General features: G+C 48.9%; 8 protein-coding genes across 21 annotated transcripts in view; 5 read left to right on the top strand and 3 right to left on the bottom strand.

Moving 5' to 3' along the window:
- Positions 1-15714, bottom strand: part of SREBF1 (sterol regulatory element binding transcription factor 1) — a 27604-nt gene extending 11890 nt beyond the window's left edge. The window contains exons 1-2 of one of the 3 annotated variants that reach the window (XM_081965613.1): positions 15599-15714; positions 395-772 (exon numbers count right to left, since the gene is read on the bottom strand). In XM_081965613.1, the coding sequence (XP_081821739.1) occupies positions 395-770 (376 nt within the window). In that variant the 5' untranslated portion in view covers positions 771-772; positions 15599-15714. Of the gene's footprint in view, positions 1-394; positions 773-2780; positions 3063-7703; positions 8068-15598 lie in introns of those variants that run through there. The other 2 variants (XM_081965612.1, XM_081965611.1) reach the window with 2 other exon arrangements.
- On the bottom strand, positions 14076-39204 carry TOM1L2 (target of myb1 like 2 membrane trafficking protein). 9 transcript variants are annotated; one of them, XM_081965620.1, is made up of 16 exons: positions 38943-39204; positions 32365-32449; positions 31366-31444; positions 31077-31226; positions 30206-30340; positions 29712-29858; positions 29460-29576; positions 27813-27946; positions 26913-26961; positions 26188-26311; positions 25304-25421; positions 24155-24236; positions 22689-22754; positions 18896-18955; positions 17455-17491; positions 14076-16649 (listed from the first exon to the last, which is right to left on the bottom strand). In XM_081965620.1, the coding sequence occupies exons 1-16, from the start codon at positions 38992-38994 to the stop codon at positions 16498-16500; spliced, it is 1587 nt and encodes a 528-aa protein (XP_081821746.1). In that variant the 5' UTR covers positions 38995-39204; the 3' UTR covers positions 14076-16497. The 9 variants fall into 9 exon arrangements, with proteins under 9 accessions (XP_081821746.1, XP_081821747.1, XP_081821748.1 ...); XM_081965621.1 differs by having other exon boundaries at positions 24155-24233; positions 38943-39203; XM_081965622.1 differs by lacking the exon at positions 22689-22754 and having other exon boundaries at positions 38943-39201.
- Positions 39205-39692: 488 nt separating this feature from the next.
- On the top strand, positions 39693-47356 carry DRC3 (dynein regulatory complex subunit 3). 2 transcript variants are annotated; one of them, XM_081965308.1, is made up of 13 exons: positions 39693-39735; positions 40379-40585; positions 41705-41821; positions 42375-42541; positions 43088-43234; positions 43387-43506; positions 44018-44130; positions 44648-44822; positions 45608-45739; positions 46078-46160; positions 46341-46464; positions 46598-46729; positions 46946-47356. In XM_081965308.1, the coding sequence occupies exons 2-13, from the start codon at positions 40426-40428 to the stop codon at positions 47051-47053; spliced, it is 1578 nt and encodes a 525-aa protein (XP_081821434.1). In that variant the 5' UTR covers positions 39693-39735; positions 40379-40425; the 3' UTR covers positions 47054-47356. The 2 variants fall into 2 exon arrangements, with proteins under 2 accessions (XP_081821434.1, XP_081821433.1); XM_081965307.1 differs by lacking the exons at positions 39693-39735; positions 46078-46160; positions 46341-46464; positions 46598-46729; positions 46946-47356 and adding an exon at positions 40157-40236 and having other exon boundaries at positions 44648-45631.
- ATPAF2 (ATP synthase mitochondrial F1 complex assembly factor 2) lies at positions 47237-51448 on the bottom strand. Of its 2 annotated transcripts, none has more exons than XM_081965309.1 (8): positions 51246-51448; positions 50893-50937; positions 50209-50354; positions 49629-49726; positions 49149-49229; positions 48932-49044; positions 48545-48660; positions 47237-48083 (listed from the first exon to the last, which is right to left on the bottom strand). In XM_081965309.1, the coding sequence occupies exons 1-8, from the start codon at positions 51361-51363 to the stop codon at positions 47946-47948; spliced, it is 855 nt and encodes a 284-aa protein (XP_081821435.1). In that variant the 5' UTR covers positions 51364-51448; the 3' UTR covers positions 47237-47945. The 2 variants fall into 2 exon arrangements, with proteins under 2 accessions (XP_081821435.1, XP_081821436.1); XM_081965310.1 differs by having other exon boundaries at positions 48545-48618.
- A 187-nt stretch (positions 51449-51635) lies between these two features.
- GID4 (GID complex subunit 4 homolog) lies at positions 51636-57401 on the top strand. The gene is made up of 6 exons (XM_081965311.1): positions 51636-52004; positions 54464-54523; positions 54672-54779; positions 55069-55170; positions 55588-55718; positions 56236-57401. Exons 1-6 carry the CDS (start codon positions 51810-51812, stop codon positions 56297-56299), a joined length of 660 nt encoding a protein of 219 aa, XP_081821437.1. The 5' UTR covers positions 51636-51809; the 3' UTR covers positions 56300-57401.
- Positions 57402-61229: 3828 nt separating this feature from the next.
- DRG2 (developmentally regulated GTP binding protein 2) lies at positions 61230-67707 on the top strand. Its single transcript, XM_081965433.1, has 13 exons — positions 61230-61369; positions 62756-62916; positions 63006-63095; positions 63289-63349; positions 63716-63806; positions 64026-64098; positions 64485-64575; positions 64789-64886; positions 65549-65625; positions 65708-65796; positions 65925-65983; positions 66212-66265; positions 67051-67707. Exons 1-13 carry the CDS (start codon positions 61306-61308, stop codon positions 67135-67137), a joined length of 1095 nt encoding a protein of 364 aa, XP_081821559.1. The 5' UTR covers positions 61230-61305; the 3' UTR covers positions 67138-67707.
- Positions 67708-72590: 4883 nt separating this feature from the next.
- On the top strand, positions 72591-119008 carry MYO15A (myosin XVA; the record flags this gene model as incomplete). The annotated part of the gene is made up of 63 exons (XM_081965485.1): positions 72591-76574; positions 78648-78730; positions 79266-79329; positions 79840-79949; positions 80260-80334; positions 80488-80578; positions 81763-81866; positions 82057-82123; positions 83093-83206; positions 83687-83848; positions 83928-84041; positions 84826-84884; positions 85050-85173; positions 85691-85786; positions 86067-86198; positions 86447-86572; positions 87152-87229; positions 87705-87859; positions 88478-88523; positions 89340-89464; positions 89589-89706; positions 90151-90326; positions 91305-91389; positions 91701-91754; positions 91967-92048; positions 92809-92939; positions 93596-93691; positions 93800-94035; positions 94340-94518; positions 95359-95431; positions 95910-96098; positions 96863-96975; positions 97524-97615; positions 97900-98068; positions 98726-98787; positions 99407-99509; positions 100616-100754; positions 101320-101428; positions 102026-102137; positions 102402-102523; positions 102934-102993; positions 103562-103637; positions 104550-104665; positions 104915-105033; positions 105312-105453; positions 105649-105760; positions 107228-107302; positions 107763-107968; positions 108726-108862; positions 109286-109355; positions 109551-109623; positions 110512-110585; positions 111015-111097; positions 112081-112211; positions 113310-113404; positions 113616-113693; positions 114236-114332; positions 115175-115335; positions 115695-115819; positions 116083-116216; positions 116927-117060; positions 117411-117551; positions 118659-119008. 63 exons carry the CDS (start codon positions 72591-72593, stop codon positions 118758-118760), a joined length of 10890 nt encoding a protein of 3629 aa, XP_081821611.1. The 3' UTR covers positions 118761-119008.
- Positions 119009-120699: 1691 nt separating this feature from the next.
- Positions 120700-135805, top strand: ALKBH5 (alkB homolog 5, RNA demethylase). Of its 2 annotated transcripts, none has more exons than XM_081965808.1 (5): positions 120700-121221; positions 122728-123878; positions 129305-129385; positions 131649-131804; positions 132004-135805. In XM_081965808.1, the coding sequence occupies exons 2-5, from the start codon at positions 123121-123123 to the stop codon at positions 132203-132205; spliced, it is 1197 nt and encodes a 398-aa protein (XP_081821934.1). In that variant the 5' UTR covers positions 120700-121221; positions 122728-123120; the 3' UTR covers positions 132206-135805. The 2 variants fall into 2 exon arrangements, with proteins under 2 accessions (XP_081821934.1, XP_081821933.1); XM_081965807.1 differs by lacking the exon at positions 120700-121221 and adding an exon at positions 121742-121936.
- Positions 135806-136736: the final 931 nt, after the last annotated feature.

Genomic DNA, 136736 nt, shown 5'->3' with positions numbered 1-136736 from the left:
GCTGAAAGACAAAGAGCCAATGGAATGATGGGTGGTGTGATCCAACAGCACTGGAGGGCAAAGGCCTCAGGGCCTGTCTCTCTAACCCTGAGACCTTGGAAGCACCGTCCACAAGCGCCAGTGAGCCTAAGTCTTTCCTGAAAGATGGTCTGAAAACCTCGAGCATGACGTATGGTTTTTCAGACCCCTCCTGGGACAGCCAACTTCTTTAGCCAGACCTTGTGGTTGTGTCTTTAGCAACCACTGTGCCGTCAAGTTACTAGGCAGTGGAAAGCTTCACCCTACTTGCTCAGGGAAGTTTTGATGGAAGGCAAGGACCAGTTCAGATGACTTCGCGGAAATCCAAACAAGGCACCTGTTACAACATTCAGCTCCTCGCTCTTCCCATCCTTACCAGAAATACTATTTTGGTTCTGGAAATCCATCAAGGGCTGGGTGGCGAAAGGCATCTGGGCAGCTGGGACAATATTTGGAGAAGGTATCCTGCTGGTGGACAGCTGGCTTTGAGCCGGGCTGAGCGTTGGGGCCAAGGGTTCTTCTTTGACATCCACTGGAGTGGGTGGCATGTTCAGGCAGGCGGTGGGCAGGGTCTGGAAGCTGGGTGGAGATGGGGTGGGAAGGTGGAATAAGCTTGTGGAGGAGGGGGCGTCCAAATAGCTGCTGAAGAGGCTGGGCCCATGGGGGTTCAGGTCAGGAGGAAGCTGAGAGCCGAACGGTGTGTCCATCAGACCAGAGAAGTCCTGGTCTTCGGTGGTGATCAACTGGAGCATATCTACAAAGCCCAGAGAAGAACGAGAATCATTATTGGAGCCAGGAGGATTTCTTTTCTGTTTTTCCCATTCAAGGTTTTTTATTTTTTAATACAAATTATCCCTATTATAGGAACTATAGGAGTTGTCACAGTCTTTTCTTTTACATCCTCTCAATTACATAGTCCTTTTTACACCATCGTTTTCTTTTCACTTTTAGCCAAATTATTATCTTTCATTATTTTCCATCTTTATAGTTCTTTTTTCTTAAGACATAAACAATATCTTCAATTGCCCCTTCTTCAAAGTCATACCAAATGTTCATTTCTTATTTTCTCCATTGATATATTTTGCGATAAACAGCATACATCCTCTCGTTCAATTTAAGCATAGAGAGCATTTCTTTCCATTTTTTTCTACCATTAACAATTGACTACCATTTCTTTACTTCTTTCTTAAAATATATATTTTATTATTTTTACATTTAAAGCAATGCAGTACCGCGAAGTCGAAGTGACCATACAATCACATTATATACAATTAGTCTCATCCATTGACTATTAGCCTACTTAATGCATTGTCTATCCTTCTGTCCAAGCACAGTATTTACAGTTTGTTCCAGTCTTGTCACCTTGTCCTACACCAATCATAAAATCTGTTCCAGACTTCAAAATATTCTGATTCCCCTTTATTTTTAAATTCTTGATTAGTTATGTAACAATAACAATCTTACTACTGTTCTCTTTCGTCTACTAACTCAGGAAATTCCCAGCTCCATTCAGGCGCCCTGAACCGGGAGGACTTCAAAGGGATGAAGGCTTGTAGGGTTGAAGCACATGTGGGGTGAAGGGAAAACAGCACTGCCTGATATTATGAACACATTCGAGCCAGGATTCATGAAATTCCCTCGTTCTAACCCTGACCAAGTTCCTAGAAACTGCCTGAGGACTTCAACTCTCTGCAGGGGATGGGCAGTTGGGAAATACGGCATATAAAGAAATAGACTGGCACCCAGAACGAGTGTAAAATGCCTTCATTCATTCCTCAACTGGAAGGGAAACAGCTTTGATCAGAAAGGGTGCCCAACTCTGGCATTCAGGAGTGGGGAGGATCTGGGTCAGACGAGGGAGGTTTCCAAAGGGAGGATCTTGTGGAGAATTATTATGGGTCCTTCTAGCCCCGTGATGGCAATCCTAGGGCACCCACGCCAGAGGGGGCACACCAAGCCCTCTCTGTGGGCATGCTCGCCATCGCCAGCTGTCTTCTGGTTTCCAGCGCGCATTTTCACAAGCACCGGAGTGCCGAAAATGGCCTGAAAAGGGCGGGAAAAAATGCCCCCAAAACAGACATGTGCACGTCGGCCAGCTGATCTTTGGGTTTCCAGTGCTCTGGCACGCGCATACATGAAGGTGCATTCTAGTTTGGGCACTTGGTGACGCAAAGGTTCGCCATCGCTCTTCTACCTGTGGCTTCTGCAAGCCAGGACTGTCCTCTACATCCTTATGTTCAGCCAGGGAAGTGAAGGCGGGTAGAATTGGGTTGTGGGGAAGGTTGACCCACTTATTCTCTATGCGTGTTCAAGGAAAGCAGCCTGGAACCCTCATCTTGGCGCTACCAAATCTCGGTTCCAAATTCCAGGATCCAATGTCCCGTATCACCCGCTCCCCATCATTCCCAAGAATCATATCTCAGCATGGAAAAGCTGCCCTGCTTCGCTTTGGGGAAACAGGCTTCCTATTTTGGCTGCCTCCCATGATCTGACCTTAAATTAACCGAATTCCAGCTGTTCTTGTCTCATTTTCTGGCCCAGGAAAGGAGGGGGAGAGCAGGCTTCCCTGCATGCTGTAGTCATTCTGAATCTAAAAGGAGCATTCCGCTGTATTCTAAATTCTTGGCACTTGGAACATGTGTTGGGTCTGACCGAGAAACCTTTGCCCCGTTATTCATAAAAGCTAGCGAAAACAAAATATTGTGTCTTCCTTCCTCTCCAGCAAACAAACAAACAAACAAAGAAGACAGTTGACCAATTACCATTTCGAATTATGGAATGGTTTGGAATCCTGCGGGCAGAAAAAGGGTTGCTCTGGGTGAGAGTGGCGGGCACCAAAGTCGCTCCTGCCGCAACTCCTCCTCCAAGGAGGCCCATTGCACCCCAATTCCTCCACCCTGTAGGATCGTTCCGGCCACTACCAGAAAGGACCGCCAACACCTGCTGACCCGCCAGCGGTGCAGGTGCACATCTGGAGAGCTAAAAAAAGGGACCCGAACTTGCAAGAAGAAGGGGGGAAATATATGTCCCGTTGCAAGAAGGCAAACCAGGCGCCTTCTAGAGGGGCAGGCGCCTGGTTTGCCATTTTTGGTCCTGGGGAAAAGGAAGGCTTGCAAACGGTGGTTGTGCACCTTTGTGGGAAACTCAGGATCTGGGTTTGTTTGGCTGGTTTTTTCCTTTCCTCTCTGGGCCCTCCTCTCCTCCTCCTCCTCCTCCCCCCCCCCCCCCCGCCTCAACTACCAGTAGCCTGCTGGAATGAGGGTTGCGTGGTGAATCACAGATTTAGCATGAGGTGATCAGGCTGGGCCAATCAGGGCCGGGCGAGAGGAGCTGCTGCAATGCTGGAGCGTGTGGCACCCGGGTTACTGCCGTGCATCCGGCGTTAACCCTTTCCCTGCCTCCGGCGGCAGCGAGGGTTACTCCAGGTCATTGCACAGTTAACCCGTACGGGGCTGGAGCGTTGCAAAGGAGCAGGGACGCCTAGCTTCTCTTGGGGCTCCCTTTTCTGCGTTTGAAACATGCTTCGCCCCCTAGATGGGAGAGATGGCACCCCAAGTTAAATGCCCCAGGGGCTACCCCGATTTTGAGCTCGTTAAAGGTCGAATGAGGAAGCTAAGGCTCTAAAAAAGCCCCTTGTCAATCTGGCCCCAGAGGCAAGATGGGGGGGACGGGGATGGGACACACACACAACTTTCCTTGTGTTCTTAACAACCTTGCCAGCAGACAGAAACGGATCTGGACCTGCTTGTGATTTCCCTCCAGCCCTATCCGACTCTGGTTTCCACCAGAGCCAGCCTGATCAGTGGCTGGGGATTATGGGGATGAAAATCTTGCACGATGTGTGAGCCAAGGTTTGGGATGGATGCTTTCAGCAAAACCCTTTTCCAAAAGTCTGCAAAAGCCGTTTGCTTCTGAGTTTGCTTGACTTTGAGGGAAGCTGGATTCAAAGCTTCCCAAGGTTGTTGTTGTTGGTCAACGTGATCTCTGGAGATCAAGCTGCTATTAGGTGGGGGGTGTAGACAGTGAAAAAGCTGGCAACTAACAAATTGTCAACAATTGTTGTGTGGCTTGGAGCACAAGAGAGTCTAAAGCAGTTTATAACAATGTTATAAACAGACCGAAAGTAAAAATGAATTTATAACTAGACTATATATTATAATTATATAAATTGATTGAAAATTATTCTTTCTAGAATTAATATGCTGACTTTTTATGATCATGTATTAAGATTTGATATTTTGATGTAACCTAGGAGTTTGGAGGGAGGGGGCGTCTGCCACACTTGCAACTGCCAAAATTTGTAATTCCACCTACCCTTTTCCACATAAATGTTTTTAAAAAAACCAATAAAACTTTTTGAAAAAAAAAAAAAAAGAGAGTCTAAAGCAGGTGTAGACTGTTGCATGCCAACTCAACATCCTCCTCTTACATCTCAAAACCTCCTGGGAGATTCTGACCTCATCTTACCAAAACTTCAGAGCAATCTGGTCACTGTTTTTTTCTAGCTGGTGGTCTTTGAAGGCATAAGTGTTCATAAGCCACATCTAAAGCCACTTCATACAGCTGATAAAGCATGTCGGGGCTCACAAACGCATCTGGCTCTGAGGAGCATCGGCTGGTCAGAAAAAGGGTGAACAGATTCCTCCTGGATTCTGGAGACCAAGATGGGCCTCCTCCGACCATCTCATCTCCCATAATTGATCGGGCGAGCCATCTAATTTTGGGGAAGGATGGGAGCCTCCACACATTTGGAGGGCCACAGCGATGGAGAGGAGAAAAAGACAGGAAGGAGGTGCCACATTATCCAGTGATGAGGTGTCAAAAGGTGTCTCCTAAAAGCAAAACGGATTTTGCTTGGAAAGAGCAAAGGGGAGGATTTAAGGTGTGGATAAACACACCTGGGGTTACCTGTCTCCCAGAAAAGGTTGAGAACTTTTCCAGAAGGACTTTGGGGGAGACACATTGCCATGGATTGCAATGTTGGGTTTCTAATGTATTTCCGCATCTATTTTTGGTATTTTTATGCTTTGTTAGAGAATCTATTTATGATTGCGAGGGGACCTATATCTGAGAAATAAGCAAAGAAATAATTAAGTCTCACAAGATGTGGCTTGGATGGGGTCTGATTCTTGGGATGTTTGCTTTTGTCTTTCTGGCTTCTTTCTCTTTTTGGAGAAGTGGGGCTGTGATTTTTCATATATTTTTAAATATATATCTGGATCTCATTTAAGCAGTTGGGGATCCTATGGTTTGCTGTATTGATGCTTCGTTCACATTGTCATTTTTCTTGGGGTAATTTAAAGAAGTTTTGGAAACTGCCTGAAGTCTCCGGAAGCAGGAAATAGAGGAAGATGCATAATAATAAACCAAAAAGAAGCAAATCCGACCTCAGACCAACCGCCAACACAATCACACCAAAAGGAAGGTGGCAAGGTTAAGGACAAGGCTGACCCTTCTCTAGCTGGTCTGGGCCCTGCTGTGGTCCACAATCCAGATTTAAGCAGCAAGCCCGCCCCCCACAATCTGCCCCAGCTGCCTGTTAATAGCAGTCACTGCTGAGTTTTCAAAAATCCAATCTGACGCTTATTTTTAAAACACACCTTAAATCTGTCCCTTTATTAGATCTTTTTTTAGGACTGTAATCATTTGATCTTTAAAAATGTAGTTAGTTCAGGTTAAAAATTAAAATGGAACGGCAGAGGAATTCTTGGGGGTAAAAGTTAAACACAATAAAGTGTACAAAGGGGGACTTTAGGGGTGTTGAACCTTTTAGAGGTGCATCATTATCCTCTTTTAATGACCCCACAATACTTTGCGGGGTGCAGTCTAGGCAACTGAATGGAGTGTTTACTGGCCAGATGCCCTTCTTGTTGCCAATGAGGAGTTTTATTCAGCAGTATATTCTCAGTGTGCCCAGGGAGAGAAATATCTACCTCTACCTAGGATTGAACTCACAGCCTCCTGATTGTGAGGCAAGAGCTCCACAACCTTTTAGAGGTGTATAGAAAAAGAAATATGGGAGCGGTCACGGAAGCTGAGAAAAACTTGATAAAATTTCTTCGACAATGTCTCCCCAAATCCTATCACAGCCTTTCTCCATCTTGACAACTTTGGCAGCCATACCCATCGTCCCCAGCTCACATGGATGGACAGTGACGATGGCCGGAGAACATGGACATTCTGATCCAAGACAATGGAGAAACCTTCTGCCCTGCCAGCAAGCCTAAACATGTGTGTCAACTCCTTTCTAAATTAGACGTATTTTCCTCCTTCTCTCCTGCAAGTCCAGGGAGGTTTATGTCACAAGTGGTCCTTGGTTTTTTTTTTCTCCAGAACAACAATCCTGCCAGGTAGTCTGTGGTGGTGGGGAATGCACCTGGGCCAAAGCCACTCAGACAGCTTCCCCAGCTGAGAGTGGACTTGAACCCAAGTTCCTTACTCTCAATGTTTAACTGAATTCCTTTTTTCCCCCCTGTCCAGTTTAAGACTGTCAACTCATCGGGGCAAAGATTCATCTGCTAGCTTTGATGGCTGGATAAGCAGAGCTATTAATAGTCTTTCTCAACCAAGCAGCCTGAAGATGCTGGCTGGGGAATTCTGGGAATTGAAGTCCACCCATCTTCAAGTTGCCAAAGGTTGAGAAACAGAGCTTTAAGAAGGGGAAAGGGAATGGGTCGGTGCCCAGTTAGAACAGCAGGCAGCCATCGCGCATTTCAGTTCCAACTGCCCATTGCAAGGTCGCCTGGGCAGCATTTCCAAACCAGTCCAGCCTTGGGAAGCCCCCTGCCCAGCTCCCCCTTCTGCAGAAGACCCCGAGCCTTTTCCTCCCAGCGCAAATGACCGACAGTAACCCGACCCGTGACGTCAGGCCCCTCCACAGACACCCGGGAGGAAGAGGTGGGCAGGGCCTAGAGGGAGAGCAGCCAGCCCTGGCTCCCAGCCCAAGCTTCGCGTGGGTGGGTGGGGGACACACTGGTGGGGCTTTTCCCGCGCGGTTCCATCCCAAAGGCTGGTCTTGCGTTCCGTGGATCTTCCTCTGCTCCCCGCCGCCTTGTCACAATGACCCAAAGGGATTTTACGGTCCTTTGGCGAAGCGCATAAATCTTGGCGCTCTCTCAGCTCCACGTGAAGCCCAGCCTGCCCTGGCCAAGCATGGGACCTGAAGTCCACCCCACCGGCCCGGGAGGGTCTCTGCCAGGGATGCCACCGGCTCTTCCACCCAAGGAGGGAGGGGGATAAACCCCGTTCCCCAATTTTCTGGCAGTCGCACTTCCCATCTTCTCTCGCCCCGTCCTGCCTCGCCAAAGACGCCCATCCTTTCCCACGCGCGACAGATGGGGGAGCCCCACTCTTCCTCCTTAACCTGGGAGTGCCATCCACCTGGAAGGCATTGCGGACCGGCGGGAGGACAGGGGTGGGCAAGCAGCCCGCGTAAAAGGCTGAGTAGGCACTTTGGGCACGCGCGCGCGCGCGCTCACACACACACACACACACAGACTCGGCTGCGTCCGGCGCTCTTTTGCAAAAAGCCCAGAAAAGGAAGTCGGTCGTGGGCGGAGGGGGGGGGGAGACCCGTCGGAGGAACCTCCTGACCCGACGCTCCCGGGGCCGGAGGAGGAGGGGGGAGTCTTCCCCGGCCAGGGCTCCCCAGGAAAGGGCGAGGCGCCCCTTCCCCATCTCCCTACCGTCAATGTCGCTCAGGAGGGCTGTGTCTATCTCGGCGCTTTCATGGAGAGTCAGAGAGAGATCCAAGCCGTCCAGCGAAGGCTCTTCGAAGGCGTTCATCGCGGCTGGAGCTGTCCCCAGCACCCCTCGCCCCCTGGCTGAAGGAGCCCCACCTTATGGGGCAGAAGACTTGGAGGAGGGGGAGAGGGGAGGACGGGCGGAGGAGCCCCCTTCGGGGTGATTCCCGTCCTCGGTCTCAGGAAGAAAGCCAACCAGGCAAATCCATCCACTTCCCCACGGGGGTCTGACGCTGGGGGTCTCCCGGCTGCTCGAGCCTCCTGCCGCGGCTGGAAGGAGACGCGGTCAGTTGTGAACCGGAGCTCAGACCTGTGACCAGGGGTGGGGAGGAGCCTGGCCTGGGGCTCCGCCCCTCCGCTTCTTTCAATTGGCAGAGGGATTTTGGGGGGGAACGGGTGGGAGGGGTGGGGAGGACGTGAGCCGCGGGGGCTTCCCGGGACTGGAGGCATCTTTGCGAACCGGGCAAGGCGGCGCATCTTTGCGCTTCGAATCTGGTCCAGCTGGCTGGCTGATTGGGGGGGGGGGGCAGAGGCGGGGGAGATTAGAATTGGGGGCGGCAATAGAAAATTTGCTTTCCGTGCAGGAAGAACTGCACCTGTTGGGTTCCCGCCACACATCTGGAAGAGGCACAGCTGGGAACAGGAGGGAGGAGAACAGGCTCTTCAGGCTGACTCAAGGGGGAAAAGTTGGGGGACAGGAGGAGGGGGCTGTGGCCCCCTTCAGCACAAGGTTTCTCAACCTTGGGCAAGTTAGTTAAGAGTGTGTGACTTGAACTCCCAGAATTCCCTAGGCAGCGCCTGCTGGTTGCGGAATTCTGGGAGTTGAAATTCCCCCTTGCAAAGTTTGCCAAGATTGAGAAAGAGGACTTTAAAAGCACATGACTTTTTCAAAGAGCAGCAATTGTTTTCTTTACCTGGGAACGGAGTGTGGGAAGCCAGTTGGTGTAATTTTGCACACTTATGTTAATCTAACTGGGACCCCACCCTTTTTTAATAAAACTCTCATCCCAGTTAATTCAGAAAACCAGTTCAAAATAGTGTTAAGATCTGCGATAGTGGGGAATATCTGTAGCTTGTGTGTAGGATGAGGGTGTGGAGCTTCGTTCCCTGAGCTTATGGGTTGGTTTCCGAACATTTTAATACCATCACGAGATCCGCTGGCCACACGAAGCCCTTATAAGACGGACACTGACACCCCATAAATTCTGCAACAGACATCGCAACACCAGAATGCAAAATGACAGAGTTGGAAGGGACCTTGGAGGTCTTCTAGTCCAACCCCCCGCCCAAACAGGAGACCCTAAGCCATTCTGGACAAATGACAGTCCAGTCTCGTCTTAAAAGCTTCCAGTGATGGAGAAGCTACAACTTCTGGAGGCAAACCGTTCCATCGATTAATTGTTCTCACTGACGGAAATTTTCTCCATAATTCTGGGTTGATAAGTTTGGGAAATAGGGTGAGCTGACAAGAAATTGTGTAATAGATTCCTTCACGTGATTTCTTTGCTGCAAATACCCTCAATGGATTCAAAGAGATTTTCCAGAAAGCGGATTATAGCTTTCATAGCAGTTTAGGAAGCGAGGAAAGGAAACTTAACATTTATGCATGGAATTTTTGGCTATCAGACTGAGAGGGAGCACCACAATATTGCAATAAAAATTGGGGGAGCAGGAGGAGAAAAGAGGGGACAACACAAACCCCCAGTGCAAGGATTCAAGAGAAGCCGGCCAGGGAATTCGTAAACGAGACCAGCTCTGCCTCGCATCGTTCCAAGGAAGGCACCCTAAAATCAAAGAGGCTTGAGCATTTCATCTCAATGCAGACCAATAAAGTTACAAAAGGGCTTCACAATGCTAGGAAAGGAAGTTTGGGGAGATGGCTCCCTTGCAAGTATAGAATAAACCGAAGATTAAACCTACAGAACTCACTGCCACCAGATGTGTTGACTGCTTTGACAGGTCTAAGATTCGTTTTTCTCGCCATGTAACACGTGATACATCTGAAATGAACGGTGTTGTTTCTCTGTGTCATATATGTGGGTATGTGCATATTTGTTCAGTTAGTTACTTAGTCATGTTTATATAGTGTCGTGTTGATGAACCTATGGCACTCAGCGCCCTCTCTGTGGACACACGAGCCGTCGCCCCAGTTCAGCCACTCCCTGCACATGAGCGTGGGGCATAGTGCATGGGGGGGGTCTGTATGTGCATGCACAGGGGGCATTTTGCTTGCGGGGGACGTGTGGGGGGAACATGTGCGTGGGAGCAGGGGGCATGAGGAAGTGCATGCGTATGCATGGGGGTGGGTGGGGCACATGCATTGCATTTGGGGGGTTCAGGTGTGCACGTGCGCTTTGGCCCCTCAGTCTGGAAAAGGTTAGCCATCACTGATATAGTATATATTGGAAGTGGCAACCCTTTCAGAACTGTATACAACAAAATTTCGTTTTAATGCATGCCGATTAGTGTATATTCAAAGTGATAATAAAGTTCTTTTCTCTATGGAATCTAAAGTGGACTTTTGAAGAAACAAGATAGGAAGAGCATTAATGCCTCTGAACTTTGGTGTCAGAAAAGATTCTTGAGAAGGTCATGGGCGGTCAAGGAAACAACCCATGGGTCATCTAATTAATCAACTCACTTGGAGGAACAAAATGACCCCAAAAGATCCTACTCTGGACATATTGCGTGAAGACCCAGCTCTCTGGAGAAGCCTCTGATGTTGGGGAAGAGAAGAAGACAACCAGCAGCCAGGAGGATAGCTGCAGTGATGATGGATCCACTGTTGGAAGACCTGAAGGATCACATTGGGGAAGATCCTCCTGGGAAAAACTCGGCGTTGTTGCCAAGAATCAACAATAACTGGGTGCCATATTATCGATCCATCAACAGAAGACCCGTCTCTCTGGAGAAGTCGATAGTGGAAAAGGTGGGAGGAAGAGGCCAGCCGGCTGCCGGGTGAAGAAGGGACTCAGTGGCCATGGAGGCATGGTTGGAAGATCTGAAGGACCTCTTTAGGGGCAGATGCTCCTGGAGAAGATCTCTCTCTCTCTGTGGCAGCTAGGAGTCCAGAACATGGGCACATAATCAGTCAATCAATCAAATGAAGCAGCCGGTAATTGCTTCTTTATGAGTTCAGAATCTAGTTGTGGACGGATCACCCTGGAGGAAGTCTATCCATGCTTAAGATGTGACCGTGATAGATGGACATCTTTAAGCAAAGATGTGCTTTTCCAATTTGGGAGCTTAAGTTTGCAAATTGCCCAGGGATATGCAATGGTGAAAGTATCCAAATATTGGCGTATAAATGAATAAAATGCATCAGGAATTAAATGCTATGCACTTCTAACTCTGTGATGGCAAATAAATAAATAAATAAATTAATTAAATAAATAAATAAATAACAAGAGGTTCCATTTCATGACCCATTTCTAGGCTTTCTTAATTGTCTCCATGAATTTGTCCTCAATTTGGGAGGGGAAAACTCCGTTTAACTTTATTTGACAACCTCGCAGGGCTGTTGTTCCCTCCTGGTTCGGTTCAGATGGGAAACCTACAGCTCCTCTCAAGAGATGAAAGGGTTAATTCTTCTCTGCCCGCGCCTGGGCGGGGCCCCGAGGCAAGCAGCCAATCGGCGGGAACCAAAACAGAGCTGCCCCCCGCGGAAAAACTTGGTTGAGCCGCGGGGAAACACCCTCGTAGTACCAGCCGGCTCAGCCAATCAGCGCTCGGCTCCGCAGTGGAGTGATTTCGCATCACAGCTCAGGCTCGAGGATTACATCATGGGGGCGGGGATTCCCTCCTCCACGTGGAGAACGCCAGGACCTGCCCACCAATGGTGATGTGTCCTTGGAGGGCAGGGCCAATATTTAAACGGGCCGCGGGTTGTTTTTTTTCCCCTTCGGTCCTTTGCAGGAGGAAACTGGGAAGGGGAGGAAGGAGCACCTGTGCAAAGTTTGCAACAAACTGTCTGAGCATGGGCAGGAGGTTCCCCCTCCTACCTGCTCCACTATACCAAGATTTTCCCAGTGGGTGGCCTCCAGATAAATTGGACTACAGCTCCCATCTTCCCTACACACTACAGCAGCAGGAGGGATAAAGGAGGGTGAAGAACCCACGTTTCCTAGTGCCAGCTTTGCAACCGAAGCAGCTGCCCAAATGCAGGATTTGCAAGGATCATCCAGGGGTGGCAAGACCCCAGAGAGCCTGGGGCTAGCCACCCTGTGCCCACCGAGACCTGCTCTGTTCTAACGAGAGACTGAATTGCAAAAGGATCAAATTGATAGTGTATTCCCGCAGGTGCAGGGTCTGCTTTGAATGCCACTTTGCACGGCCAGCTGCGTCTCCAGGGCACAGGGCTTGCATATCTTTGTTGATGGTGTCTTGCCCACTCTGTTTTGGATGCCCGCGAGGTCATCGGCCACTGACTTCTAGTTGGTAGGCAGTCTTGGCCACAGTGGAAGGTGCTGCTCTCAGGACATGCCCATACCAGTGGATCCGGCCTTCTCTCATCTTCTCTGCATTTGGTGTCACACCAAAATGTTGTCAAATGGTGTCATTTATGATGTGCTCAAGAAGGGAGATGCCCGATATCCAACGGAGCCTTTGCGTTTCCATGGCATGGAAGTTATTTCACAATTGGAAAGAAGGGTGAATGCGCTACTAAAAAGCTACCGACGTCCTTGCAAAGTTCAACCTACCAACACTGGAGAGGTTGGGGGGGAGGCTTCCTTTTGTTTTTTAAGGGAAGGGTCCTTCTGATCTCAGCCCTTTCTCTGGATTCTCTGCTCCTTTCCCAGAAATTCAACTGGCGCAGTTTTCTGCAGCACCTAAACCCAGGGCTGTGAGGATGGCAAGGAAAGCTCTCCAGCGCATCTCTGCTGGGCTTAAAACATGCCAGGAGGGGGAAAAGTGCAACCCGAGCTAGGACTGGTGATTGTAATAACACACCATCCCTCTTCGTTTGTCCCTTTATTGTCTCTCGCAGGGCGAGAAAGATCTGCTGGGCTTCGAGAATCAGTCATGGTTTTTTCCAGCATTTTCCTGCACCGCCAGGGAATCCAGCCTGCTTCTCTGCTCAACAGAAGCTGGCATTGTGTTTCACTAGAAAGGTGTAACCCACAAAGATGCCAGGCACACTATGTGCTGGAGGGCACGAGCGCTGGGAGGAGCCGACTCTTTCCAGCTGTGGTTTCAGGAGTGCTGCGTGGGCAGGTTTCCCCAGCTCCCTACGGGTCCCATCGTTGTGCTCTTTCAAATAACAGCAAAACCAACAGGCCTCTCTCTATCTCAGAGTCCCTCAATATTGGCCGCTTTAAGATGGGTGGACTTCAACTCCCAGAATTCTGGGAATTCTGGGAGTTGAAGTCCACCCGTCTTAACTCCCAGGCCAAGGATGGGAGATCCCATGTTAGAGTAGAACAGGACACGGGTCGTTGCTTTCTGCCGTTTGGGTGGTGGCATGGGTGAGGCCCATGATGGGCAAGAGAGTTCTGGAGAGTGAAGCATCTCTTCTCCATTTGCAGAGACCCCAATGCGTCTCCTGGGAAGCTGAGCCAGAAGGGCTGGGTGGAGCCCCCCCTTTCCTTCTGCAGACATCGGGGCAGAGGGGGATTAGGAAACAAGGCCCAGCTTCCGTTCCTTTCCCCAAAGAAAGCTGCCAGGGGGGCACCAGCTGTTATGACTTGAAAACGGAGCTGGAAAGTACGATGACAAGATTCACTCGCCCCTCAAAGATTGGGGGGAGAACTCTGGATTTTCAAAGCAGAGAGGGCCAAAAAAAAGAAAAACAAAGTACAGGCAGTCCTCAACCACAATTGAGCCCAAATTTCTATTGTTAAATGAGACATTTGTTAAAATGAGTTTTGCCCCATGTTACGACCTTTCTTGCCTCAGTCGTTAAGTGAATCGCCGCAGCTGATAACTTAGTTTACCGAGTGGTTAAGCCAATCTGGATTTCCCGTTGACTGAGGGACTATCGTTTCCTGTTAAAAGGATCCCTACTATCGTTTTGCTTGTCAGAAGGTTGCAAAAGGGGATGACAGGAGGACCCCGGGATGCTGCAGCCGTCGTAAATGTGAACCACCCGCCAAGCCTGTGAATTTAGATCTCCTGACCCTGGGGAGGCTGCAAAGGTCGTAACTGAAAACAGCCATAGGTCACTTTTCTTAAGTGCTGTCGTAATTCTGAACGGTCGGTAAATGGACTGTTGTAAGTCGAGGACTACCTGTACTGCATCTTTCCACCAGGTTTCTCCTGGTGTTTGTGCCGAATAAACGGTGGGTGAGAGACAGAGAGTCAGTGGCCGTTGCTCTGTAAGATTGCACTATTTTTTGTTTATTGGGACGATTTTGACATGCAGAAACAATATATATATAAATATGTACAGAGACACGGAGACATCCAAAAGGAGAGTTAAGTGACATCGGTTAATACAGCCTTATGCAAAAAGAACCAAAAACAGCTTCCAGGTGTTTTTGCTCTCTCTCTCTCTCAGGTATATTGTCACTAGTAGGAGAAAGAGAGAAGCCAGGATAGTTTTAAAGGGGTTTCAGTGTTGTTAAAACTATCACTAGTATTGTTTTTACACCGTTAACCTTTTAGGTTTCCCTTCAAGCAATAAATTCCATTCGTCCTCCCGTCGACGGTCTCCCTCGAATGAAACGCTTGAGTATGGTTTGTCAATAAATATTATCCGTTTTTAAAATCGGGAGAACTAGAGAAAAAGTAGCTTTAAATATACAGATGGCGAGGCTACGAAAGGGGTTTCAGGGGAAGGGAAAGGGATCCTGAACTGTTAGCAGTTGGGGAGTCAGTGGGGGAGAAACAGGGACTAGCTGAGGACAAACCAGCAAGAAACCCCATGCTCTGGAGGAGAGCAAAGATGTGGGGAGAAGCTGGTTTCTTGGTTGGGAGCCATGAGGAGGTCGCAGGCCAAGGGGCTGGAGCCTCTCCAAGGGCTGCAGATTAACTGGCCAAGGGAGGATCCAGCTGCTTTTCCTGCAGACCCCTGATGGGTTCATCAGGATCACCCAGAAACATCCAGAGTCAAAGTTCGGTGCCAAGCAACGGTTGGCAGTGGGGAAATCTTGTGACAAAGGTTGCATCACAGGCAAGAAAACACCGCCTCTTGTCCCAGGCTGGCAGTGGTCCTGCCAGGTGGCAATTCAACCGGGTTCCCTGCCCAGGAGCATGGAAGGGTTCACTTCTTCCTCTCCTGGAGCAAAGGCAGAGCCACAGCCTACGGGCCCAACCTGGATGGGTGAAAGGAGGCCAGGATGCGCCTTTCGCTTTGAGCCAACGCATTTAAATGCAACTTAATTCCACTAGCACCCAGTTAGTTTTGCACCCTCTTAAAAGACTTTTTGGTTAGTGCCTGCCCTGTGGGGATTATGGGCCCTCTTGAAACATTTTCCCCTTTCTTAAAATAAAGCCCAGGAGGGGTGGGGGGAGAAGGCTACAATCTCTCCCTGAAGTGGGGTGAGTTTTTCCTAAAAAGAATTAGGTCTCTTTTCGGGTTTGACATATGGCAGCATTCAACAAAAGACGGCAGGAGAACATACTGAGAGAGACGGCAGAAGAAAGCAAGATGAGGCAGGGTGAGGGGAGAGTTAACGGTGAAGCCCCCCACCCCCCTCTACCAGGCAGTGCTGCAATGCTGGAGTTAGAGGGGGAGGCAGAAGTCCCCTCTCATTCCAGCAGGGCTGCCCCCTCCTTTCCACCCTTTCGTTAGTGTTTAGAAGAGAGTCCCGCCAATAATATACTCCATTTAGTGCTTTAAAATGCAAATAAGGTTCTAACACACACACACACACACACACACAGACAGTGTTTCATACCTCCAGACGCAACTGCCACGCAGGGTTAACATTTCCAGTGCAAAGTGCAATCTTGTCCCTTTCTGTGGCTGACTTTCCCTTATCAATACCGTTCTTGTAAAGAGGGGGGAGGGAGGGGGGGACACACTGGCCTGTCCCCCCACAGGTGGGACTGAATTTCTGACCTACTTAGAGGGGGGGAGGTCAAGGGGAGAAAAAGACGTGCAGCCGGGGCCTGAAGAGAGAGGCTCCATCGTAAGCCGCAGCACCCACGAAGGTATCCTGGCTAAACAAAGCTGCCTTCGCACAAGCAAACCTCCTTCCCGGTGTAGCTTTACTGTAGCAACACCCCCCCCCACCTCCCAGGCAGAGCTAAGAGAGGGGAAGGTAGCAGTGGCCATGATGCTGATGATGCTGGAAGGTCTGCTTTGATTTCTGCAGGAGGTCGAGCGGAAGGGAGCGCAGGCCGGGCTCTGGAGTCGTCCTAACTAGAGCGGAGCCAGGGCAGAATGTGTGGCTATTGTGCATAAGCAAGGGGAGGGGGAGGTGGGGTAGGAGTGGAAAGTGAGTGTGAACGGAGTCTGTGCAAGTAGTCATGCAGATCTCTCACTTAAAAAAAAAAAAACTGGAGGGGGGGAGGAATCTCAGCATCATCAAAGGGGCAGAGATGTGAGAGGGAGGGAAGGGAGAAACCACCCCTAGCGGAGAGGTAGAATGGCTGTCAAGACCCTCCCCAGCTTAAGGAAATGGGGCCGAGCCCCGGAGGAGGAGGAGGAGGAGGAGGAGGAAAAAGAGCAACCTGTTCTGAGGCCACCGGGGACGGGAAGGGGCCCATGGCTAGCCAGGTTTCTCTTGGCATGGGCTGCTGCTGCTGCTGCCGCCACCTCCTCCTTCTGTGCAGGGGGGGACGGGAAGGGCCGTTACAGAGCGAAGAGGGCGTCCTCGGACCGCTCCGGCTTCCTTTTGCTAGGCGGGTTGGCGGATGGCGGTGTGGGCTCCTCCTGAGGAGGGGAGGGCAGGTTGGGGATCCTTTCCGCGGCTTTGGCCCGCTCCTCCAGGAACCGGTCGAATTCTGCAAGGTTTGAAACAAAACAAAAAACCGCTCAAGGCTCACAAGCGAAATGTCCCTGGAGATTCTCCGTCCTCCTCCAGCTCACGCTTGTCCCAAGGGGGCTTTTTTTCAAGAGGCAGCTGGACTTTCCGGTTTTTCTTTGAAGAGGTTTTGCTTCTCATGCAAGAAGCTTCTTCAGCTCTGAAGAAGAAGCAGCAGCAGCTTCTCAGAGGAGAAGCAAAAGGTCTTCAGAGAAAAACCAGAAAGTCCAGCCGCCTCTTGAAAAAAAGCCCCCTTGGGGGTCCCAAGGCTATTTCATTATCCACCCCTTCGACTCTTCCCTGTCAACCCCCCCCCCCCCTAGGATAGCCTGAGGAGTGCCTGGTTGGGGGTGACTGCCCTAGGGGTCAGCTTTGACCCTGTCTGCTGGAAAAGTCTGCAGGGCTCGGAGTGATTGTCCAGAGGAGAAATGGGAGGCTGGTTGCAAGCTTTAACAGAGTAAGAGAGTTGGAAGGGACCTTGGAGGTCTTCTAGTCCAACCCATTCAAGCAGGAAACCCTACACCATTTCCGACAGAGGGTTGACCAATCTTTCTTTCTGGCCTACATTTCCCACGTATCCAGTTTGCTGAACTAGGGAGGAAGGGGCAGGCCATGCAGGGCCACACATTTTCCCACCCTGTTAGGCTTCATTAGCTCCCCTCTCTCAGATGTTGTGGGAGGGGGGATGTCCCTACAGTCCATGGCTGGGGGCAGCTCGGAAAGGGGTCTTCCCCATTGCCTGGCAGCTCATCCTTTTCAACTCCATCCCTGGACTGCTTACGTACCTTCGCTGGTCACGCCTTCTTCCAGCTCATCTCCTTTCTGGAATTGGAGGAAGAAGGAAAGGGGGAGTGGGGAAGAAAAGAGAGAGAGCTTAACATTTTTATACCCTTCCTCCTTTAAGAACTGCAGAGGGTGTAAATACGTTGCCAGCAAGGTGAGCCAATTGAGGCCGGTCCCAAAAACTGGGCCCCGACTTGCCCCAACTCGGGATTAAAAAAAAGACAACAGCAAGAAAATGTGGTCCACAGATTTCTGACCCCGCTTGCCTTTGCCAAGGCAGGAGAATCAACCCTCCAACGGATAAAAGGGACCTTCCGGATCCCCCCAGGATCCCACCATTCGCTATCCTGGGAAGTCTGAGAAGCAGCAGCCTTCATGCCCTGCTTCTGTCAGAAAGGGCTTGTCCTACTTGGAGTAAGGGGGCACCGTGGGCCTCTCTCTTCCCAAGGACCCTTCTTGGCATCCCCACATTCAGGGCAAGAACACCCCTCCTCTGATGAAATCCAAAGCAAAGGATCAGCGTGCACGGATAAGACACATGGGATCTGCCAGGCAGGAGGCGGTGGCCCCACCCAGCCAGCCGTGTCCTTCGGAGCAGGCAGGACATTTCCCCATTCCGACACTCAGCCCAAAGTCCTTTCCCCCGTCCTTTGGACATTTTTCTGCTCTGTATTTTGTAATGTGTTTCTATAGACCCGTGCTTCCTAATCTATACTCTAGACTTTCCCGCGGGCTGGGGAATTCTGGGAGTTGAAGTCCACGTCTCTTAAGAATTGCCAAGGTGAAGAAACATTGCTTATTCACCTTCTAAGTTCCTCGGAGTTGGCCAATCCTCCCCTCTCCTTCAGCACACATCTGTTCCAGAGGCTACCCATATCGGATGGCTCCTGCCTGCAGATCCAACCCTCCCTGCCTTCCTTTCACCCCACATCTTCTTTTTTCCCAGGAGTACAGGAAGTACCTCGACTTACGACCACAATTGAGCTCAACCTTTCCGTCGCTAAATGAAATATTTAAGTGACTTTTGCCCCATTTTATGACTTTTCTTGCCACTGTAAGCGAATCACTGCAATTAAGTCACACAATGGTTAAGTACATCTGGCTTTCCCATTGAGCTTTGCTTCTCGGAAGGCTACAAAAGCAGATCCCGTCACCCGGGACCATCCTAAATACGAACCAGTGGTCAAGCGCCTCAGTTTGGATGGCGTGGCCAGAGGACGCCGCAATAGTCCTTCAGGGAGAAAAAGGGCCATAAGTGGCTTTGTTCAGTGGCGTTGTAACTTCGAACAGTCACTGAATGAACTGTCGTAAGTCGAGGACTGCCTGTCTTCGGAAACGTGTGCCAAAGGAGAGCTCCTACCCTGGCAATGCCCTGCCCTCCTCAGAGGCAAAATTTTACGGTGTAAACGAGGACCAAAGCAGAAGAACCAAAGAGTCTCTTACCACGTCGGTACTCAGCCACTCCTCAATGTCTTCCATGACAGAGGATTGTGGGACAGGAATCTAGGCAGGGCAGCAAAGACGGAAAAACAAGACCAAAAATACACCCAGAAATAAGGGCCCAGAGTGAGATGGGGGTGGGGGGGGAGAGAGGAAGGAACAAAAGAGAGGGGGAAGAAGGAGAAACAGAAAACAAAAACACAAATACAGGCTGCGTCAGATGCATTGCGGTCGTAAAATGAAAAAGAAAAGTGCATTGTCGTCATCGCACAATGGGGGGTCGCAACCGAACGGAAGAAAAACACGCACACAAACAAAGCAGTGCGAAAACGAGGCAATGTGGCTAGCAAAACTCAGCACAGCAAAGGTTATGACGAGTGAAATGGGGGGGGGAGGTTGAGAGGGGGCGGGGGGCATCCTCTAAACCAGGAGCGATGGGGCTGCCACCTGCTTCCTAACCAATAACGGAAGGTAGGAGAGCAGGAAGGATGCCCTGCGAGGGGGTGAAGGCTTTGGGAACGGGGCCAAAGTGTGCCGGCTGGGTGAGAGAAACAAGACCGGGGGAAGCCCGGTCCATAAGGGTCAATCTTGGACCGGCTGCACGGACATCCGAAAACCCCTTGGGATTTAGTGGGACGGTTCTGAATTCCGAGATTCCTTTCGTCCCTGTTCCTCTTTCATGGGCACAAAGAAGCGTTTGCTGGGCAAAGTCTGGTCCACACAAGTTTTAAGGTGCTTCACATTCACACACGCAGACACACGCCTTCTGCCCCCCCCCCTCTCAGGACAGGGGAGGGCAGATAACATCAGGCCGCCAGGCGATGGTCTAAATCAATATCGCAGCCCATTTTAATCTGAATTCTCTTGGTCAAGCGGGGGGGGGGCTCTCGCCCAAATTGATGCGCAACCCGAAGAGCAATTCGATGTTCAATTGTGATCCCGTCCTTTGCCTCCCATGTCCAGCAGACTGCCTTGTGCGGATAGGTCTAAAAACCCCTCCTGTCCATTTCCCGCTTGGTAAAGATGGTCTGGCTCAAAGAGACAGATCAGGGGCAGGGGGGGGGGGGAGAGAGAAATCAATCGGATCTTTACCAAATCTGGGCCAGGCACAGCTGGCTTCTGCCGCAATCGCACAGAATGAGATTTCCCCAGCTCAGGCCTGCACAGAAACGGAACGCTCATCGAAACGATCAAATTACGTATCCTTTAGACCCAAACCTGTATCTTGCCATGTCAGATATCGTAATTGCTGGCTTTTTATTTCCCATTTGCCAAACATTCCCCTTTCTCCAGTCCTGGGCTGTCTGGAAAGAGGAGCGACCGCTATAACCGCGTCTTGTCGATTCAGGTATTGTGTGGCAAGTCACAGCTGGTGAAGCCACAGCTCGGGCCGGTTTCCATGCGCTGGTCAAGGGTCAAAATGGAAGGAAGCTCCTTCAAAGCCACTTGGCTGCTGAGTCTAGGCTACAAGGTGCCCGAACCGAACGGGGCTAGAAATCAAGACTGAGACACGTAGAAAAATATTGTCTGGAAAAGAGAATGAACTTCAGGGTAACTCTGACCCAACCTGCTTTAAATCCTCTAAGTTTCCAGCCTTTGGCGAGGGACTCTTGCTGTGTCCTTGCACTTCCGTCTCACCTGTCTGCTTGCACACTTGGGCAGGTCCATTTTATTATTAGGTGCCTCTCCTAAAGAGACACGGTTAACAGCTTCTGCTGCTGGGAACATGGTTAGGGATTAGTTGGACAGAGGAGGTCAAATATGTCCGTGTTAAGAACAAACAGGGATGAGGAGCTTGTGAAGGACAGACTGGGCAGCACCAGCCTCTCCGATTCTGTACAGGTGTTATTAAAGGGTCCATGAAGGGGGCAGTAACCTTTTTTCCAAGCTGAACAAACACAAGCTATCAGTGTGGATGCTTGGAACAACGGAGGAGGGGGAGCAGAATGTTCAAGTCAGGGGGAGAAATGTAGTGTCTGTGTGGGGGTGTCTTAAGGGTCTCCCCAAGAAATTGAAACAGTGAGATGATCTGGTCTGGGGATGGGTGCAATCTTTCAAGGGTTTAAAAGGCAAAAGATGTCAGGAGTTGCCTCCATTCTCTCTTGGGTGGGTGGGGACTCTTTACAAGCAGTCTAACTCCCCCTAAATATCACTCTGTCCCCTAAACAGCTTGCACCCACTTTTCCAAACCAAATCCCTTCCCCCCCGCCTTTAATGTTTTTCTAAGAATTTGTCTCCTGCAAAAATTCACATTTCCTCCCCCCCCCCCCCCCCGGATTTCAATTACTTTGTTTTTAAATCTCTCTTTGTATTTTATATTTTGACAAACCAATAAAAATGTGATTTAAAAAAAGAGGCTGTTATCAGCAGCTTGGGGTGACTGCTACTGAAACTCCTCTTTCAATGTATAACTTCAGGGTGACTTAAATAATGTCACACCAACTCCTGCACTTTCCTGCCTAGCCCTATTTAGGGTTTTTCCTTCCCCTCCCTTCCTTTGCAATAATAATAATAATAATAATGGTTCCAAAGCAGCAGAATCTTCCAGGCGGAGTTTATATCCAGCATGCTGGGGGGGGAGGGGGGAGAACAGAGTTTTTCAAGCTGGACCACTTGAAGACGCAAGGACTTCAACTCCCAGCATAGCTGGCTGGGAAATTCTGGGAGTTGAAGTCCAGGCATCTTCAAGTGGTCCAGCTTGAAAAACACTCAGGTAGGAGAGCTTGCTGTCTGCTGTTTCCGGTTTTCTGCTCTTGCAGGTCATGTGGTTATTTTCCTCCTCTTCCTCCCAACCTTAGCAGGAAGGCGGATGAACCTAGGGCGGCCCAGATATGCTGAGCTTCTGGGCTGCCCAGAGGAGGATGGGAGTTGAAGTCCAAAACATCTGAAGGCAACAGAGAGGAAGAGGAAGAGACGGATCAAGCATCTTTCACCTGAGCTTAGGTGGCTCTTTTGTGCTGCCTTTTGCAGACCCCAAACGTCGAAGGACTTGTGTTTACCAGGGAGGGAAAAAAGGCAAAACTGCAGGTATTAAAAAATTAAAAAATAAAGACGACGACAACGGTACAAGGAACCAGTGGAGAGATCCACCCAAGTATTGGAAAACAAGGCCAGCGCGCGAACAATATGTCTCTTTGTCGTCGTCGTCCCCCCCCCCCCCCCGTTTCCCGTCGAAAAAATGTATAGGTAGTCCTCGACTTACAACCACAATCGAGCCCAAAATTTCTGTCGCCAAGAGAGAGATTTGTTAAATGAGTTTTGCCCCATTTTACGACCTTCCTTGCCTCCGTTGTTAAGTGAATCAGTGCAGTGGTTAAGTTAGTAACCCAGTCGTTAAGTGAATCTGGCTTTCCCATTGACTTCGAAGGTCGCAAAAAGGGGAAATAAGACATGACCCCGGGATGCTGCAATGGTCATAAGTGTGAGTCAGTTGCCAGCGTCTGAATTCTCATCACCCAGCCATGAGGATGATTCAAATGTCTTAACTGTGAAAAAGGATCCTAAGTCACTTTTTCCAACGCCGTTGTTAATTTTAACGGTCACTAAATGAACTGTTGTAAATCGAGGACTACCTGTACTCAGCCCCCCAAGCAGCCCAGCCTTCCATCTCCCCAGGTGAGGCTCCCCACCCCCACCCTCCTTTTCCTTCCACCACGCAGGTCCTGTTTGAACAGGCTGAGTGGCAGGTGAAGAGTGGGGGGGGGGTGAGGCCGGCCAAAAGGGACACCAGGAGGAGTGAGGGCGACATGGAGGGGGGGGGGGAGGGGAGGTCACCGGATGGCAAAATGGTGCTCACCATTCCTTGGGAAATGAGCCACCTGTCTATGGGCTCCATGGGGCAACTCCCACCTTTACCTCTCCGCTGTGTGTTGAGAACAGAAAGCCTCATTACCATAGGTTAAAAAAACTCACCCCCCCCCCGTTGTCCCCCTCCCAGGGCAGACGCCTTTGGCCTCCCACCCTCCCACGTGGTTCTACCTGGGGAGGGGTGGCCCTGCCGAGAAGAATCGACCGCCTGAGGGTAGAGGAAGCGCCCCTTCCTATGCCCACTTCCTGAGGCAAGGCCATCTTTGCTTGCAAGGCTCTCAACAAGCCATGCTTTGGGTACTGGCCAGCCAAGGCTGCAAGTGGGCCTCGACTTAGGACTACAACAGGGACCAGGATTTCTGTCGCTAAGCAAGGCAGTTATGGAAGTTGTGCCCGGTTCCACTGATTTTTCAGCCACGGTGAAGTGTATCAGGGCTGAAAATTGACAGGGCAGTGATGGCTGCAGTGTACAAAGGTTGAAGTCAGCTGCAAAGCAAAATAAGCATGTTTTCACCTGTGGGCAAAGTCTTGGGAGGAGGGGAGGGAGAGACACACCTTCAAGTACTCTGCTCCAGGAGGCCCTTTGGGCTGACAACACACAAAGCCGTTTGTCCTCCACTTGGTGCCCTCCAGACCTGTGCAATCCATTCTCCCCAGACAAACTCAGAGGTCTGAGCCAGGCCTTAAATGGCAGCAAAGGGTCCCTATCACCGACTATTACCACTGGAGGGATCTGGATTCCAATCCTGGCCATGAAGCTGATTGGGCAAATGCAAATCTCTCATTTTAACAGTGAAGATAAAAATGGGGACGGGGAAGAAAACGGAGCCACGGTCACTGCCTTGAACTAACTGTGTTTGCGGGGAGCACAAACCATTTATTCTGATGAAGTAACATTAATTAGAGATAGATGGGTATTCGGATGCTACAAAGGCATGGAAGGGGATGATCAGCTGGAGAAAGTATAAAACCCTGGGGGAGGGGAGGGGAAAATCCCTCCTGGGGAAGAGGAGGTTGACAAATCAGCTCTTTGTGCTTAGCACTTAATCTAGACTGCAGGTGGGGGGGGGGGAGGAAAGGCTCCCCTCGCCTCAGTCCCAAAGTAGCACCCCGTATTTCTCCACACTAAATCAGGGTCCCTTTTAAGTGTGACAACATCCAGATGAAGCTGAGAGAGAAGGTGGATCTTTGGGCCATCCTCCAGAGTTTCCCACCGACCCACTGAATATCTGGTCCCCAAATACTTCTAGACTGCTGAGCCCCCACCCCACCCCATGACCAAACAAGGAGACGACCCCAGCTCGCTCTGCCACACTTCCAGTCAGGTACCCCAAAAACAGACAATTGCACACAAGGGAACGCACTGCCCTTCCGTGTCCTCATCTGAAGAATGACACACACACACACACACACCTACCTACCTACCTCTTTGGTAATACAGCAGAACAGACTTACCCCTCCTGAATTTGGTTTCCGGATATCCGGGGCAGGTGCCATCCCTTTAGTGGGTCCCGTTGGTGGATCCTCCCTTGTCCTGCTGGACAAAAGGAAAGAATTGCTGGAATAACCAGAAACCAACAATAGCAAAAGAAAACGTATGGAGGAGAGACCCAAAGGCAGGGCGATTTTATTGGCAAAAAAGAAAGGAAAACAACCAGTGCAGCCAGATGCCAGCACACGTAACTCTTCTGCCTGCGGGGAAGATTGGATTATGGGGAGCTGAATAATACACACATGTAGAAAGTCGCACTTCGCTACCTCCTAAATCTGGGGATTTCGCGTCTCCCAGAAGCCCACCAGGCCAATCCAATTAAGGCAGAGGGAGCTGATTAGATAGAAATCCCTGCCCCCTCCTCTAAATCTGCCACAGGGTGGAGCCAATGGAACAAAGAGGAGGAAGCATCATTCATGCTTAACTACCACAGAGTCTCTGGGAGGTCTCTGGAGGCTGTCATTCATCCAGAAAGCCAGGAGGACTCCATTTTTAACAGCCCTGAAAGCGGGGACAATCATATCACCCAAACAATGGCCTGGCAAGGCTGAAAAGGTCCCATGCTGCCTTTCTGATGGTCTTTGATATTTTCAGTGCATTGGGATTGGCTCTGAGTGGCCTAGAAATAGTCTGAAACACGATCTAACTCAGCGATCCAAATCCCCTCTCACAAAGCCCCCAGGGGGAAGATCTGCTCCAATTGGGTATCTAAAAAAAGGAAAAACGTATTCGCTGTAGCACAGCGGCCACAAAATGAAGGCGCCTGATTGTTTGCTGGCTCAGGGGATTTGAACCTGGGGCCCAGAGGACGGCTATTGGCCTGAGCAGCTCTTTTGGTCCTAGGAGCCAGTTTGATCTAGTGGTTAAGGCACCTGGCTAGGAAGCAGGAGATGGCGAGTTCTAGTCCTGCCTTAGGCCTGAAAGACGCCTGGGTGACTTTGGAGCAGCCACTCTCACTCAGCCCAGCCCACCTCCCAGAGTTGTTGCTGAGAGGAAAACAGGAGGAGGAATAGGTGTGGGATCTGTTCACCACCTTGACTTTCATTTGTAAAAACGATCAAGGAGCAATACATTCTCAGAGAGGCAGCGGAATCCATGCCACACCCACTTACGTTTTACGCTGATCCGTCCCGGAGACGCCTCTCGTTTGTGCAAACACATCAAAGTCGTCCCGAGGATTGCTGTGGGGGAGCGAACTGAGCACCCCGCTGACGTTGCTTGTGCCCAAATCTACGCAGGAGACACAGAGGACAAAAAGCTAGAAGTCCTGAGCGAAGGAAGGTGGGACCGTTTGGCTTGGAACAAAAAGCGGGGGGGGGGGGGGGAAGTGGCCCTCGGTTGTTTGTGAGTGGTGAGCCTTGGTGCCTACACGCGTTCCCTGCAGCCGAGCCTGGAGGCGGCCAGATTCCCTCCCCTTCTTCCGTTCGCATGGATAAAAGGGCCCAAACCTCCCCCTGCCTGGTCTCCTCTCCCTTGACAAGCCCAGCACCAGGATCTGGAAGAGGAGCTTAGATCGAAAACGCGTCTTTGGGGAGGTGAGGAAAGAGGAAGATCAGATTCAGGAGGAGGAAATGGTGCCACATCCAGTCCTCCTCGCCTCTTTGCGGTGCCGGAGACTCCGAGCCAGAGAAGGGGCCCAGAAATCAATTAAATGAGACACAGCTTGAGTGTAATGGGGGACGTAAATTTTGAGTCTAAGAGCCCCACTGGGACAAACGCAGATTTGCGCACAGCATGGTTGACGATTGAGCGCCAGGTAATGGAAGGTTGTGTCTTATCACAGAGACTTATTTTGCACAAATCTGTTACAACTGAAAAAGGGCCTCGTTGTATCTAAATGCAGAGGGTTGGCTCCGAGGTCTTTCCTCCTACAGAGCTGCCGGCATCTGACCTCGGCAACCACCTAAGCACACTTGGCAACCTCTCCAGTTTCAAAGGCCCTCGCTGTGGACTAGCTTCTCGACACTTCCTCCAGAAGGGAAACTACAATACTTACCGAGCCCAGCAAGCTGAGAGGAGAGGGTGGCGGCGGGGGCTGCGTTTCCCACCATGGGGCTGACCACTGCTGGGGACCCAGGGCCCAGGTCTATTAAGTTGTCCTCGGTCACTTCGTTGAGAACCTGCAGGGACACACAGGGCAGCAGCGGGGGTCACCCGAGAGCAATGGCATCGCTGCTGGATCACAGGAGTTGGAGGCAGCCCCGGGCGGCTCTGTGGAAGCCCAGGAGGTTACGGCCAGGAGGGGAGGCGTATACAAGCACCCACCCCCTTAAACCAGATGTTTTCTTTCTTTCTTTCCCTGGCCATGTCATCTCGGCTAAAAGGGGCAGAATTCTACCCGTGCTGAGCCTTCCCTCCCAACACATAGAAGGAGAAGAATTACGACCAAGTTCACGTAGAAAAAACAGGCTGAACTTTGATTGAGCCATTTGGCCACCATCCTGATTTTCTGATTAGGATGAGGAGGTTCCAAGAACAGGCAAAGGTTGGATTTCCAAGCTAGGTATTTCCACATTCTCCTTCTCCACATCAGCTTGAAACGGCTGGATTCCTCCCAATCTGCCAGCAGAGCTTCCACTGTTGCTTTGCCAACAAAGGCACAACCCGTTACGCTTAATATTCGAGGTAAATATTCGCAATTCCTAGGGGACGAGTACACTCTGGTCTCAAGGAAAGACATTAGCTGTTACGCTGCTTAGAAAGGCTGGCGGGAGGACTTACTCCGTTGCTTGAATTCTGTGCTGATCGGCCCAGCCTGTATCGCTCAAACCTATAGGAAGACAGGAAGAAGAGATGAAAAAGGAGGGCAAGGGGCACTCTGGAAGAAGTGCGGGTCTTCATCCAAAAGCAGGAATGGGGAGAAGAAATTACTGTGGAGCTAAAGAGGGAAGAGTTGATTCTGGGTAAGACCTCCACCCCCACCCCCACCCCCGAGAGCACTACAAGACCCATATGCCATTCTTTCCCCATCTCCCTTCTTTCTTTCTTTCTGTCTTTATTTCTTTCCTTCCTTCCTTCCTTCTCTCTCTCTCTCTCTCTCTCCTCCTCCTCCTCCTCCTCCCTCCCTCCCTCCATGCTGAAGCACTTAACTGGACTTGAGATCTGCTTCTAGGCAAACAATCACACCCTTACAATGCAGATCAAATGCTTGTGATCTGTTTTGCAGAGCGAGGCCTACATCTGGAATGCAATATCCGTAGCAGCAGCCGGTTCCTGTTTTTGGATGCCTGGCTAGCATGCATGATTTTCCCCATGGAAGCTTTTTCCAGGACATCTACCATCCAACTGAACGCACAACACCCCACCCAGACAGGCATCAGTGTAGGCAGCCAGGAGTCAATTACTGACAGCTGAACAGCCGAGAAAGAACCAAAGTGGTTTAAGGCAGCTCTGAGACTTCCGAGAGTTCTCTGCCCTGCCTCCTGGGAGGGAAGGGGAGAGGCTGAACGGAGAAGCCCAAGAAGTAGAGAAAAGGCTGCAATTCAGTACAAGGAAGAGACTCCTGAACACACCCTTCCCCTCTTCTGGAGGGGACACCCCACGCCCCAATGTGGTCCCTTAGAGAGGGAAGGCCTTCTTGGCTTGCCCCGCCCTTCTCCAAGGGAAAAAAAGAGAGGGCACCTCTCGTATCGGAGGAAGACGTTATTCAGGTCATCGTTGGCATGAAGTAGCTCCTCGGTGACTTCTTCGTTGGACACCCTGGAGATCAGCTCCACGATCCGTTGCTGCATCGCTCGGCAGGTGCGGTTCAGCTCCTGGGAGAGGAGACAGGGAGGCGACTGAGAGCAAGGAACAGCCTCCAGGGGTGGCACCACAAGCGGGAGCCTGAATGTTCATCTCCAGGAGGAGGCTCTGCTGCCTTTCGAGGGCAGGTTTGCTTCCAGGGGTCTCTTAGGGAGGCTGTGGCCCACATCTGGCCTCTCTGGCCAGCTGTTTTGGCTCCCTCGGCAAAAGGGGCCCAGCCTCTCCAGTAGATCCACCTCTGCCCACTGGACCTCACGTTCGCCACAAGAGAGGCCAGCTTCTCCCACCGGATTTTTCGTGAGCGGTGACCTTTAACAACAGCTAGCCTGAATCCGGAGGCTTCCCTGCCAGTGGAGAAGGAAATCAGCAGAGTGGGGACAGCCTCCAACCTCTGAGAAGGAGAAGTTCCCTGGGCTGCCTCTTCCAAGAGTGGCATTCGGAGCGTGGCATCCGTCTCCACTCAGGTCCTCCAGCTGCTGCAACCGCTTGAAAGCCAGGTTTGCCAACGTTCCGCTTTAATCCCGTCAGTTCAGAGCCAAAGAGTGGCCTTTCAGCCGTTTGGATTCAGGTAGTGGAGACAGGCTCACACAGCAGTCTGGTGCAGCACCGGGACGTTGCCTTGTGCACCAGGGCTCAGGGGCTTCCATTGTTTGGCCCTATTTCTAAGAGGCCACAACCAACCAAACCCATTTATCTGGGTTTCTTTGATGCAAGTCACTAAAGGGGCACCTACAGACCACGACTTGCTCTCTGTCATCCCGGGAGGCCGGGCAAAGAATAATGGACTGAAATCCCAAGAAGAGAGGTCAAATTCACACCTGGCTGAAGTGAGCCCAACCCCACAAAACCTCCTGCCGTTGGTCATTTGGAAAAAGGGGATACCGGACTGCAGGTGACCTCTGGCGCATAAGAGGGGTTGGGAACGGGAGAGAAGGGCTGGGGGGCTGTCGCTCCATAGAGGAGTGGAAGGAGAGATGGGGAAACCATCTGTCATGAATGCCGGAAACTGGATCCTTCCCCCAAGAACCAAATGACGGCTTCTGATTCCGGGGCTCTGGATGGTCTTGGAGTCCATCAAAACCAGGAAAGAGAAAACAAACACAGAAAGCCCTCGACTTACGACCATAACTAAGCCCAAAATTTCTGTTGCTGAGACATTTCTTCAGTGAACTTTGCCCCATTTTACGACCTTCCTTGCCACAGTTGTTAAGTGAATAGCTGCAGTGGTTAAGTTAGTAACCCAGAGGTTCAGTGAATCTGATTTCCCCGTCGACTTTACTGGTCAAGTGGTTGCAAAAAGGGGATCACGTGACCCCGGAACCGTCATAAATGCGAGCCAGTTGCCAAGCGTCTTAATTTTGATCACGTGACCCTGGAGAGGCTGCCGTGGTTGTGTGAAGAATGCTCATGTAAATCACTTTTTCCGGTGCCGTTGTAACTCTGAATAGTCACTAAATGAATGGCCATAAGTTGAGGACTACCTGTGCAGAAGAGCTAGGAAAACTGCCCCTCTCATAAATTCACCTGCAGTAACTCAAGGTCTGAGGAATCCTCTTGCCCAGGGACCATTTCCGTCAGCATCTCCGACATCACTTTGGTGTTGCCACGAACAACGTCCAACTCGCTGCGTAATCGTGCAATCTGGGGGGGGGGGGGGGAAGAAGGGGGAGGGCAGGCAGGGAAGGAGGAAAGCGCTTTTGTACGTAAAAGCCGACACAGGTCTCCTGAAGGAGTTCCCCCATCCCACCCCGGAGCCCCTTCCTCCAGAGACCCTACCTGTTCCGTATTTGCTATGATGGGGCCCGTCACGTTCAGAGGGGGGGTCTGAGGAGCCGGGAAAGACGTGGGGGAGGTGCTGGAGCTCATCTTTTGCTGAGACTGGGACTTGTGCATGTTGGCAGCTGGGTCGATTTCAGGGACGCTCTAGCAAAGGAAATGGCAGTTGGTGAGAGAGAGACCCCGCCCACATTTAAATGTGCAGAGGGGAGGGTGTCTGTCTGTCTGTGGGTGCGTGATTCTGTTTCCAACAGTCACCTAAATGGCCTGGAGACCCAAAGATTGTGCAGCCTCCCATCCAAGCAGCTAGTAGCCCATCACCCTGGCAGACGGGATGCTAAAAGTGCCCGGGGTCAGATCCTGAGAGGTTGTTCTAAAAGACAGGTGTCTTTTCCGGCTCAATGAATGCCCGGCGGTATTCTAGGGTTCATTACCCTACAATTTATCCCCCCCTTTAATTTGCAGCTCTTATTTCTCCACCCTTAGAGACTTACTCTCTGTGGGGTGTGTATTGGAGATAGGGCGTCCAAATCTGCCACTGGGAACTCTATGCCTTTCCTCTTGAGCTCTTCGTAAATGTGCACCACTCCTGTGAGGTCAGGGCTACTTCGAAAGGCATCAGCCCAAGCCTGGGGGGTGGGGGGGAGGGAATAATAAATAAATAGAAATCAGGGAGGATTGTCAGGCTGTTTCTACACAATCCATAGTTCTTCACTGGGGCACCAGGGACCGGATCCATGGAGAGAGGTTTTTCTGCGGACCAGAGGTGGGTTCTGTGCTGCCCGCTTTCTGGTGTGCTGCAGCCCAGTGCCTGGAGGTTGGGGACACCTGCATGAGGTTGTCTGAACTGATGGTTTTTTCTTGGCTTCATTACAACAGAGCGATCATGGGAGATCACCCCCCCCCCCACAGCCCTAGGAGAGGTGCTCACTAGAGACCCTCCTGAAATTACCCTTCATCTTTAGCGTGATGGAGAGAAAAGCTATGAAACAGACTAGAAACAGTCCTTCATCCTGACCCAGTTACCTTGGGGCATGGGGACCTTTATGTGCTATTCAAGAGTCAAAGGTGGGATTCAAACCCTCAAACATTGCACAAATGAATCAGGTTCAAAAAGATAGATAGATAGATAGATAGATAGATAGATAGATAGATAGATAGATAGATAGATAGATAGATGATAGATAGATAGATAGATAGATAGATAGATAGATAGATAGATAGATAGATAGATTAAAAGGACTTTCAACCTGCTAAAGCCTGGCCAATGGAAGCTTAAAAACTAGGTGGCCTTAAAACTGTTAGGATTTGTGATGCTAGCTCTATCCTCAGGGAGAAAGAGAGAGTGAAATGTAAACAATATACCTGAATCAGGGCAAGGACTTTATCTTGGACGATGGTGGGAGGATTGTTCTTGGGTGAAATTATTTTCACCAGGACACCATCTATGAAATCTCGGTTTGCTACGAGGATATGGAAGCGATGGCCGCAGTTCTTTACACACGTTTCCAGGACCTTGGTGTGAAAAACACATTTCAGGTGCAGAAGAGAGAGTCAACACTCAGCATCCTAAAAAAAGAGAGCTGCTAGGTCGGGTTCCAGGGCGACGGATTTGTTCCCCTCAAGTCTCCAGGTCTGAATTTCTTGTACTTACCGTTAGAGCGAGCATCACCTCTCTGTAGTTTTTGTTTCCGTTCAGCCTCTTCTTGAGCGCTCTAACGGCATCCTTCGGGCTGAGGAGGGAAGGAGGAGAGGATGGTGAGTGCCCCAGGTGCCTCTGAAGCACAGAAACACAACGACCCCGGTTTTAAGCTGTTTGTGCACACCTGTTTTGAACCTGGGTGCTTGGAGGCACCGGTGTTTGCTCAATTACAGTGGAGCATCTCAAAGGAGAACACAATCCCCTGAGGGAACACACAAATACTTTCAGCAAATTAAAAAAAAAAAAAACAAGCCAGGGCAAGAGCTATGAAGATGCTAAAAAGACGCCAGGAAAAAGATAGCAACAGCCCTTAGACTTATCTACAAACGCTTCCCAGGGCTTTTACAGTCCTCTCCAAGAGGTTTACAGACTCAGCCGCTTTCCCCCAACAATCTGGGTCCTCGTTTCACCTGCCTCGGAAGGCTGAGAGTACCTTAAGCCGGTGAGATTTGAACTGCGAAACTGCAGCTAGCAGTCAGCTGAAGAAGCCTGCAGTGCTGCACTCTGACCACTGCGCCACCCCAACCAACCAAAAGATGTTGGTTTTGTGAAGCTTTTGTCTAAAGGGAGACTGCAGAAGATGGGCCAACAATACTCCGATGGCATTTAAGCATAGACAGCTGCGTTGGACTAAACTATTCCAGCTACTAGAGATATTATTGAACAATTTCTTGAACAACCTCTTACAGAACAAGCTCTTCAGGCTTAAAATCAAGCGCTGGGGGCTGTTTGGCTCATACAACTTCAAGTCATTGGTCCATTTAGTGCCATCTTCTCTGCTTGATGAGGGTTAAGGCAAGCGAACGCTGTTTGCAGTTATTGGGAGCCAAACATCTAAACTGCTGGCAGAGACCACCTGACCAACAAGCCACTCCTCTTCCCAGGAAAAGACGCCTCCAAAATCGCAAAAGGCAATTCTACCATCAGCTAACAGGGTTTGCATAGACATACCCTTCTTCTGTCTCATTGATGATGTCGCATATCTCCATGTTCAGCGTCCAGTCTTCGCTCTGTAGGGAGCCATCAGTGGCTTTTTCTGTAAGGCAACCAAACATGTTGCTCATTTTCTGTGAAATTGACAGGCAAACTGGCTATCTTTACCTATAGCTCTGTGCAGTATACACAAGGTATTCCATCAAGATTTTCTTCCTACCAAACAAATGGTGCAGAATTGTTCAGAATTACATAAAATATAGTGCCAACATACCGTGTCACAGTTTGCAAAAAGTGAGCAACCTGAAGGGCCTGAAGTTTAGAAAATGACTCATAAAAGGTACCAGGACAAAGAAAAGATTTCAGAAGTCGCTTGGAAGGGAAATATTTTGAAGTCAAATTTTGAGTCTGCAGCTTTCTGCCGTCTGATAGAGCAACCTCTTCTGGCCAACAGCACTAAATCACCTGTGCTGTCCTTTTACCCTTCCCCTTTTGTGCCAGAAAGCCTCTTAAGGAGGGGAAGCCCAACAGTTCATAAGCCATTTGACTGATGCCACATGCAAAATGAAGCAGACAAGAAAAATCAATAACCCCTTGCTAGGGGGCGTGGGGGAGTGGGGGGGGGAAGCAAAGTTATTAGCCAAGTGTAGGTCACGCTATCAAACTCAGCGCACAACTGTTTTTGAGGCCAAGAACTGAATTTTGAATGATGTGGCAAAAAGTAGGAGCTTATGCCTTGGATAAAAAATCAGTTTAATATTTGCATTGAAATGTAATTATTACGGTAATACGCCAGTTGTCTATTTACTCTCTTGTTACATGAAAAATTACTGTTTGACAACAATTTTCAAAGTGTACGTCTTTTGTAAAGAGGTCTCAGGCTGAACATTTCTGATCTAGGTGAAAGCTGACAAATTGTAACTGGGTATAATGTGGGAAGGGGAGGGTACACGCGCACACCAACAAATACCGTTAAATGTTTCATATTAGCAAGAGATAAAGCATGCAAGTCAACCAATCTATTTCTTGTTATATGCTCCTTTTGGAGATTTAATGTTTGGTTCCTGAGGATTGCCTATTGCAATATATAATCCATTTGAAATAGGCTTATGGCACCCTCCAAGCACTTTACAATATGGATGCGTTCTGGTGTGTACCGTATTATGTATCTGCAGAAATATTCGACCACAAAATCTCGAGTACCAATCACATCCTGGTCTGAGGCCACTCCAGCATCTTGTCAAGTTATTCATAGCAGCTAATTTACAAGTACTGCAGAGGGATCTAATTTGATCAGAGGGGATAATAGTGGAGCTTTTGGTTTTTGTGGTCCGAAGTTGAAAAATAATCACTCCATCTTCTGTTTCAAGAAAATGGTCCTTTGCTATTTGGAGGAACTGCAGTGGAATACGATCTCCGGCTGTTAAAACCTGCCCACTTGTAGATACCTTTGCCAACCTCATTTACGCCGTCCTCTTAAGTCACTGCCTGAATGCTGGGAAGGGTCAGCTGCAGACCAGTAAGTTAAGGTCCAATTCTTGCAAGACAGACGGACTGAGCTAAACAATGGCTTACTGAATAACCCCTAAGTGAAAGGGTTGTTGGATGATGCAGAAGCTGTGGTTTATGCACCACAATAGCTAAGCTCACATGATATCTTCAGTTGAAACCCAAATTAATTCCATTTGGGCTTAGCTTGATGTGCGAACCGAGCCATTCTCTTGGTCAGCAGGCAATCTAATTGGAAACAGCTGTTCAGAATGAGATTTGGAAGAGAAATGTTCTATTTTTTTTATGTGCAGGCCTGTGCTTGCTTTACAGATTTATCATTTTTATTCCCGTTGTGCTACCGAGCAACCTGTGTGCCAAGCCATATTTTGCTTCCATTAGCAATATGTCGCATCTAACTAGACCTACTTGATTTAAAAAAATATATATTTGGAATCCGGCACAGAACTTAAACGTTCTCACCCCCCACTTTTTTAAAAAAATAATTGTGGATCTTTCACCCTTTCTGTCTTTGGGAATATTTTTTGCATTAGCACTTGGCTATTAACCACCGGATATGCCAGAAGCTATTATACAATTTTGCATGTTTGAAAAAAAAGAGTAGGGAGGAGTTAGAGGATCCCAAGGAAGATGCCATGCTTGGAGAAAAGGAATTAAAAAGCATATAATCAGCAATAGTCATGGACCTGTTGACAGGAGTCATTTAATAACCTTTCAACTTGCAGGGAGGATCTAAGAAGAAAGAGGGAAGGCAGGCAGTGATTGGAGAAAACAGACAGTATCGAAACAACACACCATCCCTCACTGGTTTTAAACTGGGGAGCCATTGTTAACACAAGCTTGGATTGTTGGTGTCCAACAGCTTTCACTGTTTGAATATTTCTCCTAATGTCCCTTGGCAACTTTAAGACTTGTGGAGTTGGCTGGCTGAGGAATTCTGGGAGTTGAAGTCCACAAGTTGCCAATTTTGGAGACCCCCAATGAGTAGTCACCAATGAGTAGCCCACTGAATTTAAAGCCTGAAAGAATCCACAATTTGACAAAACCCAGAGAAGTTCTTCCTCCAGCCTGAATTATTTTATACACTGTTGTTTGAGATTCTGCGGGTACCTTCATTAGCTAGCTCTCAGCCCCGGGGAACAATTATGACGGTCTTCTCAAGTTCAACACAGCTCTACAGTCTCTCTTGGCCAACTCGGGGCTTTCACAGAAATCTTGCCCAATCTTTCATGGTCAAAAAATTCTGCCAGAAGAACCTTCTGCCATTGCAAATACGGTCAACACATAGAGGGAATTGCATCAGGGATGAATGAATAAACATATTGCTCATTAACCTTCGGAAAGTGTTTATCCTTTTACTGCTTCAACCTGTTTCACAGCTGAGTTATTTACATTTTACAAGAGAGAAAGATAAGCCTTTGATCATCTCAACCCTTTCCTGAACAGGGTTTGCTCATGTTTACCCAATGTCCTAGTGTGCCGGCGATTAAATTTTCATGGGAATCAATGCCATTTACTGGCAGAGGAAGCACAATGCTGATGCATTTCTAGCCCTAGATATTTCCGGAGGCCACCGGCTTTAATTGCAGATGCCAAAGCTCTCATCAATCCAATAGGTTTGAATGTGACCAGTCTCCATCTTCTCTAGCATCAATAGGGACACAAAGGAACGTGGAACAGCCAGATGATTGCATCTCCCACACCAGCCCGGAAGAACCACAGAAACATTCAACAAGGAAAATTCACTGAACTATGAACTACTTCAGCCAAGGTTATACAGCAGATATTTCATCCAGGACATTTTTGCTTTTCCCTCCCCTCTTCAAATTAAAGTGAAATCCCTGGCAGGCTTTTTAAGGCAGCTTTCCCTCTGCCACCAGAGGAAAACTTGTTATACTCTTTTGCAGATCTTCAAAATTCCAGATTGAGATGGTAATAATAGGTTGGATGCCTTCCCCCACCCCCCACCCCACCCCCAAGATAGTCAGCAACCAGGTCACATAATGTCAGTGACATCCATACCAAAGCCTGTAAGATTAGTTAAGCCTTCAACACTAAAATTTCAAATCAGGGAAGAGGAGATGCATGCGATTCAACTTTGGACAATTTCTGACCTGAGACTTTGAAAGCAACTATTTCTCGACTGAGATCAGATCCCGCTCTGCAGGTCCAGTGGGATGTTTTGATCTTTAGAGACACACATTATGTTTAGCCAACCTTTGGTTCTTTTACTTTAAAACAATCAATAGCCAAAGAGGCCAAGGCCATCTGTGACTATTAGGCATTTTCTTCAGAATAAAGATTTTCAAGCTATTGTGGCTAAGAGGGCAGAAATAACCAGCATGTAAGTTGAACGTCTTTTTTCATTTTGGAGTTGGCCAATTTCAGGCTTAGGAAACAGCTTCAATTTTCCAAACGCAGCTACTTCCATTGTGAAGTGCTACCTCTGCTTGTGCCTTCCAGGCTGGGCTCACTCACTGAGCTAAGCTATAGTTATGTTTAACAACTCCTTAAAAAAAAACAATGGTTGCATTCATACAACATCCTAAACCAAGAGGAACTAAATCCCTTGCTGGCTTAGTGCAGTTTCTGAACTAGCCTCTATAGACACTCTAATTGAAAGACCTGAGAACTTCAAGGCAGCAAACTTTCAAGGAATTCATTCAAAATTTCCAAAGTCCCTTCCGAATGAAGACCACAGAGAAACTGTTCTCTAACAAAACAAAGAATTTAAAAAGAAGAGCAGCAATGCCCTGTTTTGATTGGTTTCTCTTTCAGAGATGTTTACATTTTTCTCACCCAACTGGTGTAGAGCCTCAGGATTTTCAGCTTCACAGTATATACCAATAAATTGCAACAATACATGTACTGTAAAGAATATTCTTAGAATTGCAGTAATGTCTCCTTTTAAATAAAGGGATGTTCTAAGTGGCTTATTCAAGGTCTTGGAAAAGGTCAACAGAGTCAGGATGTAAATGACGTTCCTTGGACTATACACAACACTTTCATTATACAACCCTCTCTTGTCTGCGTTGGGAATCCGTTTTCCATTGAATAAAATGTCACAATTTGTTAGAAAAAAAGGCCAGAATCTATTTTCGATTCTCCAAGGGCAAAAGGAAGGCACCCTAATTAGACTGCTGCCCTTTAGAGCAGGGGCTCTGATTTCATTCTCAACGATTTAGCATCTGCCACAAAGAAAAATGGGCTCAAATTAAACAGTGTTTACCTGCTTTCGGACCACAAATCCCTACAGCATTCACAAGACTATGCAACAATAAAATGTGTATTGAAGTTTACTCTAACAATGCACAAGCAAGTGGTTAGCTTATAAACTGATCAGATCCTTCCCAGTAAGAAAAGCTTGCGACCCACTTCCTAATTTTGACTAAAAGCTAGGTAGAAACTGACATAGATTTTGTATTTCTCAATTCTTCCTTCCAATTTCTCAATTCTTCTTTTCAATTTCTGTGTTATATGTCTCAACACGTGCGTATCCTCTCCCCCCACATTTCTCAACCTTGCGCCTCAGCTCTGTCCACCCTTTCTCCTCTCCAAACTGAGTTGAAGAAAATGATTTGAATGGCCACTGATCGGAAAAGTCCACTCACCAAACAACTGTTGGGTCCTTCGGTTCTTTAAAGGCATGTTACACCCAGGAGCCTCCCAACCTGCCGTAGAGCCCTTTCCTTAAAGCGCACAGGCATTTATGCAAGGCGTTGCTTCTTTTAAAAAGAGACAATTGGTGCACATTGCAAGGCAGTGTCATCAAGGTCCTTGCACTCTGACACGTGGTTTTTGTACAACCATCAACCTTACCACACCCCTGCTTAGTCACTGTATTTTAAGCCAAGAAAACCACAGCTTCTTGAGCCTTAAGTGGAGACACTGCCGTAAATATTCACAAACAATTCAATCATCTTTTCTTGGATCCCTCCTCAAGAGATCTTTTTCAAGATTACAGGGCCTCTAAATCTGCACCTTGCTGTGTTTTCAAGTCATTTTTCCCTCTTGGGCATCCTCTGTTTCATTTCCTGCCAGCATTCCTAGCTCCAAGCTCATCTACAAGTTCTGAGCATCTCTAAACCTCCCCTTCTCCTTTTCGCAATCTCTTCCTTCACTCTCAGGCTGCGTCTTCCTACAACCTCTACCACTCCCCCCTCCCCAACTTCGTCCCCCCTCTGCCACAGATCCTCCAAAGGCTTTGCACCCCTCTTATTCTCACCCCCCCCAGAAAAAACCCTGACATATCACTGCCAGTCAACCTCGCTTTCTATATCACTTCTCTCGCAACATCCCTCTGCTGCAAATGTAGATATCTTTTTTTTTAAGCATGCTTTTTTGTTTTGCTTTCTTTTAATCTCCCACAAAACATAAGTCATCCTGCGGACGGATCCAGGTTTGGGAAGCTGCTGGGCATGTCACAGCCGGCTGGACACACACTTTCACGGCCGGGGACAAGCCCCCCCCTTTCCCCCCTCCCCCGCTCCAGGGGGACAGCTGGCCTTAGCCCAGAGGGTCTTTGCAAGAACCCCTCCCGCAGGGAACCCCCACCCCACCCTTCCCAAATGCATTCAGAGAGACTTTGTGCAGAAGCTAATTTGCAGCTGCAGCAGCTGATGGCCAGCTGGACCAGGCCAGGCCAGGCTCATTCAGCAGGGCACTCACCCCCAGGGCTGATTGGGGAGGGGGGGGGGTTTGCACATCCCAGCATCGCCACACAATGAAACCCACCACAAAGCCCCCCCCAAGGGCCCCCAATGGGGCCCCAGGAACCAAACAGGGAAAATGCTCTGCAGGGACCCAAGGGGGGAGGGGCTGCTTTTCCTCAGCCAGGGGAGGGGGAGGGGCACACCTGTGCAGGTGGGCTGTTTGCAGATGTCTGAGAGGCTGGGGGGGGGGGTCAATGGGAAGGGGGCGCCTGCAGAGCTCCCCCTCCCCGCCCAGAAGGGCCTCCTCAGCCCAACCGACCCCGGGGGTCCCAAAGCGGCCCTAGGGGCTTGGGGGAAGCCCTCCCCACCCGCGGCCCATCTCCCCCATTTGGCCGGAGGGCGCCTCAGACAGGTCCCGAATCCTTCCCGGCTTACCCAGGCTCTGCCCCACCGGAGTGGCGAAGGGGTTTCCTAGCAGAAACTCCATCTTAAGGATGACAACAAACGCGACCGGCCTCCCGGCCCGATCCGCCTCGCGTTGCCTCTCACTCCGCCGCCTCGTCCCGCCTCTCCGGCTTGAGCGGCGGCGGCGGCGACCAAGGGCGGCGGCGCTCGCGCCTCAGGACGGCCTCCGGCTCCCTCTCTATTGGACGGGGTTCCCCAGGGGCGGTTTGTCATTGGAGGAACGGGACGCCCATCACTGTCAGGCCAGGGGGACTCGCCTGGAAAGCGGGCAGCTTCTGAGAGACGACCGACGAGGCGGGGAGGGAGGGGACCCCGCCTTCCGCGCTTCACCATTGGAGAACGTTGCGGGAGAAGCCCGCAGACTATTGGGTGAGATTCGCAAGTGATTTGCAAGCCGTGAGGCTCCGATAACCAATCCCGAGAGGGCACGGCTGTTTATGTGGCTTTTCATTGGTAGGCCAGCGCTGACAGATGTCCTGCAAAGCAAACGGGAATCGAACTCGCCTGCTAGCTGCTCCGAGGCGAGAAGAAAGGCAGGTAGGCTTCGATAAAGGTCACGTGACCTTCCCTAGCAACGGACGCGGATTCCACAGCAACGAGGCCTTTCTCCGGCAAGGCCGAGGGTCCCCGACGGTCTCCAACTGCCAGGTGCGGACCGGAGCTCGGGATAAGCCGAGAGAGGCTTCAGTCCACGCAGGGCCAGGTAGGCCTCGATCCCCCTAAAAGAAGACCATCAACCAAGACAGCTGCAGAAGAGATACAGGTAGCCCTCGACTTACGACCACACTAGAATCTCAAATTTCAGTTGATGGAGTGAGACCGTTGTTAAGTCAGCTTTGCCCCATTTTACGACCTTCCTCGCCACCGTAGTTGAGGGAATCCCTGCAGTTGGTAAGTGAGCCACACGGTAGTTAAACAAATCCAGCTTCCCCGTTGACCTTGCTGGTCGGAAGGTCGCAACCCCCTGGGACGCTGCGACCGTCATAAGTGTGAGTCAGCTGCTGAGCGTCTGAACTTTGATCACGTGACCATGAGGATGCTGCAACGGTCGTAAATGTGAAAACCAATCAAGTCATTTTTTTTCAATGCCGTTGTAACTTCAAACGGTCACTAAACAAGGATTGATATAAGTCGAGGACTGCCTGTATGGTGCATGAGCACACTGAGGGATCCCTGAGACTCTTCAAGGCCTGGTGGTCGCTGGTTGCCAGGAACTTCAGTACTGGAAGCTTTCAAGAAGAGACTGGACTGCCATCTGTCAGAAGTAGGGTCTCTTGCTTGGGCGGGGGGGGGGGTGGATTAGATGACCTAAGAGGTTCCTTCCAACTCTGTTAATCTGTTCTGTTTGGAACTCCGTCCCTATAGAGAGATCCCAGCAATGGGGCTCATTTTTCTTTGCATTCCAGGGCCAGCCACGGAATCCATTTAACCTCATCCCGGCTTTCTCCCAACCATGAGTCGCTTCTACGACAGCATCGAGCCCAACGTCATCAATGAGGAGATGCTGCAGAAAGCGGTGGAGGAGCAGGGGCCTCAGGACGACGCAGGCCAGCTGGCCAAGAAGGAGGGCATCAACTTCAAAGAAGTCAAAGCCCTGCAACTTGACTTCAGAAGTAAGGGCCCAAGCACAAAAGAGAGCAGTTTGTTTCTCAGAAAAGGCCTGCCCACTTCTCACGGCCAAGATTGGCTGCTCTGCAACTCGCCATGGGAACACCTAGTACAGGGATGGCAAACTTGCCACACCCATAATGCTATGCGCGTGACCCCTCCCCAATGCATGTGTGCAATCAGCGACACCACCACCTCGCTTTTGCCACGGTTTTTTCGCCTCCCCCAGGCTCGAGGCTTTCTAGGAGCCTGGGGAGGGCAAAAACAGCCTCCCCTGCCCCCCCCCCATGCCCTACGGAGGCCTCAGGAGCTTTCCTGAAGCCTCCGGAGGGTGAAAAATGGACCTACCGGGAACCCGAAAGCCCGTTCCTGAACTTCTGGTTTGCCTGTAGGGCCGGTTTTTCGCACTTTGGAGGCTTCAGTGAAGCCTCTGGAGGGCAAAAAATAGCCTCAAAAGAAGGCCAAAGTCAGCTGGCCAGCGCACGCATGCACGCTGGCCAGCTGACAGGGCAACGCCTCACGTGCCCTGACAAATGGCTCCGTGTGCCACCTGTGGCACGCATGCCATAAGTTCGCCATCACGGGCCTAGTAGTTCCATTTGGGTATTTAAGAAGGTTTGTAAAGAAGCTGTTGCAGGAAAGCGTTCGACTTCTTGGGGGCATAGTTATTTTGCTAACTCCACTTTAAGCTACAGTTTGGTTGGTATTGGAAGGCCTGGAGGGACCTAGTTGGGCACGGAGAAAGCCTACCCACGTGATTGCTAAGAGTTGACCCTGACGGGATGGTCCATAATTAGTCTGTGGATGAAACCTTTCCCCCTTCTCTTTCTACTCCTTGTCTTTCTACTCCATCCTTCTGTAATCTGTTGACCTCCCGATGTGTTGGGATGCTCTCCGAGGTTGCTAAAATCTGCCCAGTTCTTTGTGAACGTTGTGTAGTGCTGACCCACTGTAATAATGTGGTAAAATTGGGTCTTTCCGACAATTAGATACTATGGAAGTGTGAGCGTTTGACATTCAGTGCTGTGATTTGCCTCGGTTAATATCTATCCTGGTGTTGCTCGTTCATTGACTATATTTGCAGCCAACTTAAAGTAGTTCTTTTCTTTCTCCTGCGGTCTCAGATATCTTGAAGATCGACAATCTTTGGGAGTTCGTGAACCTCACAAAATTGCAGCTCGACAACAATATTATTGAAAAGATAGAAGCACTGGACTCTCTGGTTAATCTGGTTTGGCTAGGTAAGGTAATCAGAGCCACATCAGATAAATCTCTGGAAGTGCCACCCTGAATATATATCTCTGATCGCGGATGTTTCTACATGTCAATAAGGATTCCATCGAGCAATTGTGAGCCATCTGAAATTGTGTCAAATGCCACAGCAAACAGAAACTTTGCTACCTCTTGGCAGTTTGCCCAGCCCTGCCCTGCCCGATGCATCTTGACCTGAGTAGATACGATGCTTTATTTCTCTATGGTGGGATTTTTGCTTTTCCTGTTATGTAGAATTGAAATTAGTGCTGTATTCCCGTAACAGAAAAGTTATACCTTTCTGATCAGATGATATCCACATCTGATATGAGAAAGAGCTGATAAGTGCTCATTTGCTTATTTACTGGATTTATTCTCAGCCCCGTTCAATAGATTCTCAGCAGATTTAACTGTTTATTTTTTTCAAGAGCTGTGAAGTTCTTTTATCGCTCTACAAATGACCATGTGGGTTTGCAGGTCTTGTCTGGGAGGGATTTGATGGCTTCCTTTTGGGACTCACACTTTCCAAACTTGTTCCCACAGATTTGTCCTTCAATAATATCGAACTCATTGAAGGCTTAGACACATTGGTAAAATTGCAGGACCTGAGTCTGTACAATAACAGGATCTGCAAGATTGAGAATCTGGATACACTACAAGAACTCCAAGTCTTTTCTATAGGAAACAATAATATCGACAATCTGGAAAATGTAAGTTTTTGATTTATAAATTATAACTTTATAAATCTTTCTTGGGCATTTAGTCAGTTTTGAACTCAGAAGATATATTTTAGTTTATGCTGCTCCTCTCCTGATTTTCCCCCTAAGGTAAAGGTGATGTACGGGGACAATGGCCCATCTGTAGCTAGACAATGAATCACCAGCTAAGGAAGCTGCCATTGATGACCTTAATAATTAGGATTTATGTAATGCTAAATAAATACAAAGGGTGGAAACCAATGTGATTGTTACAGCATGTCTGTGGGTTGAACCATTTGAGAAATATAACAATAAATGATAATACATTGTGGGGCTCAATATTTTAAAAGAAATTGTTGAACTTGTATTGGAAATATTAAAATCTGAGAATAAAATTCCTCCACACCCAAGTGCCATACTAAATTTTCTAAACAGAAGCTTCCTGAACCAAATATCCATACTTCTCTTCTTCTTTTGTCATTTGTGACTATTGCAATATTTGTATTAATCGGTTACAGGCTTCTTGATGACCTGGGCCTTTTTCTCCATCTACCACAGATGATTTATCTCAGGAAGTTCAAAAACCTGCGCACACTGAACCTCACAGGGAACCCAGTGTGTGACAACGAAGTCTACTCCATGTTCATTGCGGCTTACTTGCCCAATCTCGTGTACCTGGATTTCAGACTGGTGGAGGAAAACAATGTAAGGCTCTCAAGAGGCACTCCTCATGATGAACCGATATTAGCGAGACCCCCACCGCCACGCCATCCCCCTCGGGGAGATTCTGCTGGCATGACCTCCGAACCCAGTTCTAATCTCAGCTGATGGACATTCCCGTCTCTCCTTCCTGTCAGCGAGAGATGGCCCTGATGAAGTACCAGTATGCCATAGAAGAGATGAGGCATGGGGAAACGCTGCTCCTGGCCAAGCAGAAGGAGTGGGAAGCCAGGGAAAAGGAGGTGGAATACCACAAGGTACGTAGCATTCCCACTGGCTCTGGGTCACGGGACCCTGGGGAGCAGCTGCTGAGTGCCTTCTGCCTCCCCAAGGTTTAATGGGACCTTAAAAATCACCCAGCGAAAACAGAGTCAGAAATTTTTGCTGTTTGAAAGAAAAAATTTGTCCGCGTGCCATTTGCTTCGCTCCTGAGCGAAATTCCCTGTGCTGCAATATAAAGCCTGAAGTTTCAGGGGAATGCCACAGCTGGATTCACACACCAAGTTGGCTGAACAAACTACTGGATCCTGGTTAAGTCCCAAATCCTAATTTACTAATCGACACATCCTGCTGTGCTAAAATCTCTCCCTACCCCCGGCACCGCATTTTAGTGCAAGGTGTGAGTTTACTTCAAGGTGTAAACTTTCTATGCAATTTGCATGTGGACATTTATGGGTTGTCTGCTTGTTTCCCCCCAGCTGTTTTGCCCCTGAGGATTCTTAAAGAGCCTTGCAGCCTTCATCTAACTTTTGTGGTTTCTCTTCCAAGTCTGCCTACGTGGAGTATCTGGATGGCGCTTATCTCTTTGACAGCATGTATGCAGAAGACCCCGAAGCATCTAAGCTGATGTACCTTCCTGGCGTGCCAGCGCTGTTAGAGACATATCCTTCCTGAGGAGATGCATCTTGGAAATACGATTTGAGGCAGTTCACTGGTGTCTTGAGGACTAGTGTCATGCTTCAAACAAACAAAAAGCAAATCCAGCTGTGATGACCCATAAGCAGAGGGAATTCCAAAATCTGTGTTAAAGTAGCATCATTTGGGGCAGCTGGTTCACTGGCCCCCATTCCATGCTCTGGACAGTTTTCCTCAGCTGGGATCTGAGGAAAGCGAATAATGTCAGGACTTTTTTATTTCCTATGTATTTCAAACCCAAGAAGCTCCCGCAAACTCTGCCCTGCCATGTTCTTTGATCTATCCTCCCCTCCCCAAATTTAGCATGGGAAATCGCTCCAGTGTTTATGACTACTCCCAGAGAACTGACCCAGACTGGCCCCTTCGAGGCAGGAGTGTCTGTTCCTGTTCCAGCCAGGATTTCCCTAGTCAGGAGATTAGACGTACCATGAAGCAGGCTTATTTTTATTTATCTATTCATTGCTTCTTTGACTCCAATCCCACCTACAAGACTAAGTTTGTTGAGATTTGCCAAACACTGTTCGAATACGGCCTCCAGCAGCACCGACGGCGAGAGGACGAGATTGCCGTTTTCTACGAGTGCCTGAACGAAGCCCTGAAAGACAACCAAGACGAGGGCACCAGAATCATTCACGAGTTTGAGAAGAAGAACAAAGGGGTGGGTAGCTTCCTCCCCACAGGAATGTCGGGGCAATTAGGCACCTTGCCACCCCAGTGCCTTTCCGCTCCCATCAGTTTTCTTCTTGATCACAGTCGCGATTATCATGGACCTTGCTTGCTTTGTGAATCAGAAGAGAGGGGGAAAACTATTGGAGCAAACCCAGGTTTATCCTGGGAGTCTCCTTTAAAACCAGGCCTGAAAGGAAGGCACACAAATGTTACGGGTCCTTTTGGACTTATAACCACAGTTGAGCTAAGCCAGGTGGCCATTAAATTGTGCCAAATTTTACTTTCTCCGCTGTTGTTATGTGAATAGCTGCAGTTTTTAAGTGGATCACGTTGTCATTAAGCGAATCCAGCTTTTCCCATTGACTTTGCTTATCAGAAGCTGGTTAGGAAGGCCACAGACGGAGCACATGACCCTGGGATGTTGCCAGATGCCCAAATTTTGATCATGATTGTGGGGGGATTGCGACATTCGTAGGTGTGAGGACTGGTCATGAGTCCCTTTTCCCGGTACTGTTGAGACGTTGGTCGCTAAATGAAGAGTTTTAAGCTGGGGACTACTTGTATCGCCTTGTGCTGGACATTTTTTACTCGCTGGTAGTTGCATTCAGGGTGGTAGCCCTATTGAGGCACCTGCATATTCCAGAGGTTCACCCAGGCCATTTGAAACTTCCCTTGGAAACAGTTCATGCATTTGTGCCAGAATCTCTGTCCTTCCCATTAAGAGAGGAATTGGGGCACGAGGAAAACATTTCCTGTCTCATCTTCCACCAGTAGACGATCGAAGAAATTCAGAACCTCGGGGACTTCCAGATGGCTGAGTTAAGGCTGGTGGAGTACAACGATGAAATAACCAAGCTGTATGAAACGTTGATGTCTCTGGAGATGCAGCTGGTGGACCAGCTGGAGGTAAGGCAATTTGGAGGGGGGGGAGGGGGAGGCCTCCCTTGAAGACTCTGTTGGGATCTACCAAGCATGGCCTGGGAGATTGGGATCGACAGGCCTGAAAACTGGTCAGTTTCTAGCAGATCATTCAACACTGCTGAGCATTTCTTATGTTCTTAAGCACAACAGCAAATAAGCAGCATCCCTAGACAGACGGCCTAATGCCATATCTATCATTCCCCAGACTTCACATCCAGCCACATCAGCAAACCAGGAGAAACCGAGTTTGTAAGCCTACTGGAATGTGAAGTCTTGGAATTGGTTCAGTTCAAACTCACTTGTCTTTTTTTTTCTCCACCAAGGAAGTTATCAAAGATTTTGAAAGAAACATCCTCGATCTTGTCTCGATTTTTATAGAAAACGAACAAGGACTATATCCTTTTGAGTGCCACCAAGACGTTGTAAATTTAAGTGGACAAATGCTTCAAGCTGCGAGCAAGCTGGTATGTCCTCCAGAACTGCACAGCCCTGTGTTGATTTGATAAAAAGCTTTGATAAAATGAAGCTTTCTTCGCTTCTCTAAAGTGAGCAAGATTGCTGCATTTTCCTGAACCTTCTGCTGCACGATGGCGCAATGCCGGGATCTTGAAAACCACCATCACGAAAAGCTCTTAGAAACAGCCATCAACACACTGGAGAAGATAGTGAAGAGCGAGTACGATGAAGAGATGCCAGATGACGTCCGCATGGTAAGCTGCTGCTACCCCTCCCATAACTGCCCCCGGGATCAGAAGAGGTGGGGTGTTCTCGATCTGGCATTAGACACCACATACAGCCCATCAGGGGCTCCTCAGAACCTTTTCTCAATGGCTTTGCTTCCAGCTCTTTGTGGACAAAGACACCATCGTCAATGCTGTCAATGCCTCCCATGACATTCACCTGCTGAAGATTGACAACAGAGAAGATGAAATCATCACCAAAGCTAACAATCGGGTTTACAACCTGATTGAAAAGGTAAGCGTAAACCGTTAGGTTTTCCCCCGAAGAAGAGTCATTCCTGAGAAAGGAAGGGCTTCTAGCGCACTCAGTGGCGCTCTTAACGGAGCTGGCTATGAAAGGAAATGTAAGCAGAAATGTCCTCTTAGCTAACCTTAAGAAACCAAAAGAGACGTCATGAGTAAAAGTTGCAGCTTCTTCAGGTTTCCCATCTTCATTTTTCAATCCCTGAAGGTTCACAAGGATGAAATCCACCGAAACCGAAGCCGTGTGCTAGAACTCAATCACTATATTGAGCATATCCGTAGTGAGCTGGATAACTTGGACATCCTAGAGCAGTAGCTGCTTTGAGTACTGAAGTGTACTAACTCCATTTCTGGATTTAGATACTGCAACTAGCAGTGAACCTGCCCGGTGATCTCCTTCTGGTTGAATCTAATCCACTGAACACCAAAAACCTAACATACTGCAGAGAATCTTTAATCCCTCCAAAAGTTTAATGATCAATATGAATAAATAGACATATTTTCTTTTAAAAAGAACAAAATGTATCACTTTATTTTTGTCTTCAAAGCATACTTCCAAACAAAGTACTCAGTTGTATTCACCGTTTTTTAATTTTCTAATAAAAGTTTATGGAGCCAATTTGGAATCGAGAGACAGTTCTTTGAAATAAAGGTGGCAGTGGATCCTGCCATTTTGGTTTGCAATATGATCCCTTTTAAATTTAATTGGGGAGGAGGGTGCAGCAGGATCTTTATGGTCACCAAGGGGATATTGATGGCATGTTGGAACCCCCGTGTCTCATGATGGGGACTCCAGCTAGAGTGTCTTCACTCTTAATAGAGATGCTCAATTGCTGCGATATATTCCCACCTCTAACCGCCTCTAGCAAGATGTCCTCCAGGACAGAACTTGTGGCCTTCCACCCATTGTGGCAGGCTCATGTAGCATTCCAACACTCTGCTCCTAAAATCTGTCTACCTGCCAGGGAAAATGCAGAACCTGGGGAACAAGAAATATCGTCAGAAGTGGTCAGCCCAGGTGAGATGGATAGGAAGCCACTCCCAAAACTTCCAGGAAGGATCAGCCTCCAGGGGCCTGGAAGAGAAGAGTCTCATCTCCTACTCTGTGGCCCAGCCATGCCCACAGCACCTCTCCACCATCCATTCCATCTGAATCTTCTTCAGGTTCATCCAGACTGACTCTCTTCCTTCTTCTGCATCCCAATTCCTCAGTGCTGAAGCAGCTTGTGCTTGATGGTGGAATTTTCTAAGCAAAGGTGGACAAACAGGGTGGCAGCAGCTGTGCGGGCCCGCAAGTCAAACCTTTCGTAGTCATGGGCCCACTCCACATTCCCCCAGTGCTGAATCTAGAGCAAAAGAGAGAAAAACAATAAAACTGTAGGCTTTGTCTTCCACTGCAGGGCTCGGGGATAACCATACCTAAACTGTTCCTCTTCTTGAAAAAATCCACCAATCATCTTGAACCTTCCCAAAGGCAGGTTCAAGACGCTTGGCAGATTTTTCCAGGAAGAGGAAGAGTTTACTTCTATCCTAAGACATTCTTTAACTAAAGCCATGTTCAGCTTGGATGTTCCTGACCTCCATTTTTGGTCCAATGATGGCTGTTTACTGATCACAGCGAGCCACAATATCCTCAGTCACGATGCCAAATATAACCCCAGATTCACACAGGAGACAAAGCCATAAACCACAGCTTAGAAAACAAAACAGGTTTCCACTATAGATGAGCCATAACCAAACAGGCTGCAATAGAGCACGGTATCTGAATCCACATACAGGAATATATCTGTCATATTGTAAAGTTTACCTGATATTCTTCCTCCAGTCGAGATAGGACAACAGCTTGTTCAACTGTTAAATGTTTGTCAACAAGGCTCATTGCTAGAATCAAAGACTTCAGCTGTGTTATCATGTATTCTATGCCTGGTGAAGAAAATACTCTTAAGATTTAATACCAAAGTAGTTTAATGGGTTAATAAAAGGAGAAAAATTGTCATTTTCTCTTATAAAGTATGTTCTCCTATGCTTTAAGGTGAGCATAGTTGGCTTAAAAAATCAATTTAAAAAGGGAAAGGTCCCTGAATCTCCCCATCCCCTTACCAATCAGCACCACCCCCACCTAGAAATACACGAAGAATGTTTTAATCCAATGCAGTTTGAAATCCACCAGATCCCAGGATGTTATTTGATATACCTTGAAGGGCCCAGCTGTTGTATGAAGCAAGGTGGCTAATGAAGATGTCCTTTGTGCTTTGTGGGAGGGTAAGACCCATGATGCTTGTTGAAGAGTCAATCACCACATTGTATCTGGAGATGGAATGGAGTTTCGATACATCAAACTCTGAGCAAGGATGAAACAAAGTCAGAAGATCCAAAACCTTCGGCACTGATTCACTGCTTATACTACTTACCTTTTCTCAGCCCATTCAATTACTGGATCCCATTCATTCTTCTGCAGTTCTACCAAGGCTGGTGGCTCCTCTACCCGGTAACTAAGAATCCAGGAAAGTTTTTTTTTAAAAAACAATGCAGTCAGGCCTTAAGAATCACTTGTGCATCTTAATATCTCCAGCTTTTAATCTTCCTTTATTCCAAAGAAAAACATACTCTTGCCACGTGGAAATACTACATTGCACAAATTGTAGAAATGTTCCCCAACCCCAACCCCACTTTATTGCCTAGTTGAATTTTTTATTAGGTGACTTTTTCTCCAGATACCCAAAATGGTTTACATAGAAGCCTTCCTCTGTTGCCTCCCACGAACAACATCCCTGTGAGATGACTGGCCCAATTACCCATTGTTCTTCTTGGGTGATCTAAATCTTACATCACAAGGAAGTCTTTAAATTTCCAACCTTAAATAAACCATAGAAACCAAAATGAATGCCTACCAAATAGTATCTGTCTCCAAGAACTTCAGAGCTGCCTGGATGAGCTGATCTTTGCTTCGCTGTGATGGGTTGTCCAAAGCAGTGTTGCACAAGTTGGTCTAAAGAATATAAAGCAGTTTTAGCGATCCAGACCTCAGGCTCTAAGCTACTTGAACCTACAAGTCTGAACAGTAAAGCACTGAATTTCTTGTGCAAATATTCCCCGTCACAGTCTGTGCAATTTTGCATCCTACACATGATTTTAATACAGATCCAGAATTTTCATTAAATTTGGCCTATCAACTTTTCATAATTTACATATTTGTCTTTATCAAAATTATAAACAGCTTCCTGTTTACACAAGTATTGGGCTTGCTTTTTTTGTCTAATATGCCAAGTCTTTGTTTTTACTGTTGTTGTTTTTAACATGGTTACTGTAGAGAGCAGTTCATTATTACCAAACCAACTTTTGTAAATACAACTCACATTCCCCTAATGTAACTATAATTTCAGTAACCTTGGCCTTATTTTATTCAAAGAGACCCAACTGACTTTGGTTCCAAATTTCCATTTGCTCAGCTGGCCCATTCCTTTCACACACCAGATGCATAGAATAGAACTTGATAGTGTCCTGCTGGGAATCCCACTCAGTTGCCACAGCCAAAGCCAGAGGCTCACTGGGCACCGTGAAGAGCTTAGCTTGCGGAGTTCTCAGCTTCCGGCTGTCCAAGTTGATTTCAAAGCCACCTGAAGAGAAAGAAGAGACCATGGCATGGAATATTGCTGACCTATAGCTTGTTTTTATTTTGCTGCACTTCAGCTTTGAGAGGTGAACATTTGTCCTATTCCTGCCCCCTCAGTAAAAGGGCAAGCCTTGCCATTAATGCATGTGGGACTGCCTTTAAAAATATAAGAAAATATTCCTAGATTGTGTGAAAAGAGCATCCTGAGGGCCAACCATATCCCTGAGAAGCCCACATCAGATATAAGCCCCATACTACAACATAACCTTTGACAATGACAGTGATGTCATAACTATGAAACTCTGGAGAACTGGCAAAGCTTTGGTGGTTTTCCTTGTTTGTAACAGGGCAATATTCTGCACTGAACATGGATTTCCAGCTCACCACACAGATACAAGTGGGATTTTAGAAAATATAGAGCAAGATAGAGATTCAGTTTCCCGTTTGCCCACAAAACTCTTTTTCCCCTCTAGTGCATCTTGCAATAGAATAAATGGGCCCAAATAAACAAATATACAAAAGTAATGCAAAACTGTGCTTACTTTCTCCTTGGGAGATGCTAACATTCTGGTAAAATCTTTTCCTTTCTGCAAGACAAAAATAGGCAAATTATCTACATACCTAATAGACCCAGGCCAAAATAAACTGAAGCATAATTAGGCACTATTCTAATAAAAATATCCATTTTAATTTTTTTAAAGACAAATGTCCATGTTTTTACACGGATGTGAAAGACTGTGCATTAAATGGCACCATTTGTAGCGTAAAAGTTAGATGACCCAAATAAAGGACAAAAGTGAGACTTAAAAAAAAACACGAGTAAATCTAAAAACAGCTTTCTGGAATGAGGGAAATAGGACCAGAGCGACCACGGGTCGTATAATCCCCGCCTCACCTGCCTGGGCCGCGTAATGCCTCCTGAAGGCCGCGGGGGAAGCCTCCGGACGGGGCGCGGGGCGAAGGGGCGCGAGGGCCCCCTTGCCAAGCAAACGCCCGAGGCTCCTTTGCCACATGCCGGGGAGCAGCTCTTCGGGAGCGCCTTGCGACGCTCCCCGCCGGCCGCCCAGAGATCCTCAAGGCGGATCCTCTCAGGCGGCTCTCCTCCTTCCCTGAGGTAACCGTCTCGACCCTCCGGGCGCCGCCATGTTGCCGGGGGAGGGGGGGGTCAGAGGTGGCGGGGCGGGCGACCAATCGGCGTCACAAACGCGGTTTGTCCTCTCCGCCGCGCCGTCTCCCCGGAGGAAGCGGCGTCTCCCCCTCTGTCGCAGCGCACGTGACCGTCTCGCGGCCAATCGGGACGCGACGTGGCCCGGCGGGCGTCCAATCGGCGGGCGGCGAGGGGAGCGGGCCGGAGCCGAGGCGGAGCGGGTTGCAGGCGGGCAGGGAGGCCGGCCCGGTGACGGAGGACGAGCCAGGCCCGCCCGCCCGCCCCGCGCTGGCGCCGGGAGACCCGGCCGAGATGCCGGTGCGGAGCTCCTGTCGCTGCCCGCCGGAGCCGGCCCCGGGAGCCGCCGCTGCCGCCCGCCTGGAGCCGCCGCCGCCCATCAACACGGCGCAGCCCGGCGTCAGCACCAGCCGCCTCTACAGCGGCGCCAAGTTCCGCGGGCAGCAGCGCTCCAAGGGCAACGCCTACGAGGTGGAGGTGGTCGTGCAGGTGAGCCGGGAGCCCCGGACCCATCCTCCCCGGCGGACTCCCCCCCCCCCCATCCTCCCCCGCCCCTCTGCCGCTTCATGGTCTGGGAGGGAAAAGAGGTTGCTTTCCCCCGGGGCCCCCTTCCATGACATGGAGGCTGAGGAGGGGTCCTTTGGGGGAGGGGGGCTTCGTGGACCTCGAATGCGGGGGGAAGGGGGTAGAAGGTTTCCCCCCCTCAAAGCCCCAAAGAGATGCTGCCTCGCCCGGTCTCCCCCCCCCCCCTTCAATACACACACCTTGCGCCTGACAACCCCCCCCCCCCAAATATTGGGGGATTTGCAAGAGCCTCTGCGAAGATGCCCAAAGTTGGGGGAGGTGGTTGCATGGCGAGAGCAAAGCATGCCTGGCCCTCAGGAAGCCCCTGGGACCTGGTTCCCCAAGGGACACCCCCCCCCCCAAGCACACACAGAGGCACCCAAATGTCAATCTAGCAGGTGCAGAAGTGGGAAGGGGTGGGGAGGCTCTAGATCCCCTCCCTGGGAACTTGCTACCTGATGGGACCTTAGAGGCTCCCCTTCTCAGTGCCCCCCCCCCCAGTCCAACCAATCTCATTGTACATATTCTGTGCACTGGCAATAAATAATTCTTATTATTGGGGCAGCACAGAGATCCAAGGGACCCCTCCCCTTTTAGCCTTCGGGAGGGGAGCCATGAAAACCTGCCTCTTTCCCCAGGTCTTGACCTAGGATGGAGGTTGAGCTGGGAGGGTGATGGGTATGACAACAGGCGGGGAGATAAAAGGATGCTTTAAAGAAAAAAAGAACACTGCAAAATCCCCATTCCCTCACCACTGGGGCCAGCCAGAAGTTATATTTGCCAGTTCTTCGAACGACTCAAAATTTCCACTACCAATTCTCCAGAACCTGTCAGACCCTGCTGAATTTCACCCCTGATTGTAAGGCATCCTGCCGAGAAAGAAAGTTCAGAGCTGTGGAAGGATTCTCCTTTCAGGAGACCGACAGGTTTCATCCTGGAATTGAGCCTCTGGGGCTCTGCAGCTGAGCACACCTTTTGAGGAAGAAAGGTGTTTATTCGGCTGCTCCTGGAGCTGCAGATGTTTCAGAGCTTGAGATCTGCTGCTGTCAGGGTTGTTGTTTGGGAAGTTGTTGTAGCCTTCAACGCACCTTTATGTCAGCAAAATAGGTTTGTTAGTAATTTCAGACGTTTCTTTGGATGTGATATCTTCAGTTGATGCATTGGGAACCTGCTTCCACAAAGTTGTGTCCTGGCTGTCAGACCCCAAAGGAGAGCGAACCATGGCCTTCTGGCTGGCCAATCTTGGAAATAAAATGTTAGCCTGCAAAGAACTCTGGTCAGCCCAGCACAGTCTGTTCTTCTATACGCAGGCCACCCATGGGCTGTGTCCCCAAAGACTCCGATGTCCTTGGACAATTTCCATCCAACCCCCAGGCAATTTTTAGACCCAGACCTGCATTGTTTCCGTTGTCATCTGGCTTTCCCCCACAAAGCACAGACAAAACGGTGCCTTCGCCGTAAAGGTCAGGAGCCCCGAATAGCATCCGCTGGTCATTGTTCTGCTTTTGCTTCCTGGGCTATATTTGACGACCTGGCAATGAACGTTCTTTCCAGGTGGCCCTACGGAAGTAGACCTTAGAAATGAAAGAGAAGGTTGGGCTGCGTTTCCTTTTCCAAACTTCTCGCAAGTTCTTTTTAAGCGGATGAAGCAGGCTGGTGAATCTGGGCTTTGTTTTCAAGACCACCTTGATATGTGGAAAGGTTGATGCCTGGGAGTGTCATAACTGCTTGAGCCAAGGAGGCTAGGAAGGTAAAGAGGAACCTGACGGGGCTTTTGTCTTTGACAGAAAGGGCTGGAACTCAGGAGAATGAGGAAGCTCCAGGCAAGGAGAGTGGCAGGCTAGATGGAAGAACAAGAAATGCATCCATGGGATGCATCCATGGGAACTGTTTTGATGAGTGCTGTCGATGGTAAAAATGTGGTTCAGGGGTTGGGAGAAGAAGGTTGTTTTCAATGCTGCTGTAGTTTCTTGAAATAGCCACAGCACTTGGACTTACATACCGCTTCACAGTGTTTCACAGCCCTCTGAGCGGTTTACAGAGTCAGCCTCTTGCCCCAACATCTGGGTTCTCCTTTTACCAAGCTTGGAAGGATGGAAGGCTGAGTCAACCTGGAGCCGGTCAGGATTGAACTCCTGGCAGTCAGCATAATTAGCATAATTAACATTGACTTTTCAGAAGAATGAGGATTCTAAGGACTTTCAGCAAATGTAGCAGAAGGAAGAGGAGGGTGTGTTAATCTGGTTTTACTCCCATTTTAATTGAAGCTCAGGGCATCATCCTTGTTTTCACAGTTGCAGAGAAAGATTCTCTCTGTTGTTTGATTTGTTTGGTCCAGCCTTAAGCCCTGACCTTTTGGGGTATGTTTTCCTTTTGTCTTCCAGCATGTTGACATGGACAACTCCTATCTCTGTGGATACTTAAAGATTAAAGGCCTTACTGAGGTATGTGTCTGGAACAGACCGAGTCTTTCTGGAGGCATTCTTCAATGCCCAATTGCAACTGCTTTAGGAAAACAGGGGTGGGGGGAGGGATAATCCTGGATTTCTTCTTTATGTTCATTGTGTCCCTGTTTCATTCCTTCACTCCTAGGAGTATCCAACACTTACTACTTTCTTTGAAGGAGAAATAATCAGTAAAAAGCACCCGTTTTTAACCCGGAAATGGGATGCCGATGAAGACGTGGATCGTAAACATTGGGTGAGTCCCTTGATTTCACCCAGCCTGGGATCCCCTGCCTGTGAGTGGAGACTGAGAGAGGCAAGAGCTATTTGACACTGGAGGTGTTGTAGGGAAAGGATGTGCGGAGGTTTCTCCCTGACTTGCTAGCTTTCCATGCAAGGTCCTTCTTGGGGGAGGATGGAGCCTTCCTTGGGTGTCCCAACCGAGGGAGAACCTGGGATAATGTTTGTTTTGGAGTGTGTGTGCTCTTAAACGGGGCCAGGAATGTCAGGGGCATCAGTGATGTATGTCTCCCCTTTTCTCCTAGGGGAAGTTCCCAGCATTTTACCAGTTTGCAAAAATATTTAACTCTGATGATTTTGATTATGAGGATCTGAAGAATGATGACTTTGTCTTCATGAGGTGGAAAGTAAGTTGTTTGAGCACAGTTCCAAAAGGTGCCTTAGGCGTGGTAAGGGGCTAAACTTGGATTTAAAGAGCCTGCACTTCCCCTTCCCCTCAATCTTAAGAAAAGTCACATTACTTTTATTTGCTCCTCACGGCCATCTTTGGAGCAGTGCTTCTCAACCGTAGCAGCTTTAAGACTTCAACCCCCAAAATTGGGAGTTCCTCATGGTAGTTGGGGAATTCTGGGACTTAAAGTCCACAGATCTTAAAATTGCCAAGGTTGAGAAACACTGATCCAAACTGAGATTTGGCACAGCCTGTTTATATCATGTATAACAGTACATGAAATGAAGTTTAATTCTCTTAAAAGATCATCTTTTAGGGAAAGAAAATCACATTTCTAGCTTTCCCTGTCTTTACGTGTTTAATTTTTGTGCAGGAGCAGTTCCTAGTCCCAGATCACACCATTAAAGACATCAGCGGGGCGTCTTTCGCTGGATTTTATTACATATGCTTTCAGAAGTCTGCAGCATGTATAGAGGGCTATTACTATCACAGGAGTTCAGAATGGTAAGATGGGGGATGATGGGAAATTGAACCTTCCTCGCCCAAGGCCAAGTCGTAGAACATCCTCCCACAGGTTTGACAGTGATTGAGTGACTGATGTAGTGAGACCCAAAGGAATTTATTTTGTTCACCGGCGGGTTCAGACCACATCAGGGCCGAGGCCAATAGTCCACTGCCAAGGGCCATCTGGGCCCATAACCTGATAGCCATGGCACTTAGACTTATATACCGCTTCACGATGCTTTTACGGCCCTCTCTAAGCTGTTTACAGAGTCGGCCTCTTGTCCCCAACAATCTGGGTCCTCATTTTACCCACCTCGGAAGGCAGGAAGGCTGAATCAACCTTGAGCCCGATAATCGAACTGCTGGCAGTTAGCAGAATCAACCTGCCGTACTGCATTCTAACCACAGCGCCACCACGGGGCTCTGATGCTGTGAGACCGCAGCCTTGGAAACCTGCTGCCGTGCTGCAGAATCGGCCACCTTTGCTCTGCTCAACCTGTTTTCCTTGCTCCCCCAGGTATCAATCTCTGAATCTGACTCACGTCCCTGAGTACAGCGCACCCATTTACGAATTCCGGTGACAGGGATGCCAAGAGCTTCACTAAGAGATGGCCAGTGAGGCCGGGGGGTGGGGAGAGAGGAGGCGAGCGCGAGGGCGCATCTTCTATTCAGACAACGGGGATGTCTCGGTCGGGACAGAAGACACCAGGCTCCCCTCTTACGGGCCATCTGGACCGATCTGAAAGCACAAAGGGGAATCCACAGGACTGCCGGAGCCTGATCCTTCTTCCAACTGCGTGGCCAACCTGATCCCGGAGATGGATCTCAGAGCTACCGTTCAATGCCCTTCTCTTGCAGAGCTCGCCTTGGGATCGCTGACAATCCTTTCCCCCCGCTCCTTTTGGGGGGAGGAAACGCCCGCGTCTCCCCAGATCTCCTTGGAATAGAAGAGAACATAAGTTGCTTCCTGCTTATGTTGCTTCCTCCTTGGCTCCGTGTAGGGGTTCCTCCAGAACAGGTGGGGGTGGGGGCTCCTGTCTGGTCTAAGCACTACCTGAGGTTGGTGTGTCTGGCCCACAACTGCCGTATTTGCTAAGGAAGCAGTTGGCCGATGGAAGGAGGGCCTGGCTGGGGGTGGGCCGAATCATCTGCTCCTATTGGTTTGCAAGGCTCAACTTCCTCAGGAATGTTAGTCTGTCCCAGCAGCGCGAGCTTAAAGCAACCTGCAGTGGCGGGAAAGCTAATAATGCCAGTGCAGAATTCGCAACATTAAATGGAAAATGTTTAAGGACTTCTTGAAAGAGAGGTGTCTTTATGGCCCCCTTCCTCACGGCTGGCTCAAAGACTTGTGTAGTAATGTGCACAAATGATTCTTCACCATATTTTACAATGGCTGCTTTTTTTATTATTATTATTTTTCCTCTCCTCCCGGTGCAAATGAGTGCAAGCTCACCAGCTCGCATCCTGGTGGATGGTGGTGAGTGCTCTCTCTGTAATTATCTCGCCGTGCTGCCACCTACTCGTCACGAAGGAAGCACTTGGCAGCGGTATGCAAATTACGCTTCTGACATGCGCGCCGGATTTCACGCTGCAGAAAACGATAGATGCTTGCTAGGACTTTTTGTCAGACCAAAATAATTAAAACATCCTCGTCCCCTCCCCGAATAAACTGGTCTCCCAAGACTTTGAAATGTTCAGTGACTTAAGGCTTCTGTGCCAAACTTTATGCATGCGTGGTCGTGTAAGAGTGGCGGTCCTTGTTTCATACGGCCTCACGAGGCTTCTGCATCTCCGCATCGTTGCTGGGGGAGGGTGAGAACCTCTCTGCCACTCGAGTGTTCAGAGCAGGAGTGTGATGCAGCTCCTGAGCCAGGCATGCTGTGCTTGCTTGCTTGCTTGCTTCAAATTGCTTAGAATGCGCCCTGCTGCCCTCCTCCTGTCTGCTTCCACAGGTGCCTTGGCCTTTGCAGAGCTTGGCAGTGGACAGGGACACAATGTCCCCAGTGGCCAAAGATGACAGGTTGTGGTTGTGTTCTCTTTGGGGCTCGGACTTCCCGTGTGGCAGGATCAGAAGCGTTCGTAGTGGCTTGATTTTAAAACACGGGCAGGTAATTGGGGCGGAGGAAGAATTTCTCTCTTGTCTCCAGCACTCTGTGTGCCACGGTCTTGGGGAGGGGAATACAGGTTGAGCTCTTAAAGTACGGAATGGTTTTAGCTTCCTTGAATGATGGGAGGTGGTGTGTGTGTGTGTGTGTGTGTGTGAAAAAGCATTGTTGCTTGCGAAAGAGGTCGCTGAAAAAAAGGACTTGAAGGTTGTAGGTTGGGGCAGCGTTCTTCTCTGTAGCTCTTTGTTCTTCCCAACAGCGAGCAAAGCTGGAATAAACGATGTAAAAGAAGATAAATGTGCAGGCTGGCTCATTTGACAGGTGGATTGCAGAATCCTCCTGTTTTGGGTTTTTTTTTAAATTTTAGAATTTGGCTTGTTAAGACATAGACTGTTTAAAAGAATGGCCACCGGCCTACACTATCCTGTATCTTGTAGCACAAGGTTGCTGGGCATTTTAAGATGGTCTCTTTGCTTCCCTTTGCCACAATGTAAACCAGAGATGTCCAACCTTGGCAAGTTTCAGACCTGTGGACCTCAACTCCCAGAATTCCCCAGCCAGCCATGCTGAGGAATTCTGGGAGTTGAAGTCCACAGGGCTTAAAAGTTGCCAAGGGTGGACATCCCTGGTGTAAACCAAGTTGCTGATTAATGAGTGCTGGGGTTTGAATTGGCCTAATCGTTTTAACTGGGCAGGAGTATATGGATCTCAGTAAGAGCCTGCCTGCTTCAAACCAAGCGTTCCCATCAGCCTTGCAGGAAACCCATTTAGCCTGCGTGCAATATATTCACACCCAGCCACAGCCGGTCAGGAGCATCCTGCAGAATTCCCAAAGCTCTTTCCTCTGTTAAAAACCACAACTCCCTGCATTCTGCTTCTCCCACTCTGTTTCTGGGCAAACTGGCCTCTTGCGGAGAAGTAGTTGTGCCTGTAATTGCATAAAGATCATATCTACCTGTCCCAGGTGTGAGTTACAACTTGCCTATAACCTTTGATGCATGGGGATAAATGGTTGAAGGGTCATAGCTTGCCAGAAGATGGTGCTTCCTTCAGGTTCAGGGCTTCTCCAGCCAGTGATGCTGAGCAGCAAAACTTAAAAGAATTAAACTTTTATGGTAGAAGTGACCTTGAAAGCACTGGCCAGGGAAAAATTGAGAATTTACAAGAAGGCCGATAAGTTGTCTCCATATTTCAGCACCTCCCCTGTAGCATAAAAGAAGAAAGTGAAAGAGAGGCGAGTCCTGTCCACACTGTCCCAAATTGAAACATTGCAAGGGAAACTCTTGGTCACTGTTCCTTCTTGGGCATCTATTTATTTCCCCCTTGCAGAAAAATATGACCATAAATCATTGGGATGATACTGTTCTGATTGTGGATGAAATGTTTAGCTTCACATGCCCTGGAGAGATTTGAGATAATGTCCTTCAGGCATAGATTTCCATGATTTAAGTGAAAACAGTTTTTCATCTAAGAGGGAGTGAAATCCACCTTGTGGCAGGCATTGGGAGAAGGGAATGTGGGAGGCCTTCAATTGGGCTCAAAGTTAGTTTAACTCAAAGATTGTATGATCACCTCCAATCTCAGGTGGTGGTTTCTTTTCGAACCTAATCTCTCAAATGTTGGAAAATGTCCTTCTCACTCTAGCCACTGAAAATGCAAGGGGCCTTTGTGCTAACGCCCGAGCTGCTTCCCGAGGTTAGTTATTAAGCAGTTGGAATATTTCATAGCAGGAATTTATCAGATTTCTACCCTCCACTCGGGAGATTTGAATAACTTGGAATAAGCAAGGCAATCTCAGGTTGGAGGGACAGGATTTCCATACTGTTTAAGCCATAGAGGTGACATTGATGCTTGCGCTTGAGATTAAATAGGTGGGAATTAAGTTGGTGTGGAGAAAGCAACTTTTCTCTTGAAAATAGCCTCCCCCCCCCCCCATTTCAAGGCTTGTCTTTAATTCTCTCTGTCTCCCATTAAAGTGAAGAGCCATTGCCTGGGTTTGTTCAGAAAACAGGATGAAGCTTGTCAAAGGATGGGATCTTCCAAAATGTATGGAAAGGATGTTATAAGTTTAATCACAGTATTAAAGAGTATTTATGGATGGATTGCAGAAAAGAGACTGTGGGGTTTTTTCTTCCAGAATTATCAGTGTCCCAAATAAAAGAATGTGTATTTAAAAAGCATCTATGTCTGTTCTTTTCCTTATTTTATTCCTGTATCACAGGTTGCCCAGCTGAATAAGGCTCATAATTCTTAAGCAATTTGATATTTTCCAAAAGACTCAGAACCCTGTGGACAATTCTTATTGTTTTCCCTGGGCAGAGAAGGTTACAGAACATCAGTATTCACATCTTAGGCAATTTTTTTTGGGGGGGGGGAAACAAGTCCTGAATGTCTGGGCATAGGAATAAAATTGGGCCAGCATCCTTGATGTTCCTTTTGTACTTGTCAACATTTTGCAATCCTTCATTATTTCAAAGAACTAGAAACATTAATCAAAGGCTAATTTCTGAAAATTAACCACCACCACCCACTTCCATCACTTCCTTGCAAGATGATATGATAGCTACTTTGCATACTGCATATCTGGATGATTGAAATAAGATCAGCAGTTTAAAAACATCTTTTGTGTTTGGCCCGCTCACTGATGCTAGAGGGCTCTGTTTTACCTTCTGCCCTTTGCCTAGAGCCCCCCCCCCCAACTCTCATTTGGGCTGGGAGGACCATATAGAATTGGTTTTGTAATATTTGCAATATGGGCTTTGTAGTACTGTTGCACTGGCCAACCTTTAGCCAATAGCTGGGAGCAAGTCTGTTCATTTGCAGCTCTTGGCGGCCTTACCCTCCCTCCCATCCGCTAAAGAAGCTTCTTTGTCTTGGGGTTGTAGACATCCAAGAAGCAGCAAATATTTAGAAGCCAGTATGTCAAAAATGAAGAGAGGACAGAAGTGACCCTTGGGTTTTGGGATTGAGGATGGAATGAAAAAAAGGACTTGGAGCGATGCCTTTCTATTATTGAAATGTGTACATAGGTCAACTTAAGTGATTCTGAGCTGTGTACAGGTTTAATAAATAATGTTTTAATATGTGGGCTAAATAATATGTTAACTTTGTGCCTGCTGGCAGTTTACTATATTAGGGCAACTTGAAGATCAGTGCTCTTCAACGCCCAGAATTCTCCAGGCAGCCATGCTGCTGGATGAGGAATTCTGGGAGTGGAAGTCCACCAGTGTTAAAGTTGCGAAGGTTGGACAAAAGCAAAGCAAACCAAAAAATAATGGTGTAAACCTTACATAATTGGCTTTGCTTTGCTTTGGGGCGCCCCCCACCCCGCCTCGGCCCTAGTATTCCAGCTCCCCCCCGACAGGGGCGGAACGAAACATCGCCGCTCGGGTTGCTGGGCGGAAGGCTTTCCGCGGCGGACCTGACTGGAAACTACTTCCGGGGCAGCCCGTCCCTGATCCCAGTCCACCCAACTCTCCACGATGGGGATCCTGGAGAAGATCGCGGAGATCGAGAAGGAGATCGCCCGGACCCAGAAGAACAAAGGTGAGGCGGGGGGAGCCCGGCAGGCAGGAGCCCCGCAAGGGCCGGGAAGGGCCGCTTCACCGGTTGGAGGGCTCCCTGAGCGCCGCTGGGCTGGGGGGAGGCGGACTCTCGGGGGGGGGGGGACGCCGCCGGCTCTTCATTTGCCTGCCCGTGTTATTTCAACGGGGTGTGTGTCTTTTAATGCAATATAAAATTACATCTTTTTCAAAACCTGACTCGTGTGTAAGTGTCTGTGTGTTATGTGTGTTTGTGTGTAAGTGTGTGTGTGTATGCATATGTGTACACACACACACACACACACACAGGGAACTACCCTAAAAATAGGAGTTCCAGGTGTAGCCATAAAAGACGAGAGAGACATTGCGATCTCTGGAACTTAGACTATATTTACCCACTTAGCTTCCAGAGGGTAAAAGCTGCCATTGGAGAGAGATTGCCTTTCTACGTCATTCATCAATTTGGCCATTGTGGGTGCGATAGGCCCACCCAGCCACCCACCTCCCTTTTTGCTTCAGACATGTTAATCGATGGAGGCTCAGCTCCTGTCACGTCCTTCCCGCAATGCCTGTCTCTTCTTTTATAAGTATGTAGGTATGTATGGGTGTGTGCGCGTGTATATACACAAACACACATACATACATACATACATACATACATACATATATATATTTGCTTATATAAACATACGTGTACATGTGTATTGCATGTGCCTGTTTGCTCTGCTTTATACATTTCCTAAATACAGTAAGCGGCATACTGCATAAATGAACTGTTTTCCATTGCTTCATCGTTCCGATATTTTACTTTTGCTTTGTTTAAACTTCCTTTTTATTTCTCCGTTTCTTGTATGGTTGTGAGCTACCTAGGGTCGCCCATGCTGAGAAAGGCAGCAAATAGATTTAATAATAACTGATGCCTCCAGTATGATCTGATGCATCCCCCAGCCCAGATCATAGTACAGCCACTGAAACCACTAGGATTGCCTTCCGGCCAATTGGCCCCCCCCCCCATTCCCTCCCTCCCTCTTCCTGTCAGCCTCCAGAAGCAATCCCTGCCCTGCCCGACCACAAATGTGGGAGTGGATGGCTGGCACAGCTCGCCTGTTGCATGCACAGGAACATGCAGGGAGAAGCCGGTAGTGGTCACAGAAAGTCAGAAGAGGGGCAGAAAGGCTCCACCTGGGATTATATTTACAGAGTGTAGCAAGAAAAACAAACAAAAGCATGTTAGTACTGCATTATGGTTACTATTGCTTTAGATTTGGTATAACTGCTGCCCTTGGAACTCCCGGTGACTCAGATGAAACAGATTGTCCAGACCCCACATGGTCGATTTGGCTCCTTTGTCACCTGCTTGTTCTTTCTCTGCCCCCCCCCTTCCCCCCAGCTACGGAGTACCACCTTGGTCTGCTGAAGGCCAAGCTTGCCAAGTACAGAGCTCAGCTTCTAGAGCCTTCCAAATCGGCTGCAGCCAAAGGGGAAGGCTTCGATGTGATGAAGTCGGGAGACGCCCGGGTGGCGCTGATCGGTTTCCCTTCTGTGGGTAAGGTCAGTGCCGAGCAGAGAACAAGGACTCTTTGGGCATCTTCTCTGGAAATAATTCCTGCTGCTTTCTAAATCTCTGCCTTCTCTTTCAGTCCACTTTTCTGAGCTTAATGACTTCCACGGCTAGTGAAGCAGCTTCCTACGAATTCACCACACTGACCTGCATTCCTGGAGTCATAGAGGTAAACACACTTTTAACAGGTTCCCTCTTGCTGAGTTAACCCAGAGCAGATACTGATGCTTCTATGAATGTGTAGCTCACAGACTAGTTAAATTGGCACTCAGATTCATATGAGACGATTGCTTGATCATTCATGTGGGGGTTGCTTTCTGATCCCTCCCTGCCGCTTCTGATTTTTCTTAATTTATGTGCAGTACAAAGGAGCGAATATCCAGCTTCTGGATCTTCCCGGGATCATCGAAGGAGCTGCTCAAGGTTGGAATTCCCTTCTGCTTTCTAACTGCTGAAGAGATCACGGGTTTGTTGTGGGGGACATAAGAGGAGGGAGGCGGATTGGATTTCTTCACTGCCTTGAGATACTGGCCAAAATAATAAAGGCGGGATAGGGAGAAATAAAATTAAAAATAAGGAAGTCCTATTGTTGAGAAGTGTCCGGTTGGGGAGGCAGGGGGGAAGCTGCACTTCAGCTGTTGTAGGAGAAAGCAATCTTTATGTCAAGAGACAGAGACAGGGTTCTGTTTGGGTAGAACAGGTTAAAAAATGAGCATGATCTCATCTTTGATGCCCTGGTTCTTTGCCAGCTTCTCTATAAGAGTTAAAAAATAATAATTGTGTTTTTAGGGAAGGGCCGAGGACGGCAAGTGATTGCAGTGGCCCGGACCTCAGATGTCGTCATCATGATGCTGGACGCCACCAAGGGCGAAGTGCAGAGGTCAGCAGAAGGAGGGGGGGCTTCTGAGGGGCAGAATAGGGTGGGAAGGGAGCTCGGTCCTTGGGAATTTTCTCCCTTGCCAGCCACCTTAGAAGGCAGCCTTCGTGTCTTCTCTGCACCTGTGCAAAATGGAAGGGTTGCTGCTTGCAATCAGGGCGTGCTCCTGCAAACCTGCCTTTGGGCAAAAGGTCTGAGTGCGTGTTGTGATTTCTCCTGCAGGGCTCTCTTGGAAAAGGAACTAGAAACGGTGGGCATCAGGCTGAACAAAGATAAACCCAACATCTACTTCAAGGTGAGACACAGAAAGTCTGAAAACCCTGGTTTGCACTGTGGAAGGGAGTTAACTTTGCCTGCTGGCGCCTCTAATTCAAGGAGGGAAGGGCTTGTCCAGATGGCCGGATTCCAACCTCCATCAGCCCCACAAAGGTTCTGTATCCTAGTTCCAGACAACCGCAGAGAGCCAGTTTGGAGAAATCTGGAATCGGATGTCGTTCCAGGCTTTTATTTGCCTTCCCACAAGCTTAGATCCTTCGGTGGGGGGAATCTGGGTTTGGCCCTCCTTGTGTCCTGAATGCAGGCCAGGGAAAGAATGAGACCATGGACCCATTCACCTGTGGGAGGTTTGACATTAAGGGCCATTCCGGCATCGCCCTAACAGCCCCTCTGTCCTCCTTCCAGCCCAAGAAGGGGGGCGGCATCTCCTTCAACTCCACTGTGACCTTGACCCAGTGCTCGGAGAAGCTGGTGCAGCTTATCCTCCACGAATATAGTATCCTTTCTCCGGGTCCTCCTGGGGGAATGATCTGCTCTTCTCCCCAAGGACCCAGGATTTTAAACAGGGCGGGGGTGGTGGTGGTGGTGTTGATAAAGAGGTATGGAAAAGGAGGCCTGGAGTTTGAATCCCAGGTGGGCTCTCTTCCTGTGGTCATAAGCAACGGGAGTCCCACGGAAGGTGATGTGCCCTTACCTCTCCCATCCTAAGAAATCTTCAACGCGGAGGTGCTGTTCAGGGAAGACTGTAGTGCGGATGAATTCATTGACGTGATTGTTGGCAACCGAGTGTACATGCCCTGCCTCTACGTGAGTAGCTTGCGAGAAACTTCCTTCTGTAACAAAGGGGGTAATTGGTGCACAGTTCTAATGAGGTGGAGACATTCTTTGTCCTTCCTGTTCCAGTTTGGCAGGCGTCCAGATAGCTACGTTTGGGGACTTTAAAATTGTTCTGATCTGAAGCAATCAAGTTCCCCCCAGCACGCCCTTGGATGAGAAGTCCTTCAGCTGATTATTTTTCCTCCCCAGTAGCAATAACACTTAGACTTATAAATTGCTTTATAGTGCTTGACAGCCCTCTCAAAGCGGCTTACAGAGTCAGCCTCTTGCCCCAACAATCTTGGTCCTCATTTTGCCCACCTCAGAGGGACGGAAGGCTGAGTCCACCTTGAGCCTGGTGCCATTCAAACTGCCAAATTGCAGGCAGCTGACAGTCAGCAGGAGTAGCCTGCAGTACTGCACTCTAACCAGTACGCCACCGCGGCTCATAAATAAAATGAATTGTCCCGGAACATTTATCTGCCTGGGGTGTCAGGGCTTATAATTAAGATCCCCAGTGGCAAGATGGGCAGCCAATAAATCTAATAAATAAATAGCATTTTAGAAACTTTGTGTGAGAGATGGGAGTGGAATCAACATCAGGGTGTGATGTGTATCTTTTTTTCCCCTCCCTTCTCGGTGTCTTAATTTAGGTTTATAACAAAATTGACCAGATCTCCATGGAAGAGGTGGACCGCCTGGCTCGGAGGCCCCATAGCGTGGTGATTAGGTAAGGGGAAACACACACACACCCCAAGCCCTGCGCAAAATGTGAGTTATCCCTATATCCACTGACGGTTGTGATTTCCCAGCTGTGGCATGAAGCTGAATTTGGAGTACCTGCTGGAAACGCTGTGGGAATACCTGGCTCTCACCTGCATCTACACAAAGAAAAGAGGCCGTGAGTAACGACCCGGGAACAAGCGAGGAAGCTCGGGGAGTTGGGAAGGCCACGATGGGTAGTGAGTTAGAAGCCAAGTGTTTCCTTTTCCTCTCCTTCCCTCACCGAAAAATGCTCGTTCCTTGCAGAGAGGCCTGATTTTTCAGATGCGATCATTCTGCGAAAAGGGGCCTCTGTACAGCATGTGGTAAGTCCTTAAAAGCGACCTCCGGGAGGGCCTTGTGGCTGGATCTGCTGGGGGTTGAAATCCCCTTGTCTGCAGGGTTTCCCAAGGGGAGGCGGCCAGGCGAAGCCATTGGATAGGGCTGTGGGAACTGTGCTGTTATGATGGCTGGATCTTTGGTGTGGGGGGGATGCTTTGATGGGGGGTACACGAGGCCCCCTTCTCGCCCACCTGACCTTTTCCCCTTTTCAGTGCCATCGAATTCACCGGACGTTAGCCGACCAGTTCAAGTACGCCCTTGTGTGGGTAAGTGTTTGCTGAAGAAGGAGGGGGCAGCCTGGTCTTTTATTCGTAGCAGTAGACCCAGGGCCAGAATTAGGGTCTTCCTGGCCTTGGACATCTAGAGGAACAATCGAGGGCGCAGTGACGTTCCAGTGCCAGGATCTCCAACCTTGGCAACTTTGAAGACTTCAACTCCCAGAGCTTTGCTGGCTGGGAGTTGAAGTCCACAAGCCTTAAAGTTGCCAAAGTTGGGGAGCCCTGTCCAGCACAGCAAGGACAACGTTTCCACCCAACCTCACTCCCAAAGGTCCCCTTTTCTATTGGCAGTGAACTGTTTTTCGCAGGAGAAACATTCAATCTCCCACTGCCATGTTGGCAGTTCTACCCATCCAGTTCCAGTCAGGTGCAGAGGTGCAGAGACAAAGGATGGCCTTGGTTTTCTAGAAAGATTTTTGCTATGGCTACATGTCATCTAACTCCATAAAATCCCCCCTCCCATTTTCCCACCATAGAAAATGCATAGCAGAATAATAGAAAGCGTGGCAGGCCGAAGACCCAAAAGAAAAGAGGGCTGCAGGCCTGACAGCACCACCTTGTGCCCTGGGGGGGGGGGTGTACCCTCTAATCCCCACCCCTCTAGAGCCAAACCTTAGGGCAGCGTTTCTGGGTCTTGGGGTGGGGAATCCTGGGCATTGAAGTCCACTCCTCTTCAAGTGGCCATGACTGAGGAAGGCTGCCTTATTGGATGTCAGCTTGTTCCAGAGATCCTTCGCTCTGTCTCTCCCAAACTTCTCTCTCTGCCTCTCAAGGGGACCAGCACGAAGTACAGCCCCCAGCGCGTGGGGCTCAGCCACATGGTGGAGCACGAAGACGTCATCCAGGTGGTTAAGAAGTAACCGCCCGCCCCTGGCTCCCCTCTGTAGCGCTTCCGCGCAGCTTAACTGCGAAGTGTGTAAGAAGTCAGCTGTTCCACCTGGCCCAAGGAGGCGGGCAGGGAGGAGGCTTTGCCCCCAATCCCAGGAAGGAGAGGAGATGCAGCCACGGAGGGAGAGAAGACACAGAAGGACCAGGGTTTTCCTCCTGAGTGGGGACCTGGTTTAGGTGGCGCCTGTCGTTGAGGGTCCTTCGATGGGAGATGATTTGAGACTGAACGATCGTAGCAGCCTGGCTACCTCTGGCCTCAGACTTGTGACCTGGGGAGTTGGACGTCGGATCCCGAGTGAGGGACTTGCCTTCTTCCCTTCAGGACTCAGCCTTGCCACCTCTTCTCTGCAGACAGGAAGAAAGGATCCGCCCACGGGTGGGAGCCTGGATTAATGAGTCCTCTCCCCTCCTCCCTCCCCGCTTCACCAGGTCGTCTCCTGATCCCACAGCCCCAGACTCCGACTCCAGCCCCCCCCCAACCCCCGGCCCCCCTCCTCCCTTCTGCTGAAATAAAGGATGCTCCCCATGTCTCTTTGGAACTTCTGAAATGTTCATGTTCCTTAGGTTGCTCTCAACACCACCTGGACCTTCACACACACACCCTGAAGCCATGAGCTGCAGGGCTGTTGTCCGCTGGTCACTCCCGCTGGGGATGATGGGTGCACCAATAGCCTTAAAGACATCCGGTTGAGAGTTCCTTGTGATAGTTTAAGCGGCCCTTCGCTCTGATCATCGCAGCACAGCTGGTTCGGCTAAGCTCAGCCGCTTGTTTGGACGGCTTTGGTGTCCAGTTTTTTAATTCCTTAACTGGAATAGAATAGAATAGAAATTTAGGATAGAATAGAATTCTTTATTGGCCAAGTGTGATTGGACACACAAGGAATTTGTTTTTGGTGCAGATGCTCTCAGTGGACATAAAAAGTTGTTGGTCATTTGGGTCAGGAATGAGAAGCTGCTGGCTCTCCAGATGTTGATGAACCGGCACGCCTGAGTCGTAATTCATCCCTTTTGCTGGATTGCTTTCTTACTCAGTTTCCCCGTCGGTCAGGCACCAGCAAGAACTCAGTTGTTCATGATGGAGAGGAAAAGGGGGTGGAGGAAAGTGAGTGGGGTGCCTCTCCCCCCCTCCCCCATCAAAACCAGTCTGGATTCTCCCATTGGTGAGAACATCCAAAGGTCTCTCTCTTTTTTTTAATAGATGGGAAACAGGAGCTTCAGTTCTTCTCTCTGCTTGGAAAAACTTTGCTTTCCAAGGAATAGGAGCTGATCTGAATTGCTGGCTGTTACCGGGCCTTTCCAGGCGTCTGAGGTGTTGCGTAGTGGGGCTGCAACCTGGCCTATTTGCTGGGCGCTTGCTTTCCCCACAGCTTGCTCTGCCTTTTCCAGGTTGGGGGGTTCTTATCCCAGTCCACAATGTGGCCCCAGAAAGGCTGAAGGTCCTCCAATCTTCCCCCTTTGGGTGGCAAGAGACTCTGAGCACCAACCTTCCTTTCTGTGCCATCGGTTGCTTTCTGGGTGTTTCAAGCGGCATCAATTCATTCGACTCCCGGCTTTCATTCCAGCCCCCCCCCCCAAAAAAAAGAGCTTTCTGCTGCAGCTGTGAATGAGTCAAAAAAGATGAAAAAAGACCATTAAAACCCACCGAAGGAAATAAGTGGGGAGGCAGCTCAAATCCCTCTCGGTGGCCCTGTGAGGTGGGTCCCAAACCTGCCCCGAGTGGGTTGGGGTTGGGGGGGGGTGCAGAAAGCAAAGTGGGCCCCAGCTCCTGGGTATTGAGGCAGCCCCCCTGCACCCCCACTCCTGCCCTTCTGCAAATGCTTCCAGTGAAGCCCCCCCCCCTCCCAGCTCTTTCCGCCCAGCCACCACAGGGAAGAATAGCTGCCATCAAATATGCATGGAGCCGGCAGCTGTCCAGCAGCCACTCTGCCAGGGCAGGCGGTCACTGGGCGAGGTGCTGCCCTTCCAGGCCTGTCCCTTGGATTGGGGAGCGAGGGGATGGCGTCGCCTGTCCTCCCGAGGGCTTAGTCCATTGCCAGCCCAGAGGGCAGGACAAGGAGGGGGGGAAAGCGGGCAGCCCCTGCCCAGGTAAGTGGGCCATGCCAGTCTGGTGGCCGTGGCATCGGGTCGCTTTCCATTTGGTCTTGCTGTCGTTTAATCTGCAAAATGGCCCTCAGCTGCTTGATTGCAGACTTCCTTTTAGTTCATTGGTAGCCAGGTTTTGGGGTAGGAAAGGGCTAGGCTTGTTCTCCCCTCTGAAACCCTCACAACAGCCCTGGGAGGTAGGCTGGGATGGAAGAAAGCTCCTGCAGTTGCAGGCTGTGTGTGGAAGGCTCAGTTTTTTTCTCCGAGGCTTTGCAAATCTGGAGGGTGAGCTGCGTTTTGTCTGCTCTTTCAATGAGTGGTGGTGTACTCCGGTTAGCCCACCTCACAGGGTGGTTGTGAGAGTCATAAAGATGCCTCCCCATTTGGAAGAGTGAAGTAGAAAATTTTTGAGCCTCGCTCCGGACGAAGCAGCTTTGAAATTAAGCCCGATTTTGGAGAAACCTTCAAAGCTAGAAATGGACAGGGAAGGGGTTTGAAACAACGATACAAACCTGAAGCCTCACAGGTAAGATTTCGGGGGCTCTGTTAAACACTGAAGTTTCTAGTCCTCCGCAATGAATCTCCTCTCTAACCTGACCTCTGCTTTAAAAGTGGACCAGGAAGAGAAGATGGGGGATCTTCTCTATTTTCTATGGTTTTACTTTTCCTTCTGCAAGGGTTTCGGTCATGCCATCCAAATATAACCAGTCATGTTTGTACCCACTGCCCTGTCCAGTTTGAAAAGGTGCCAGCAGCTGCCCTGCCCCACAATTTGTAGCAGATTTTGGAGGGCACTGAGCCCCCAGTAAGGGGTCCAACCTACCCCCCCCCTTTCTAAACCCAGCAGGAATTACTTTAAAAAGAGGTGCTACCTCAAGCCTGTGCGCCTGTCTTCCTGTTGGCGGCAGGCAGATGGAGAAGAGAGAAGGGTGAGCCTCTCCCTGCCAACTGCCCAGCAGAGGGGCTGGTGCCCTTCCATTGTCCCTTTGATTTACGTCTCTCAGCCATGACGTCCGAGGCCTGGAGGGGGGGGAGTGGATCTCCCATGGGGAGGTGGGAAGCAACGGTTGCCAAGGCTCTCGGTTAGAGATGGCAACTTCCCGTCGGTGTGGTGTGGCAGTGGGGTGCCGATGGCACTGGGCATCTTCAAATTGATTTGTGCAGGACTTGACACCTTTGGGAAACCCTCGCATTGGCCGAGCTGGGAGCGAGGGACCAACATTTGCCATGCCATGCCAAAACCAGGGTTCCCGAGGGCTCAGGACTGACCCTTGCTGTGGGTGACATCCAGGGGGCAGCCACTGATGGTGTCTGATCCAAAAGGTAAGCCCCCTTGGCAAGCTGATCTGGGTTCCTTCCATGCATCTCTTGCACCTCGCATTTAAGTTCTCCCCCCATTGGGGTCTGATGGGTGAAGCCGAGGAGTTTGCAAAGAGCCAGAGGTGCAAAGCTGCATATTTGGATTTCAGCAGGAGGCCCCCGAGAGATTGGGCCACCATTTGCCTGAAATGCAGTAGGGTTTCCTATTTCAGCCGAGGATCGGACTAGAAGACCTCCAAGGTCCCTTCCAGGTTTGCTACCTCTCTTCTCAGCCTCACAGTTTCCCTGCCCTGGTCAGTTTCTCCTCCTGAAGTTTGCAGGTCATACTATTCACTTGCCTTTGAAGGTAGGACGGAGGTTGGAATCAACTGGGGAACAGAACTGGAGATGCTCCCAAAGATGACAGTCCGTGTCAGTGGGATCAAAGCTCCTTTGTGTGTGTGTGTGTGATCATGCCATTGTGGCTGCCATCTTGACCCTACCTTGCCAACACCCCTGTCCCTCCCACCCCTTGATCGCATGCCTTTCATCACTCCAAGCCCCATCCTAGTGTTGTGTTGTAGAGTTGTTTTGTAACTCTTCCCAAGGCCTGGCACAAATACGAGTTTCAAGAAGAAAATGCCTCCGAATATCAAAATGGAAAGGTATTGTATATGTTTGTGAATATCGATACAAGTTATAACTAAAAGGTATGATGTACATATATGAATCATTATACAATATATATAGAATAGCGATGTATGTCATTGGAAAGAGAGAAAATGGAAACAGCCATGATGCAAATACGAGTGATTCCGATGCTGGAACTGTAAAAAATGGAAATGGGGTGTAAGTGTTGAAATATGTTCAGCAAAAGTATTTTTTTTAAAGTGCCACCCTGGTGCACACACAGCCTCCTTCTGCTCACCTGTCACAGGTGTGTAATTGCACCCACGTTCCTTCAGCTTATCTTGTAGTGCGGCTGGTCTCTTTCCTAGACATCTGGGTATTCTAATCCCTCCTGAAGGGCAGCGAGGAGATAAGGTGACTCCTGGCAGAGTCCATTTTCCTTCTGAAGCAGCTGCCTTGAAGGGAGGGCTGCAGAAACAATCTCCCAAAAAGACCCCTTCTTGACATTTCTTTAAGCACAGCTGCCTTCTTTCCAGAAAGAGGTCACAATATTCCTTTCATCGCCACAATTAAGAAGAGAGACGGAAGAGAGCAAGAGAAGTGATTTTAGTTTTCCTTCGGATCCAGCCGAGCGATCTGTAGGTTCATTCCAGATTCTGGTTTTTAGTTCTATCCCTTTAAAACAGCATTTAAGCCAAGGTGATAAAAAAGAGCCAGATTGGTGAAAGAGGGCTCATCCCCCTTCCTTTCTTCTCTCTTCCCCACTCCTCCTTTGGAGGACCCTCGGCCTGGAGATGGACTGGTCCATTTACATTATTCATACGGACGGACGAGCACCGAAGAGATACGGTTACATTGCCAGCTCACCTCAAGAGCGAGACCTCTGCTTCCCTCCCAGCTCCTTGCAGGAAACACACTGTGGGGGAGAAGGATGGGAAGCTCCCACCCAGTGCCAGACAGAAGACCGCTCGGGGCCAGATCAACCTTCATTGCAAGCTCTGCTGGGCCTGGGAAGACCCTCCTCAAGGTCTCATGTTTTTGAGGAAGAATGTTGAGGTCCACCACCTTCAGTAGCTGAGGCCAAGGAAAGAAGTTGGGAGGCCCACAAGGACTTTGTCCAGCTTCCTCCACGGGTAAACGAGACAGAATCTTCTCTCTACGTAACTCTGAAATGCGCAATTGCTAAAAACCGGACAAGTGAAGGGAAACGAGGTCTTCAGAGCTTCACAGGGTGGTTTTCAGTCTTCAAAGAGATCGCAGAAAACGTTGCTTTCCGAAATCTTCTGGCTTCTTCATCATGTTTGCTTTCTCCTCCTCCTCTTCCTCTCTGTTCCTGCGTGGACAAAATTTTACTGAGCTTCCCCTGGAGGTGATGCAGCCAAGGAGAGTATGAGCATCCTTCACCTCCTCGGAAATGGCTAAGAAAGGAAAAGAGGACAAAGGGAAAAATGCCCGAAAGGGGAAGAAGGAGCCTGTTGCTCAGCTGGACGAAGGGTCAGATTCTGACATGGCAAAGAGGAACGCTGAAGAAAGCGAGGTGGACAGTGAGTTGGTGGAGGGGGAGGAGGCGGAGAATGAAGATGACCCTAAGAAGAAGAAGGGGAAGGACAAGAAAGGCGTGGTCAAAAAGGCAGGCAAGGGGAAGAAGGGGCAGCTGGATGAGAAAGAGGTCCAAGACCTTCCTGCCAAGACCAAGAGGCAGCTCAAAGGAGCCTCCCAGCTGGTCATGGGCCTAGCAACAGAGGACCCCAAGAAGAAGGTGGCCAAGAAGGAACACGCCAAAGCCCAGCTGAAGGGAGCCACTAAGGCCATGGTCATGGCCAAGAAAGAGGCAGCAGCCCCACCCAAGAAGAGGCGGAGCTTGAAAAGCACCTCCAAACTCTTCATGGGCGTCAAAGGGATGGGTCCCCAAAAGAGCACCAAGAAGAGCCATTTCAAGAACACCTCGCGCTTCTTCTGGGGCCTAAAGAGGTACAGCACCAAGAAGAAGAAGAAGAAGAACAAGGGAGTGCTGAAGTCCACCTCCAACCTGATGATGCGCTTCAAATCTCTTGGAAAGAAGAAGGAGAAGAAAGAGGGAGCTCCTGACAAAGAGACCAAGAAGTCCTCCTTCATGCTGATCCGGTTGGGAGGCGGGAAGTCAGAAGAACACCAGAGTAAAGGAGGGAGTTTCTTCGGCAACCTCTTCCAGCGGAGGAAGGCAAATCAGAACTTTAAACCCCAGGCCCAGGTGGTCAGCAAGATGTCTGCGGTCACCAACTGGCTGACCCGGAAATTCTTGAGCAAACGTAGCAGAACCAGATATGACAAACGAGCAACTGACGACTCTTGGCTAGCCAAGATTGGAGCCAGGAAATTGCCTTTCCCTTCAGAAGATGAAGTATTGAGACACCGAGCAAATATGAGAAGAGTTCCTGGAGCCAATAAATGTACCTGTTTCGGCCAATATTCAGAGGAATTTGGCCAGTGGGACCACCTGGATTCCGCCACCTTACAAGATCACTTTGAGGATTATGAAAAAGAAGGTGGTGGTTATGATGTCCAGTCCCCTTTCAAGTATGGCTTTTCTGGTTATAACCAGGATTGTTATGGGAGGCATCCGGTGGAAGAAGAATATGGGCCTTATGATGAAGACTACGATGAGCAGGAGCCTTACGGGTGCCACCCCCAAGAATATGGGCCACCTTTCCATTATCCATCTTATGAACCTTATGAGGACTTCAGCAGTGATTATGAAGGGGAAGGTGGCCCACATTGGGCTGGAGAACTGGAACACCCCGAGGAGGAGGAGGAGGAGGAGGAGGAGGAGGAGGAGGATGCTTACTGTCAAGAAGACATGAATGACAGTGACCAAGAATGGGTCTCCCAGTCTTCATACAACCCATACGCTTGTCTGTTGGATGACATTGCTGAGATGGAAGAAGCCGACAGAGCTGAGCCTGAGCCAGAAGATGTCCCCGTTGTTTTCTCCCGTTCTTCTGTGTTTGAACGAGGGGTGGGGGGGAAGACCGTTGCAATGGCACCCTTGAACAGGAAGCTTTTCCCGAGGCCCCAAGTGAAGCTGTTCGGGAAGGAGAAGCTCGATGTCCCCCTGCCCCCTTCCCCACAGATCTCTATGGCTTATTTGGATCCCGAGGAAGAAGGCATCCCTGAGGAAGAAGAGCAGGAGCCTCTAATTTCTCCATTTGCCCAGTTTGATGGACAGTATCTGGAGCCTTCTGGGTGTCGAGAGACTTTTTCAGAGTTGCTCCCTGTGAGGAAGCTTCAGAGGCCACACCGGACCAACTTGGGTGGAAGGAACTGGGCTCAGGATCCAAATCACTTGAAGCCTCCTCTTTCTCCAAGAGAATGCGGGAGCCCCCTGGGACAGTTCCTGCAACAGTCCATCTCTCAGCCAAGACCGATTCTGAAGCACCATGGGAACTGGGGAAGGAACCAACCAGGCACACATGAGCCCAACAGAAGAACTCTGTCTTCGCGGTTTGGGAAGAAGGGTCCTCTGGAGTCATCTCCTCCTCCACCCCCAAGGATGCCTTTAGCAAAACCAAGTCCCACCTTCACCCACAGCTCCACCAGGCAGCTTAGGGGCCCAGGGAGAAGCCACACTATTTTCGCACCTTCTCACACCACAGTAGCAATGCAGGACGCTCTTCACCAAGAGTTGCAAAGCACTCTCCGATCAACTTTCAATAGAAAGTCACAGCAAGATCTCAGGTTTTCACAGAGGAGCACCTCATGGTCCACAACCGGACATCAAAATCCTTCCCTCAAGGAGAGGAGTCCACATAACCGTGTGTCTTCTCCTTCTCCAAGAACAGCCAAAGAAAACCGGGTGTCATCAGGGGGACACAAGACAACCACAAGGGAAAACTCATCCAAAGACGACTCCTTCCAGACCCCTCCTTCCCCTCACCCATCAGCACACAAGCGTCTGGGAAGTCAGCGCAGCCTCTCATCTTCTAGCTTAGCATCTGTTAAAAGCCTGATGGAGACCCCTTTCAGTCGCTCATTATTTCACACCTCCAGCACTCCAGAGTTTCTAGATTCCGCCAGAAATAGGACCTCCGGAAGGTCTGTCCCACGAGAATTCCATCATCCCACCAGGAGGAGTTTGAAGACTCCTCCGTCACCTCAACCATCCCTTAGGCACTTGGGATCTCCTCCCATTCCAGGCCACTTACAAGCAACCAGGGCAGTTCATCAGGTGTCAATGGACGCTTCGGGAAGCCTTCCCCAGGCTTGGAGCAGGCAGGCCGAGCCCCCAACGAAAGCAGTGAAGCCATTAATGAGAAACCAGCATTTGAGGCAGTTTGGCCATCGCTCCCCAGTTTTATCTGCTAGGGGTTCTCCTCACATGCTGTCTCGTCAAGGAAGCCACAGAATCAGAATCCAGGAGTCACCCCGAGGCTCATCGCTTTATGCCCATCTGCCCTTTGAAATGGGTAGACCAAGGGAAGCTCAGCCCCAGGCCCAGCCCAGGTGGCTTTGTGCCTCAGAAGAAGAAACAGCAACGCCTTGGAGTTCCTCACCCAAGATGGGAGCTACCAGGAGCTCAAGAAATGGTTTTGACTTGCCCCAATCGTCCCTTCAAACTCCAAGCGCCCGGAAGGACTTCCTTCAGCGCATTGGTCAGCCTCTGGCTGGAATGGTTCAGCCTGCTTCTTCTGTTCACTTCCTTCCTGGAGAAAGAAGAGGACATTTGGAAGAGGAGAATCCGTATCTTGTGGAGTTTGGTCCAGAAGAGACTCAAGCTTTCTCAAGGCAGCCGTTTCCCCAGCATTCTCCAGCTGCTGTTGCCTCAATGAAGCAGAAGACAGAGGCCATGTCTGTCAGGTCTTCTACTCCTAAAGAGGCCCGTAAGCTCTTGGGTGGGCATTTCTCCTGCACCGTCCCTGGTGATCATCATGGCAGTTTGAGGAGGCCCAATCTCAGCCCCATGTCTCAGAGAACAGTTTCATTCCAAAGACCCTACACTTTGGAGGAAGAAGGCTCCTCTTTGGCCAGACCGCCCTCCGTTCGCAGCCAGTATAACAAGCCAAGAAGACCAGATTTTTCCCATGGATCTCCTGAGCTTCTAGAACACGACATGGAAAGAGGCCTAGGGAGATATGCTGTGGTGATGCCCCAAGTCCAACCGATGGGTCCTTGCCCTTGGAGAAGGTCCCGGAGGCAAAACCAGCCGTGGTCTGAGTATCACACAGTGAGCGTACGTGAGATGCCAAACTACTGGACCTCAGAGAAGCTCTTCCAGCACCCTCCAGTGGAGAGTTTTAGGGCTCAGGAGGCTCATCGTGGAGGAGGAAGAGGAAGAGGGAATGGAGTGTTCTGGTACCTGACGCGGGGAGCCTCTGGGTCCAAGAGCGAATATGGAGAAACCAACAAGAACTGGCAATGCAAGGTAATTGAAAGGGTTCCACTCTGGTGGATATTGAGGAGGGTCCGAGGGAATCAGAGACTGGGAGGCAGAACCCCCGGGAGGCGGGGGAGAGAGAATTGGAAAAGTTTTTTTTTTAATTCTCTTACATACAATTATAGGTTCTTCTTTACATTTGTCATTCTTATACATTTGTTATTTCATTTAAAAGGTTATAATGCATGTATGTCTTTGTATATATGTATGTTTATGTGTTTGTACATATGTTTTATGTTTTATATGCTCTATTGTACGCCGCCCCGAGTCCTGTCTGGAAAGGGAGCGGCTAATAAATTCAAATTTATTATTATTATTATTATTATTATTATTATTATTATTATTATTATTATTATTATTATTATTATTATTATTATTATTATTATTATTATTATTAATAGTTTGGGTTGCTTTATTTATCATCCCATCTGCCTGTTGTAACACCACCTTATTTTCCCTTTCTTTCCTCCCTCCCTCCCTTCTCTACTTCCTTCCTTCCTCCTCTCCTTCCCCCACCTTCTTCCCTTACCTCTCCCCTACTCTTCCTCTTCCGCCTCCTACCCTCCCTCCTTCTCTTCCTCTCCCTTCCATCCTCTTCTCCTTCCCTCTTTCTTCCCTCCTCGTCCTCTCCCCCTTTCTTTTTCAGTTGTTATAGGTGTCTCTTTCAAATCTCAGTTTATGTTTTCTTGGGGTGGATTTTTCCGCAAACCCAAATATAGTTAGTTTAGCATCGTTTCTTATTCCCTTCTCTTTGCTAATCTATCCTAACTATGTTTTTTCACCCTTTATATCTCACTCTTGAATATATACTTGTATATTTAGTACTTTCTGTTCTGTTTTCGGAGGGGGGGGAGTGAGAATTAGAGGAGGCCCATTTGAGTTCAATTTCTCTTGAACTTCTGAGTCATCCAATGGGATGCAGGTGCCCTAACAGAGATCAACCCATCCAAGGGGATCTTTAACCTTGTGGATTCATCCAGTGTGGCTGAGAGTCTAGTGTGGCATAGCAAGAACCAACCAGACTGACCAGACATCCCCACTTCTCAGGAGTGGACCCATCGCACCATTTCACTCCCATGAAATAGAAAAGAGAGGAAACAGGGACCTTCCTAGCCAATGGTGGCTTTTTCGTTGGTTGAACACAAATCAAAGCAGCTTGAGATTTCAGCCTTGGCTGTGCTCCATTTAGGGGAGTCGAGCCTTTGGCGAGTTCCTCAGATGCCCAGCAGTTTCTTTAAGACAAGATTAAGGTTATCCATCATCCATGGTGACAGACGTTCCACAGGAAAGTGAGGGAGATCCCGAGGTCCCCTCTTGATCTGATGCAACCAAGGGAAACTGGGGAGGCCACTGACTGTAGGAAGGCAAAGCTCCCTTAGTGTTTCTCTCTCTCACACACAATTCTTGGTCTCCCCATCTCCAACCTTCTCCTCCTTTGAAAAAAGCTCAAACGCAAAGTTGGTTTGGTCCGATTAAAGAGGAGCTGGCAGGGAAAACATGCAAGGCAGACTCTCTGCTCTGGGGGAATCTACACAATGCCCGAGATCAAAGACACCCATCCTGGCCGGTGTGTGTGTGTGTGTGTGTGTGTGTGTGCATAATATCCCCTTGTAACCAAAGAACAATATGCACAGGGGAGGACACTGAGCAGAGTTGGAACCGGAGGGGAGAATTAATTAGAAGCAGCTACCTGACTCCTATCTCCTGAGTAATGGAGTGAGTCACTGTTTAATAGCCAGTCCACCATGACATCCAACTGAGGTGTGTTTGCTTACTGTCAAGACGTGGCCTTTGCAGATGCAGAAGGATAGCCAGGCACCACTTGCAAACCCTCAATCTTTTCCTAGGTGGAAGGGAGGGCTAGGTGGGCAGGAAAAACAGGCTGGAAGGAGGGGTGGGTTTCAGCCCAAGTCAGACCCTTCCCCATGCCATGAAATGCCTTCCGTGACACTTGAGCTGCTGCCAGCTCTCAGTTGGGGGTGGTTGGGGGGATTCAAAGAGGGACGGGGAGATTTGGGAAGCCTCTCTTGACCTTCTCCTGGTCTTTCCACCAACTTCTAGATGCACTGCATTCACAATTTGCAATCGGCAACCAACCCAGGAGAGGCGAGCTATGACGGTGTGGATGACTTGACCCAACTAGAGTAAGTATTGAAGGATGGGTTCTTGTTGGAGAGAAAGGGGTGTGCTGTCCTCTCCCGAGAGATGGAGAGCTATCTTGCTCAAACCTGGCAACCTGAAGATGGGTGGACTTCAAGGCCCACAATCCCCCAGCCAGCACATACACAGAGAGATACATCCCCCCATATGTTAATGGAAATTCTTTTTCTGTTTAGCTCCTCTTGTAGTATTTTGGGGTGGGCCAAAATTAAACAAAAGATGTATGAAAAGAAGAGAAGGCCACTTATGAGAGCATTTTCCTTGCTGGGCCAATTGAGTCCTTCTTATTAATCTCTCTACTCATGTGTAGAGTGAAGCCTTTTTTTCATCATTCACCTGAGCCAGGTGGGGCTTAGAACCCTGCTACCACAAGTTAACAGGAAGCAAAGCTTCCTTGCTCCTATGTCTTTTCATCCCGTACCTTTATCAGATTTGCTCTGCGGAACTCCTGATGTCAAGATTTATTTCCCCTTCTTAAGATTGTGTTGTGTTCAGCCATGTTTGTTCTTTATGCCACAGAGACCTCCAAGAAAGTGTGATCCTTCGCAACGTCCAAAGGAGATTTGAGCGGGGGCTGATCTATGTAAGTTGGTTGTTTTCACTTTTGCTCCCCGGGCTTCGAAACCATTGAAAGAAACTCCCAGAGAGGTGGGGAGGGACCATGTGACTGGTGGCCTTTTTCCTTCAAGAAGAAAAGACTCAATGACAAAATATAGGTGTTAAATTGAAAAGTTCTGGGAGGTTTTGAAATTTGACTTTCCTTCTGTAAGTTCTCACCCTATATTTTGCAAAGTCTGTTCATAAAGCATAGGAATTGCCTAGTTCAGAGTAAACCAGGAGTTTTTTCTTATGTATGGAGCATGAGGTCATTATGTTTGGAGTCACACAGAGCACTAAGTCCTCTTGAATTTTGTGTTTTTTGCTTTCCCTAACATGTGTTCTCTCTGTGTGTATGTCTGTCTCTCTGTCTCTATCTATCCATCCATCCATCCATCCTTCCTTCCTTCCTTCCTTCCTTCCTTCCTTCTTTCTCTCTCTCTCTCTCTCTCTCACACACACACACACACACCACGTTCCTCTTACTCTCTGCCAGACCTACATAGGTAGCATCCTGGTGTCGGTGAATCCTTACAAAATGTTCAACATCTACGGAACGGACCACGTCCTGAAGTATGAAGGCAAAGCTTTGGGAGAGAACCCACCGTGAGTCCTTTACTGGCTGCAGGTTTGATCTGGAGGGCGTTTCACTCCGTCCTGCAAAAATGGGGACAGTTTCATTACCCTGGGCTCTTTTGACGGGCGATATTCTTAGTCCTGGTGGCCCTAGGACTAGGTAGGACTCCCTGTGTTGGTGTTTCTATAGGTGGCTCCTTCCGTATGTCTCTAAGTATTGCCATTAAGGCTCGTGGGAGTGCTAGCTAGAAAGACACACCCCCCCTTGACTTGAGATCAACCCATCCCCTATTTTTAAAGACAGCTTGAGACTTTCTCCCTTCCTTCTTTTCTTCTGCAGGCACCTTTTTGCAATCACTAACGTTGCCTACAGCAAGTTGAGAGATGCCAAACTCAACCAATGTATCATCATTAGGTGAGCTCGGGATCGTCCCTCTGAGAATAGTCCTCAAAGTAGCTAAGAGAAGAAAGAGGACTCCTTCCCCCCTCCTCCCATCTCCTTTCGGGGTAGGTCCCTGTTGAGATGCTTCCTTGGGCTCAAGGCTCCTTCCATCTGGTTTGCTTCTAGTGGAGAAAGCGGGTCGGGCAAAACCGAGGCCACCAAACTGATCCTTCGTTATCTGGCAGCTATCAACCAGAAACACCCTGCGACTCAGCAGGTAGGACGGAGAGGATGAGCAGAGGCAAGGAGACTCAGCCACAGCCCCGGTGCTCCCCTAAGGCCCAGTTGAGGTCAACGGGTGGGTGGTTGAAGTGGGAATTGCCCCAAACCTTTGAAGACCTACTGTGGCTTCCTACCTTCTGCTGCCATGCTGTTCTTGATGCTTCCCTAGATAAAGGTATGGGGCATGCTGTGCATCAGGTTTAATTTCCCCCCGGATTGGTTAATGCCGTGGTGTGTGCATGAACTCAACTGTGTAGGGATTGGTTTGACTCTGTCTCATGTTCTCCCCTCTTGGAGAATGAGGGATTCCCTCTGAGCAATCAGTCCATCTCCATTCCTTATCGGTTGACTTCTTGAACGAGGATGGCTGTTTCCTCCAAGCTGAAGTGATGAAGACTCAGTTCCGACCTTTCCTACATGATTTCGACTCAGGTGACGGATACACCTGGCTACCTTTCTTCTGGCTGACTGTAGTAAGGGATCTTGCCCCCAAAATTCAGTCATTGCTCAGAGGTCAAACTACTGCAAATAAATATTCTGATTTCTCTACTTTCACATCCGCTGTTGCTCTACTTGCTCTCTCTCTCTCTCTTAGCTCCCCCCCCCTTTTTTTTTTTTTTAAATGGGAGATTCATGGAACATTTAGTCCATTCTCCACACTGCCTTTCTCTCTGGTGTTTTGGCAGGCTGGATATTGGCGATTAAACAAAAAACAGGTTAATGTAACAGCCAGGGCACGTTGAGGTTTAGAGACCTCCCTTGCCTCTAATTGACCCTATTCTTAGGTCCTTTCCATTTTATTACTCCCAATGGGGATTGGTGACAATTGCTCCTTAATTGCCTCTTGGCAAGGTTTGGTTTCTATGGGAGAAGAGGACTGAGTCATTGATTTCCCTTCATGAGGGATTTCCTCCTCTGTTTTTAAAACCACAAAATTGGGCTCTTTTGCTAAATAAAAATGAACCATCAAAATCGAATATTAAACTTCAAACAGGAATGGGAAGGACAAAGCAAACGGAAGGACGGATTTGATTTGATTTGATTCTATTTGATTTGATTTGATCTGATCTGATCCTGCCTTCATCTACATGCTTGGAGGTTTCCATATATGTTTGCCCCTCCCTTAGAGCTTTGATTTCTAAATCTATATTGCTCTTGTATTTTATCCGCTTGAGCCAGATTCTCGAAGCGACTCCTCTTCTGGAATCGTTTGGAAATGCCAAGACTGTGCGGAATGACAACTCCAGCAGATTTGGAAAATTTGTGGAACTCTTTCTGGAGGAGTAAGTAATCCAAACCCTCGGTCCTCCTTCCTGCTACGCCCTCCCCTACTTACAGCCTCTCTGCTTCTTCCCATCCAACCCTGCCTTCATGATAGAGATAATCCTCGACTTACACACATTTGTTTAGCGACTGTTTGAAGTTAACAACTGCACTGGAAAAAGTGACTGATGACCGGTTGTGTTTCTCCAGCAACGGATTGATCTGTGGTGCCATCACCTCCCAGTACCTTCTGGAAAAATCACGAGTCATCTTTCAGGTGAGGTTTTCTTCTGTTCTTGGGTTGGCCTAGTCATGGCAAGCAAGGGAGACTCTAGCAAAGCAGGTGAGAAGTGCGACACAAAGAAAGGCCCATTTCCTTTTTAAGAATCGCAAAGGAAGCCTTTGGAAGGAAATAAAAGAGTCAGCATTTGCAGGGAGCTGGTTTGGAAAGAGCCTCTCTCCAGCTTGCATCTGTTACGAATAATGCTTTGGATTTAGCTGGTTACTTCAATCCTTTAAAATTAACTAAATGGTACTGTTGGTTGCCAGGTGGCTCAGCGGCTAAGATGCTGAGCTTGTCGATCAGAAGGTTGTCAGCTCAGCAGTTCGAATCCCTAGCGCCACATAACGGAGTGAGCACCCATTAACTTGTCCCAGCTTCTGCCAAATGAACAGTTCAAAAGCACTTAAAAATGCAAGTAGAAAAATAGGGACCACCTTTGGTGGGAAGGTAACAGCACTCCGTGCGCCTTCGGCATTTAGTCATGCTGGCCACATGACCACAGAGACGTCTTCAGACAGCGCTTAGAAACGGAGATGAGCACCGCCCCCTAGAGTCAGGAACAACTACCACATATGTCCGAGGGAAACCTTTACTTTCACTATTGGTTGCATGGATCTGACCAAACTATGATGATTGTCTACAAAAGGAATGAGAGATGGATTAGATTTGAACAGCAGTTGAGCATTTATTAAAAAGCAGAAGTGGATAATAAGGAAAATTGAAAAGATTTGTTCTAGCATTAAGAGCTGAGCCCTCTCAACAAATAATTCTTTTTAAAAGAGTTCTCCAAGAGTGCTTAGAAATATCAAATCACGTGCAATCCTATGTAATTTTTTTATTTTATTTTCCCTTACTTTTATTGGTAGCCATTCTGGATTTTTGCACTTGGGTGTCAAAATATCTTGGTTTCTCACTCATCGTTATCCTTCACATCCATCAGTCTTGTCTTGACTCATTCCCCAGGCCAAAAATGAACGAAACTACCACATCTTTTACGAGATGCTAGCTGGTCTCCCCACGCAGCAAAAGCAGACCTTTTGCCTTCAAGGCGCAGAAACCTACTATTATCTCAACCAGGTATGGGGCTGAGTGAGAACTCCTCATAGTTATTCCTTCATGATGATGCCTTTGTCCTTCAAATTTCTGCTTCTTCAATTTCTCAGATACTTAAAGGTCCCCAAAGTAGCTCAGGTCAGATTTTCCAAGAACTCAGATACCTTCTCAGAGATTTCTGACAAGATGAAAATGGGGAAGAAAAAGAGAAGGGTGAATTCTTAAAATCCAGGAGAAAGCAGTAAACCTTGATCAAAGTGAGCCTTGATCTAGTTTGGACCAACTAATCCTCATTTATTGGGAAAAGTCAGTGTTGGTCACATCCTGCCAATTTCTGGGAGAAGCCGAGTTATGCTTCTTTGCAGCTCTTTGGTCTCAGGACATTTAAGTAGAAGAAGATGAGGTGTCCATTGGAAGAGAAGATGCTTCTTCTGGATTCTCCTGCCATTAAAGGCACCAGGACATGCCCTTGGGAGTCAGATGTTTTCCTGCTGTCTTCCCCAGGGAGGCAACTGCGAGATTCCTGGCAAAACGGACCTAGAAGACTTTCATCGGCTGCTCGACACCATGGAGGTCTTGAATTTCAGCCTCCAAGACCAGGACAGCATCTTCCGAATCCTGTCTTCCATCCTTCACTTGGGGAATGTCTACTTTGAAAAGTATGAGGTAGGAGGCAGCCCTGGAAGTCGGAGAGATAATTCCCTTTTCCAAGGAAGACGTTTGAGATTCATTTGGTTACTTGCAGACCGACTGCCAGGAAGTGGCCTCTGTGCTGAGCGCCAAGGAGATCCGGGTCGTGGCTGAGCTGTTGCAAATCTCTCCCGAAGGCTTGCAAAAGTCGATCACCTACAAAGTGACGGTGAGGGAGCTAAAACTTAGACATGCACACACACACACAAAGGCAGGTGCTGGCCTCAGCCTGCAATGCGGTCCACACTGAGCCCATAGCTCACAACATCTGGGATAGCTCTGGTGTTTTGTTTCCCCCCAAGTGTTGTATGCAAGTAACAACACCTTCAGAGTCAAAGGGAGCAGGTGGAGTCAGGACGGGACCTTGAGATGGTCCTCAGCATTGTTGGCTCAACAGGGAGGACTGGAGTCTATTTAAGAACATCAGGTTTTACCATCAATGGACGGAGAAACTGCTCACCATAAACCCCAAGTTTCAGTCACACATTTTGAGCAAAGGGGGGAAGTTTGGAAGTTCCCATAACTACCGTGTTTCCCTGAAAATAAGACAGGGTCTTATTTTCTTTTGACACCCACCCCCACCCCGAAATAAGCCCTTGGCCTTATTTTCAGGGAGGTCTTATTATTTTTGAGCTGCAGGAGGCAGTGAGCATGGTCACTTCATGGCTGGTGCTGTGTTGCAATATTTTCAGGGTGGGCTTATTTTGGGGGGAGGGCTTAATTCAGCACATGCGCTCAAAAGCCCGATTGGGCTTATATCCATGGAGATCTTATTTTGGGGGAAACAGGGTAGCCAGGGGGCTTTTTCTGTCCACCCTAAAATCTCACTATTCCACCATAAGCCGTCCACAGAAGCCCCATCTAATGGTACCCCTGTGAAAATATTTTAGAGGGGCTGGTGGGTGCAGGGAAGAGAAGGCGACCACCTTGGTTCTTCCTTTGCTTTTTGATAGGAAACGCTGAGGGACAAGATTTTCACGCCACTCACTGTAGAAAGTGCCGTGGATGCCAGGTAAAGAGAGAATGGAGGAAAGGGAAAGGGAACTATGATGCCCACCTTGGTGCCCTAAGTTGGAGACCACCATGCTTAAAGCAACATTCGTTGCCTGCATGTGTCCTTCCAGTTCTGAGGTTCTACCTTGTGGGCGGTAGTCTTCCCTCAATTTTCTCTTTTCAGAGATGCCATTGCCAAGATCCTTTACTCACTGCTTTTCAACTGGCTCATGGACAGGGTCAACAAGCAGATGTACCCCAAGCAAAACACCCTATCCATTGCCATCTTGGATATCTACGGCTTTGAGGTGAGGAAGAGAGAACTAAGCTAAAAATGCACCTTAGGATACTCTGCCATGACCTTCTGGGGAGAGAGAGAGGAGGAAAACACAACCATGAGCTCCTTGGGTACCTTCCTCTTCTGATTTACAGAGGCCATAGTTCAGCATTAGGTATCTTCTGACGCCGAGCCCTTAAAGTGGACTTCTAGAAAATTCATGGATCATCATCTTTTCTTGCTATTTCTTTGCAAGTTTGGGGCCTTTTCATAGGTCATTCCAGCTTATTATTGAAAGTTAACAATTCTGTTTAAGTACCAGTCCGTTTTTGTTGGTGGTTCCTTGCAGCTAACCTCTGATTAAGCACGTTGCTTGGTAGGTTAATTTTTTTATTCAATATATGGCTGCCGAAGCATGGGTTCCTCAGGGGTTACACAACTGATTAAAAAGTGTGGAGCCAAATTCTAAAAACAGTAAAAAGAATCCACATTGGATGATGGAACTTCTAAATTCCTTCTTCTCCCTTCCCTCCCTGCTTTTCCCATAGGATCTTGGTTTCAACAGTTTTGAACAGCTGTGTATTAATTATGCCAATGAATATCTCCAATATTTATTTAATAAGATCATCTTTAAGGAAGAACAGGTAAGACCGGGAGGAACAAAAGTAGTAAAAATATTTGCAACCCGCCCCTGGTCCATCCCTAAAGTTCTTAGAACTTCAGGAAACTCCTTCCATGGATTCCGCTTTGGAGGGTGAACCAGATCAACTGGACTTGCATTCTGATGGAGGTTGTCCTTGGTCTTCTTTTTTGTGAAGTTTGCTTAGCAAAATGGCAGCAGCTGGTTCCCCCCCCCCCCCCAATGGGGCTTCTGCTGCCCTGCTTAAGGACAGCTGGAGATGACGGCTCTTGTGTTGTCCTCAGGAAGAATATATCCGTGAGCAGATTGAATGGAGAGAGATTGCTTTCACGGACAACCAGCCCTGCATTGAGCTGATTTCCCAAAAGCCTCATGGCATTCTGAAGATCCTCAATGACCAAAGCAGTTTCCCTCAGGTGAATATGGCATCCCTTGGCTTGGGGGCAAGGCGGAACTCAGGAATTAATCAAAAGATAAGCTTTCTCTACCTATGGAAAACCTTCTGCCCAGGTTCAGAAGAAATCCAAAATCCCCTAAAACTTACTCATAGGTCCTGAGCAGGGGAGAAGTCTTCTCTTTGCATGGAAGGTGTTCCTTCTGAGCTTGGAGACAAGTCAGTCTGAAAGTCTTGGGGTGACTTGTGATTATGCTTCCATCGTTCTAGGCCACGGATCACACATTCCTTCAGAAATGCCACTATCATCACGGCTCCAATCCCCTCTATTCCAAGCCAAAAATGCCACTGCCGGAATTCTCTATCAAGCACTATGCAGGAAAAGTAACCTACCAGGTGAGGGAGGAGGAGGAGGAGGACTGTGGGAGTGCTGCAGGTGTTTCATTACCCAACTAGGTAATATCATCAGTGCCAGAAGGGAGTGGGGTTTGCAGGGCGGATGAGGAGGAAGAGGAGGAGAGGAGTGGTGGTAAAGGAGAAGGAGAATATGTGTGGTGATGGAGAAGGAGGAGAAGGAGAAAGAGAAGAAGGACGGTGGTGAAGGAGAAGGAAGGCAGAGCAACATATCTGCACCATCAAGAGTCCAGGAAGTTTGGGGAGATCTTGATTTGTGGGATCTCATCAACCAGTTTTGGTGCCTTCAGCTGTTTCCGTTACAAGCTAAGAGGCTAAGCACTCAACTTTCTGTGTGCCATCTGGATTGAACTGTCATCCTGCACAAAGTGTTCCATTATAGCAGCCTAAGACAAATGGAGCTGGAAGCCAGCATTCCTGGATAGCATCAAAAGCTGAGAAATGAGCCATGGTTTGTTCAGCCTTCTCAAGCAGGGTGCCACCTAGGGAATTCGACTTCAGCTCCAAGAATTCATGTCTGTGGCTCTGCTGCTTGCATTTTCTCATTCTACTTCCTCCTAGGTGCATAAATTCTTGGATAAAAACTATGACCAAGTTCGCCAGGATGTCCTCGATCTTTTTGTCAACAGTAAAATCAAAGTAGGTGTTTAGACTGACCTCTCCATTGGCTCCAGTTCTTCCAGTTTGCACAAGTTTAAATATTTACACAAGAATTTTAGTTGCAATGTTTGGAAAAGAGATAAGGAGAAGCAAAGAAATAAAGATGGGAGGGAGGGGTTTATAAGACACACCACTGAGCAGCTTATAGTCTAATATAAGAGCGATAAATCCACTATTATTAGTCATGGTTTGCCTAAATGTGATGAAGATGATGGTCCAGAGCTGAAATTCTCTAGCAAATTCCTTCTAGATTATTAAAGGATCTTGGTTTAACCCTTCTTTTCCAGCTTAGCCCACCACCCCCAATCCCTGAAGAATAAAATAAATAGGGGAGGGGGACATCCATCTACATTGTATGGTGTCTTAAACTTCTTGGAAGAGGCTGGGATCTCGGTGAGCATGAAGGAATTAACAGGGGTGAAACCATTTCTCCTCTGCTCTGCTCTTGGCTCAGATGGTGGCCAGCCTCTTCTTCAGCCATGCTCAGCTGGTGGCTCAGCAGAGGACCATGATGGGAAAAAGCAGCACCAGCAAACGGAAGTATAAGCCCCAAACGGTTGCTGCAAAATTCCAGCAGTCGCTCCTGGACCTGGTGGAGAAGATGGAGAGGTAGGTCAAACAGGACTCCAGTCTTAGCCTCAATTACTAGATGTAACGTGGACATGGGACTTGCCTTCAGAAGTTGTGGGTGCTGTGCTCCAACACTGGAGGTTTTTAAGAAGAGGTTTTGATGGCCATTTGTCCAGAATTGTATAGGGTCTTCTGCTTGAGCAGGGGGTTGGGTTAGAAGACTTCTAAGGTCCCTTCCAACTCTGTTATTCTGTCATGGTCCATGCCACTGCAGAGTCTTCTAGCTAAGGATCTTCTAAGAATTTGATCCAGGAGGAATCCATGCTGAAATCCCACTGCAAAGAACGGACCAATTTATTAGCAGGAATGAAGGCCCAGAGAAGATAAAACTAAGAGGAGAGAGACAATTGCTCGACTTAAACATTCGGAATGCAGAAACAGAGCAAAATTGTTCTCTGTGGTTGGAGGAGGAGGATTTAGATGTGAACATCTGGAACAGGCAGCTGTGGAGTGAACGGTGGAAAATATCCTGATGATGAGCTAACATGAAGCAATTTAAAATTTCCCTTGCTTTCCCAATAGAAAGCTTGGCCACATTTGTTTTCTTGTTTTTTTCCTCTCTCTCTCTCTCTCTCTCTCTCTCTTTCTCTCTCTCAGATGTAACCCTTTCTTCGTTCGCTGCATCAAACCCAACAGTAAGAAGGTAGGACAGACTTCAATCTCTCTCTCTCTCTCTCTTTCCCTCCCTCCCTCCCTCCTGTTTTTGCCAAACTGGCAGTTCAGATCCCATTTGTGTGATGACAGGGTATGCGCCATGCTCCATCTGCCCATCAACTGCATTTTAACTCAACTGTCTCTTTTGGACACAGAGCCACAAATAGATTGTTATTAACAACTGCCGTGATGTGCTTAATGATCGCAGTAAAAGCTGCTATCAAATAGGGTCCATGTGATGACTCATTTAATGACCACACTGCTTAGTGCCCAAAGTTCCTGTCCAAATTGTAAGTTGAGAACTACTTGTAGGCTTGAGTGAGTATTGGGAGGCCAGGGACACAAAGTCCATGGTGACATCAGATGATGATGCCACTTAAATATTGGCATGGTTTTTGCCATGATATTATATCTGACATCATCATGGCTTATATCAGACACCTGTACTAGCAAGCATTATGAAGTTGGCTTAAGCAAGGGGAAGGTGGCTCTTTCAGACGTCTTGAATGACAGTTCCCACCAAATCTGCGTCCCAGCAACACAGGTATCCAGGCCACTGAAGGTTGAGCACCTGCACCTGGATGCTGCAAAAGAAGGTTAAAACTAACCATGGTTAGTTTTTTGTGACCTGGCCTATTCACTTAGTGCAGGGCTCAAGTGTATTTTAAAAAGACCAGGAGATTAATAGGTTGGACAAACATATCTTGACATTATTATTATTTTTGTCCTCATATCAAACACCCTGGTTTTTTCTCCTCCTCCTCCTCCTCCTCCTCCTCTTCCTTCATCTCCATCTCACCTCCAGGAACCAGGACTGTTTGAGGCCGATACAGTCAGCAACCAGCTACGATCCTCAGGAATCCTGGAGACCATCCGAATCCGCAAGGAGGGCTTTCCTGTCCGGATCCCCTTCCAAATCTTCATTGACAGGTGCAGATGAGACCCTTAGTCCAAAGCTATCCCAGCCTAAGATCAGAGCTCCAAGACCCCCCGATCCAAGGGTCAGAGCGGAGAAATCCACCTTCTAATCCCAGTCCAATCTGGGTCTCCTCAGGTACCGCTGCCTTGTGGATATCCGTAGTGACATCATCCCGGACGGGTGGAATTCTGTGGGGGTGCTGAAGAAGCTGTGTCCGGTCACCCCAGAGATGTACTGCATTGGCACAACCAAGGTAAAGCCACCACTGTGGATGACAGTTTAATTGCAGTTATAGAGCGGATGAAGAAGATATGAACAGATAGTAGATGGACCTTGCACAGTGTGGGCCCTAGTCTTTAAAGAAGGGCTTGGTGGATTCTTTTCAACTGAGTCCACTCACAGTGCCTAGATGGACCTGGACACCAAGAGATGACCTTTAGGTTCTCCTTTGCCAGGTGTTCCATCTGGTCATGTACCCACAGGAACAACCCAACATTACCTGAACCCTCTTATTTTGCTTGTCCTTCATCTTCCTACCTTTCCCACCTTCTGCATCCTGTCCCTTAGCTCTCATTGCCAAATGCTAACCATTCCTAGGCAGAAAAAAGGTCATAGCTTCAGTGCCATCCCCCAGTGAAGATGATGGCCCTGTGGCCCCTTGGGCGTCTGCTTCTCCTCACCCAACTTCCTCTTCCAGCTCTTCATGAAGGAAAGCATCTACCAGCAATTGGAGGCCAAGCGGGAACAGATGGTCCACATGGCAGTGGTGACCCTCCAACGTTACGTCCGCGGCTTCTTGATCAAGAAACGCTTTTATGCCTTACGCTGCAAGATTATCCTCTTCCAAGCCCGGGCACGGGGTTACCTTGTCAGGTGCTGAGCTTGACCGTCCTGGAGAGCCTTGCGGGCGGAGGGGCTTCAGCAGAGTCTCTGTGCACCTACCTGCCATCAGCCAAAGGCTAACCCCTCCTCAGACTGAAGGTTCTAATCCGGCACAAAGTCTAATTATCTGCCCAGCCAACCAAAGATTCTCTGAAAAACAGTTCTAGCCATGGTGGCCCAGTGGTTAGAATGCAATATTTCAGGCTGACTCTGCCCACTGCCAGGAGTTCAATCCTGACCGGCTCCGGGTTGACTCAGCCTTCCCTCCTTCCGAGGTGGGAAAAATGAGGATTCAGAATGTTGGGAGCAAGAGACGGACTCCGTATGCCACTTAGGGAGGGATGGAAAGCACTGTGAAGCAGTATATAACTCTTAAGTGCTACTGCTATCACTATAGGTTCTTGTAAGTCCCTCTCAGCTTCCACTCAGCTCCCCACCCCAGATAATAGCTTAGGGATCTCAGAAAACTCTAAGAAGCTGTCCAAATGCATTTTCAATGGAACTCTGAAAAGATTCAACCATCCCACTGATCTTTTAAATGGGAATGCCCTTCCTATCCCCTCATTTTAGCATCTTAACAACCTTGTGAGGTTGATTCCTCTGAGAGTGAGGGATAAGTTTAAGGGCCACTCAGGTGGACTGTCTTAACTTAGTAGGGAATTTGAGGACTTCCCCCAACTTGGTGTTCTCCAGACATGCTGGAGAGCCTCTTCCACAATTGTCAACCAAAATCCCAACAGCTTTTCTGGATGGGTTGAGACGATGAATCTCCAACCCCTCGGCAAGAGGTCACGTCCCTCCAAGTGGTCCACCTTCTCCCTCTGATGTAGATGCCTTTGCCATCCTTAGTCTGGCCTGTCTGTCCATTATTGTGTTTTGATTTGATTTTTTACCCTGGGTAGGAGAAAATGTTGTTGAGACTTGGGGTGATCTTTCCAACCTCCATCCCGGGGGTTTCCCGTCCTGCAGGCAAAAATGTGGGAGGCTGCATCAGACGCTCATCAAATTCAGATGCCTGGTACGCATCTATATGAACCGCAGGAGGTACCTCAAGGTGAGTCTCTCTCTGGGGTGGGAGGGGGCTGAGTGCAAACGAGGGATATAGAAAGAGGATTGGAGCGAGGGGGACCCTATCATAAATTGCCTCAGTCACCTGGTGTCTACTCTGCAAGGTGGATGACAATTCCCATGTTCTGTGATCAAGGAGAAGGGGAAAATTCCCACAATCTTGGGGCCCTTTCCAAGGAAAGTACTTACTCTCTCCCTGCACTTGGGTGCTCTGGAATAATTGAATTGCCTTCTAATAGAATTCTATTAATGGAGTGCAATGCTTGTGTGACCTTGGAAATCTCACTCTGATTTCAGAGGAAGGATGAGGAGCGTCGAATTGCAGAACAGGAGAAGAAAAAGGCTGAGCAGGTAATTTTTCTGGTGTTTCAGGATGAACTGGGGGCATGGGGGTCAGTCTGAAGACGTTCCTAAGCACACCCTTACTCCCAAGGCAAATCCATGGGGTCTTAATACTTTTGAGGAGAACTTGGGCTGCAGAAGCTTACTTTGATAACTTGCCTATGCAACTGGAGCAATTTTGTCATTGGGATAATTAGACCCATTTTTCTGGGTTCCACTAGGAACTGAGTCAACGAGAAGTGATGAAGGTCGCAGACTTGGAAATCCCAGCTGACCTGGTCGGACTCTTAAACACAGTGGCTGGTAGGTCATGATCCACTATGAACCAAGAGAACTAAGAGGGTGGCCAGATGAACTTCTCCAAGGATTTTAGAAGGCGGATCTTTGAGGTCCCACCAGGATAAAGTTTCCAGGAATTGGAGGTTAATTCCTCCTTTGTACCACCAGTGGCAAGCTGAGTAGACCACAACGTTTTGGCTGTCAGAAGGCACCAGACGGTGAATTGTTTACCCAGAGCTGCCACCTTTTAGCTGTAGCCCTATTGGTTCTGTCTTTGCCAATGGAGCACTGGACAGGTACATTATAAGCACCATTTCAAAACAAAACAAGGAAATTGCTTGGATGGATCTTCCACTTGCATTCTGGGTCCCAGAAAAGAGGGGGCTACATCTGGCATTAGAGACAGGGGTGAAATCCAGCAGGTTCTGGCAGGTTCTGGAGAACCGGTAGCAGAAATTTTAAGTAGTTTGGAGAAGTGGCAAATGCCAACTATGGCTGGCCCCAGAGTGTGGCGGGAATGGAGATTTTGCAGTATCCTTCCCTTCCCATGCCCACCAAGCCACGCCCATCAAGTAACACCATGCCACACCATGCCACACCATGCCCACCACGCCACGGCCACAGAACCGGTAGTAAAAAAAATTGAACCACTGATTAGAGAGAACCTATTGCCCTGACATGGTCCAGCCAAGGTTTTCTGGCATTGTCGTGAGTGAATGTGAGGAGTTAGGATGGGGGAGCCCCTCCTTTGCCTTCTGCACTGGCTACTTCTTGTTCCTTGTAGTTCACAAGCAAGTGAATGAGGACTGTGTCATGCCTGTCCCTCCACCCAAGATGAAGGCTGGCTCCCAGCTCGCCCTGCCTCTCGACATCAACAACTACCCCATGGCCAAGTATGTGCAGCTCCACTTCAAGGTAAGGGCGATGATTCTGGGCTTAATGGTGTAAAGGGTTCTTCACTCACATCCCTGTTGGGGGGTAGACCAAAAGCTGGTATCTGTGGCTGAGTTTACGCGCTGCATTCAGCCCTGGGTTAGGTTTACAACATGGCTTGTTGGAGGAGTCGCTATGGCTGGTTTGGCATGCATCCATAGGAAATCAAGAGTTGATTTGACTCACAAAACACATTAATAACCCTGATAGATTCATGCTTCCTCATGTAATTCACTTTATTTAACAATTGGGATCATGCCTCACTGTCTAGATTCTATTCTATTCTATTATCTTGGTATGTGGTAAGAATTGACAGACACTGACCTAGGGTGTGTAAACAATCAATCAAGGGAGAGTTCTTCTAAAGTCCACTTTTCCCAGAATTATGTCATTTGGGTGTTGACATCATGCATCCAAAATATGATAATTTCAGCTTGGTTGTTTATCCCTCAAGAAGAAACCACTGGACTGATATCTTGGAGGATCCATAAGGAAACTCTAAGCTCAACTGAAGCTAAATCCCACTTGTGGGGTCTTGAAACCCTTGTCTTTCTTGCTCTGGGTAGGACCTCCAGCACCGTCTCTGTCCAGAAGGCCATGCAAACGAGTCTTTCAGTCACTTCTCTGTCATTCCACAGGAGCCACTGTGGGGGATGCTCACGAGGACTCTATCATCCCCCCTGACTCAATTAGATGAGAGTCTGGCCCCGGAAGCTCTTAACCTCTTCAAGTTGGTAGGTGAAGGTGAATTGCTTCCTCCTGCCTGGTCAAACGATGGCCATCAACATAGTGCTAGTGGTAGGGTGGGCTTTTGGGCTGACTCTGGATTGTCTCTCTGCCAGATCCTCCGCTTTATGGGTGACGCCCAGCTCAACGGCCTCCAGGAGAACCTGTTTGGGAATTACATTGTACAGAAGGGGCTCTCCATGCCAAGCCTGCAAGACGAGATCCTGGCCCAGATTGCCAACCAAGTGTGGCGGAGCACCAATGTCCACAATGAAGAACGGGGGTGGCTGCTGTTGGCCTCCTGCATTAGCGCTTTCGTGCCCTCCCGCCAGCTGGACAAGTACCTGCTGAAGTGAGTGGGGGCAGGTCTACCTCCAAAGGAGATCCAAAGGAGGGTGGCCGCCTTAGCTGGTGACGATGGTGACCCTAGAAGATGTCAGAAGCACCGGGTGGCCTTCCTCTTCCTCTTCTTCCCAAAGCCACATGAGGAATTTAAAAAGAGGCTCGGTTGTTGACCTGAAGTTCATGGCCAGGAGAGATAGGAACACAGCTCAGTTGATCCTCACGCAACTACTCTGGGCCTGAATGCCAAGTGTGTGCCATGGCTGGCATCTCCTACTCACTGTCTCCCTCTGCACTTCTCCCCACCCAACCAGGTTTGTTTCGGACTATGCCTTTGACGGCTATAAACCCGTGTGCCAACACAAGCTCATGCAAGCCATGGCAAGGGATCAGGATGGCGGGGAGGCCGCCCGAGCATATCCACCCACCCTGCTGGAGTGGACAGCCAGCCGGGACAGAGTGAACATGGCCCTGGATGTCTATTGCTTCAATGGTGAGTTAAGGGAAACCGCAGGGCGGGTTGGGAATCGATAGGCAGTCGAGGAGCCCCCTTCTGTAGAACCCGGGAGCGGGCTAGAGAAACACCCACAGCAGGGAAGGCCCCAAGCTGAATGGATAAAGAAACACGTTTCTACTCGCAGGAAACTGCGTTCAGATCTGTAAAAATGATCTCGGGGGAAAGATATCACCTAGGACTGTGATGGCAAACCTATGGAGGAGCCGAGGGCACACGAGGCGTTGCCCTGTCAGCTCCAGCGCACTGGCCAGCTGATTTTCTGCCTTGATTTTTGGACATTTTTCACCCTCCAGAGGCTTCCCAATGCGCAAACCGGAAGTCAGAAAATGGGCCGTTTCCGGTCTCCGGTGGTCCTCCAGGGGTCAAGGGAGGCTGCTTTCACCCTTCCCAGGCTCCAAGAAAGCTGTGCCACATGTGCAGGGCAGCAGGGGGCGTCATGCTCGAATGCACAGGGGGCACAGTGCAGGAGGCATTGAATTATGGGGGTGGGCACGCGTGTGCTTTTGGCACCCGAGGTGAAAAAGGTTCGCCATCACTGGCCTAGGCAATTATCGCATAACAGAGGACGGAGCCCACAGCTGCACAATTGGCAGGGAGAGACACTCAGAAAGGATCTCTCTAACTTCTCAGCCTATAAAAGAGACTGCGGGAGGTTCATACTTTCAGACTTGCAAGATTCGGTTCATGCAACCTTTCCAAGAAAGTAGAATTAGCTCCTCTGGGTTTCCTGTTGTTCTGCGTGGAAAGGAAAGACAAAATAAGGCACCAGGAGGGACATCCATCAGAGTGAGTGACTTGGGCTTTTCTTTCCAACAGGAGATCATTATTCTTGCCCTGTCCATTCCTGGACCACAGGGGAAGGCCTTGCTGAAAGTGTGTTGAAATACAGGTAGGAGAGACGGGCCGTGGGGGATATGGGCAGGGGGATGGAGGAAGAGCGGGTGGGTTGCTTTTGAGTGGCCCCTTCCAGCTCTCCAAGTACTGGAAGCTAGAGGCAAGGAGCTGTTGAGAAGCTCCTTGGAGGCTCTTATCTCATCCACCTTCAGCCACAGAGTCCAGCTGCTCTATGTGGGTCTCCCCCAGGGGTGGGTTCTGGCCGGTGTTGCTGCCAGTTCGCTCATGCGTGCACTGGATGCACGCTGTGTGCACATGTGCAGTTCATGTGCAGAACTCCAGAAAAAGATGGTGGCGGCAACGATGGCAACTGGGGAACCGGTTCAGGGGCGTGGCCAGCCTGGGTCATTGTGGTTCTTTGACCCATGCCAGCATGCCACTACCAAACCGGTCCGAACCGGTAGGAACCCACCTCTGGTCTCCCCTCCTCCCAGGAGGACCTAGAGTGGCTAAGCCCCTATGTTCCTTCTCAGGGGTCTTACAGATGGATGGCGAGGCTGGTCCGTCACCATGAAGGATGGTACCCAGTGGGCCGAGCTGGCTGGCCACGACTATGTCTTGGATCTGATATCTGATCTGGAGCTGATCCGTGGTTTCCCCAAGCAGAAGTCCTACTTCATCCTTGCCTCTGAAGACCCAGAGAAATACACTGGTGGCAAATTGTAGGTGGCCTCATGGCCCTTCCTTAGGTTGCACTTTTCTGTTTGGAAAGGGTAGTGTTCAAGAGCTTTCATTGGTTCAGGGGGCTTCCCAAGGAAGAAGAAAATGACCAACATGGGGTGGTTGTCAGCGTTCCAAACATCACGCAGAATTAAATCAGAGCCCAAGACAGAGCTATCCTTAAAGTTCCAATTTAATAAGACAGACATGTTGGCAACAAACTGTGGAGTCCCACATCTGATTTGCTTCCTGGGATTCCACCCAGTTGAAAGTTCATGATCTTATCCCCACACCCATAAATCCATCACATGGTCCAATCTTCTTCAGCCACGCTGGCATTTCCACCCATCTAGTTCCGGTCAGATGCAGAGATGCGGAGACAAAAGATTACCTTGGGCTTCTAGAAAGGAATGACAACAACACACTCCACAATTCTACTCCTTTCTATTCCCCCTCCCAATTACTACATTAATGAAACAGCATAATGAAATAAGAGAGAGTGTGGCAGGCCAAAGATCCTAAAAAGGAATGTAATTGCAGGCCTCACAGTGGTGTTACCCCATCGATGGGAGACCCCAGTCTTGGAATTGGGATGGCTGTGGAATCTTCCGTCTTCTATGGTCTTGGCCCTGGATGGGACAATGATTTTTTTCCTAGACTGCGAAAGAGGTTCCCCTTAGATATCGTAGACCAGTTCTGGACTGTATCGATGTCAAGGTTGACTTTGGTCTTTTCCTCCTGCTGCTCTTCTCCTTCTGCTTCTTAGAGTTTTCCAACGTGGTTTGGATTCAGATGGAAGGGTTCCTCCTCCCCCACTGATGAAGGCCCCCACTGTGGCCTCTGCCCACCTGCCAGACTCCGAGGGATATTGCAGCCATGGTGAGAGGCTGGGATGGGGCTTATGGTTTGTGTCGGAGCATGGGATCAATCGTTGCAAGTTCTCGGCTAGTACTGGGGCCACACCAATGTGGTGTGTCTATTAAACTGTGTTAGAGCAGTGTTTTTCAACCTTGGCCCTTTAAGATGGGTGGACTTCAACCTCCAGAATTCCCCAGCCAGCAATTCTGGCTGGGGAATTCTGGAAGTCCACCCATCTTAAAGAGGTGAAGTTGAAAACATTGGATTAGAGGATGCGTTTTTCTCACTAAAGGAGAATATTTGTAGCTCAGAAATAAAGTCTGCAAGAAAAAGACCAAGCTCAGAGAACACCAAGGACCCCCCCCCCCCATTTCTCACTGCCCCATTGGTTGCATTCACACAAAACACTTCAGAATTGTTTTATGCCACGTATCACCCCTTCAGCTGCTGACATGTTTTGAAAAACGCTTCTCTACCAGCAATCCGAATGGTGAAAATGTCATTTTTCTCTTTGCAATTGATCTTATTTCTATTTCATTTTCCTTTCTTGAAACAACAACTGGAAACAGATTCAGATACCTGCAGTGAACCCCGGAGCCAAAAAGGATTGGATCACTATCTGGATAGCCTCTTTGATCCTGTGCTGTCTTACGGGAAAGGGGTAAGACAAGCATTCCCCTCCCCCCCCACCCCACCCCCAGATTCAAAAAAGGGACATCCCGGCGTAGCTTGCAACTTATTTCTCCTAGAAATCTGTTTTTCCAAGAGCCGGGGAAACGCAGATGTTTCATTGCCAGCATATTGAAGGGAGATCAGATGGGTTAAGAACGTATGAAGGAGCTCAGCTCAAAGCCTTTTTTCCACCCCATGTGGGCTCAGGCCTCGGGGGTCCTGAAGGGGAAAACGGGTCCGTAAAAGCCGCTTTGGTTTCTCCCCCCCCCCCAGGAACTAGAAAAGCCAGCGGCCATCTCACGAAGGATGAAAGGCGGTGGTCATGTTAGGCACGGTGACGGTGACAATGAGACTGCTGTGGTCCCTCAAACCTCTGGTGAGTACGAGCCACATTGCCTTAGTCCAGTGGTGGAGAACCTTTTTGGCAACCGAGTGCCGAAAAGTTCGTGTGGAAATGGGCATGCACGCTTGTTGAAGCCGTGCTCCAGAAAAGCCAAACTCCCGGGTTCTGGCACACATGTGCACCCAACATTCAGCTGGCCGGCACACATGTGCAGGGCGGCTTTCGGTACTGCGGCACACACGAAGGACAGCTGATCATCGCGCACATATGCAGCCCAGAAACCCAGAAGACAAACAGGCAAGGCCGCGTGTGCCAGGCAACATGGCTTCGCATGCCAATTTGGGCACGTGTGCCATAAGTTCACGATCACGGCCTTAGTCGATATATTCGTTGGAGGATAAAAGGCTTTCTCTGCCATCATTTAGAGTGCGCCAGACTTCCAAGGGCATTTTGTGGAACATGTAGAAGCGCAGAATCACAACCGTAACAATAATATCCACGATCAAATTCTATCAGTGCCGGAATAAGACACAGCAGGTCCAAGTTATGTTATTAGACTAGAAATGGTTCGTGCAAAGGCGGACAATGCCGAAGAAGAAAATTCCAGAGACGGGGGGCCACCCAAGCTGGATCTTATTCCGGTCGGGGAGGAAATGCATGCATTTCTGAGTGCCAGGAAGGTGTCCTCTGTTTTTGCAAGCCTTCTAGCGTTCTTTGGCAAACTCAAAAGGCTGTTTTCATCTTCCCTCTCCACAGGACAGAAGGAGGAGGCTGGGTTGACACTGCTGGCTTATGGCAAACACCGAGAGTCCTTCCTGGTTAGTAAAGGCAGGAACTGTCCAGTTGAAGCAGAGGTACCTTAGAGAAGTGCTGGGTAGAGGGAGGTGTGCATTTCTGAAAAGAAATCTATGGAGATTCTCAACCATCCAGGTCATGGTTGGATCCACCAATGGTGCTTTTTCCAAAAGGCAACTGGACTTCCTTGGTTTTTTTCCCTTGAAAACGTTTCGCTTCTCATCCCAGAAGCTTCTTCAGTTCGTGGTTTCTTGGATGAGAAGCAAAACGTTTTCAGGGAAAAATAAAAACAAGAAAGTCCAGTTGCCTTTTTGAAAAAGCACTTTTGGGACTTTGGGAAAGCAGCATACAGCATCCTAGACAGATTTCATTCTCTCCTGCTTTCCATGTGAGACACACCTCAGTATAAGGAGGGGGAGGAAGGCATACCAGACTTAATCCTCAAACAGCCCTTTGCCAATTTGGCCATCGGTGAGGAAGCCAGGAGCTGCTTTGGTTGGCATCTGGGCACCTGCCAAGGCTGCATCCACAAGCCGATCCCTTCCCCTTTTCCGATGCCTTTATACCCTTCTCAGCTGACCCGAGGCTGCCGACACTGGATACTCACCTCCCAAGCAGCCTCTGTATCCATTTCACTTGCAGGCTGGCATCCCAAGTGCCATTGCCCTGGGCCTTTTCCTGCTGCGAGTCCTCCGGGCAAGGACGGGCTTTCAATCCACTGATCTGTCCTGGAGCGATGGCCCAGGTCTGGGGGATGGGGGGTGGAGGGGAAATAGCCTGGCAGAGGGGGGTCTTTTGGGGCTCCCCTAGACCACTCAAAGGCAACTGGGTAGCTGTAGGCAGAGGGTTAGGTAGAATTTTGAGGAGGGGCCCTGGATTGGAGAAGACAGGCCAAGATCCCTGCAAAACTGGGAGAAGCATGATTCTCAGTTTGCTAATGAATTTCTCCATCCGTCCACCTCTCCTTTTGGCAGAGGGAAGCTGGGAAAAGGCTGATGGACGGATCTGCGTCACCTTCGGGAGTTGCATGGCGAAGACTCCCCCTTCAGAATCCAGGTAAGGAAGCCCCAGAGAATCTGCCAGTTGCAGAATAAACGGCGCGGAAGAAAAGAATGGCTTCAATCCTTCTCCCCTCTTTGCTTAGGGTTTGGTAACATTTGTGTGGATTTTGACCTTTTGATATCTGCGCTTCTTAGATTTCTTGTTTTATTCAATTGTTGCAGGCTGCCCAGCGTTGCTTTTTGTGAGGCGGGTGGCTCTACCTATTGGGATAGACACCTACATAGCTATTGAGTGCCTAAGTTGAAAGTTAACACTCATCAGTGGCAGACAAGCCATGTGCAAGGCACAGAAGCCTGTTTAATCGCACACAGAGGTTGTGCCGACAGGTTCACAGGGGTTGAGAGGTTGTGGTCTAACTTCTGGGAGACCTAAGAACAAGACCTTTTGCATCAGCCCTCAAACAGTCAACCTGTTTGGCTACAGCATTTTAAACGTCTATACACTTAGACTTAATAGAACTTAGACTTATATACCACTTGGCAGGGTTTTACAGCCCTCTCTAAGCGGTTTACAGAGTCAGCCTCTCGTCCTCGTCGTCCCCAACAATCCGGGTCCTCATTTTACCAACCTCAGAGGATGGAAGGTTGAGTCAACCTTGAGCCAGTCAGGATCGAACTCCTGGCAGTGGGCAGAGTCAGCCTGCAATCCTGCATTCTAACCCCTACGCCACCAGGGCTCTTTTATGGCATCTAGCCACGATTGCGGTTTGTCAATCTGGGTTTGAGGATTCAAGCTTTCCTTGTTCCAAGCATCCATTAACTCTGGTTTCCCTCCCGCCTCCCTGTGCAGAGTCTGGCTCCCCGTCTCAGGCCGGAGGGCTTGTCCACCACTCCAAGCTGAATTCGGAACACAATCCCGAGCCTACGCAGAATATCCGGAATATTATCAAGCAATACCAACAACCTTTGCGTGTTTCAGAGCCCGTCAGGTCAGATCGGGTCCTCCGGCAGCCTTTCCTCTCTCCCCGCCCCAAATATTTATTTGAAAAAAGGGGGATTACGTCCCATCCTGATAATGCAAAGCTTCCACATTTAGAGGCAGCATATCTGTAAACGTCAGGGGCTAGGGACTGCTTCCAGATCATCAGTTCTTTTCTGGGAGGGTGGGGTTTGTTGGGAAAGGACACGACTGTTTTTGATTGATTGGATTGGGAAACTTCCATCTGCCCTGTAGTAAGGTTTCCTAAAAATGCCCTAATTGATTCATGGGTATCGAGTCAAGTTTCAATGCAAAGCTAGCCATTTATTTAGGCAAGTTCTTTTCGCAGTCAAGTCTAAGCTTTGTTTGATTTATAGCTGAACTTTACCCCTGTTCCTTCCCTCCCCTCAGTCTGTGTCATAAATCACATTCCCCTATGAGGTGCACCCCTCCCAAGCCGGCTGCAGTAATCTGAGATCCGATTTCTGCAGACAATATGCATGGAATGCATTTCCCCACCCCCCCTTCTCTTACTATGACAATACTGGGAGTTGACACCCCACCTGTCTTTTCAGGAAGGAAGGGGGGAAGGTCTTTGTGAAGAAAATGGATCCCCATGAAGAAGCCTTGATGATCCTAAAGAGACGGATGGCACCCACGGGAATACCTGTGCAGCCCCTTCAGGTAGGGCCAGGTGCCTGGCCTATCAGACCCACTTCTTGGAAACTCCCCCCATCCCTCCCAAAATATTGGCTTTCTCATGGGTGGCTCCATGGGGCTGCTGCTGGTAGGGAAGTTGAGGCAGGTGAGACCAGCAAAAACCATATCACAAACCAGAAATAAATGCAGGGAACTTTGAGAAGTGAGCAGCCGAAAGTCTGTTAACCACAAAATGTGGAGCTGGTAGCTGGTCTCTGAGCCTCCTGCTAGTCCTTCCATTTTGGGTTGCTTCTGCTTGCTCACTGACCCTTTGAACGACTGGAAAAAGAGTGGCAAGGAGGAGAAATTGAGCGTTTCCTTGGGACGGCTCTGCCCAGCGATGCCAGAGAGAGAGAGAGAGAGAAAACAAAGGAGAAATGTCCGTGTGGAAATTGGATCCCCTAGAATAAGGATGGGCACTCGAAAAGCATCTTGGCCAAAGAGCCTTGAAACTTAAGGCTGGCCCTGATCTCAGGTGTTTCTCAGGCAAGGTAAAAACGAGAAGCAGGTAACCAGGTTGAGCATCTGCAAAGGACAATGCTGGATCCCCTTTGGGTAATGGGTGAAATGGCTTCTTTGCAGGGTGTCCATGAGCCAGCACCGAGAGAGATCGTCGCGATGGTGAGACCAGTGGCTAGTGCCAAGGTGGCTGAACCCCCCGCCATGGCCCAACCTTTGCCTGATGCTTCTTCAGGTGAGCAATCGTCCCCTTCTCTCTGCCGGTTGGATTCCTGGCCTGCGAGAACCAACTTTTTTTGCTTGGTGATGTGTCTCCATCTACCACACCAACCTCTGGGTTTTTTTTCCTCCTGCACTAACTGGGATGATTAGAGCCACGCACGTCAGATATTGTGGTGGCTCTGTTTGCTTTCCCCAGATAGGCTGGACCTTCCTGCCCGGTGGGTACCTTTTGCTCTTTAGAAAGATGAGGAAGAACAGTTGGCTTTCTCCCATCCAGCTCCCATCTCCCGAGAGTTGGCATCGGAGGATGAGACGATCCAGACAAAACTTTACGGTCCAAGCAGCGAGGAGTTTTATGGATACCACAACGTCTCCTGGAAGATCTATCTCAGGAAAGAGGTAGGTTTTTAGGGACCCTCTCTCGGTTTTCCTCTCCTGGTTGCGGGGTGACCAGGGAAATATGGTCACACTTTATAAAAACAGAGCAGAGGAAAGATCTGATGGTTGCTTCTCAGACCAGAACTCAGGGCAGTCCAAGAAAGCATCCAACGTCCCTCTAATCCTGGAACTCCTAAGGCAAGAGGAAGAGGAGAAGAGTGAGGAAAGTCTGTAGATGGCTAATAAGTTCTGGTAGCTAGATCAACCCTCCATATTCAGTAGCACTTTATCTTTGAGCGGCAGACAAATATTTTAGAGAAATATTCTAGTGATTGTGCCCTGTTGCCATTAATTATAAGCAAGATGCTGGGCTGGGTGGGGCCTTTGGGTGTAGCCCTGCACCCACCCAGAATCTTCCTCTTTCCTTGCAGGTTTTTTACCCAAAGGAGACTATCAGCAGCCCTCTTCTGCTGGATCTCCTTTTTCGGCAGGTGAGTGACCTCTGGCATGTAATTTTGCCAATGATGCTCTCTAAACCATTGGTCATTTGAGAAGGTGCGTCCCGAGTTACCTTGGACCTCAAATTCCTCTCTGGGCAGGTTATTTAAGGGTGAATGTTTCCCTTTGGTGTGATGCAATGCTATTGAACTCTATTATATTTGAGTTAGTTTATTAAACTTCCTTTGCCACCCAGACTGCTGAGGTCTGCTGGCAGCTTATGATCAGGTAGAAATTCCCAATTAAATGTTTCCCATAAGCAAAATGCTGTTGACTTCTTACTGTTATCCAAGATGGGTGGTTCCCCCCCCCCAAATGTTTCATTACCAGTCTAAGTGACTCCTCAAGGCATTTGGGGTTTAAGCACACGCCAATAAAGACAGCCAGAAAATGTTACTTCTCATGCATTGATAATAATTAAAAAAACCTGCAGAAAACCATCAAACTCAGAAAACATTAAAAATTGAGCTCATCATATTCTCTACACTTTGGATGAAATCTATGTTGTGAAGGCCTTTCCGAGGGTCAACCAAGACTTCTTCTCATCTTGTCGCTTTGCAGATCTTCAATGATACTCTGTCGGATGCCTGCATTCGTCTCACCGAGGAAGAGAAATTACGCATGAAAGCTCTCTTTGGTAACCACAGTTGAGGGGAAGGGAGGGCGGAAGGTCTTCAGATGTTACCATGTTGGGTTAGAAAAGTGTCCAAAAGCTACTAGTGGCTGGAACATCTTTTCTGCACCTATTGATGTCTCTAAGTGTCTCTATCAGCCAGCAGTTATTTAACAGGGCCGTATTAGAGGCATCGTGCTCAGGAACAGTCTCCTTCTGGACACTGGTTGATGAAAGAGAGGAAAATGTAGCTCTGTTTGCCCTTCTTGCTGAGAGTCCTTCTTGTTTCCAAAAAGACTAGGCTGGCCATTGTGGGGAAAATATTCTTCTCTCTACAAGATGCTGGATGTACAGTTGTGGTGGAATGTAGTTGGATTCCCAGCAAGGGCAGGCTGCATTCCAGAGGAACAAGAGACAGCCAAGTTTTGTGTGAGAGAAAGAGGGTGAAGGCAGCTCTTCCTTCATGGTTCCCTGGGTCTGCTTTAGTCTGGCAAGAGTCTGTCTCTAGGTGAAGCACAATAAAGGGAACTGCTTAGACGTCACTCCTATCTGCCTATCTGGGTCTTTTGGAGACTGAGACGGTGCCTGCTGGTTGAACATTTAGCTTTAGGTCTTAGCTTTTCAACTCACAAACTTTTAAAAGAAGACAGAATGAGAGAGGAGTTTGGTGCAAGTTTTTCCCTTTCAAAAATCTTCTGTGAACACCAGTGTGGTTTCTCTAGTGGTGACATTCAATTTTTTTTACTGCCAGTTCTGTGGGCGTGGCTTGGTGGGCGTGGCAGGGGAAGGATACTGCAAAATCCCCATTCCCTCCCCACTCTGGGGCCAGCCAGAGGTGGCATTTGCCAGTTCTCCAAACTACTCAAAATTTCCGCTACCGGTTCTCCAGAACCTGTCAGAACCTGCCGAGTTTCACTCCTGGGTTTCTCCCCACAGCGGAAAACAAGCTGGACTCCTTCAGTCCAGTAGCCGATGAAAGCGTCAAGAAGGAAATTATCCGTGTGGCCCGAGAGAATTGGGAGGTGTATTTCTCCCGCCTTTTTCCAGCTACGGTAAGAGACTTCCCCCAGTCCACACAACCAGTTGAGAGGGCACTTCTTTTAGCACATTAATTTTGAACGGTCACTAAATGAATGGCCTTAAGTCATTGTGTTGATATTTTACACTCTTATATATTTTAGCAGCAGCTCTCATTTCAGTGATGTGAACCCAGAATCCTTTTGGCTTGCTTGAAGCGGCCACTTTCCTTTTCTTGGGTGCTGGGTCCAGCCTTGCCCACATACCCCTCTCCCCCCCTTCAGGGCAGCGTCGGCACTGGAGTGCAAATCTTGGCCGTCTCTGACATGGGGATTAAACTCCTGCGACTGGTCAAAGGGGCCAGTCTCCCTGGGGAGCAGGTCCGGGTGCTGCGAGGCTACAGGTGAGTAAGGCCAGGACACACCTGCCCAGAGGAGAAGTAATAGAAGAACAGAGTTGGAAGGGACCTCAGAGGTCTTCTAGACCAGGGTCTCCAACCTTGGTAATTTTAAGCCCGACGGACTTCAATTCCCAGAATTCCCCAGTCAGCTTTCTGGGAGTTGAAGTCCGCCGGGCTTAAAGTTGCCAAGATTGGAGACCCCCTGGTCTAGACCAAACTGCTGCAATTAGCAATTAACCAAGGGACCCCTTTGTCTTCTCCACATCCCCCTCCACCACCAGTTACAGTGAGCTCCTGTTTGTCACCATCCCCTCAAAGAACATGTTGGAGTTCAACCTGGTCCATGAGAAGTTGATTCTCTTCTCCCCCAAAGCCGTCCAGGTAAAGGCTTTGATCGACCACTACATCATGGAGCTCAAGAAGGTAAGACCTCGGGGAGGGGGGATTTGGTTGGGGAAGGGGGCTGCAAGGAAGAGCAGAGGTGGAGGCCAATATCTCACAGCCCCAAATTCACTCAGGGGGGTCTTCCTTGCAGGGAAGAATGGACCAGCTTGACAGCTTTGCTCGGTCCACCATTTTGAACCAAACACTTGTGCGTCTTTTTTTCTCACAATGTAGGACTCACAATATATGGTTGCCATTAAGAACCATATCACCAAGGCTGAAAACCTTCTGAGTTTTCACAAGGGAGACATCATTTGCCTGCGACCGATGGAGGGCCTGGAGCCAGGTGAGAAAACTAATGGGGTAAGAATTTTAGCAGAAATGTAATGCAGCAGCAGCAGCAGGAGGAAAATAATAATAAAATTTAGACTGGAGTTGGCATTTTTATCCACTTACCCCAGGTCTTTGAGAAGGGCTCGATAGGTGGACCAAAATGCCAAGTCCAGCCTAAACATCTGGCCGACTGGGAGACAAACCATGAAAATAATATCAGCAGCTGCAATAAATATACGCAGGGTAGCGAAAGCATCGCTTTGGTTTAATCTTTGCAGACGTAGGGATTAGCAAGTTCCCCCCAAGGTGATCAGTTTCCTTCATGTCTCAAATATTCCCCTTTGCTGAGCAATGGAAAATCCACCTCTGCCTTTCGAAGTTGAGCCCCCTCCCACCCACCCTTTTCTTCCTCAAAAGAGGCCCAGGTGTCCGGCAAATGCTTGTTGAATTAATCATCATTCAGGATGTTGAGACAGGTGTCTTCAGGTGTCACCCTGTCCTTGCGTTGATATTCATGGCCCAGATGCTCCGATTCTCCTGACGTTCTGGAACGTCTGATTCGGTGTGTTCTAACCATCGTTTAGAAATGTGGCCTCCCGAGGAACAAAACACAGGTTGGGTGCACGAACAGCAGAGGGGGTTATGACGGACAGTTTGCCTATCACTGAATGTCAGCCTTGAATCTGGGGTAACAACTGGAGCTCCCCCAAGTAGCCAACAAGCATTCCTTGCTCCTTTTGACTTTCCATTCGGCCGCCGTCATCCTGGCTTTGCTATCTGCAAATGTGATTCTTTCCCAGCACTTTTGAGGGTGAAAAGGGAGTTTGCACACCGAGCCATCTTGACAGCTAACAGACCATGAAAGGACATTCCAGATTTTCCAATGCGCTATTGACCCGAACACCTTCCAGCAGCTTGGAAAGGGTGATAAATGAATTCCAAGGGAGCCTGTGAAGGCAAAGCATCAAGAATTAATGCAATTTCCCTCTGATGCATATAAAGGGGACTTGAACCCTAGAGAGGGAGGTGAAATGAATCTTTGCTGCAAAAGGAATCAATCAGGGAAGACTGTGAAAAGAAATTGAAAACATTTTTGGGGGAAACAATCAGAATAACAGCCCCTACATACAAATGCCAGACGAAGCCATTAGGAAAAGACCATTTACTCAGCAAAATAGTAAATGGAAAAGACACGAGAGAAGATGCAAAAGATTTAAATGGAAATAGCGATAACAGAGGGAGACTTAATGAGATCTCCAGGAAGGGAGACACGTTTTACAACAGATTAAACTTTTTATAATGCCAGCTGTCTGTGTTCACGATAAGAGAAAATGGAAACAAAAACGTCTTTTGCAAAAAGAAGGAATGCAAAACGGAGCATCGTCACTGCTGATCGCAAATTGGATTATGACTGTTGGCCACTTTGCGTGGAAGCCTTCTTGGGCTCCTTCTGACACCCCTGTGCTTCTCCCACCTACAGACCGCTATTACGGCTGCGTGGTGAGGAAGAAAGTGATTCTCCTGGAAGAGGTCAAAAAAGGCACCCTGGATTTTGGTGGGTGGCCTTGGCATGGTTTGGAGTGCAACGCTCTGCTCTCTTCCAGATTCCTCTTCTTCAACATCTTCCACCTTTCAGTTGCATGCTGGTGTTTGATGTCTCCCCCCCCCCCCTTGAGCAAACTCAATCCTTGTTTGGAGATGTTTAGAACTTCCTAGGTCCAAATAGACCTAATCAACAATGACCTGGAGCAGGAATGGGCGAATATGGCCCCTTTATGACCTGAGAACTTCAACTCCCAGAATTCCTGAGCCAGGAATTCTGGAGTTGAAGTCCACAGGTCTTGAAAGTTGCCAAGGTTGGAGATTACTGTCCTAGAGAAAAGGGGGCTGGAAACTGATTAGACAGATCTCTGTGAAACCCACTCCTCCTCTTCCTTGGGAGAAGGTGGTTGGAAGACCATCAAGAGGGAAGATCTCTTGACAATGGTCCTGAGCATCTCTTATTCCTTGGATAGGCTGGAAGTTTGGTGCCATCTATGGGAAGTCGGGGCTCTTCCCCTCTAGCTGCGTCCAACCGGTGGCAGCCCCAGATTTCACACAGCTGCCCACGGAGAAGAAGGAGAACCCCAACAACAAGCAAGCCTCAGTGGCTGGTCCAGCCTCGGTGGCCGTGGCTGTGGCATCAGCAGCTGTGGCTCAGGAGCTGGACAGGAAGGTTGAGGCAAGTCGCTTGTGGAGGTGTGAATGTCCTTGTGTGGCAGGAGGCGGGATTCAAAGGAAGGAGGCAGGAGCAGGCTTATGGGTCCTGTTATTCCTTGGTTGAACATGGCTGGTTTATCATAGCAGTATGTCCTGAGACAGGACTAGCCAAGTCCTGGAACAGATCGCTTTTGTCCAAATGCCTCACACGTCAAAACAGTGGTGAATGATTCAAGCTCTATGATTGATTTAGTTATGGTTATTGTTTACATCTGGAGCCATGATGGTGCAAAGATTAGAATGCAGTATTGCAGGCTGACTCTGCCCACTGCCAGCAGTTCGATTCTGACCGGCTCCAGGTTGACTCGTCCTTCTGTCCTTCCGAGGTGGGTAAAATGAGGACCCAGATTGTTGGGGCCAACAGGCTGACTCTGTAAACCGCTTAGGGAGGGCTGTAAATCACTGTGAAGCGGTAAATAAATCTAATGCTATTGCTATCTGCAAAGCTTTGGAGGGGGGGGAATGGTGTCCTCATGGCTGGAGAAAAAACTATACGGACCTCTTTCATTGAGTCAACAAGGGATCTCGACTTGACTAGCGGTCTCATCCATGCAGTCATTGTAAGTGTGGGGGATTTCACCCAACACACCCCAAAGAACCCATTTCCTGAGTGGGCACAATGGTACTGTGCCAATGCATTAGTTGCATCTTTGAAGGTTGGCAGAGAAGCTCCATTGGAAACCATTGTGGGTTCACTTTTGCTCTCTTCTCTCCGACAGGTTTCCCCAGTGGGCGAGGAATATTTGGAGAGCTGGGAAGAAGTTCAGAAGCCCCCTGAGATCAGACCCCAAGGAGGCCCTTTCACCATGCTGGAGTTTGCCAGGAAGTATTTCCGAGAAGGGCAGAAGGCAAAGACGTGAGTGATGGCAGAGAAGGGGAAGTGTGGCAGAAACAGTAGCTGAAAGAAAGATGAAAGAAGCAGCTGAAGGGAGAGGACGAAGCAATTCCAGGATGCCACCATCTCCCACGAATGCCCCATATTTATGAAATCCCTGATATTCTTTGAGGAGGCATGGGAGGTGCCAGAGGAAAGCCAAGGGGGGGGGGGGTGGAAGCAAACAAAGTGAGAGATAGAGAGGATCTTTCATAACCAGAAATGAGTTTTGATCCCAGCAGCATACCAAGAAGTCAAATATCTGACGTGTTCACCAGAGAAAAGGGATTTTTATTTATTTCTGGTCAAGTTTTTGAAGATGGGCATCCTACAGTTGGAATCCTCCCTGCCCCCCAACACACAGGGGATTCCTACTTTAATGTTTTATTGACTTTATGATTTCAGGGACAAGCCGAAATGGAAGAAGGGTGTCGAATCTAAGACTGTGGTGGAGGATATTCTGAAATACACCAAGGTAACCCTGATGATTTCCTTAAGGCAGGGGTCTCCAAACTTGGTCACTTTAAGACTTGTGAACTTCAGCTCCCAGAATTCCCCAGCCAGCTTTATCTTGCCCACTTATTTCCACACGTGGCTTCCTCCAAGGAGTGTGAATCCCGCACTCAACTGATCATCTCACTTTCCCCCCTCCCCCTTCCTGGCTTTCCAGTGTCCCATCCAGGAGTCACTCATTGGATTCACCAACAGCAGCCTGAACAAAATAGCAGCAGAATCCTTCCAGGGTGAGTCCTTCTCTCGTACCAAGGTGCCCACCTCTCCTAGGAAGACATTGGCACCCTGAGCCGTGAGGATGTATGTATGTATGTATGTATGTATGTATGTATGTATGTATGTATATATAATTTATACATTTTTCTTTAACATACGTAAGTGCTTAGTAAACAGTGTATTGTCTGGGTTGGTTTAATAGTAATAATAATAGTATTCATTTATACCTAGTAATAATCTTCCAACTTCTAATTTCTACTTCTATTGTCTAACCGTTGATAAAACAAATCTCATGTTAAAAAATATTGTGTGTCTTCTTTGTCCTTTATCTTTAGTGTTAACCTATTCATTTCTGTAGTCTAGTATTTTCTGGTTGGCTTATGACAGCGGCATGAGCAGTCCAAGTTTTGGAACAAGTTGCTTCCATACAAATGCTTTGCACGTCAAAACAGCAATGAGTGATTTAAGCTCTGTGACTGATTTGGTTATGGTGGTTGTTTTCATCTGCAAAGCTTTGGAGAGAGAAAACAATGGTTCCAGCACTGTTCCAAAGGAGAGCAGTCTTGGAAAAGTTGTCTTCCATCTCTTCTCCAGCTAATCCAGGCTTGGAGAAGTCAGCCAACGATCTGTGACTGCTTTGCTGCTGAGTGGATTTCTCGTGTAAATTAGGAAAATGATCTCATTCTGTAATTATTGCAAAGCTTCGCAAACTAAATGTTCAGCCATAATGCTAACCATGCCGTAGGATGGGCAAACAACAATGGATTGGTTCATTCATGCCAAGTCAAAACAATAATGATTGTTTGATGACATCTGTACCTAAGGAAGGTAGGAGTGGTTGAAGAGATAATCCCAATTGAAAGGTGTGTGTGTGTGTTTGTGTTTCTTTTGTGTCCCCCCAGCTGTGATGAGGTTTATGGGCGACCTTCCACTCAAAGGACAATCTGAGCTGGATGTGGTCTATGCTTTGTTGAAGGTAATCTTCTTTCCAGTGTTGGCTTGTTATTAAACCTTGTAGAGCACATGATGGACATGTTCCAGTTTCTGACAGTGTGCTTTTTTTTAGTTGAGGGGGTGCAGTTGAAAGGTGAAGGCACTTTTTAAAGTCAAGTGTACATCTTCAGAGTTTTCTGAAATCCAGTGTTTTGCTGCCAAATTTCTGTAGTTTTGTGTTTGGGGGAGTTTAGGATCCTGCAAAAATGGGAGGTAGGGAGCACATTGCCAACAAGGGTGGCCTGTCCCTTCTGTAGAGGTTGTTTGGACTCTATGTGGTCTCAGGCCAGGGTGTCCTAACTGGCCAAACCTTTCTAGGTGAGGTTTTGGGGAGAATCAGTGGTTGACTAATTATGGGGGTGGGTGGGAAGAGACTCCTTCTTCCCATGCTCTCTTCCTGCTTCTTCTCCAGCTTTGTGGAGACCACGAGGTCATCAGGGATGAAGTCTTTTGCCAGATCCTCAAACAGATCACGGACAACATCAGCAGCAAGACGTAAGCCAACTCTTCAATCTTTCATGGCTTTCCGGAGTCCAGTGTCCCCCTCCCTAGAGTTCTCCAGCTGAGTTGTATTTCAACTCTCCTGGATTTCCAGGCCTGCTGGCTCAGGAGTATGGGAGTTGAAGTAGCTCATATTCCAAGGACACCATGTTGGAGCAAGCTGCAGTGGATAATAGTCAAGTGTGGATGTACCCACCTTGTATAACTCACCTTTAGTCCCTTGGGCAGTCAAGGGACAGAGAAGAATACTTCTCAGCCCAAGGGAGTTTGGAGATAGAGCTGTTTGGGGGGAAGCTTCTCCCAGTTGGGGCTTCTCAGGAGGAGGAAGGGACCCCTTTGTCAGGGTTCCAAATATCATCCAAAAGAAAGTAAGAGTCCGAGGCAAAGGATTCCTCAAAGGTCCAATTTATGAAGAGAGCCATGTTGGCACATCTGGGAAAACCCGAATCTGAAAGCTTCCTGGTTTTCCCCACCCAGTTGAAATTTCAAGATCTTGCCCCCACACCCACAAGTCCATCCCATGGTCCAATCTCCCACTGCCACGCTGGCAGCTTCCACCCATCCAGTTCCGGTCAGGTGCAGAGGTGCAAAAATAAAAGATGACCTTGGCTTTCTAGAAAGAATGTTGTTATGGCTACCTATCATCTAACTCCGTACAATTTCCCCCTCCCATTTTCCCACAAAACAAAATGCATAGAAGAATAATAGAAAGTGTGGCAGGCCAAAGACCCAAAAGAAAAGATGGCTGTAGGCCTGACACCCTTCTTCTCTTTCTGGGGGAAGGCAGAAACACAGACTCCTAATGTTCCAAGCCAGCAGCTGAAGGCGGATGAAAGGGAGTCCTTGGATTAGCTCTGGGGTCCCAAGAGAGGCCAGGAGAACCACTGCCTGAGTCAGTCCTGCTCCTACCTCTGGTTATGGGTAGAGCTTCCCCAAGATCCAGCTGGGCTTTCACATCACTGTCTCCTTTGACCTAGGGACAGCTGCCCCAAAGGATGGAGGCTTCTGTACATCCTGAGTGGCTACTATAGATGCTCCGAAGTCTTCAAGCCCTACCTTCTACAGTTCCTCCAGGACGTATCTGCCCACCCTGGTTTGCATTTTCAAGGTGAGCTGCTGGAACTTTCCACGAAAGGCTCCCAATGTGGCCCAAAATGATTTCAACTCGGGCTGCATTAACAGTAGAAACACAATCACATGGATAATACCGCTTTATAATGCCTTGGTAAGGCCACCCTCCAGTTTTGGTCGCCACGATGTAAAAAAGCCTCTAGAAAGCGTGCAGGGAAAAGCAACAAGGACGATTAGAGGACTGGAGACCCTTACCCACTAATTTACACATAGGCTCACCTTTTAACTTTTTTTAAAAATTGAAAAAACAGCTACAAGAGACAATAGTGGATGTGTTGAGGAAATGCTGGGGGTTTGTCCCCTGGCCCTCTGCCCAGTCAAAGCTCTAATCTCCCATTTCAAAGGATCAAACTGGAGTCTTTTAGGGTTTGGGTTTTATCATTTGTAACAATGGAGTTATTAAAAATAATAATCAAACATATTTGCATTGGCAATTGTGGAAACCTCTCCTCCTCTCGTCCATGTAAAACATTGCCTCCCTGGAGGGAAGTAAAGTGAATTAAATGCTTCGATTCCTAGGACAAGGCAGGTGTTAAAATCTAGCTGTTAGAGGAAGAAAACTGACAGGGCTTAAGCCAAGATTCATCAATCAAACGTACTTGCTCTCCAATTGCTAAAACGTGAAAATGAATATCCATCTGCTCTGTCTACGGCTGGAAGGAAGCCTGCTGGGCCACATGGGTTATTTTCTCATTAAACTCTCCCCGGTGGGACAGAGGGGATTGGCAAAGATGGATGACCCCTCGCTTGACTTCCAGCTGGGCCAGGATTCCAGCCCATCAGCACCTCTCTTCGGCCGGAGAGGAACGCTGCTGCCATTGGAGAAAATCTGGAGCTTGGGAGGTTCTCAACCATGGAAGGCTGGGGAGTGAATCAAGCAGGAAAACGGCCCCCAACTGGTCTTGCTTTTCAGGGCTCAGTGTCCCACTCCAATCTAAGTTCCACAGAGGGCAGCAAATGTGGACAGGCAGGCCCATCTGGGTTGGAGTGGGAAGAGTGACTCTCACGAGTGGGACTTCTCTGTGGGTGATTGAGAATGTTTGCCTCTCTGCTTCTCTTCCTTAACCTCCATCAGGCATCGCCAAGGCCTGCGAGCAGAATTTGGTGAAGACTTTCAAGTTTGGGGGACGCTGTGAGTTTCCTAGTGCTGTGGAGCTCCAAGCCTTGGTGGTGAGTTCTTGACAAGAGAAAGAAGGGAGGGAGGGAAGGAGGGATCAGCTGGAAAGGAGTCACCTAGAGAGGGATGATAGCTTGGCTATGGGCTGAAAGAGATGGGCAAGCAAGGTGCCTCCATAGCACCCACTTTCCCATCCCTAATAATTTTGCTTTCTGCCATGCTATTCTTCCGCCTCCTCCTCCTCCTTCTCCTGCTCCTCCTCAGGCTGGAAGAAGCTCCAAGCGCCAGCTCTTTCTCCTTCCAGGAGGGATCGAAAGGCACCTCAAAATCAAGACTTGCTCAGTGAGTGCCAAAAAACAGCCTCCTTCCCCTGATCTGATGCAGCCAGCAAACAGAGAGGGAGTGTTTGTACACGAAACTCATGCTTAGTGTACAAACATGTTTCAAGTGTCAACAATGCACCAGCCAGCCCAGCATGAAATCTTGCAGAATATAATATCTTTCCTCTTTCCTCTGCAGGAGTTTGTTTCCAGAGCTTACTCCAGAAAACCCTACCTATCTTTTCAAGAAACAAACTTAAAGTTCCTCTTAAAACTTTTATGCTCAAAATGCACTTTCAGCCAAAATGGGCCAAATCCACTCTGTTAGTTTTCCCAAAGACAGATCCTCTGCCAATTTCCCCCACAAAGTCAGGCTAACAACATTTGTTCTCTCTTTTTCTCCGACATTTCTTCTCACACTGTCCTCTACAAATACATAGACCGAACATTCGTCTGTCAGAAAAATTCTGCGCAGTTCCGAAAGTTGCATCTTGCGCATTCAGACCTGTTGCGAGGCATTCGCAATTCCCCTTGGTGCAACTTCCTGTCCATTCGTGTTTCTAGGTGGCCCAGGATGTCATAGAAGAGATTTGCTTCGAAATGGGTCTGCACCAGCCTGAAGCCTTCAGGGAATACATCCTTTTTGCTGTCTCTAGTAAAAGTGAGTTGATGAGGTTAGAAGGGAGGTGATTTCCCTTATCCAGGCTTCGAGAAGTAAGTCACCTTCCTTTCTGTGGACTTTCGGATGTCCAGCTGCATCCATGCTACAAAGCTATCCAGCGTCTCATAATGACTTGCCAGTTTTCCTTAGGCCAGGGATCAGCATCTGTGGCTCTGGAGCTGCAAGTGGCTCTTTCATCCCTCGGCTGCGGCTCCCTGTTGCCGGTCGGCTCCACAATGGATGGGCCTTTCAGTTAGGACAGGTAGAGGAAAAGGACGCCGCGCTAGGAGGAGACTCGATGGTGGAGGAACTGGACTTTCGATCGGCTTCAGAATTCAATGGGGGGGGGTTCCAGTTAGGGTCTTTGTGGCTCTTTGAGTGTTTAAGGTTGCTGACCTCTGTCTTAGGCTCCTAATTCTGGGGCGGGGGGGGGGTGCTTCTCCATCTGAGAAGCTGCTGCATCCTTTTCTATGTATAATTCTCAGGAAAATTTATAGAAATGGTTAATGTGATGTTTAATCAGGTGAGCCCAAATTCTCATTCTTGGTTGGGTACCACAGAGTTCATTCATTGGAATCACTGATGAACTTTTCTTGTCTGTTTGTGTAATCCACCTTAACTCCAATGTTTGGGATCTACTAAAAGCCAAAAGACGTGGCCCTCCTTCTCTTGGTTTAAGCAGGAGAAACGGAGATGTTTCCTTCACCAGATACTTGGTCTTGTGTGTGGAGTTGCAGAGAATCAGCTGGCCCATCCATTGGCAAAGGGGAGCTTCTCACTTCATGGCCCCCGGTTGTGTAGGCTGCTTCAAAAAATTGATTCTCTCCGTTTCCACATCCCAGATCAGAACGTCCGGCCTTTGGACAGGCGGGAGTACATCCTGGATGTCACCCTGGAGATGGAGAACGTGGACAGCGGCTACATGTTCTGGTACCGGCGTGTGATTTGGGCCCAGCCGCTGAAATTTGACAACGAGCTCTACGTCACCATGCATTACAACCAGGTGAGACCCTTTGAGGAAACGTTGGGAGGAAAAACTCAAGATTTGGTTCGGTCCTGGGAAGACTCAAGCACCCTTTCTTAACTCAAACCTGTTTTCGTTAGTTATACTAACTGCATGGAAATACAGTAAAATGCTGAAACATCCTACAATACAATAATACAAAAACTATACAGTATCAAAAGGCTAAAATATACCAAACAGTTTGTGTTGCAGAACACAACCTCTTGCAAGCTGGCCTTCTCCAAGGGGGCTCAACGTCACCTTCTGTCACCTCCATCGAACTCGATCTTGCGGGGGTCTCAGGTTGAGTGAAGGCTGCTTCCTGGCAGTGATGGTGTCCCTTGATGTCTCTCTCGCAGGTACTACCTGACTATCTGAAAGGCCTCTTCAACATCTCATCTTCTGCAAAGCCAAGTGACCAACAGTTCCAGCAAATCTCCAAACTGGCTGCTCTGCAGCTCTGGGTGAAGGGCCAGGCAGCCTTGTAGGTGCCTTTGGAGTACGGTGATGTTTGGAGAAGGCTAGTGCCGCAGGCAAGAGGGAGGCTGACTCCTGGGACTCAGGGCTGAGTGGGCAAAGACTGGGTGGGACGGTCATCACCTCCTGGGTGTGAGGCTGTAGCACCACCCTTGGGATTGTCCTTCTCTCTCTCCTTGGCTTGGTGGAGAACTTCCCTTTAGCTCCTCGTGCCCCTGTTTCCTCAGCTGTCTGTGATTTCTCACCCAATCCTTCTGCTTCTCCTCCAAGAAGGGAAATTCAGGACTACATCCCGCCCCAGTTCTACCATCTGCAGAAGGCTCAGGCATGGCTGGACATGGTGGCCCCCTTCATGCATCAAGCACAAGCCTTGAGCGCCCACCAAGCTCGGGCCCAATTCTTAGGTAAGGCCTTCTCCTTCCAAGGGGCCAGAAAGGGGGGGGGCAGAGCAGCCAACCTTCTGGAATGAAGCTGCAAGAATGCTGGTTGGCCAAAAGAAAACACCTGCAGTGCAACTTAACCCTGTGTTTCTCGCTTCAAGAGTTCTCAGTTGCTTAATCTCCCGGATTCTCTGGCAGCTGCACAATAAAAACACAAGTAGGGTTGGATGACAGTCAAGTGAGAAGGAGCCCTTCTTGACTGCCTGGATTTGTGGGTCCCTTGATTGTTTTGGAAAGCGGTGACCAGAGGCTTCCAGGAGATGATGACTTACGGAAGAAATAATTATCTCCTGCAATGAATATCAAGAGTATGAGTGCGATGTTCACTCACTAAGAAGTTCTTGATGTCTTATTCATGATTTAGGGATGGGAATAACCAATCTTGGCCACTTGAAGACTTGTGGATTTCAACTCCCAGAATTCTCCAGCCATTCAGTCCACAAGTCTTGGAATAGCCAAGGCTGCACATTCCTGGTTTAAGAGATGCAATCCTCTAGTAATTTTAATTTCTTCCAAATGAGTAACCCTCACACCACTGAAGATTATGAATTCCCCAAGTTTGCACGGAAGAGCAGTCCACAACCACCTTCTATGTGGGTCCCGTCCTTGTTCTTTGTGGCCTCCTGTTCCAGACCCCCTTCCTTGAGCTGATGGTTGGCCTCCGTCCATTGCAGGGCTCCTGAGTGCTTTCCCCATGTTTGGGTCTTCATTCTTCTACATCCAGAGTTGCAGCAACAACACCATCATTTCGCCTTGTATCCTGGCAGTGAACCAGAATGGGCTGAATTTTCTCCACAAGGAAACTCACGTAGGTGTTGGGTGTTTGACATCTCAAAGGGTTTTCTTCTGTTCAGATCATTTGTTTGCTTGCTTTCTGCTACGGAAAGGAAGCTTGGACCTCTGTGCCACTCCTGGGGGGAAACCCTGCAAGTGGTTTACCCACAGGTGATCCTGCAGGATAATAAAAACGATGGGTTCTCCGCCTCAAAATATGCAGGATCTCATCTGCAGCCTCAGAACAAAACTCCCATTGAATAAGCCAGGAACAAAATTGATCATTAGTACTTTAGAATGTGCAGATAGACAAGCACAGAAAATGGACCTTGTAGTTTAGGCTGCTTGCTCTTCTTCTAAAGGTTTTCTCCTTCACTCTTCTAGGAACCCATCGTGACGTTTTCTCTGAAGGAGATCCACTCTACTCGGACCCAGAGACCTTCGGCTGGATCCAGCTACCCCTACGTGGAGATTATGCTGGGAGACCTGATGTCTCACAGAATCACACAGCTGCAGCTTAAGCAGGTACAGCAGGCGAAATGCAATTTCTTCTCCACAGCAAGACCTGCTCAAGGGGGTGGTTTATGGGTTGGAGGCTGTCACTCCAAGGATTGGATTTTTCTTTTTTTTAAAAAAGTTATGGAATTGCTTCCCAGGGAAATTGTTGGGGAAACTAGAGGGGGTTTTCTTAAGACTTAAGACGGCTTTTGTGCACAGCCCCATAAATGTGGAGTGAAAACTTTGGTGATTCTTTCTCAGATAAAGCAGTTGTCAAATTTTAAGCCAAGCACAAAACAAAGCAAAAGGTCTGAACGAGAAGCAAAAGGAGGAAGGTTTATTTATTTATTCCACATAATAACTAAATGAAAAAAATAAAATGAGAAAGATGCAAACCATTATTTGAATCGATCTCTGAACTTATTTATTTATTTCTTTAGATTTCTAAACCGCCCCCTCTCCCAAAAAGGGACTTGATTGGATTTTGCAGCCAGGATTCTTGTTTACTTTTTGGGGGGGTTAAATTTAGACTGCCTGATTGTTAAGAACCCAGCAAGTTTGGCCCGAGTCCCTTTTGGGAGAGGGGGCGGTATAAAAGTTTGAAATAAAGTAAGTAAAGTAAAGTAAAGTAAAGTAAAGTCTTTTCAGAATATATTGGCTCCCTGATACGTTGACGTATTTTGACTTTGTTGGAAATATGTTGAAACTCTGTGAAATAAGCTTAACTCATTTTCCTCCTTTCTCTTTCTGTCTCTTTCTGTCTCTTTCCCTGTCTCCTTCCATTGGCTTTGTGAAGCTTAACCTTCCGATGGTAGGTGTTTTCCTCCTCATAATACTGATAAGGTATTGGGATGCAACCTTTGAAGTGTTCCAGATGCTTTCTTTTGATGTCCTGACCCCCCCACACACACACATCTGCAGAGTAGGGCAAAATGGCTGTCCGGGTTTTAGGGGGGCGGGGTAGGACAAGACGGGTGTTGATCTAGGATCCGTGAGTTTAGGATGGGACAGCATTAGAAGTGCTGGAACTCTTGAGTGAGTTGAATAGGCTGACCCACCTGCAGGTGTTAAAGCTCTGAATAAACCCGTGAGAGGCACGTCCTCACTTCCGTTGCGTCCTCTTTCTCCTTGCAGGGCCTAGAACTGTGCCGGGTCATTGCCACCCACATGGAGAACCTGCTGTATGCCCGTGAAAAGCAGCTGACACTGCCCCCAAGCGAGATCACTTTGCTGTGATTGGATCTGCTGCTCTGTGTCTCTCTCTCTCTTCCAGATTCCAGGACAGATCCTGACCCTACTACTGGAAGATATAGCTGAGCTATACTCAGCAATGTCCACATTGTCATCTCCAGATTTAGGGGTGGGAATGTGAGCAAGGGACACAGTGGCTCAGTGGCTAAGATGCTGAGCTTGTCGATCAGAAAGGTCGGCAGTTCGAATCCCTAGTACCGCGTAACAGAGTGAGCTCCCGTGACTTGTCCCAGCTTCTGCCAACCTAGCAGTTTGAAAGCATGTAAAACATGCAAGTAGGAAAATAGGAACCACCGTTGGTGGGAAGGGAACAGCGTTCCGTGCGCCTTCGGCGTTGAGTCATGCTGGCCACATGACCACGGAGACGTCTTCAGACAGCACTGGCTCTTTTGTTTTGAAACGGAGATGAGCACTGCCCCCTAGAGTTGGGAACGACTAGTACATATGTGCAAGGGGAACCTTTACCTTTTTTATGTGAGCAAGGTGACTTCAGGGCATCACATCCAGCTGATTTGTGTGATGTAATAGATACTGCTGGTTTTCCCAGCTTCCTTCAGAAACCATATCGGAACAGGGGTTCCCTAACTTAGCGGCAATTAGAAGCATCTTGGTTTTTTTTCATGTGGACTAGAAGCATCTTTTGATGTTTCATGCAGACTTATTCTATATTAACCAGTTGACTTGGCCAGCAAAATGTCAGCCAGACAACTCATTCTCCTTTGGGTGTAAATTGGTGGTTATGGCCAAAGCGAGAAATGATTTTGTTGCAGAAGGCCAAGTTTTTGCTTGGCTCAATTTCCAACAGCTGATGGCCAGATGTTATATAGAAATGTCTGAGCAAAATAGGATGATTCATCTATTGTTCGTATCCAGACTAAATATATGTATTAAAAAGTTTTTAGAATTGTTTTTTTAAAATAATTATTATCCTCCTATTTCATGGGGTGTGTCTCCAAATTGTAGTTCTTTATTTATTCATTAATAAAAGCAGTCAATCTATCTTTATAACTGACATTCTGTTTCATATTAAGATGTGGCAGTTGTATAAAATAGCGGCTTTGGAAACATGGCATCACAAAAAAGACACAGGTAGCCCAGGGGTGAAATTCAGCAGATTCTGGAAATAGCGGAAATTTTGAGTAGTTCAGAGTACCAGCAAATACCACTTCTGGCTGGTCCCAGAGTGCGGTGGGAATGAGGATTTTGCAGTATCCTTCCCCTGCCACTCCCACAGAGCCACGGCCACAGAATCAGAAGTACTAAAAAAAATGAATTTCACCAGTAGTCCCCAGCTTACAACTGCTTGTATAAGGACCGTTCAAAAGTATAAGAGCACTGAAAACGTGACTTAAGTGTTCCCCTGCGGTCATGTGATTGCGATTTGGGCACCTGCCAACTGGCATGTCTTAAGAGGAATTGCAGCGTTCTTCAGCAACCAGAAGAGCAAATTTTGGGGTGGCTCTTTTGCACCTCACTTTTGCTCCAAGCTTGGTCCCCAAGTTGGAGCAGAGCCACACACACATACACCCCCCCCCCATGGCTCCATGCTCTGCAGTTGCATGGGCGGGGTTTCCCATTTCCATCTTCTGCTTTTGAACAGTCCCCGTCGTGGTGGCCGTTGGCATTTCCTAGTGGTCTCCCATCCATGGATATCTTTGGTCTGCAGAACATCAACCGGGGCGCAGACAGCCTCTTCAATGGTGCTTCTCAATTTGCTCGGTGTGCACAGGCAGATGCCCTCATTGCCAAGGGAGGCGAGATTTTTAAATTTTTATTTTATTTTTTGAAATATTTTGATTAAAGTTTTTTTTCTTTTTAAAAAACATATCATCTTTGCAACATTTCTACATCATTAAGCATGCATTATACTCCTTTTATCCATACATATATACCTTTATATATTTATATGTATTCTTACACATTTTTCACCTACTTACATAGTTATGCTTATATTCCTTCTACACATATTATTCTTTCCATGTACTTATTTCTATACATCTTATATCCTTGTATGTACATATATTTCTCTTATAATTCTTATTCGGTACTATTTTATATACAATCTATCTTACATTTTCCCCCTCCTGTTAATTCTGTGGTTTTATTAAAATTTTGTTTTATTTTATTTGTTTGCTGCCCATCTCATCCAGAGGTGACCCTGGGCTGCTTTTGCTCCCTGCACTGCAAACCAGACCCTTTAACAAAGGCCTTTGGGGGCTGCAAGCATGCGCACAAGGGGTGGCTGGGGATGATGGGTCTGGATCCCCGGCTGGAAGGATATGTTTAAAAGGAATTTCCCATAATGCTTCGGGGTTGGACAGAGTCGCCCGCGCAAGGCATCATGGGAGGCGTTTCAAAGAGGAACCAACTTCTTCGCTTGCAGTCACTTTGGCCAGCTCTCCGCGCGCGGATTTCACTTCGGCCAATCAACGAGCAGCCTTTTCAGGTAACTCCGCCTGGCAGGGAAAGCGTAGCCAATCGGCGCCAAGATAGCCACGCCTTCTCCTTTACCTCAGTGTCCCAGCGTAGACTCCTTAGGCACCTTCACACCGCCGGGCGAGATGTATGCTTTGTGCGCCTGCGCCGTTCCCCGGCTGAGCATGCGCAACGGGACTCCCTTCAGTCGCCTTTTCGCACACGTATTTTATAGCCGCTACGATTTCCGGCCGCCGTAAGGGAAATAACCATTGCATAACATTCACGGAGGGGCGTTTCGCAAGCATCGGGAAACCCCTTCCTGGTTCGCATTTTCTTCCTAAAGAAGCATCTGACTCTGAAACAATCCCCTCACCTCACACCCGCATGCCGCTCTACCCCCTCCACTCGTTGGTGGCGAGGGCCGCATGCGCAGAGCCCTCCCGGGCAAGAGCCCGCTTCCTTTCGTCGAGCGGCCGGGGGCGTGGCTTGTCCGCGCCTGCGCTGTGAGCCGCGCCGGCAGCTGCGCCTGCGCGGGAGGCGCGGCTTGCGCTCTGAGGAGAAGGCGGAGGAGGAGAGGAGGAGGAGGAGGAGGATGCCCTGAAGTTATTTATAATGTCGGGCCGGCCGCGGGTGACGTAGCGAGCCGTCCGGGCAGCGGGAGCAACGGCGGGAGCTTCGTCCCCTCGTCCGCCGCCCCTGCGCCGCCATGAAGGGAGCCGGGCTGGCGCTGCGGCCGCAGCCGGGTGAGGGAGGCGCGTGGTGAGGGCGGGCGAGCTGGCCGGAGCGTGGTGAGTCCGGCCGGGCAAGGCCCCGGCGCCCTTCCTGGCCTGACCCCCCGCCCGGGGGTCCTTTGCGGGGGCTGTCGCCTCCTGGGGGGGGGCTGTCGCCTCATTGACTCTGCTGGGGGTCGCAGCCTGACTCCCCCCCGCGACCACGTGACAGGGAGGGGGAGGGGTGCCCCAGAGGTCCTGCGGGGTCGGCTCCTCCTCCTCCTCCCTGGGGGAGGGGAGCCTTGGGGACCCCCAGGAGAAGCGTCCCCACCTGGCCAGACCCCACCCAACCTTTTGGGGAGGGGGCGAATAAGTAGCAGAAAGCAGAATGGGGGGGGGGATGTGGAAGGATCCGCAGAGGAGGAGCTGTCCGCCCTTCTCATTGCGGGGTGGGGGAACGGCAGCTTTCCTCCCCCCCCAAGGCTGCCTGAGTCACTTGTCGGGGAATCCGCGTGGCCGCTGGGGATGCGGCGCTTTCCCTGCTGGTGTCAACGGGGCCACTTCCTGCTCTGAGCCTCACGGAGAAGGAAAGAGGGGGAAGGGCCTAAGTGGCTCCTTTGGGGGAAGGGGGGATGGCCACTTGGCTTGCCTCCTTCAGTAAGGGAAGGGGAGAACGGGGGGGGGGGGGCTGTGCCCTTCTCCTGGTCAGTCCCTCCTGACTTTTATCCCTTTGCCCAGGGAAAGGCTGGTGGGACGGGTTCCCCGGAGCACAGGACTTTTTCTCAGCATCCTGACCGTCTCCTGTAACTTCCTTCTCCCTGCAGGTGAGATCTCTGAGGTCTTGGCACACACATTGGAGGAATAAAATTGGTGGCTGCAGGTGGAAATGCCGGGCTCGGCGCCCGCCTCCTTTCAAGCCTTGGGCTGAAACTGAATACGTAGCTTTCTCATCAGACTTGGGGGTCCCCTTGCCCCTGTTTTGGTGGTGAGCAAGGGGAAACTCTTGGAAGGGGGAGGGGGCATCCTCCCCATCCAGAAGGGCCCTTGATCGGGGCGGAGGCCAAACTGTAGGACTTTGGCTATCTTTCCTCCCGGGGCTCGTTCTGCAACGGCGGACCATGCCGTGAACATTATACCAGGCCATCCCACTCACCAGCCCTTCCAGCCGCACCTCAGGGGATTTAACCGAGAGGGCAGCGGTGACCAGGGGACTGGCCATGGCTGGGAGTGGATATACGGACCTACGAGAGAAGCTCAAATCGATGATGCCTTACCGGGACGGCTACAAGAGCAGCAGTGGCAGCAAGAGCAGGCGGGATCCTGCCGAGTCCCCCTACGGAGCTGGGGTGGGAGCCCCCGAACGCAAGCGCAAGCACCACCACGATTCCGACTCTGAGCCCACCGACTCCGAAGACCCCCCACGGGGGGAGGAGGAAGAGGAAGAGGAGGCCCAGAAGGTCAAAAGCGGCATCCGGCAGCTGCGCTTGTTCAGCCCTGAGGAATGCGTCAAGATCGAAGCGCGCATCGACGAGGTGGTCTCCCGGGCCGAGAAGGGCCTCTACAAAGAGCACACGGTGGACAGGGCCCCGCTCCGGAACAAGTACTTCTTTGGGGAGGGCTACACCTATGGGTCTCAGCTGCAGAGGCGAGGCCCTGGCCAGGAGCGGCTGTACCCGCGGGGGGAAGTGGACACCATTCCTGAGTGGGTTCATGACCTGGTCATCCGCAAGCTGGTGGAACACCGGGTCATCCCCGAGGGCTTTGTGAACAGTGCGGTGATCAACGACTACCAGCCGGGGGGTTGCATCGTCTCCCACGTGGACCCCATTCACATCTTCGAGAGGCCGATTGTCTCGGTGTCTTTCTTCAGTGACTCAGCCCTCTGCTTCGGATGTAAGTTCCAGTTCAAGCCCATCAGGGTCTCCGAGCCGGTCTTCTTCCTGCCAGTGCGAAGGGGGAGCGTCACTGTACTCAGGTAAGGAAGTGCCTGAGTTTGGACTCTGCCTCCCCTGCCTGCCCAGTGACTTGGTTTGCTCCAGGCCCTCTGAGCCCCTTTCCTCTCTGCAGGGGATTCTGAAAGAGGGGATGTTTGACCGCCATATTAGAACAGAATAGAGCTGGAAGGGACCTTGGGGGTCTTCTAGTCCAGCCCCCTGCTCAGACAGGAGAACCTATGCCATTTCAGACAGGTGGCTGTCCAGTCTCTTCTTGAAAACCTCTAGTGATGGAGCAGCCAGGATTTCTGGTGGCAAGGAGTCCCACTGATCATTGTCCTCTTTGTCGGGAAGTTTCTCCTTAACACCCAAGTTGTTTCTTCTCCTGCTCTTTGGTGCTTTGGAAAATAATTTGGCCGCCTCTTCTTTGTGGCAGCCCCTCAAATATTGGAATAAATAATTGGGTTAGGGATTCCTTGTTGAGCCAGGAAGGGTTTTGTTGGCTCAGTCTGCCTTGGATGTAAGTGGTTCTCGTTTATTGAAAGGCTGATTTTCAAGCTGTCTTCTGGAACTGCCTGAGTCTTCTAAGTGAGGCTTAGTTCGCAAGTTCTGTAGCGATGAACAAGCCTCAATATTTGGTTTTAGCCATCTCGCTAATACGCTGTTGGGCACAGAGAAGTCGTTTCACAGCACAGCCCCAGATTTGCCTAAGATAAGACCAAAAGCCGGTTGATGAGGTGAAGTAAGGGTGCAATTTAGATTGCAGCTGGCAGAACATTTGAGTTCCAGACTTGGTGTGGGGTGACTCCACGGAGAGCAGGCAGCCTTGAGGACCGTAGAAGCCGAAGGAAGCTTGACATGAGCAATATGAGCGCCATGAGGGTGGAAAGTCGTTCCTTTTAAGGTAGGTGCAGAGCAGTGGCTCCAGAATAGAAATAGTTTGTGCCTTCCACGTTAGAAGAAAGAGCAGCGTGGGGAGAAAACCCCAGAAGATCACTCTGTAGACATGGGGAATCGAGGCGGGAGAAGGGACCTCCTACTCTACTTCATGCACCTCCTGTAAAAGGCTTGTGTGGGTTTCTGCCTCTGGTGGGAATGTTTGGACTGCCAGGGTGCACCCCCCCCCCCCCCGGCTGAATGGGAGCCTAATGACTTGTCTGCATTCAGAATGCAAATTGGAGAACGGCATGACTGATCAGTTCCCTACGGCAGCATTTTTAAGAACAAAGCGCAACCTCGGCAGCGCACAGCAAGGCAACGGAGCCCATGAGGGCTGGCATTGCTAGGCCTGAGGGTCTCTTCCGAGTCTGACTTTGGCCCCTAGGGAGGGCAAGGTGGGAGGACTTACCTACCATGCTCATCATTCAGGGCCCAGACTTGTCCTTTCCTATCAGGTGGATTTTGCGGAAGGTCTTAATTCTCTAAAACAATGAGTAGATCTTCTTCTGGAGGAGGGAATAATCATTCAGCCATTCTATCCAGAGCAGTTTCTGCTAAAGCTGTAAAGCTGCAGCTGGAACTTGCAATCCTTCGCTCTTTTCTTTTTCCTTTTCCTGTACATACCACCACTTCCCCCCCCCCCCTAAAACAGAGGGTGGAGATGATCCTGGTTAATAAAGAGAGAGTATTTCTTGTGGCAGTTAGAACCTCGTGAAGATGGTGCTGCTGCTGCTGCTGCTCCTTCACGGGCCCCGAGTGTGAACGAGTACAAAGTGCTGGGTCAGGACAAACTCGTGACGAACTGTATTTATAGGCTTGTAAGCCGGAACCACTTTTCTGTCGGGATGAGTCAAGCCCCTCTAATGATTCAGCGTTGCCATGGTAAATGGAGGGCAGCCGATCTTTTGGGGGGTCTGAGGAAGGAACGCTTCTCACTCTTGGAAGTGCTCCGTGAGGGGTAAGGTGATCCCCTGCTTGCCTCGGTAAGCTGATCTGCACACTGTCTGGGAGGAAACGCTCTCCGTAGCACAAGCAGGGCCTTACACAACAGCCCAGGTGCATCAGTAATAAAGAGAAGCAAACAACTAAACTGTTATTTCCAGGGCGTCTCGTACATATTAACTAAAGTTCGTGCAGGAGACCAAGTAGCCTCGACAGTCAGGAAGAGGCCAAGCAGCCGCGTGGAAAAATGACCTCTAAATCTGAGGTGGTTTAGGTAGCAAAGGAGTTTTGCGCAGGTTGATAAGCTGGGGATACTTAGATGGCTTATTTGTACATGTAGCAAAACACATTCTTCTTTTAGTTGGCCAGTTTTCAGGGGGCAATTGACCACCTGCTTTCCAACAGGAGGCTTCTAATTCACCTGCTTTTTCACCTGCATGGCACTGCCAACACCCCCAAAGATACCAAGACAGTTGCCCCAGGAGAGCATTTTTACTAGCACAGGTAGCTGAGCAGGTATTATTTTCACAGCTTTTGCATTCTGTCTAGAAGTTGCTTCTTTGGGGCCTTTGTGTTGTTAATTTTGGCTGGGGGTCACCGTGGTGCTCTGTTTCCTGGACCTTAGAAGAAGATGGGTATGTGGCTTTTCGCCAGTTACTAAGCCCACCTGTGTTTCGGATTACCCAAGTTGGGAGAAAAAAGGGGTTCCAACCAAACTGGGGGAGCCCTTTGGTGAGCAGGTTTACAAAGTCACCTGTACAGGGAGCTGCTTGACTCTTTCAAGGTAACTTCCACTTCCTCTGCCAGTTTACCAAGGCAACCAGTGGGGTGTTTCCCCCCCCCCCTCAAAAAACCCTTGTCTGGTTACAATAGGGCCAAGGGTGCCGTGCAGAGTCTTGACATTTATTTCCTGGCAGGCTGGTTTCCAAGGTAAGGGGCAGACATCTTGCCACTCGATGCCCTTTAAACAAGGAGTTTATACTTCAGTCTGCGGGGAGTAAGTAGATGCAGGCATTGAATTAAAGGAGGCCTTTAAAGCTGGAAGCTTTGCTGGCTCAGAAGGGGGACAGATTCGGTTTCTCTCAGGTTTTCCTGAAACTCCCCGAAGAGTCTTCAAATCCAGCCAGGGAGCCCGATCTGAACCTTCAGCCGAAGAAGCAGCAACTTCTGAATGCAGCTGTCCTTAGTAGGAGCTCTCGGGGGGGGAGGAGGGCAGGTAGGCAGGGCCAGGTTCTTAATCCTGCTTAATCAGAGGCCTCCTGCCAAGGTGGCATTCGAGGACAGAAATTGCGGCCTGTATGCTTTCCCCATAACTTCTGGCGGAGTGTTGATTTCTCTTGGGTTTCCCTACCTTCTCGTGTTCAACACGGCAGCTTCTCCAAACCCATCCCCTGCTCCTTTGGCATGAGACTTCTAGGCTGTGCTTTCTAATATTGACAGCTGCAAGCCTTGTTCCTGCACTTGTGTTGTTTGCAGTCGGAAAGGACGAGCCTTGCACAGCCACACGCAGCCTTTGCAACTCATCAACCAAGTTGGAATGTTTTCTTTCTCTTAATAGGTAGCCAAGATATTTTTTCTTACTTTTTTTTGCATTAAAGACAAATGAGAACCGTTCCGTTTCTATCCAGTTGTGGACAAATCTTGATTGTGGACACTGAGTGAACCTGATGGAATTATGGGGAATGTCACCCTGTGGCAGTGATGGCTAACCTTTTTTCTAAAGGTGTGCCAAAATTGTTTGTGTGCATGCCCACTCATTTGCGCATGCGTGCACAACCCCACCACCCGCTCATCTTTGTGCGCCCCCTGAGTTTTCACCCTCCCGGAGCCTGGGAGGGGCGGAAACCGCCTCCCCTGGACCTCCGGAAGGCTGAAACTCAGCTGGCGGCCCTAGCAAGCACACCAGAGCTGAGGGGCGCCGTGCCGGCAAATATGGCTCCGCGTGGCGCAGGTTGGCCATCAAGGCCCCACTGGTGACCCTCTTAGAATAGCTGAGATGGCTCACATGGGAAGGCAATGCGATTGACGTCCGTTTCCAGGCCGAGGCCGGATTAATAGCCATGAAGGTTCCAGTGGATCTTAGTCACAAAACTCGAGTCTGAACCACACTGGCTTTTTTTTTTCTTTTTCCGTTCAATTGTGTCCAATTCTCAGAAACTGCCTGGCCAAGTCCCTGCCGTTTTCCTGGCAAGGTTTTTCAGAAAGGGTTTGTTGCATTGCCTCCTTCCTAGGCCAGGGAGAAAGTGACTAGTCCAGGGTCCTTCCACTGCTTCATACCCAAGGCAGGACTAGAACTCGGGTCTCTCCGATTTCTGGCCTGATGCCTTAACCGTTTCTCCAAACTGGCTCTCATGGAGAAGTTAGGCTGCAAATCAAACATGCCCCGTAGGAGTTCATCTGAGGCCTTTTCTTGGAGTGTCTTGTAACAGCTGGTTGTAAGAGAGAAGAAACACGCCCCCCCCCCCCCCTATTGTCATTTCTGTCTTCTGGAGATACCTGGCCAGCCTTTTAATCTACCCAATCTTTCAAATTAGCGCTCACCTGTTTGGCCTCAAATTGGTTTCATTCTGTTTTTACTTCACACATGAGTGTTGCTTAAAAAACATCCTGTGATCCACAGCGTTGGTATTTTCTTGCATTTAAGTGTACCAGACATAGCTTTGTGAGGTGTGTACCAGTTAGTACTGACCAGATAACTTACAAAAGAAGAAGAATTGGAGTTTAGTCCTGGAACTTTTTCTCAGAATTGGGGTTGATTCGGCAAAACGTTGTCCTAGCTCAGTACATTTCCTTAGGATTTTGGTAGCTGGCTAGAGAATACCTGTGAGCTTATGCTATGTGATCTGTCTTGGCCTCTTGAGCTGCCGAGAGCCGTCTTTTTAGACCACAGATACTTGGTTACACTAGCTGTGCATAGCAAAATATTCCTAAGTTTGTGAAACTAACCAAGAGCTAAAGAGCGTAATTTTTTCACAGAAAGATCTGATAATCTAGATCTGGTATCTAGCTAAGTCAGGCTTGGCTACCACGTGGGGGTCTCGATGATGACGTGGTGTAAATCCAACTGGCCAAGGAATTTCAACGCCGCCTAATTTTTTTTGGGGGGGAACCGGCACCCCAATACATCTAGGAGAGCTGTTGCGTTCTTTTGTCTTCCATCTCCTCTGTAGCCTTGTCAGAATAGACGCTTATCTGACCTTAGGCCATAAAGGGATCAGAATGGAATATCAGGATATAAATCAAATATCTTTATTGCCGTCTTTGACCAACCTCTGATATCCGGATATTGACTGGGGCTAGGAAAATTCAAAGCAAGTTGACGTGAGATCCGGAGCATGCGAGAGGACCCCACTTCTGGTGGGCCAGTATTTGTCGCTCAGAGTTAAGGATCTGGGGGAGCCAGTGGGGTGCTATAAGTAGTATTGAAAACGGGGGAGCCCCAGATCACTTTTCCTGCAAGGCCTGGCCTATCTTTCTTTGAAATGATGTTTAGCAACCCTTCAAGGAGCAGCTGTGCTCACAGGCCTGGTAAGAAAAATTCCCAAAGTAAACTCCTGTGCTCTAAAACCCCTTTTGTTTCACACAGTGGCTACGCAGCTGACGAAATCACACACTGCATTCGACCACAGGATATCAAGGAGAGGAGAGCCGTGATCATCCTTCGGAAGTGAGTGGCGGGATCTCTTGGAAGGGAAAGCTGTTTTCCTGTTGGCCTCATTTACTGGTTTCCGATGCCATTTGGGAATTAGTGCAACTGATGCTGACTTGTTGTCCGTGCTTCCCCCGTCCTCCTGCTTCTGAGGTGTTGCCTCTTGAAACATTTATTTAAAGAGGGGGCAAGACCTCTCGGTCCTTTCTGTGGATCTGTATCCCTGAACCATGAGCAGTTGGGGCTGGGGAGAAGCCACGAAAGGACCTTCTTAGTACACAAATGCCTTGCCTTATTTTTTTTAAGAACTTGCGACTGGGGTGGTTGGAAGCCTGCTAGGTCAGCGCTTGGCAGCCTTGGCAACTTCAAGCCATGCGGACTTTCAACATCCAGAATTCCCCAGCGGCTACACCCCAGCAGAAGGCAGAGGCTCTGTTTGAAATTGTGTTTGAAAACTTTAATGTTTCCAGCCCTTTTATAGACAAGGGAAACTTGAATTAAAGTCAGCCTTGTGATTCCATATGGCATCGTGCTGTCATCCTGCCGATAGTCGCATGCGGTTATCCCAGGATTTCTGCCTCCTGCTATCAAAGTCTTCTGTAGGCTGGAAGTAGATTAATTACTGCTGTAGTCCAGAGGGAAGCAATGGTGTCATCTGATTTTCGTTAACCTTTGAGATTAGTGTCTCCGGTAATTTGTGTCAGGAAAGCAGCTAGAAAAGAGGAAAGACTTGGCTTTGAGACTTGCATAGTAATAATTACCTTGCCAGCTTATACCTCGTCATTATGCTCCCGTAAGCACTTGAGGTTACAACAATGGATCAAAAGCCTAGAATATAAACTAAAATTATATCCGAAACTAAATCATGAAGATCAACAATTGAAAGCCTTTTATGGAAGAGTGGCAGCTGAAGGCATTTCCCCGCAAAGCGCATTCCAGTGCGGTATTGCATACTGTAGGTCGATTTCTAAAAGGCCTCCTTTGTTGATCTCAAGCACCTGGGCAGATTCATAGCGAGAGAGGTGTTCCTCTGTTGCTTTTGCACTTGCGATGCCTGAGCCAACATCTTGAGTTGTGCGCGTGAAGCCTCCGGCTGCCTGACAAATCTTCTGGTGCCATTGCACGCTCCCTGCACCTTCTGCCGGTCAGCAGCTGGCCCTGCGCTTATCCAGCAGTGCAGCACCGCACTGTGTGCCAAGATCCGTGCGCACGTCTCAGCCCTGCAGCCCTGGAGATCCGGCCTTTTGCCAAGAGAGACGAGAGAGAGAGCACGTTGCGGGGAAAGGATCTGGCATGGATGGAGTGGAAATTCCCTTCAGCTGCCTGGTTACCGTGTGGTCCTAAACACTTCAGGGCAGCTGAAGTGTTTTTGTGGGTGGGTGGGTGGGTGGGGACTCTTCTTCTAGGCCAGGAAAGTCCTCGGTGAACTTGGAGCAGAACAAAAAAATGTGCCCAGTTTATAGGATAAACAGAGACCAAAAACCACTTTGGTGCAGTTTGGTCCTCGGTGGCTTTTGCAAATGATTGTGTGAATTTTCCGCTGTCCTCTGACTGGGAGGCAGACCTGGGAGGCTCTTTGAATGTTGGGGTCAGCACTGAAATTTCTAAGGGCATTTCAGTTTCTTGGCCATTGGTTACTTTTTGTGGCTGCTTCATCCCTTTAAAATCTCTTAAAGTAAACCCGTTAGCATGGAGCAGTTGGGCTCTTTAAAACATAAGGAAATTGGGACAGAAGCAGGTTGAAAGTGAAGGATGAGAAATGATAGAACGGTTGTTTTTTAACTAACAACAAAGGGCACCCTGGCTCTTTCAAAGGCCTTTGTTCTAAACTGAAACAGGCCATTTCCCCCCCTGATGCTTCAGAGAAACCTTCTTCCCATTTTAATGTCAGGTTGGAAGTTTCTATTTCGCCCTTATGGAATGCGGGTTTTTAAAAGAAATTGCGTTTATGTGCTAACTGCTGTGCTTCGGTCATGCGGGATGGCGCAGAGGGCTGCACTTATTGCAGGGAGTCCTCTAGTTACAACGGTTCACTGGAAAAAGTGACTTATGACCATTTTTCACACTTACGACCGTTGCAGCATCCCTGGTGCTTGGCAACCGACTCCTCTCATATCCTCTTTTGACAAGAGAAGTCCGTGGGGAAGCTGAGTTTCACTTAACAACCGTGGAAGACGTCGTCCCTGAGCCTTGGCCTTCAGGCTTGTGTGGCTGGGTGAGGTGTTTTGTGTGATGAGTGGCCCTTGGTGACGAATGCCGTTGTGTTGTCTAATACTTCCAGAACCAGAGTAGACGCCCCCCGGCTGGAGACCCGATCGTTGAGTAGCTCTGTGTTGGTCCCCGGCTATGCTTCGGACCGCCTGTCGGGGAGCAATCGGGATCCCATCCTGAAGCCAAAGAGGTCCCATCGCAAAGCAGACCCCGACGCAGCCCACCGGTAAGAGGCTCCACAGGAGGCAGGCTGGCACTGGGGGGGGGGATGGGGGGATAAGACTCTGGTTGGGGGGAGGAATCTCGGCCTCTCCGAGTTAGTCAATGTATTAACCCATTTCGTTGTATTTATTTTGTACAATGACAATAAAGGCTATACTATACTACAGTCCATGCATGCCGATCTCTCTCGCTTCTTCCGGCAGACCTCGGATTTTAGAGATGGATAAAGAGGAGAACCGGCGCTCGGTCCTCTTGCCAAAACACCGGAGGCGGAGCCATTTCAGCTCAGAGAACTATTGGCGGAAGTCTTACGAGTACACAGAAGACTTGGAGGAGGAAGAGGAGGAGGAGGAGGAGGAGGACGAGGGGAGTCCGGCACGGAAAGTGAAGATGAGGCGGCATTGAGGAATTCTTTGACACCCCCACATCCTCCTCCCCCAGTCTTCGAGGTGATGAGACTGGCTTTCAGGCTGTGAAATGGAATCGTTCTTCCCCTTGACCCTCTCTGAGTTATTTCTCCTTTAGCTTCAAGGTTATCTCGCCCCTTCTCTTCCTGTTTTACCTTGGAAAAGAGCTGGAACAAACCTGCCTTCCTCCCTCTTTTCCTCCCTCCCTCCCTCCTTCCGCACCCACGCTGACTAGGATGTCTGTGGTGCCGCCTGCCTGCTTTCCCAGGGCAGGTGGCCATGCCTCACGGCAGAGGCAGCTTTTTCTTTCTAAATAAAGCTCCGTGGCTCCATCAGAGGCCTTGGGCCGGAGCAGATTTTGAAGATGCCAAAAAGCGATGCGTTGTGAGGGCTGCCAGATTTCCCTCTGCTGCGAAGCTGCTGCTGCTTCCTCCGAAGGCTCCCTGCCCCCACCCCACCCCCACGCAGCCTTTTCACACCGCCACGGACACGGCGACGCCTGCCTCTCTCTCTTGCCTCTCCCCCCTCTCCCCCCACTTGCTCCGTCTTGCACCAAAGGGCTCCCAATGCCTCTTGTGAGAATTTTTCTCCCGCGGTGTTCAAAAAGCTGCTTTCCTCCAGCAACTGGAAGTCCCAGCCGACTCCTCTCGACAATACCGGACGGCAAAGCGTATAGGACATGTTGCACTTTAGTGTCAGGGTTTATTCCCCCCCCCTTCCAGCCCCTCCCCCCCCTTCCCCATTTTTGTGTGTCCTGTTTGATGCCATAACATTTCCCCCGTTCCTTCCCTTGCTTGGGCTAGCAAGCACCTGTGTTTCCCTGCGCTGCTGCTGCTAAGAATTTAGCCTGTTTTCTTTCTGTGGTCCGGCAGTCCCACCTTGGGTCTGCTGCTGCTGGAGGCTCTTTAAGGGAGGTGGGAGGCGCTTGGCCAGAAACCCCAGGTTCTGCTCAAGTCTTCACACTAACAGCACGGGGAGGTGGGGGGCTGCGATTCCAGCATCGGGGAGGTGGGGGGGGATGTTCATTGAGCCCAGGAGAATGACCTATTGAGCTGGGGGAAGGGGTCTCTTCACTGCCCTCGTGCCCATGGTTTAGCAAAGAATTTGTATTAACATTGCTGTTGCTTCCGATGCCTGAAGGTCAACCTTTTAGGCGGCTGTCCTCGGTCCTTCAAGCAAGGTGGTCAGTTATTAGAAAGCATTGATACTGCAGAGGCGGAGGGGTTGTTGGTGGAGCTGTTCTCAGCTCTTGGCCCTCTTAGGTCCAGAGCCTCCAACCTTGGCACCCCTGAGACTTGTGGACTTCGACTCCCAGAATTCCCCAACCAGCCACACTGGTAGTTGAAGTCCACGGTCTTAAAGTTGCCAAGGTCGGACACCTGTCTATTAAGTTGAGCTGTTTCCTGGTGAACGAGGCTGGAGTTGCCAAGTTGGCACCACGTGGGAAGCGGGAAGGTCCTTCTGCCCCAGGCAGGAGGGGAGGTTAGGTGGCATAATCAGTCCTGTTCTCTCCCCCCTCTGAGGCGTCCCTCGGCCTGCCAACCCCACCTCCTCTGCCCACCTTCCGTGATTTTATTGCCTGTTCTACCTGCACGACATGGTAAGGTCACCACCAAACATCGGCCCTCGCTTAGCCTCAGACAGAGGGAGCTTTTTGCCCTGTTCTACTCCGGAGGTGGAGATGCCGTTTTTCCTGTGACTTTGGTCTGAATGCCTGCTGATCAGGAACGGGCTTTGGGATGTGAGAAGGTTCTTCTTTTCGGAGACGCCTTTCTCCCTTCCGGTCTTCCAGAGCAGAGAGCAAAGTTTGTCCCACTGGCGCTTGGTTGCAGCGTGGCACCACGGGTGGCTTTGAAGCATCTCCTTTTGTTGATCGTGTGACTGCGGCCGGGGAGTCGAGAGAATTGTTGGGAGAAGGGGTCCCCCTTTCTCGTCTCGCGTACCTGCCTAGGTGAGTGAAGCAGAAGACCTAACACCGCACTCCTCAACCTCGGCTGCTTGAAGATGCGAGGATTTCAACTCCCAGAATTCTGGCTGGCTGGGGAGTTCTGGGAGCTGAAGTCCCCCCCATCCTCAAGCTGCCATGGTGGGGAGTATTCTCCTAACATCCCTGGCAGGTCCCGAAAATAGCCCTGATCGGCACCTTACGGCCGGGGAAGGATTTGGTATCTCAGAATACATTCAGCCATTTCTGCTTGGCTCTTTGCAGAAAGCGGCCAGTTTGGAATTTTGACTAAACCAAGATGGGCAGTTTGGCCTTCTGGTGCTTTGAACCTTCTCCCTCTGGGGGAGGTTTAAGTGGCCGCATCGTGTCTCTTTGCCCTGCAGCCTAGCCTAGCTCAGCCTCTCCCGGCAGGGAATCCCCAGACCTTGAGCAAAAGCGAAATCTTCCACCCTGGGCAGAATGGCTGGCTTGGTGGGAAGGTGGGCCGCCCCTGTGTCCCGTTTTTAGTTTTTAATGTTTTGGCTGGAGGGTTGTTTCTCACGGCCAGGGCCAGGTCAGCTGGGGCCGGCCTTTGCTGAGAAAGCAGAAGGAGGTTGTTAGCTAGATCTGCTGCTTTGTTTTTATTCGGTTTTATTTTATTTCTTTCTGCCTCCCCCTGAAGCCTTTCCTGCCAGGAGAGGGGGAAAATGCGTAGGTGGCTTCTCCAAGCATCTGGGTGACTTTGATAGAGCCATGGCCTTATCTGGTCCCGGCACCTGGTGGCCTCTCTCCGGGAGCTCCACCAACACCGGAGTGGCCGACATCTGCGTAACCCCAAGGCTTGATATTCTTGGAACAGCCTGCAGAAAGTTGAACAGGAGGGGGTCTCTACGCATGCTCTTTTCTTTCCCTATAGACCTCCCCCCATGCCCCCACGCTCACCTCCCCCCCCCCTTTGTTGGTTGACTTGGTTGTACGAGGCTGATGCTTCAAGGGAAACACTCGGTTGGGTGAGCTGGGAGACCCCCGAAGGAGACCCGAAATCCTGGTTTTAGTGCTGTTAGTGTGAGGTTTCAGAGGAGCCTCCCTGGAAAAAGGATCCTGCCTTAGCCTGTCAATCATGCCCAAACTGTTGCTGAAACCTGGAATTGGCACAACTGGGGTCTCTTTTCCAGCAGATTGTGGCTGGTTTAGCTTTTCCCAGGGGGTGTCGAACCTGCGTCACGAGCTAAGACTTTTTTATTTTGCGTTAAAATGCACCTGGGTTTTCTCTCCTAGCACCACCCGTTTCCTTCCAAGCACACACTTTAAAAATAAAGTTCTGGCTGACTTTTTGTGTTTTTTAAATAAATAAAAAAAAATCTAATTGTTTTGTTACAAATAAAATAAGTGGCAATATTTTTTTCGGTAAATTTTTCATAGGAAAAAAGTGTGATTTGTAAACAAATTGTACAGTTCTGAAGTTTGGGATACATAAAATAACTGTACTTGAGTGGCAAATGGGGTGGGGGGGGGGAGAGAGATTATTTTCCGTACATTGTATTTGGGGAGAAATCTTTTAATTTGGGTTGATTTAGGAAGAAATATAGTTCCCTGTCAAGGGTTTGAATTTTTTTTTTCTTGTATAGAATGCTGCATTTAACTAAATAAAAGCTGAAAGCACCACTTGATTGACTTTGGTGTTTGGATCCGGTGTTTTGGGGTTTTTTTAATTGTGCGATGCTAGTTCAATACTTGTTTATGCCTTGAAAGTTTAAGATGTGTTTCCTATATTAACCATAATCCTTAATTGCAATAGTAGAAAAATAATACAAACAAAGGAGACTGGAAAGAATGAATGAAAAGTGGAAAAAAGAAAAAATATTATAAAGGATCTAAGGCTGTGACTCCCAACCTTCATCACAAGAAATATAGACAAATTTAAAAACTCTTCACCCCCTGTAAGGTTAAACAGATATCTCTTCATCCCATATCCTATCCCTCATCTACAAGCGAATCTGTAAACCAACTTTTCAATCCTAGAGTCAGCAAAAAGTCCATAAAGGGTTTCCAAAACGTTGCACACAAAATGTTTTCCTCTTGATTGAGTAAACCGACTCCTTCCTTTTACTTCAAACAATCTCCTTTAAGTCAATCAAATGTTCTTGTAGGACTTGATTTCTCCTTTTCCTTGGAGAAGCACAGATCTCTTCAAGGTTTTATGACAAGCTTCTTCGTACATCGGATTAGAAAAGCATTTTCCATGGCCATTCTCTTGCCTTGCCATTTGCATTCCCCTTTTAAAATTGAAAACTTTGGCCAGTTTTCCTTTGTATATCCAGTAAAGTGTTTTTTCTGAATCCTTCTCTTGGCCTGCCGTTTGAAGTTTCACTTTCGGTACTTTTTCTGCCTTGTCGAATAAAATTTTCCCAGCCCTCCTGATTTTGCAACAAGCACCCAGGCAATTTCCCTTTTGTGAAAGCTGGACCTGAAGGGGCAAAAGCATCCTTTGGATTTTTGCATTATTCTCTTAACCCACAAGGTGGTGCAGGATGCCAGGCTAAAGGCTGGAAAGGAAGCGAAGGATGGGACGATGTGCAACAGTCATCGTGCAAATCAAGAAGAA

The sequence above is a fragment of the Natrix helvetica genome (genome assembly GCF_964273705.1).
Source record: "Natrix helvetica genome assembly, chromosome: 13".
NCBI classification, from domain to species: domain Eukaryota; kingdom Metazoa; phylum Chordata; class Lepidosauria; order Squamata; family Natricidae; genus Natrix; species Natrix helvetica.
This window is presented reverse-complemented; position numbering and strand designations above follow the sequence as displayed.

What these genes read in the sequence shown, in the direction of transcription:
- TOM1L2 (XM_081965620.1), bottom strand. Translation starts at nt 38,994, where the DNA reads ATGGAGTTTCTGCTAGGAAACCCCTTCGCCACTCCGGTGGGGCAGAGC. An exon ending in AAGTCCTTGCCCTGATTCAG is followed by an intron (nt 30,341 to 31,076) that starts GTATATTGTTTA and finishes CCCACCCCCCAG; the next exon opens with GCTTGGGCTGATGCCTTTCG. An exon ending in CACAGAATTCAAGCAACGGA is followed by an intron (nt 26,312 to 26,912) that starts GTAAGTCCTCCC and finishes GTGTCCCTGCAG; the next exon opens with GTTCTCAACGAAGTGACCGA.
- ATPAF2 (XM_081965309.1), bottom strand. Translation starts at nt 51,363, where the DNA reads ATGTGGCAAAGGAGCCTCGGGCGTTTGCTTGGCAAGGGGGCCCTCGCG. An exon ending in AGTTCTATTCTATGCATCTG is followed by an intron (nt 49,727 to 50,208) that starts GTGTGTGAAAGG and finishes TATATTCTTTAG; the next exon opens with ACCAACTTGTGCAACACTGC. An exon ending in GACTGGAGGAAGAATATCAG is followed by an intron (nt 48,084 to 48,544) that starts GTAAACTTTACA and finishes CTTTTGCTCTAG; the next exon opens with ATTCAGCACTGGGGGAATGT.
- GID4 (XM_081965311.1), top strand. Translation starts at nt 51,810, where the DNA reads ATGCCGGTGCGGAGCTCCTGTCGCTGCCCGCCGGAGCCGGCCCCGGGA. An exon ending in AGATTAAAGGCCTTACTGAG is followed by an intron (nt 54,524 to 54,671) that starts GTATGTGTCTGG and finishes CTTCACTCCTAG; the next exon opens with GAGTATCCAACACTTACTAC. An exon ending in ACGTGGATCGTAAACATTGG is followed by an intron (nt 54,780 to 55,068) that starts GTGAGTCCCTTG and finishes CTTTTCTCCTAG; the next exon opens with GGGAAGTTCCCAGCATTTTA.
- ALKBH5 (XM_081965808.1), top strand. Translation starts at nt 123,121, where the DNA reads ATGGCTGGGAGTGGATATACGGACCTACGAGAGAAGCTCAAATCGATG. An exon ending in GCCGTGATCATCCTTCGGAA is followed by an intron (nt 129,386 to 131,648) that starts GTGAGTGGCGGG and finishes TAATACTTCCAG; the next exon opens with AACCAGAGTAGACGCCCCCC. An exon ending in GACCCCGACGCAGCCCACCG is followed by an intron (nt 131,805 to 132,003) that starts GTAAGAGGCTCC and finishes TTCTTCCGGCAG; the next exon opens with ACCTCGGATTTTAGAGATGG.
- DRG2 (XM_081965433.1), top strand. Translation starts at nt 61,306, where the DNA reads ATGGGGATCCTGGAGAAGATCGCGGAGATCGAGAAGGAGATCGCCCGG. An exon ending in ACCAAGGGCGAAGTGCAGAG is followed by an intron (nt 63,807 to 64,025) that starts GTCAGCAGAAGG and finishes TTTCTCCTGCAG; the next exon opens with GGCTCTCTTGGAAAAGGAAC. An exon ending in TCAAGTACGCCCTTGTGTGG is followed by an intron (nt 66,266 to 67,050) that starts GTAAGTGTTTGC and finishes CTGCCTCTCAAG; the next exon opens with GGGACCAGCACGAAGTACAG.
- DRC3 (XM_081965308.1), top strand. Translation starts at nt 40,426, where the DNA reads ATGAGTCGCTTCTACGACAGCATCGAGCCCAACGTCATCAATGAGGAG. An exon ending in AGCTGGTGGACCAGCTGGAG is followed by an intron (nt 45,740 to 46,077) that starts GTAAGGCAATTT and finishes TTCTCCACCAAG; the next exon opens with GAAGTTATCAAAGATTTTGA. An exon ending in TTTACAACCTGATTGAAAAG is followed by an intron (nt 46,730 to 46,945) that starts GTAAGCGTAAAC and finishes CAATCCCTGAAG; the next exon opens with GTTCACAAGGATGAAATCCA.